This window comes from Diabrotica virgifera, chromosome 3 (genome assembly GCF_917563875.1).
Source record: "Diabrotica virgifera virgifera chromosome 3, PGI_DIABVI_V3a".
Taxonomy (NCBI): domain Eukaryota; kingdom Metazoa; phylum Arthropoda; class Insecta; order Coleoptera; family Chrysomelidae; genus Diabrotica; species Diabrotica virgifera.
Window position 1 is genome coordinate 206452238 of NC_065445.1, and position 144179 is coordinate 206596416.

General features: G+C 32.5%; 1 protein-coding gene across 1 annotated transcript; it reads left to right on the forward strand.

Moving 5' to 3' along the window:
• Positions 1 to 4605: 4605 nt before the first annotated feature.
• LOC114329464 (testis-specific serine/threonine-protein kinase 3-like) lies at positions 4606 to 107087 on the forward strand. The gene is made up of 5 exons (XM_028278580.2): positions 4606 to 4956; positions 29480 to 29704; positions 36214 to 36490; positions 71690 to 71834; positions 106675 to 107087. The coding sequence occupies exons 1-5, from the start codon at positions 4706 to 4708 to the stop codon at positions 106971 to 106973; spliced, it is 1197 nt and encodes a 398-aa protein (XP_028134381.1). The 5' UTR covers positions 4606 to 4705; the 3' UTR covers positions 106974 to 107087.
• Positions 107088 to 144179: the final 37092 nt, after the last annotated feature.

Here is a 144179-nt window from a genome sequence, read left to right on the forward strand (position 1 = left end):
TTCAGGGCGAATTTTATGCTATGCTGATGACACAGTCTTAGTATTTAAAGATTCAACATGGGACCGCGTATGTAAAACAGCTGAATCTGGCATAAGTAATATACAGTTATGGCTTAACCACAATCTGCTCAGTCTGAATATAAAAAAAACTAAATTTATTACTTTTTCTCCCACTATGTCTGATCAGCCAACTAATATTAGTTTAAAAATTCATAGTTCAGATTGCAACAGTGTGCAGGCATGTCCATGTCCCTCTTTAGAAAAAACTAAATCTATTAAATATTTAGGAGTTATAATTGATCAGCATCTGAGATGGCGTGAGCATGTGGCACACGTTGCAAAAAGAATTAGATCCTTAATGCCTAAATTTTACTTATTAAGAGACATTCTCTCAAAAAAAACCTTGAGTATCCTATATAACTCTTGGATTGAATCTATAATACGATATTGTATTGTTGTTTGGGGTGGTACATTTAGTAATACCTTACATATTTTACAGATAGCTCAAAATACACTTATTAAAATAATATTTAAAAAAAGTAAACTTTTTTCCACATCACTTTTATATAAAGAGCTAAAACAAATGAGTGTCCGATCTATTTATATACAGCAATCATTAATTTGGGTATTTTCCAATTCAAGTAAGTTAAAAATAAATCAACATCAAAAGTATACAAGGGCAACTCAACAACTTTTGGTTAAAGTACCATTTTTCAGCAAGACAATTACAAAACGATCACTATTTTATTATGGTCCAACTCTATTTAATTTATTGCCAAAAAATATAAAAACAATAATAAATTATAAACAGTTCAAAAGAACCATAAAAAATATGATATTAACTAAAACAATTGAATTCAACATTTTCTAAAAATTAATTTTCTAGCCAAACTGTCTTCTAGTAAATATAGTTGCGCCATGCCGATTAGGTCTTCTCTCCTCTCACTTTCAATTGTATTTTGTCAATCATAGAGTATGTAAATTATATCAGCCACAAGTACTTACTGTTTAAAATTGTACAATTAGATTGTACACCTTCAGGGATTAAGGTTACAATACAGGTATTAAGTTGCCTAGTGTGCTTTTTCCCTGAAGTGGGTGCATTATATTAAATATAATATTATTGTTAATTACAATGTACAAAATTCTTCTTTGGAAATAAATTGAAAAATTGAAAATATGTACTTTCCCATTTAAAAAAATCAAAGTTATGGCTGTCTATAACTAACTAACTGTCCTAACTTTGATGCTATAATATACTATGGTTAGTTTAAAAATTGACGTGTCCGAGCGTTTTGCTTATATTCTTAAAATAAACAAGTTAACAGGGGGGGGGGGGCAACACTTATTCCACCGCACTGTATCTATTATTATATTATAATATTTTTATTATAATATATTATAATCATATTATACTACTTCTTGTGTTATTCTCGCCTTAAGCTTAAGATCTGTTGGTGCAACCGGACATTAGTTATTTTGATTAATATATTGTGCCGCTTAATTTTTAGTTTAAAATATCTCAAAAACTAATGATTTTATCGTTAAAAATAAATAATAGACTCTTCAGTCTTAACGATGAAATCATTAGGTTTCGAGATATTTGAAATTAAAAATTAAGCGGCACAAGACCTTAATCAAAATGAAATAACTGTGCCGTTACATGTTTAACTGCAGATATCTCGAAAACTAATGACATTATCGATACGAGTGAAAAGTAAGTTATTTACATTGAGAGTATGGAAGAATCTAAAAATTGCGCTAAACTGGCAATTTCGCCAGTGACGTAGAATTTGGGAAGGGTCAACCATTTGCTTTCCCTGTCCGCCTGTCGTACGCCTCTGGTAATAGCTGGAAACCTATATTTAACAAGATTTCATAGAGTGTATAGTACCTACACTTTCTACCAAGTATGAAAAGGATATGTCGAGTAGTTTTAAAATACTGAGCAAAAATAAGTTTTAAATTTTTAAATACAACACACTGTAACTCAATAAGAAGCCATATTTTATTGAAGTGATTTTGGTTAAATCTTAATATTTTAAGGTCTAGAATCGACAACTCAGAGATTGGACATTCTTAATGAAACCCCCTCTATAAGCAAAATTACACTAAGCACCAAAATTAACGCACCACCTTAAAAATGGGACATTTTTGATGTCTTGTATTTTCTAAACCTGTTGTCTGATTTTAGTTATTTTTTTAATATGTTATAGCTTTATTCTTTAAGAATATCGATGTAATAATATTGTTGCTAAACAGATAAGTGTCATTGTATACCGGGTGTAACAATGATAGTGTGTTTTTTCCTCAAAGTTTGGAACACACTGTGGAATATTCTGGCGTATATAAAATATTGAAATTAAAACACAACTGTAGCCTTGTGCTTTCTTAACATTATGCTTTTGATTCATTAGCTTTTGTTGGATAATAAAAAAGTTAGGTATTTAACAACTAGTCATGTTCTTCATCAATAAAGGTTGTTTCTAAATAAGTGCGACAAACTTTAAGGGGTAGTTCTGCATATAAAATAATGACCATTTGCTTTATAAACATATGTCCGCAAATGCTTCGATTCCGAGATACGGGATGTTGAATTTTTTCTTACAAACTGACGATTTAAATATTGCTCTAAATCCGGATGAGATGGGCAAATGAAATTTGGTAGGTTTTAAGAGGTAGTTATTGCGCATTTTTGGCATACAATTAAGAATTTTATATTCACCATTGGCGTGCATGTGCATACGGGTCATCTTACCCGGTCATATTACCCGTATGCACGCTAATGGTGAACAGAAAATTCTTAATCGTATGCCAAAAAATTCGCAATAACTATCTCTTAAAACCTACCAAATTTAATTTGCATGTCGCAACAGGTTTTACAGCAATAAAGAAATCGTCGGTTTGTAAAAAAAATTAAACATCCCGTATCTAGAAAACGAAGCATTTGCGGACTTATGTTCATAAAGCAAACGGTAATTAATTTTTCATGCAGAATTACTCCTTAAAGTTTGTCGCACTTATTTAGAAACACCCTGTATTGATGAAGAACGTTGCTAGTTGTTAAAGTTCCTAACTTTTTTATTATCCAACGTAAGCTAATGAATCAAAAAGCATAATATTAGGAAAGCATAAGGCTACAGTTAAGTTTCAATTTCAATATTTTATATACGCCAGAATATTCCACAGTGTTCCAAACTTTGAGGAAAAAACACACTATCATTATTACACCCGGTATACAGTGACACTTATCTGTTTAGCAACAATATTATTACATCGGTATTCTTAAAGAATAAAGCAATAATATAGTAAAAAAATCACTGAAATCGGACAACAGGTTTAGGAAATACAAGGCATCAAAATGTCCCATTTTTAAGGTGGTGCGTTAATTTTGGTGCTTAGTGTATATCTTTTACTATAAGGAAAAAAAAGAAGAAGAAAAAGCGACAAAAAAAATGGTAATTAGTGAAAAATTCCCAGGAACCGGATTATCGGAACAGCACTTCAAAATGTTTAATCCCTGTGACGTTATTAAGAAAACAGATTATAAACAAATTAGAACAATTTTCAAATGTCATTTTAGAGGGGAGTTAAATTGAAATTATAATTTATCAATATATTTATCAAAAATATACATAAAAATAAAAGTAAGGAGATTTTACACAGTTTTATATTCTTTTGGTAACAACCGCGTTTTTGCAATTGAAAATATAGTAACATTTGGTAAACAAATGAAATATCTCATAAATTATTAAATATTTTTTAACCAAAGAAGATCACCAAATGGAAACCGGCAACTGAAAGACCAAGAGGAAGACCCAGAGAGAGATGGGAGGACCAGGTCATGAGAGATATCAAAATTCTGGAAGTGAGAAACTGGAGGGAACTATGCATATATCGAAATGAGTGGAAGACAAAAGTAACGAAAGCCAAGTCATATAACAAACTTTGACAACATACAAGTGGAATGCGGAGTGATTCACCGCAATAAGCGAATCTGAGAGCTCTAAGTAAGAGCGGCAAACATTCCACCTGGAATGAAAAGCCCTGATGATGATGATTTTTTAGCCAATTTTTTTTTTGCTTAATGCTGGTAATATAGCGCAACATCTCTTATTAAATAAAATAATTTCTTGTGCTTATTTAAAACGCAAAAAATACTTTTTTGCAAATTTTATTTTTAAATTCTATATATAATTATTTAAATAAATTGGGGGTCAAATTTAATTTAGTAAGTCTTAGGTGAAAGATTGGTCCATCAGATTTGTAGAAAAAAACCCTAAAGACCTTCATTAAAATGTAAATTACCTCATCAGTTAAAAAAGTAAATATTGTGCAAAAATGACTTTTTAATTATTTAAACAATGATCCCCTTACATGATTTGGATACTTTCTTCAAAATATCTTTTGTACTCACCTAAACTTTGATATAAAATTTTTTCCAACCTGTACGAATTTACATTTTGATTTTACATGTAGTGTAATCTTATTTTACTAGACAACTAGACTATTTATTTTTTGTGCTCTCAGAATCTAAATGACTCGACCGATGACGTAGAGCGATATTTTTATCTGTCGAATAATTCATAATTAATGTATGCAAATGCCAAAATTGTCACTGCCATTTTTCCTTAGTCAAGTCAAAATTTTCGTCCTAATGATAACTCATATTTTTGGATAAAAATGAACCAAGGGTTGCAGTATAATGCCTTCTTCGGTAGCAAGTCTTCATCATCCAGCTAGATCAGCCACAGTTCAAGTTGCAACTGACCCACAAAAAGAAAAAAAATTGAGTGTCTTAGAATCACATGGTTACTTTCTAGGTAAAACTATCGGTACTGGATCGTATGCCACAGTTAGACTAGCAGAATCTGAAAGACATGATGGACTTGTGGCTATTAAAATTGTGAGCAAGTTTTCTGCACCTGCTGATTATCTTAAAAAGTTTCTACCAAGGTAAGTATATTGAACTAACAAATGTTTCTTTCTTTCACATATATTTGCTTCGTATATACATATTACCTGTTTATAGCATCCTGCGCCTTCCGGTTCCTATTTTCTAGCGGCGTCGATCTGTCCAATCTCTTAATACTCTGGGCTAATTAGCAAAATACAAGGAAAAGTTATTTACCAGCAATTTTATTGCTGGAATCGAATCTTATTATTGTATGTATTAATAATATAGATATGCAAAGTCCGCAGATAGTGTGCTACTTTTTTTATAAACAAAATGGCGCCCGAAAATCGTGTTTTTTTCAATTTTTGCTCTATAGCTCCAAATGTTTTAACTTTAGACCAAAAACACTCAAATAAAAATTAACCGCAATTAAATTCTGCATAGAAACGTGTTTTTTCCGATTTACTTCGACGAAAACTTTCCCCGGAAAAAGCGGGTTTTTCCAACAAAATTTTTAATTTTCAACTAAACTTTTAAATAAGTAATTGTTAATCAATAATTAAATAACTTGGTAAAGTAAAAGCCCTTTCCGTATATATTATAATTCCAGAAGTCTATGGAAATTGAATGAACAGTTTAGCAACAATTAAAATGTTAATTAAACATTTACGGTCGCTATAATAACGACAATAATTATGATGCATAAGAATGACTATGATTTTTTCATAAAAAGACACTATACCTATCTAATGTACTATACATAATTGGAATTGGACTATTTAAGCGGCCTCAGGAATATTTTAAAATTATAGACAATTTTTTGGCTTATAAACAAATGGAATATCTCGGGAAATATTAAACTAAATTAAATTGCGAAAACGGTGTTCGAAAGACAGCGGCAGGACGCTTCTTCTAAAAGAAAAAACGTTGAATTATGACAAGTGGTTTCTGAGACATAACCGGTCAAAGTTGACCGGAATTTACAGCAAAGATATAAAGAATAGGATCATAATTTTCAAACCATCACCTTTTTATTTTTGTCCTCTTTCTCCACACCAATTTTCATATCTTTGAAATCCTCATAACATATATTATTATAATAAAAACTATCGATAATACGTGTGAAAATTGCTAAAAATAGCAAAATTCCAATCAAAAATGAGGTTGGAGAAAATGTAACCCTCAAAGTTCAAAATCGGTATACGTTAACAAAATGGATTTTCTCGGCTTCCCATGGAGCAATTTCCTTCATTCTTTTTTTGTTCTTTAATAACTCGAGTAGAGCCATCGAACTAACGCATTATTAAATGTCAAACTTTCTTTTGTTTTGTTATAATAGATTAATTTATTTATAAGACCAGAAAATTACATATTTTTTCCGGTTGTAGGCTTTTTTTTTAGATAAACTTACTACAAGTGTACCTTTTAAAGTTAAAAACATAAATATTCTCATTTGAAGGCTGTATAATTATTTAAACAATTTTTATTTAAACAAATTAAAATATTGTGTTATAATAAATAAATAAATTTATTATAACAAAACAAAAGCAAGTTTGACATTTAATAATGCGTTAGTTCGATGGCTCTACTCGAGTTACTTGGGAACAAAAAAAGAATGAAGGAAATTTCTCCATGGGAAGCCGAGAAAATGTATTTTTTTAACGTATACCGATTTTGAACTTTGAGGGTTACATTTTCTCCAACCTAATTTTTGATTGGAATTTTGCTATTTTTGTCAATTTTCACACGTATTATCGATTGTTTTTATTATAATAATATGTGTTATGAGTATTTTAAAGATATGAAAATTGGTGAGGAGAAAGAGGACAAAAATAAAAAGGTGATGGTTTGAAAATTATGTTTCTATTCTTTATATCTTTGCTGTAAATTTCGGTCAATTTTGACCGGTTGTATCTCAGGAAACACTCATCATATTTAAACGATTTTTCTTTTAGAAGAAGCATCTTGCCACTATCTTTCGAATACCGTTTTCACGATTTAATTTAGTTTAATATTTCCCGAGATATTCTATTTGTTTATAAGCCAAAAAATTGTTTATAAATTTAAAATATTTCTGAGGACGCTTAAATAGTCCAATTTCAATTATGTAAAGTACATTAGATAGGTATAGTGTCTTTTTATGAAAAAATCATAGTTATTCTTATGCATCATAATTATTGTCGTTATTATAGCGACCGTAAATTTTTAATTTACATTTCAATTGTTGCTAAACTGTTTATTCAATTTCAATCGGCTTCTGAAATTGTAATATATACGGAAAGGGCTTTTACATTACCAAGTTATTTAATTATTGGTTGACAACTACTTATCTAAAAGTTTAGTTGAAAATTAAAGATTTTGTTGGAAAACCCGCTTTTTCCGGGGAAAGTTTTCGTCGAAGTAAATCGGAAAAAACACGGTTCTATGCAGAATTTAATTGCGGTGCATTTTTATTTGGGTGTTTTTGGTCTAAAGTTAAAATCTTTGGAGTTATAGAGCAAAAATTGAAAAAAACACGATTTTCGGGCGCCATTTTGTTATGTACAATCATAAGATTCGATTCCAGCAATAAAATTGCTGGTAAATAATTTTCCCAAAAATGGCCTATTCTCCGATAATCAGCCCAGACTATAATAGTCTGGGCTGACTATCGGAGGATAGGCCATTTTTGGTCTAATTAGCAAAATACAAGGAAAAGTTATTTACCAGCAATTTTATTGCTGGAATCGAATCTTATGATTGTATATATTAATAATATAGGTATGCAAAGTCCGCAGATAGTGTGCTACTTTTGTTATAAACAAAATGGCACCCGAAAATCGTTTTTTTTTCAATTTTTGCTTTATAACTCCAAAGATTTTAACTTTACACCAAAAACACTCAAATAATAATTCTGCCGCAATTAAATTCTGCATAGAGACGTGTTTTTCCGATTTACTTCGACGAAAACTTTCCCCGGAAAAAGCGGGTTTTTCCAACAAAATCTTTAATTTTTAACTAAATTTTTAGATAAATAAATTTTAATCAATAATTAAATAACTTGGTATTGCAAAAGCCCTTTTTGTATAGATTATAATTCCAGAAGCCTATGGAAATTGAATAAACAGTTTAGCAGCAACTGAATTGTTAATTAAAATTTTACGGTCGCTATAATAGTCCATTCATTAACGGTAAAATATTGCAAAACCTTTAAATTTTAAAGAACCGCTTCGATTGACATGAAATTTGGCATACATACAGTTAACAAGTCAAAGAAAAAAAGTGATATTGTGCCGATATGTGCTTTTGCCCTGGGGGTGGTTTTCACCCCCTCTTGGGGGTTAAAAAATATTCGTCCAAACAAAGTCAGGAAATGGGTAAACTGGCTAATTTAAAGTAACTTTTGTTCTATAGAGTTTTTTCACTAAGTCAATACTTTTCGAGTTATTTGGCAGTGAATAAGTTCATTTTTTCAACAAAATAACCACGCTTTTAGACGGTTTTTCGCAAATAACTCAAATTGTAAGTATTTTGTCGATAAAGCATTTTTAGGAAAAATATATCCAATAAAAGATTAAAAAAAATAGTGAATATATCACGTTTTTTTATTTAGTAGAAGCAGAGTTATAGGTAGCTAATGAAATATAGGTTCATATTCGTCAAATTCCAAGTGGAATACTTTAACGTGAAATAACCAAAAATGAAGCACATTTCGGGAAAACTCATTTAAACTTGTTTAAAGTGTTTAAAAAAAGCTTCATTTTTGTTTTATAAAAAAAATTTCTAGCATCAAAATTAAACAAGTTACGCTCAAAATAAAGTTAGTCCCTTTTGGTTTTGGTAAAAAGATCGAGAAAATCACCCCCTAATTAGTTTCTTAAATGAACTTAATCGTAACGACTTCACAAGTTTTTTGACTCGTGCATATATTGCTTATATTATCTGTAAGTTTCATCGGTTCAAAGTCCTTATTATTGAATCGGCTGTAGTTAAAAGGGGTTGAACGAGTCACTGATCACGAATGTGTGCAAATTTAGAAACACCAAATCTTGATCAATTTTTGTCTAACATAAAAACAAAAAAATACATGATATTCATAAAAGCAAATCTGACTTTTTTTGTATTTCGAGACTTTTGGTATCTCTAACAATTTTTAAGTTATTTTGAAAAAAAGCATATTTTTCAAAATTTAAATTTTTAAAAATTTTAATTTGAAACCAAATTTTTTCAAAAATAAACACTTTGAATCGATGAAACTTACAGATCATATAAACACAATATAAGTTAAATAATTTATGGAGCGGCAATGATTAATTTCATTTAAGTTGCTAATTAGGGGGTGGTCTTCCCGATTTTTTTTTTTTGCAAAAACAAAAGGGACCAACTTTATTTTGAGCGTAACTTGCTTAAATTTAACGCTAGCAACTTTTCGTAAAAACTGAAATAAAGCTATTTTTAAACGTTTTAAAAAAGTTAAAATGGGTTTTCCCCAAAAAGTGCTTAATTTTTTGGATATTTCACGTCGAAATATTCTATTTAAAATTTGGTGAATATGAATCTATATTTCATTGCCTATAACTCTGGTTCTACGAGATCCAGAGACCTAGCGCGTACACCATTTTTTTTAACTTTTTATAGGCTATATTTTTGCTGAGAACGGTTTTTTCGACAAAATACTTACTTTTTGAGTTATTTGCGAAAAACCGTCTAGAAATGTGGTTATTTTGTTGAAAAATGAACATATTCACTCGCAAATAACTCGAAAAGTGTTGACTTGGAGAAAAAGCTCTATAGAACAAAAGTTACTTAAAATTAGTCAGTTTACCTATTTCCGGAGTTGTTTTGGACATATATTTTTTCACCCCCAAGAGGGGGTGAAAGTCACCCCCAGGGCCAAACACACGTCAGCACAATATCACTTTTTTTCTTTGACATGTAAGCTATGCGTATGCCAAATTTCATGTCAATCCAAGCGGTTCTTTAAAATTTAGAGCAAAAACCGTGAAAGAATGGACTATAGTAATGACAATAATTATGATGCATAAGAATAACTATGATTTTTTCATAAAAAGATACTATACTTATCTAATGTACTTTACATAATTGAAATTGGACTATTTAAGCGGCCTCAGGAATATTTTAAAATTATAAAGAATTTTTTGACTTATAAACAAATAGAATATCTCGCGAAGTGTTAAACTACATTAAATTGTAAAAACGGTATTCGAAAAAAAAAGCGGCAGGACGCTTCTTTTAAAGAAAAAACTTTTAATTATAATGAGTAGTTCCTGAGAAATAACCGGCCAAAGTTGACCGGAATTTACGTCAAAGATATAAACAATAGGATCATAATTTTCAAACCATCACTTTTTTTATTTTTGTCCTCTTTCACCACACCAATTTTCATATCCTTAAAATAATTACAACATATATTATTATAATAAAAACTATAGATAATACGTGTGAAAATTGCCAACAATAGCAAAATTCCAATCAAAAATTAGTTTGGAGAAAATGTAACCCTCAAAGTTCAAAATCGGTATACGTTAAAAAAATGCATTTTCTCGGCTTCCCATGAAGGAATTTCTTTCATTCTTTTTTGTTCCCAAGTAACTCGAGTAGAGCCATCGACCTAACGCATTATTAAATGTCAAACTTGCTTTTGTTTGGTTATAATAATTTAATTTATTTATTATAACACAAAATTTTAATTTGTTTAAATAAAAATTGTTTAAATAATTATACAGCTTTCAAATGAGAATATTAAATTTATGTTTTTAACTTTCAAAGGTAGACTTGTAGTAAGTTTATTTAAAAAAAGCCTACAACTGGAAAAAATATGTAGTTTTCTGTTCTTATAAATAAATTAATATATTATAACAAAACAAAAGCAAGTTTGACATTTAATAATGCGTTAGTTCGACGGCTCTACTCGAGTTATTAGGGAACAAAAAAAGAATGAAGGAAATTGCTTCATGGGAACCCGAGAAAATGCATTTTTTTAACGTATAACGATTTTGAACTTTGAGGGTTACATTTTCTCCAACCTAACTTTTGATTGGGCTTTTGCTATTTTTGGCAATTTTTACACGTATTATCGATAGTTTTTAGTATAATAATATATGTTATGAGTATTTTAAAGATATGAAAATTGGTGTGGAGAGAGAGGACAAAAATAAAAAGGTGATGGTTGGAAAATTATGATCCTGTTGTTTATATCTTTTCCGTAAATTCCGGTCAACTTTTACCGGCTGTATCTCAGGAACCACTCGTCGCAATTAAACTTTTTTTTCTTTTAAAAGAAGCGTCCTGCCGCTGTTTTTCGAATACGGTTTTCACAATTTAATTTAGTTTAATATTTACCGAGATATTCTATTTGTTTATGAGCCAAAAAATTGTGTATAATTTTAAAATATTCCTGAGGCCGCTTAAATAGTCCATTTTAATTCTGTAAAGTCCGTTAGATAGGTATAATGTCGTTTTATGAAAAAATCATAGCTATTCTTATGCACCATAATTATTGTCGTTATTATAGTGACCGTATAATTTTAATTAACAATTCAATTGTTGCTAAACTGTTCATTCAATTTCCATCGACTTCTGGAATTATAATCTATACGAAAAGGGCTTTTACATCACCAAGCTATTTAATTATACCCCGCTTATACGCATAAACCCCGCTTTTTCCGGGGAAAGTTTTCGTCGAAGTGAATCGGGAAAAACACATCTCTATCCAGAATTTAATTGCGGTGAATTTTTATTTGGGTGATTTTGGTGTAAAGTTAAAATCTTTGGAGTTACAGAGCAAAATTTGAAAAAAACACGATTTTCCGGCGCCATTTTGTTTTTAAAAAAAGTAGCACACTATCTGCGGACTTTGCGTACCTATATTATTAATACATACAAGAATAAGATTCGATTACAGCAAAAAAATTGCTGGTAAATAACTTTTCCTTGTATTTTGCTAATTAGCCCAGAGTATAATCGGAGATCTCTCTCAGATATTACTTTTGGATTACACTGATCCAAGAAGTTTTCGGTCTGCCCCTTCTCCTGCTTTCCGGGGTTTCTATTCCATTGTCAGCTTTAAAAGTTGATGTTCCCCCATTATTTGTACATGGACACACCAACAAAGTTGTTCTTGTATTTCTTCTATTATGTTTGTTTTCCTACTCATAATATCTTCTATTCGTTCAATCGGTATGTGTGAGACTCTAGAGATGCAGATCGATCTTCGCCAGAAGTCCATTTCTAGTGCGAGCAACTTATCAACTGTACTGTTGGCTTATTAAGTTGCCAGGTTTCACATCCATAGCTGTGTTTTCTTTTCTTTTGAAATGGTTTTTGACCGAAGTTGTGAGTTCAAAGCTCCTATTGCTTTCTTTGCTTTCATAATTCTTTCCTCTATTTCAAATTCTGTCCTTAGACTTTGTTAGGTTCTCGTCCCAAAATATACATAATCAGAGCTTGGCTCGATAACCATAACATCTTCTACATGTAACTAACCCATTTTTCTCTCCTCCTATACATATCGACGCTGCCAAGGCAAAACGGCATAAACGCCAAAATGACCAGTTTTGAGGTAGATGCACGGAAAAATAGGATTTTAATTTCCGCACCAGACAGTCACCGCGGCATAACCGAAAACAAAGTGAAATAGGTGTAATATTGGTTTAAAGTTTTTATAAACGCCAGTCTAGTCACGCACGTGAAGGTCGACGTGAACACCGATTGACACAACCGCCAGTGCCCATAAGATTATCATTGTGTACAGTTCGGTCCAGTAATAATAGTAAAGGTATGTATTTTTACAATTTTTATGGATAAGTAACATGATATTACTTACCTCTGCAATATTTTCAATTTGTATTGATTTTTGAAGCGTAAACACCCTGAATTTCTTTAAAAACTATGAGGCGTTTATGCCAAAACCAAATATTTACATCGTGGTTGACACAAGCGCCATTCCTCAATGGTATTCTTATGCAGGTTTCTTTTTTAAAAATAGCCCAAATAAAAAGTTTATTTTAAAATGTTTTATTATAACTTTGTACTAGTGTGATGAACAATTCTTTTTGTACTACAGCATATAGTTCAAATCAATTTTATATAGCTAAAAATGGCGATCGATTTTTGGCGTTTATGCCATAATATTTTAGCAGAAGTAAAAAATAATGGTCTTACCAAATGAAAATAAATCATATACCAAAGTAGCACAAAATGATATACAGACTGGCAATAATTCCCCTATATTCCCCTTAGAGGTTTATGACATTTATAATGCCAACATTGCAGAAGCTTTTAGCAATGACATTATCATCTTTGAGGAACCACCAGACGTTGCAGCAGAAGAATAAATATTTAGTCACGATCTCACATCATGTTTCAACTTAGCAACAGAATTATTAAACCAGAGTATCATGCAGAATATTTATCTCTAAAAATGAACAATATAGTTCCAGATCAACTGGATGAAACAGATGTACAAGATGAAACGGAGAGAATTTTTTTTTAAATTGTTTAAAAGTTAAAAGTTGTTAAATATTTTTCTGTTATTTTTCTGTTTTTTTTTACTAAATTTATTTTGAACTATATAAAATAAGTAAATCTTATATTATTTTTGTGAATAATTATTTTCTTATTTGTTTTAGAAATTAAAAAATAACTATTTTTATGTACCTCTGGTTTTTGTGTTTTCTTAGATTTTAAGTTGTTGTTCTTTGAAAGTGTTTTTTGAGTTTTATTTTTATACCAATTTTTGTATAGCTCTTCTATTTGAGTATTATTTACTTTTAAGTATATCATCCTAGCACCAAAAACATGTTTAAAGAATTTAGAGTTTTGTTTTTAACTTAGAATGTATTTTTGATTAATAAAAAATAAAACCAATCAAAAATCTTCGTAATTTCATAATTTTTCTTGTTGGCATAAACGACAATTTTTAATTTTCGTTTTTTTTTTCATTAATGGCATATATCCCTTTTAAGCGCCATTTTGGTTAACCTTACAACAATGCGATCGACGCAAACGCCAGAGGTAAGTTTGGCATATTCACCAATGTTATATATTGATTGGACATAAGCGCCATTTTCTAGTTTTTAATTTATTTCACATAGTATTTTCAGCCACATTAATGTTTACAAAATATTAAAATTTGAAAAAAAAATCACCAATTTTTTTGAGTCAGTTTGCAGATAAGCAGAATTGGTAAAAATAAAAATAATCAGTTTTTTGTGTTTCCTGAAAAATCAAGTTAATGTCGTTTATGCCGTTTTGGCTTGACAGCGTCGATATATATTTGGATTTTAGTTCAAGTGTTGGAGAAAAATAGGTCGATTTCAGGATATAATTCAGGAATTTTTGAAACTTATCAGGTGTTGTAAAGGATGATGGCAGGAATAACTTATACTAAAATGTAACCAAAAATTTCAGGAAATTTTTTATTTATGACGTTTTTCATTTGTTAACTTTGCAATTTTTAAATATTTTTAATTTTGCAGCTTAGCATATTCATTTTAGAGAAAAACTTTTAAATAGAAGATTGTAGTAAATTAAAAAAAAAAACTATACGTTATTGCAAAACAGCCTGCGAAAGGTCCAAAATTGCGTTTTTGCAATTGCATTATTTATTGCAAAAATAACTTACTTATTTTTTAAGGCTTTAAAGTAAAGATCCTTCAAAACCAAACATAAAAAAAATTATAGAGCCCGATTGATAAACTTGTTGCTTAGATATTATAGTCGAGGCATTGAAGCACAAAAATAGGCCTTACTGTCGATTTTTGGCGCAGTAGGCGGAGAGTGTGCAAACTACCTGGTGCCTGCAGGAGGTGTAATAAACGTCTTCTTCTGGAGTATTGCGGTAATTTATCATATAATTGGCTTAAACTCATTACTCGGGGGGTTTTTAAGGTCGCTGAAAGCGAATATGAGGTCGGCGAGAGTGTACAAACTACCTGGTGCCTACAGCGGGTGTAATAAACGTCTTCCTCTGGGGTATTGTGGTAATTTATCATATAATTGGCTTAAACTCATTACTCGGTGGTTTTTGGGGTCGCTGAAAATGAATATGCGGTCGGCGAGAGTGTGCAAACTACCTGGTGCCTGAAGCGGGTGTAATAAACGTCTTCCTCTAGAGTATTGTGGTAATTTATCATATAATTGGCTTAAACTCATTAATCGCGGCTTCTTGGGCTCACTGAAAATGAATATGAGGTCGGCGAGAGTGTGAAAATTACCTGGTGCCTGCAGCAGGTGTAATAAACGTCTTTCTCTGGACTATTATGGTAATTTGTTAAATAATTGGCCCAAACTTGTTACTCGGGGGTCTTTGGGATCGCTGAAAATAAATATCGCAACGACTTAATTCTAATTTCATATCTTTAAAGCAGTTTGAATTAAGGCGCAAGTGAATGATGTGGTTTTGCCTTGAGAGAAAATTACTAGATACAGAATGTACTTAATGGCTATTTCAAAAATAAAAAGATTGTCATTGAAAAAATTCTTTCATCTGTTGATGAATTTACCCAGCATTTAAAAAGGGTATATTTACAAACACAAATTTGGCTACATGGAGAGGACAGTAACAAGAACCCAACCGATTGGGGATGGGAATTACAAAATAATGTACTAATTCCAGTTAGAATGACTCAGCCACCTGGTCCTCCATACATTTTAAATTTAATATTTTGTAGTTGTAAGTCAGACTGCGGCAACTTATGCGGGTGCAGGAAGCATGGGTTAGAGTGTAATTTAGCCTGCAAAAATTATGCATGCTCTGAATGCACAAATATTGCATTGGACCCGGGAGAGGAAGGCAATAATGAAGAAGAAGATGATAATGATGAAGAAAATGAATTTTAAAGATAAATTATTATAAATTTTGTATAATGAACTTTTTTAACCATAAATATATTATAATAATAAAAATGTATGTTTATTTATAATAAAAATACCACCCTTTTCGATCACTATAATTACATCGAAGAAAACAGATTACCCCAAAAACCCCCGAGTAACGAGTTTAAACTAATTATATGATAAATTATCATAATACTCTAGAGGAAAACGTTTATTACACCCACTGCAGGCACCAGGTAGTTTGCACACCCTCGCCGACCTCATATTCGTTTTCAGCGACTCCAAAAACCCCCCGAGTAATGACTTTTAGCCAATTATATGATAAATTACCATAATACTCCAGAGGAAGACGTTTATTACACCCGCTGCAGGCACCAGGTACTTTGCACACTCTCGCCGACCTCATGTTAATTTTTAGCGACCCCATAAACCCCCGAGTTTAAGCCAATTATATGATAAATTATATTCGTTTTCAGCGACCCCAAAAACCCCCGAGTAAGAAAATTGAGGCAATTTTTCCCACTATTTACCGAAATGCATTTTTGAAATGCATTTTTCTTGTGCACAAATGCAATTTGAGATTTCTTATTCATTACATTAGTTCACAAAATTCCCTGATATTCTCACGAAACCAACGCACCAATCCGCATAAAAATCCGTCTTACTGCAAAAAAATCGACACTTCAATCCTTCAATGCCTCGACTATTATAACTTGTTTATGGTTCATTCCACCAACATACGACTGTTTTACCCGTGTTGAGCTGGCCCCCCCCACTGGCAAAAATTAAAAAACAAATAGCCCTGATCTATGAGCTATTTATGAGCTCTCATATTCCGCAAACTAAAAATTTTGAGCTCGTTCCACTGAGCAGGAATTTAATACCCTAGTGGGGGGGGCTGAGTCAGCCCCCCACTACTTAAAAATAGGAATATTGAATCGGTTTTTGCGGCAGAATTACGAGCTATTTATGAGCTCTTGAAATTATATACTTTCGATTTTTGAGCTCATCCCCTTCACCCCCAAACAACCCTTTAATTGATTTAACTTAAGAGAAAGATGCTGAGAAAACTTAAAATATATCGTATTGCGGATATAATTCATATAGCTTATATACTCTAAGAATAAACTATTAAATCAAGAGCATTTCGATTATTGAGCTACAACCCCTTCGCAAGAAAACCACCCTATCTTCCCGGCCTAAGAGAAAGTTTGACTTAAAATGCATTAAACTAATTATTTGGCGACTACATATCATTTAATAATTTATAACCTTCCAAATTACGCGCATTTAGATCAGTAAATTGCAATTTATTTTGTATAGTGCAGTCACTGAAGGTAAAAATCAACGATTACCTTCAATTTCGGTGAACCTTCATCGATTTTCACAAAAATTGGTCAGTAGTTAGAGGATACGTCAATAAACAAAGGTGACATGGTACCACCTTGCGCCTTTACCCTGAGGGTGGATACCGCCCCTTCTCGGGGGTGAAAATTATTTTATAAAAAATAAATGCACAAATCAATAAAAGAACAAATTAAAAGCAAAATTCATTATATAAAGTTAATAAAATAAGTCAATACTTTTTAAGTTATTAAAGATCAAAGATTTTAATTATTTGTGAAAAAATGCATGTTTTGGAGAGGTTTTTTGTAAATCACTGAAAAACTTTAAGTTTTTACAAAAAAGTTAATAATAGTTTAATTCGTATAGCTTATATTCTAAGAATAAACTCTTAAATCACGCGTCTTTCGATTATAGAGCTACAACCCCTTCGCAAGAAAACGACCCCATATTCCCGGCTTAAGAGAGAGTTGTTCTTAAAATAATTTAAATTAATTATTTTTCGACTACATATCGTTTAATAATTTATGAGCTTGCAAAATATACGCATCTCAATTATTGAATTGCCATTTTCTTTCTATAGTGCAGTCACTGAAGGTAAAAATCAACTATTACCTTCGATTTCGGTAAATCGCCATTTATTTTCACGAATTGACAATAACAACTTGGGGTTTTAGCCTGGGGTATATGTCACCCCTTCTCGGGAGTGAAAATTACTTTATTAAAAATAACCCCACAAATCGAGAGAGGGACAAATTGTAAGCAAAATTTGTTATATAATGTGATTAAAATAAATCAATACTTTTTGAGTTATTAAAGATCAAATATTTTAATTTTTGGAAAGAAAATGCATGCTTTGGAGCGATTTTTCATAAATGACTCAAAAACTGTAAGTTTTTACAAAAAAGTTTTCATCACTAAAATTGAAGCTAATAAAAAATATAATAAATTGCTTACTTGAAAAACCCTTTAATGTTAATTTAAAATAAGTTATTGGTAATTAAATGTATATTTTTTTCCGCGACTGTTCAAATCTAAGGGTTCAAGCTTAAATAACGGGAAAGAGATGCATTTTATAACACTTAGGTACTAAATACTTGTCGAAGTACTTAGAAATACCTATGAAAAATAAGATCCAGAAAAACTTGATAGTATCAAAATCCGCTCAAAAATTTTCGTGAAAATGAATGGAGATTTACCGAAATCGAAGGTCATAGTTGATTTTTACCTTCAGTGATTGCACTATAGAAAGAAAATGGCAATTCAATAATTGAGATGCGTATATTTTGCGAGCTCATAAATTATTAAACAATATATAGTCGACAAACAATTAATTTAAATTATTTTAAGTACAACCCTCTCTTAAGCCGGGAATATGGGATGGTTTTCTTGCGAAGGGGTTGTAGTTCAATAATCGAGGGGCGCGTGATTTTAGAGTTTATTTTTAGAATATAAGCTATACGAATTAAACTACTATTAACTTTTTTGTAAAAACTTACAGTTTTTTAGTGATTTACAAAAAACCTCTTCAAAACATGCATTTTTTTCACAAATAATTAAAATCTTTGATCTTTAATAACTTAAAAAGTATTTACTATTTTATTAACTTTATATAATAAATTTTGCTTTTAATTTGTTCTTTTATTGATTTGTGCAGTTATTTTTTATAAAATAATTTTCCCCCCGAGAAGGAGCGGTATCCACCCTCAGGGTAAAGGCGCAAGGTGGTACCATGTCACCTTTGTTTCTTGACGTATCCTCTAACCACTGACCAATTTTCGTGAAAATCGATGAAGGTTCACCGAAATTGAAGGTAATCGTTTATTTTTACCTTCAGTGACTGCACTATACAAAATAAATTGCAATTTACTGATCTAAATGCGCGTAATTTGGAAGCTTATAAATTATTAAATGATATGTAGTCGCCAAATAATTAGTTTAACGCATTTTAAGTACAACTTTCTCTTAAGCCGGGAAAATAGGGTGGTTTTCTGGCGAAGGGGTTGTAGCTCAATAATCGAAATGCTCTTGATATAATAGTTTATTCTTAGAGTATATAAGCTATAGGAATTATATTCGCAATACGATATATTTTAAGTTTTCTCAGCATCTTTCTCTTAAGTTAAATCAATTAAAGGGTTGTTTGGGGGTGAAGGGGATGAGCTCAAAAATCGAAACTATATAATTTCAAGAGCTCATAAATAGCTCGTAATTCTGCCGCAAAAACCGATTCAATATTCCTATTTTTAAGTAGTGGGGGGGGCTGACTCAGCCCCCCCCACTAGGGTATTAAATTCCTGCTCAGTGGAACGAGCTCAAAATTTTTAGTTTGCGGAATATGAGAGCTCATAAATAGCTCATAAATCAGGCTATTTGTTTTTTAATTTTTGCAAGTGGGGGGGGGGCAGCTCAACACGGGTGACTGTTTTGGATTATCGCGACCACGAATGTTTCAGTGTGCAACATAAGAAGTACGAAAGTAAATGGCTCTAATATTTATTCGAATAAACAGCAATGTAATTTGGAATTTATTTTCGTTCTTCATATTTTGCACAATAAAATATTCGTTGTCGAAATAATCCAACACAGTCGTATATTCGTGAAATAGGATATATCCCAAGGGGTCAAATGTCGAAGGCTATAACTTTTTGAAAAAAAAATCGTAGAGAGTTAATCTAAGATCCACTCTCCTTCTAAAGATTTATATTTTCATATTCTGATGTAAATAAATGCCTAAAACTTTTTTTTTTTTTTCAAAATAACTTAAAATTTATTAGTGTGACCAAAAATCACAAACAGTAAAAAATGTAGTTTTTGCTTTTCTAAGTACATATTTTGGATTATTTGTTTTTTTTTTGTAAGGCAAAGATGGGTTAAGATATGGCTGTTCCAGATTTGCGTACACTCGTGATTATTGACTAGTTCAAGTCCTTTCAACTAAAGTCCCTTTAAAAATAAGCACTTTAAACCAATGAAACTTGCAGACATAAACGACACATACACGAGTAAAACAACTTATGAAGTAAAAAGGTTTAATTTAATTTTTGATGCTAATGAGGGAGTGAGTTTCCTGAGTTTTTTTTACCAAAAATAGAGACCAATTTTGTTTTGAGCGTAACTTGCTTACAATTGATACTACAATTTTTTTTAAACAACAGATACACATATTTTTTAAATACTTTAAAAAAGTTGTAATGAGTGTTCTCCAAGAAGTGCATCATTTTTTGGGTATTTCACTTTAAAAATCTTCACTTTGAAATTTGAAGGATATGAACCTATTTTTCATAGCTTCTGCTGGGTCTAGTAAGTTCATACATACACTATTTTTTTTTTATTTTTAGTGGGCTATATTTTTGCTAAGAATGTTTTTCCAATAAAATACTTACTTTTTGAGTTATTTGCCAAAAACCGCCTAAAAGCGGGTTTTTTCTTGTTGAAAAGTGAACATATTTACTCGGAAATATGTAACTCAAAAAGTTTTAACCAAATGAGAAAATGTTGTAGAACAAAAGTTGCTTAGAATTAGACGTTTTATCATTTCCTAACTTATTTTGAACGTATATTTTTTCACCCATTCTAAGGGTCTAATTTTTATTCTTTGACATGTTATCTATGTGTTTGTCAAATTTCAAGTCAATCCAAGTGGTGCTTTAAAATTTTGAGCAAAAACCGTGATTCATTGTAGTATTAGTTGCTAACCGTTACTAAGGGCAATCGACACAATAAATCACATTCGTACATAAAAATAAATCTCCACTACACTTTAAAAATCATTTTCAATAATTAGATATAATTTTCGTCTAAAATAATTTTTTTAAAGATAATATAAGCCTTGCTTTAGTTGATGACTGTGATATAATTTCTTAATTGTTATAAATAAAGTCAGTACGATTCAAGAAAACAAAAGCAATTATCTCGGCTTCAGTTGGTCGTAGAAAATTTTTATTTTGTTTTAATCTTTATTTTGTCTTCAGCAACAATAATCTGCAAGTTAGGAACTCATAGAATATACAGGGGGGGCCTTCAGTTATAAATGTTTATAACGAAATGTGCCCCCTTATTTTCAAACCCGAAATAAGAGGCTAACAAATGTTTTACGCATTTATTTACATCAGAATATGAAAACATAAGTCTTTAGATGGAGAGTCTTGGATTAACTCTCTACGATTTTTTTTTCAAAAATTGATAATTTATAGCCTTCGACATTTGACCCCTTGGGATAAACAAGTTATAATTAAAGCTCGGATTTATAGGCAACAAAAATTGAAGAAAAAGGCGCCTATACAGGCAATGATTTTTATTAAAAAAGGCAGGAATATTAACATTTAGGCAAAATATAGGCAATAAAGGAATATAACTTATTATTTATAACCACTTAAAATTTTATCATTATTAGAAACAACTAAATGTTTTTCAATATTTTCGGTCTTAAAACTATGTCTTCGATCACTTAAAATTAATTTGTACTTTGAATTTTTGATATCTTAATACTCCCACTCTCTTACCCTTAGAGTTTGATGTCTGGTTTCTGGGGCACCCAGCCTATCTTATCATGCCACATTACAGTAAACAATTCTTATATCAAACCATAAATTATTCATTAACCATTATTTTTTACCAATACTGCTAGTTTTATTCCAAAACATCTTCATACATCCATCCAAATTTAAACCTTTTCAATACAACTCAATAACTTGGTAAAAAATCCATAATTTAAAAAATTTTTAGTCCTAGATGTCTACGATATCATATCTGCTATCTCCTTGATATCATACTTCCACATACTACAGATCCTCTAATTAACTCTGCCAATTAGTACAATTAAACCAACAACCCCCTTTTTTTTCGTAGTAAATTAGCCTTTCATCAACACAGTTAGACTTTTAATTTTTTATTCAATTTTGAATACGAACCACAATCATCAACCTATTCATATAAATAAAACATTTTAACAAAAAAAAATTTTCACTTAATTATTTGGTCCCAGATATTCTTTAACATAAATGGATCCACTATTCGCTAATAAATTCAACTTCATTTTTATTGGGTATAGATGGTTGCACACATGCTGGCTTATGCTTTATTTGCCTTAACTGTCATAAAATAAATTTATACTCTAGATCTTATATAATTAAAGTAAATGTAATTATTAAAGCTCGGATTCATAGGCAACAAAAATTAAAGAAAAAGGCGCCTATATAGGCAAAGATTTTTATTAAAAAAGGCAGGAATATTAACATTTAGGCAAAATATTGGCAATAAAGGAATATATCTTATTATTTATAATCACTTAAAATTTTATCATTAATAGAAACAACTAAATGTTTTTCAATATTTTCGGTCTTAAAACTATATCTTCGATCAATTAAAATTAATTTGTCCATTGAAAACGAACGTTCGACATCGACAGATGTAATTGGAGCATATTTCAGAGCGGAAAATAAACCTGGCATAATTTGTAATTCCTCGGAAAATGTCCCATTCAAAATTTTAGCAACATTAGATAAAAACGAAAAACCTTCATTCTTGTCGAAAATATATTTCATTTTTTTTTTTAAATTTTACTGACTCACATAAATTTATCTCTTGTTTTTCTAATAAGGTAATTGTGGTAACTATTAATTCATAATTGTAATTGATATAAGCGACTTCCTGTTTCAATTTGGGATTTTTTAATATTTTTTTTGCTTCTCGAATGGCTTCGGAAATATCATCATCAAATTCTGACATAACTAATTCTATTTCATTGCAGTGTTCAAAGTAAAAAAAAACTGCTTCGAGCCAGGTTCCCCACCTTGTAATTACTGGTTTAGGTGGCAAAGGGACACCGGGAAGTCTTTCTTTATATATTTGCACCCTCAACGGAGCCTTTACAAAAACTTTTTTCATAAAATTTATAAAATTATTTACCAACGGAAACAGATTTCTTATTTCTTCAGCAATTCTATTTACCCCGTGGGCTATACAAGTGCAATGAATTAAATTATGATAAAAAATCTTTAAATTAACAGCAGCTTTTAACATATATGCCGCAGCATCTGAAAGCAATAAAACTATTTTATTCACTGGTATAGGGTTGGGTAAAAAGAGGTTTGTTAAACTATCTTGTATAAATCGACTTATTGTTAAATTGTTTGTTTTTTTCCAATTCTTTAACGGCAACTAAATAAGGTTTTCTCGCAAAGTTTTCGTTCAAAATTCCAATCATTAAATTAGCTATATACCTGCCGCATACATCTGTCGTTTCATCCACGATAATATACAAAAAATTGCCCTCTAACTCCCGCTTAATTTTTGAAATACATTCCACATAAGATTTTTCCACAGTATGTTTTCTCAATGTACTCTCGTCCGGTAAGGATTTATTAAGATATTTTTCGAAAAAGCATTTAAAACTAGGGTTATTAACTTTATATAGAGGAATGTTGGATGCAATCATCATCTGGCATAAATCAAATTTAAATGCGTCTTCCTCCTTTTTTTTTAACTGCTTAAACTATCCCGCAGAGATATTTGGGCTAACTTAGAGGAATTTAATTTTTCCAAATTACGTTTATGAAGTGGGGTTCCACAATGCTGGTCAATAAAGTACTTTTTTCTACTTGAAATCTGAGAATTAAAAAAAAATAATTAGAATTCTACAACCGCTTTAGAATTTAGTTATATTGTGGGACGAGAAAAAAAGAGAAAAAATAAAACTTACCGATTTGCCGCATGGTTTACAAAATGCTCCATCTCCTTCTAGAGAAAGTTCCGAATAAGGTGCGATCCATAGCCTTAATTTAGATGTCATCTTTTCACATAAATGTCTAAAATGTTTTAAAACGTGTTCTTTGCTTTTCGGTATACGCAACAAAACTAAACTAGGATATAGCAATTTGTGACTAAACTCTGATACAGTAACCGACTGTACAACTGATAATAAACTAATAAAGCTTAGGGATTTCCACATAGTTAACCCTCAAGTCTCGATCAGGAACATTTTCATAGAAATCTGTTATAAAAACAAACCATTGATATTTTATTATTTACCCAAAATTTTATTATAGAATGGTTTATTAATAGAATAATATCATGGGTAGTACCATGAAATTTTAAAAAAGGCACAAATAGGCGGAATTTACGAAAAAAGGCAAAAAGTGCAAAAAACAATTATAATAGGCAAAATAGGCAAAAAAAGGCATTTTGCCGAGCATTAGTTATAATATCTAAGCACCAAGTTTACTAATCGGGCTCTATATTTTTTTTTATATTTGGTATTGAAGGAGATCTTCATTTTAAAGCCTTAAAAAATAAATAAAACTTATTTTTAGAATAAATAATGCAATTGTAAAAAACGGCCAATTTGGACATTTCGCATGCTGTTTTGCAATAACTTATTAACAAAATTAAACTTGCTATAACTAAAATTGTAGGTTTTTAATTTACTACAATTTTATATTTAAAAGTTTTTCTCTAAAATGAATATCCTAAGCTGCAATCTTAAAAATCATTAAAAATTGCAAATTTAACAAATAAAAACGTCATAAATAAAAAAGTTCCTGAAATTTTTGGTTACATTCTAGTATAAGTTATTCCTGCCATCGTCCTTTACAACACCTGATAGGTTTCAAAAATTCCTGAATTATATCACGTTTTTTCACCCACAGCCGGCGTATTTCTCTATATTGACGTATAGAGTCCACTTTTTGTATTCTCGAAACAGCCGGTTTGTCATAATATAAATATTAGAACATCTTTATCCTGGGCAATCACGTTGAGCCGTCTTTTAGCTGTATCCCCATGCCACAACATGATTTCCTCCATTTTTTCAGGACCTCATTTATATAGATTTTTAGCAATGTTGGCGATAAGATGCATCCCTCTCGTAGTTCCCTATTCAACATGAAGCTATCAGATTATCTTTTCTTGATTTTTATGTTTGCTTGGGTGTTGTTATGTTATAGAATTTTTGCACTGCTTTTACTAAAGTTATAGTAATAGGGGATTTTTCCAGGACTTGTCATAATTTACACAGTGGTACTTACGGTATCATAATATGATACCGCATATTATGCGTTAGTTAGGTCGACGAAGGGTAGATGTATTTCTCTGTCTTTTGCTATTTTTTTTTTCGTTGAGTTGGTTGAGGGTGATGATGTGGTCGATGCAGGATCTTCCTGATCAGAATCCTGCTGGTTTTTCAATCTCTAAAGCGGCATTTTTATTTTCTATTAATTTTTAAAGTTTTTCCGTAATATACTAAAAAGAAAGAATATATGGTTTTGGAAATATAGAATGAATAGAAAGTCAAATAAGTCAGGAAATAAAATTCGAAATTATTTATCCTCTGAGCTTTTTGTTGGATAACTAAAACATAACATAGTGGCGAAATACTCGACAAGGGAAATCTAAAATTGCATTTCACGTCCTGTCATTCACCGTGATAATAATTTTAGCGAATTATTTCCTATATAATTATTTTGATATTTACCCCGAAAGGATGAAAGGATTTAATTGCAGTTCAGTGCCTCTACCCAGGCTCTGATTATTCCGAAATACGTATAAGCGCATAGTAGAGGCTCTGTACTGTAATCAAATCTGAACCATATTTTCTTTCCTTTTAGTTTATACTTTATTCACTTTTGTGGATATTGAAGGAAATAATTCGCTAAAATTATTATCACGGTGAATGACAGGACGTGAAATGCAATTTTAGATTTCCCTTGTCGAGTATTTCGCCACTCTGTTATGCTTTATTTTTCCAACTTAAAAAGCTCAGAGGATAAATAATTTTTAATTTTATTTCCTGACTTATTTGACTTTTTTTTCCATATAATCTGCTAAAAGTGCTGGTTACAGTAAAATAGCTATAGTTCTTGTGGTCACCCGTGTTGAGCTGCCCCCCCCCCCCACTTGCAAAAATCAAAAAACAAATAGCCCTGATTTATGAGCTATTTATGAGCTTTCATATTCCGCAAACTAAAAATTTTGAGCTCGTTCCACTAAGCAGGAATTTAATACTTAATACTGAGTCAGCCCCCCCACTACCTAAAAATAGGAATATTGAATCGGTTTTTGTACTAGAATTACGAGCTACTTATGAGCTCTTGAAATTATATAGTTTCGATTTTTGAGCTCATCCCCTTCACCCCCAAACAACCCTTTAATTGATTTAACTTAAGAGAAAAATGCTGAGAAAACTTAAAATATATCGTATTGCGGATATAATTCCTATAGCTTATATACTCTAAGAATAAACTATTAAATCACGTGCATTTCGATTATTGAGCTATAGCCCCTTCGCAAGAAAACCACCCTATCTTCCCGGCTTAAGAGAAAGTTGTACTTAAATGCATTAAATTAATTATTTGGCGACTACATATCATTTAATAATTTATAAGCTTCCAAATTACGCGCATTTAGATCAGTAAATTGCAATTTATTTTGTATAGTGCAGTCACTGAAGGTAAAAATCAACGATTACCTTCAATTTCGGTGAACCTTCATCGAATTTCACGAACAAAGGTGACATGGTACCACCTTGCGCCTTTACCCTGAGGGTGGACACCGCCCCTTCTCGGGGGTGAAAATTATTTTATAAAGAATAACTTCACAAATCAACAAAAGAACAAATTAAAAGCAAAATTTATTATATAAAGTTATTAAAATAAGTCAATACTTTTCAAGTTATTAAAGAACAAAGATTTTAATTATTCGTGAAAAAAAATGCATGTTTTGAAGCGGTTTTTCGTAAATCACTGAAAAACTGTAAGTTTTTACAAAAAAGTTAATAGTAGTTTGATTCGTATAGCTTATATTCTAAGAATAAACTCTTTAATCACGCGCCTTTCCATTATAGAGCTACAACCCCTTCGCAAGAAAACGACCCCATATTCCCGGCTTAAGAGAGAGTTGTTCTTAAAATAATTTAAATTAATTATTTGGCGACTACATATTGTTTAATAATTTATGAGCTCGCAAAATATACGCATTTCAATTATTGAATTGCCATTTTCTTTCTATAGTGCAATCACTGAAGGTAAAAATCAACTATGACCTTATATTTCGATAAATCTCCATTCATTTTCACGAATTGACAATAACAACTTGCGGTTTTAGCCTGGGATATATGTCACCCCTTCTCGGGGGTGAAAACTACTTTATTAAAAATAATCCCACAAATAGAGAGAGGGACAAATCGTAAGTAAAATTTTTTATATAATGTTATTAATAAATCAAAACTTTTTGAGTTATTAAAGATCAAATATTTTAATTTTTGTGAAAGAAATGCATGCTTCAAAGCGATTTTTCATAAATAACTCAAAAACTGTAAGTTTTACAAAAAAAGTTTTCATCACTAAAATTGAAGCTAATAAAAAATATAATAAATTGCTTACTTGAACAACCTTTTAATGTTAATTTAAAATAATTTATTGGTAATTAAATGTATATTTTTTTCTGCGACTGTTCAAATCTAAGGATTCAAGCTTAAATAACGGGAAAGAGATGCATTTTATAACACTTAGGTACTAAATACTTGTCAAAGTACTTAGAAATACCTATCAAAAATGAGCTCCAGAAAAAGTTGAGAGCATCAAAATCCGCTCACCAATTTTCGTGAAAATGAATGGAGATTTACCGAAATTGAAGGTCATAGTTGATTTTTACCTTCAGTGACTGCACTATAGAAAGAAACTGGCAATCCAATAATTGAGATGCGTGTATTTTGCGACCTCATAAATTATTAAACGATATCTAGTCGTCAAATAATTATTTTTAAATTATTTTAATTACAACTCTCTCTTAGGCCGGGAATATGGGATGGTTTTCTTGCGAAGGGGTTGTAGCTCAATAATCAAAAGGCGCGTGATTTAAGAGTTTATTCTTAGAATATAAGCTATACGAATTAAACTACTATTGACTTTTTTGTAAAAATTTACAGTTTTTCAGTGATTTACGAAAAACAGCTTCAAAACATGCATTTTTTTCACGAATAATTAAAATCTTTGATCTTTAATAACTTAAAAAGTATTGACTTATTTTAATAACTTTATATAATAAATTTTGCTTATAATTTGTTCTTTTATAGATTTGTGCAATTATTTTTAATAAAATAATTTTCACCCCCGAGAAGGGGCGGTAGCCACACTCGGTAAAGGCGCAAGGTGGTACCATGCACCTTTGTTTTTTGAGGTATCCTCTAACCACTGACCAATTTTCGTGAAAATCGATGAAGGTTCACCGAAATTGAAGGTAATCGTTGATTTTTACCTTCAGTGACTGCACTATACAAAATAAATTGCAATTTACTGATCTAAATGCGCGTAATTTGGAAGCTTATAAATTATTAAATGATATGTAGTCGCCAAATAATTAATTTAATGCATTTAAGTACAACTTTCTCTTAAGCCGGGAAGATAGGGTGGTTTTCTTGCGAAGGGGCTATAGCTCAATAATCGAAATGCACGTGATTTAATAGTTTATTCTTAGAGTATATAAGCTATAGGAATTATATCCGCAATACGATATATCATAAGTTTTCTCAGCATTTTTCTCTTAAGTTAAATCAATTAAAGGGTTGTTTGGGGGTGAAGGGGATGAGCTCAAAAATCGAAACTATATAATTTCAAGAGCTCATAAATAGCTTGTAATTCTGCCGCAAAAACCGATTCAATATTACTATTTTTAAAAATAGCTCATAAATCAGGGCTATTTGTTTTTTAATTTTTGCAAGGGGGGGGGGCAGCTCAACACGGGTCTTGTGGTCTCCTTGTTACCATTTTTGTGTAATGGGGTTATTCACCCATTTTTAAAATTTTCTGATATGTTTTCTCTTTTTGTGTAGTTATTGAAAATTAAGGTTATTAATTTGATAATAAATTTTGAAGTCTCATTTTTATAAGTTGTGCTGGGATCCCTTCTGGACCACATGCTTTTTTATTTTTTAGCGATTTTATTATTCTCTCAACGGATTCCTCGTTTAATTCTACCTCTTGCCCATTTAAATTGTAGTGCTTAGTTGGTGATGTATTTATGTATTCCTTCCTATTCCTGTTTATTTTCTTAAAGTTCTACTTTGTAGTGGGTTTTCCATTTTTTTGAACCAATAAAATTTTAAGGTTTTTATTATTTCTCTTATAACTTCTTAGATTTTGAATGAACCTCGAAGTTTCCGAGAAAAGCTTCTACAATCTGCTTCTACAAAGTGACATTTCACTTCCTTATATCTCCGTTCCCATGTATCGTTCTCATTTTTTATTAACATTTTTGTATTTGTTTAATTCTTCACGGTATTGGGTTTTGTCATGTGTCTTGTGATTTCAACCTTTTTTTACATATCTAGTAAATAATCTATATTTCTATCATAGTTTTGCCATGACGATTCGGTGGTAATCTTAAGACGTAAGTATTTTTTAGGGAAATTGAAGTGGTAAAAGGTTTGAGACATCCAAATTTAATAAGATTCCTACAAGCAATCGAAACTACGCACAGAGTCTATATTGTTATGGAATATGCTGAAAACGGAAGTCTTTTAGATATTATAAGGAAAGATGGACATATAGATGACACTAGAGCGAGGAAGTGGTTTAGACAGCTCGTAGATGCGGTAGAGTATTGTCACGATAGAGGAGTGGTTCACAGGTATCTATATTAAAGTAGTAAAACACTTAAAATTTGAACTGCATGACATCCAATATACACACAGAGGCAAAATTAACGGAACACCTTAAAAATGTGAGCATCATCCGACTTGAATGATTTTTTTAGAATGTTACAGCCTTATTTCCTTGTAGGGTCGGTATCAAAAATATGTAAAGAGAATAGATCTGGCTAGGGCGCCACTCAATGCATCGGGGTGTAACGCCGATATCAAGTACGGTGGTCTAGCTATCTTTGTCTGTCGTGCGAGTGTGAGCGTATCTACCAAGAGGTGGAAGTAATCGAACGACAGTTACACAGAGGCGGCAGCCATCATATGCTAGAGAGAGAAAGATAAGCGCCGGTAGAGAGAGATAGATAGACCACCGACCCGAACTGCTCCGCGTTACGCTATTTTTCCGAGTTGGCCAAATCTATGTGTATAAGATCTTTGGTCGGTACTCACCGGAGGGACCGCAGACGTTCGGACACAATTAGCACCTCTTTGCAAAGACAATGACGTCGACTTTCCAAAGTAACAAGACACTTTCTCAACACACACACTACACATTACTCACCTGAGTTAGTGATAAGTTATACGTCGGCTTACTGCCAAAACCAACCAACTCCATTTTTAGAAGTTTTGAGAAATCTACCTTTTACACTTTAATTTGAAATGAAAAATCGTCTGAATTTAAATAATGATTTAATAATTGAAAAATATGACAAAAATATTTTTCAGTTATTAAATAATTTTTTTAAATTCAGTCGATTTTCAATTTCAAATTAAAGTTTAAAAGGTAGATTTCCCAAAACTTTTAAAATGGAGTTGGTTGGTTTTGGCAGTAAGCCGACGTATAGTCTAAAAAATTATTATGAAATTGACTAGCCAGTTGATCGTGAAAATCAGTGTCACAGACAGTATGGAGTTCGTTTGCTAATCTTTTAACTTATGTATGTATCAGCGCAAATAAGTTATTATTATTAAAAAATATATTAGTGTTTTTAGTAAATATATTATTTATTATAATTTTTGTGTCTTTGGATTTGTCTTCCTCGGGAGTAAGATAATAAGTATCTATTATATTTATAACATTTTTATACTTCACTTGATCTATTTGTCACCGTGATTTGTAATTATCATGTATAAATATATTAATTTTTCAAAAAGCTAAACTCTGTAGTTATGTTAATTACCAATAGTGTAGGAAACAGAGGTTGAACCTTGCAAAATGGACACAAGTCCAGTTTAATTTTTTTTCTGGTGTATTAAGGGGTGCTTATTATAGGACTAACTTTTTCTGAAAAAATTTCGCCCGGGAATCCCCCTTTTCACCCCTTTAAAGGGGGTAATTTGTGGTTTTTGCGGAACGTAGCCCTTCCTGTACCTTTTACAAAAAATTTCTTTTATAGAAATATAAAGAGGCCTATATTTTCTACGATTTGTTTTCAACAGCATATGTCTATCATCCACCGTTTAGCGGGGGTAGCGCCCCAAATTTGACAAGTTTTTAAAAAAGATGTTTTAAAAAAAATATATTTTTCCCTAACTGTAACGGAAATTAAGAAGAAATCTAACCGCAATTATTCGCAAATAATTGGTTGATTTTTTGGTATAGGTTTCACTTAAGGGTAATTACCCTTTTTTTATTTACAGGGTGTTATATTTTAAAAAACCCCTTTTTATACCATCTGGACCGTTTATGCTAGAGTTTAAAGACTTTCAACGATTACCCATGTACTGGTGCTATTTACAAATTTGTATAATGCACCCCCATTTTTCCCCGGAACCACCCCAAAAAAAGAAGAATTAATAAATAAAGTGATTTTCTTGGAATCCCTCGCACACAATGCCCTTTATTAATATGCTTTATATATCATTTTGTGCACGTTATTATTACCCATGCATGGACACCAAAAGCGATTTGCTACTGCAACCCCTGCAGCCAAAAAAAAAATAAATAAAATGGGGGGTTGAATTTTTTTTTGTTTTTTGCTTTTTGATCCATATGGGCATATGCTTCATCAATAGTGCTTTTCAAAAATATATATGGTTATTGCAACATCCCTGCGGAAACCACCCCTATCCTTGAAAATATACTGCAAAAACTACCCCTATCCCTTGGCGAGGATGTTTTTACGATTTTCTCATTACCTATGCATTCCTTTTAAACAAAAGTTTTACAATAATAAAAACCACTATTTACTCTAAAAATTAGGTTTTATTCATTTTTTTCGTATAAGCAACCGTTACAGCACAGTGGCGCCGTAAACCTCATATATGCTTTGGCAGGCTCCAGTTTTTGTTTTCTTTTTCGTCATCTGTTTGTTTTATTGATAAAGTACTTATGTAAAATAAAACAACACAGTGTAACCTACAAATTATGACCTATGCACATTTTACGGTATTTGCGCCCCAAAGCCACAGTGGTGGCTCAAAATCAATTTTTGCATATTTTCGCCACCTACACGTATTTTATTGCATTACTTAATAGCACAATATTCACCCTTAAGTAGTCGCTAAGTACTGGAGTATCCAGGAAGGGGTGATGGGGGTGATCACCCGCCCCTCTCAAACCAAGTGATATTAAATTTAAAGATTATAAAAATATTCATTTATTTTTATAGAAATACTTATATTATATTATTATTTTTATAAAAATGGCGTACTTTTTATTCTTTAGCGACAGTGGCGGATCCAGCATCGTTAAGAGGGGGGTGCCAATTGGTTAAATTTCTATAAAAATAAATGAATATTTTTATAAACTTTAAATATAATATCACTTGGTTTGAGAGGGTGGGGGAGATCACCCCCAGCTTCCCTCCCTGGATCCGCCACTGCTTAGCGACCACTTAGGGGTGAATATTGTGCTATTAAGGTAGCATTAATGCAATAAAATGCGTGTACGTTGCGAAAATATGCAAAAATTGATTTTGGGCCACCACTGTGGCTTTGGGGCGCAAAGACTGTAAAATGTGGATAAGTCATAATTTGTAGGTTACACTGTGTTGTTTTATTTTACATAAGTACTTTATCAATAAAACGAACAGATGACGAAAAAAAAAAACAAAAACTGGAGCCCGCCAAAGCATATATGAGGTTTACGGCGCCACTGTGCCGTAACGGTTGCTTATACGAAAAAAATGAATAGGACCTAATTTTTAGAGTAAATAGTGGTCTTTAACCCTGTATAAGTTTTGTTTAAAAATAATGCATAGGTAATGAGAAAATCGTAAAAACATGCTCGCCAAGGGATAGGGGTAGTTTCTGCAGTATATTTTCAAGGATAGGGGTGGTTTCCGCAGGGAGGTTGCAATAACCATATATATTTTAGAAAAGCACTATTGATGAAGCATATGGCCATATGGATCAAAAGGCAAAAAACAAAAAAAAAATTTCAACCCCCCACTTTATTTTTTTTTTGGCTACAGAGGTTGCACTAGGAAGTCGCTTTTGGTGTCCATGTATGGGTAATAATAACGTGCACAAAATGGTGTATGAATCATATTAATAAAGGGCATTTTATGTGAAGGATTCCAAGAAAATCACTTTATTTATTAATTTTTCTTTTTTTTGGGGTGGTTCCGGGGAAAAAATGGGGGTGCATTATACAATTTTGTAAATAGCACCAGTACATGGGTAATCGCTGAAAATCTTTTTACTCTAGCATAAAAAGTTCAGATGGTATAAAGAGGGGTTTTTTAAAATGTAACACCCTGTAATTAAAAAATCAGCAATTACCCTTAAGTGAAACCTATACCAAAAAATCAATCAATTATTTATGAATAATTGCGGTAGGATTTCTTCTTAATTTCTGTTACAGTTAGGGAAAAATGTATATTTTTTTAAAACATCTTTTTTTAAAACTTGTCAAATTTGGGGCGCTACCCTTGCTAAACGGTGGATGATAGACATATGCTGTTGGAAACAAATCGTAGAAAATATAGTCTTCTTCATATTTCTATAAAAGAAATTTTTTGTAAAAGGTACAGGAAGGGCTACGTTCCGCAAAAACCACAAATTACCCCCTTTAAAGGGGTGAGAAGGGGGGTTCCGGGGCGAAATTTTTTCAGAAAAAGTTAGCCTTATAATAAGCACCCCTTGATATACCAGAAAAAAAATAAAACCGGACTTGTGTTCATTTTGCAAGGTTCAACCTTTGTTTCCTACACTACAATTAAGAAATGCATAACGTATATTCACATGTACTTATGAACCTATGTGCGGCAGTTTCGTGCAATTAATATAACAATTATTGTGCACTGAATGGTAGAAGCATATAATTTGGACCACACACACTACACATACAAAGATTTAAATTTAGGTATGAGGCCATCTCAGATTTTTTCTTTTACAAAAATGGCGGGCATTCAAAATGAATCTGCCGCACATAGGTACATGTAAACATACGTTATGCATTTATTAAATGGTAGTTAACATAAATTAAAAGTTCAAAATATTTCCTAAAAAATATTATTAGATACACTCTTCTCAATAGCGGAATTATCTTTTTGAAAAGTTAATATATGCAGGGTGAAAGAATTGAAAAAAAAATCAATATATTTTTACATAAAAAAAAACAGTAAAAACACAACTTCTGATAAACCGATTCTTCCAGTTCAAGACCTCGATCTTATTCATCAAAAAAAAAAAGAACATTGATGCCTAATTTGGCTGAATTCGGACTTTTCGTTCAAAAGTTTTCGTGCTATTAGTCACATTATATATAGTCGCCATTTTGAATGCTCGCCATTTTTGTAAAAGGAAAAATCTGAGATGGCCTTATATCGAAATTTAAACTTTTGTATGTGTAGTATATGTGGTACAAATTATATGCCATTAAATGACAATAATTCTTATAATATTTGCACGATTCTGCCACACATAGGTATAGGCATCATTGAATAGTTTACAGGCTTACGTATCTAGGAGCCATTTTTTTTTTAATTTTCACCTCGTTTAAACCCACCTTCTGGCTAATTGGTCTTTACCAAAGCCATCAAATATAAAAAAAAACCCACCTTTTACGTCAAAGTGACGTTAACAGTGGTGTATCTACAATAGGTTGATTAAAATTTAAAAAATCAAAATAATATAAATATATTTTACAACATTTAACAACATGGATAGTATAGAAAGAAGTTTTTTTGAATAAAATGGATTATAGTCTTAATGGGTAACGAAAAAAAAGAGAAGCATGGTTTTAAAATATCCATTTTATTTTAACTCTATTTCATATTAAATAATGATAAACAATGTTAAATAATAAACAATAATTTGTGTAATGCTTCTACGTGCAGTGCAAATACTGCCCGGAATCGCTGTCTTTTCGTTAGCTTTTTGATCTCTGGCAAAAGGAGATTCTCTCAAATAATCTACTTACAACTCATCCTGTTGATCTGTGGAGATATTTTGCCCTCTTGAACTGCCAATCCTTGTTAAAGAGTGATAATTATCCCATCTTTCTTTGATTTTCCATAATATGCACATATGGCTCACGTACAAATTTGTAGCAGCTTTCCTTAGTGAACAAGATTCTTCGAGTTTGGAAATTGCTCTTGCTTTTTGCATAACACTTAAATGCATTCTAACCATTTTGGAGGAGGTTGATATCGTTTTATTTTATTTTTTTTTATTTTATTTTATTTTTCAACACTAGCGAAATTTTTGATAAGTATTGACTTTGAAATTATTTGACTTTGACATTTATCAAATCCGTAGGACACTGCAATAATTGTAGAGTAATACAATATAAAAATTAGGTGTAAACTATTCAGTGACCGTAACTGTACATGTGAAGTTACGTTATGCATTTTTTATTAAATGGTAATTAACATAACTAGAAAGTTCAAAATATTTCCTAAAAATATTTTTATGCTCTTTTCAATGGCGGTATTAACTTTTTGACAAATTAATATATACAGGGTGAAATAATTAAAAAAAAAGAACATATTTTTACATAAAAACCAGAAAAATCACAACTTTTGGTGAACCGATTCTTCTGGTTCATCCCTCGACCTTATACATCAAAAAATGAACCTATATAACAAATTTGGTTAAAATTGGACGTCTAGTTCAAAAGTTATCGTGCTATTAATCCCTCTTCCACGAACATACGCCTGTTTTGGATTACTTCGACAACGAATATTTTACTGTGCAAAATAAGAAGAACGAAAGGAAATTGCAAATTACATTGTTGTTTATTGGAATAATTATTAGCGCCATTTACTTTCGTACTTCTTATGTTGCACAGTAAAATATTCGTTATCGAAATAATCCAAAACAGGCGTATGTTCGTGGAATGGCCCATTAGTCACATACGTATAGTCGCCATTTTGAATGCCCGCCATTTTTGTAAAAGGAAAATCTAAGATTACCTGATATCTAAATTTGAACCTTTGTATGTGTAGTATATGTGGTCCAAATTATATGCTTTTATCATTAAATGCACAATTGTTTCACATATCGGCTGCACTATATCATTATATTATAACAATACAGATTTTTTAAGGGATATTAAATGTGAAAACATGCTGATGAACTCGGAATGGACCCTAAAAATGTCAGATTTTGGTTTTGCGAGGGGAAATCTTAAAGATAAAAACGGCCAAAACGTCTTGAGCGAAACGTTTTGTGGAAGCTACGCTTACGCCTCTCCAGAAATCCTCAAAGGTATTCCGTACCAACCGCAACACGCTGATGTTTGGTCAATGGGTGTGGTGCTCTTTGCCATGGTTTTTGGACGGTTGCCGTTTGATGACAGTAACTACAAAGAATTAATAAAACAGGTACCTATACATTTTAACCGTATTTTATTTGCCAATCTAGATTTGCGCATTAGTCCTGTCGCCAGTGGGGGTACAACGGCATCCTTATTTCAGATGGACTTTCCCAAGTGTTTTTTATGTATCTTGACCCGTAGAACACGAATTATTTGGGTAACAGTCGATCCGGAAGTCGATAATATTGTTATAAACAAAGAATTTGAGTAATCACATAACAGCGAGTTTTCGCAAAACAAAACATTTTTTTTTGTATATTTTGGGTCATTCTAAGCAAAAAATGTTTTTTCGTAGGATGCATAGTTTTCGACATAAACGTGATTGAACTTTCAATAAATCGAAAATTGCAATTTTTGAACCCGAATAACTTTTGATCAAAAAATAAAATAGCAATTAGAATAGAATAGAAATATGCTTTATTGTCAGTGAAAATACAAATTTTATGGACAAAGCTTAATTAAAGTCAGAAAAAAATAAAAAAATAACATCTAACAATAACAATAACAAAAAATACAATTTTCTGAAATTTGATAAATCGTCAATATAAAAAAAATATCTTGTCTTCTTCTTGTGCCACTCCTATCGGAGATTGGAAATCATCAAGGCTACCCTGACTTTGTTTACAGCTGACCTAAAAAGTTCATTAGTGGTGCAGCCAAACCACTCTCTCAAATTCCGCATCCACGACATTCTTCTACGGCCTGGATTCCGTTTTCCTTCTATTTTTCCTTGCATTATATTTTGAAGTAATGCGTATTTATGACCTCTCATCAGGTGACCCAAATACTCGAGTTTTCTTCGTTTTATCGTTAATAAAATTTCTGGGTCTCTTTCTATCCTTCGTATTACTTCAAGATTTGTGATTCTTTCAACCCAACTTATCTTCAGCATTCCACGGTAGCACCACATCTCGAAACTTTCAATATTTTTTATGTTGTTCTGTTTGAGAGTCCAGGCCTCTACACCGTATAATAGCGTGTTAAATACGTAGCCACTTAGCATTCTTAATCGTAGAGGGATGCTTATATATCTGTTGCAGAAGAATTTTCTCATCTTTATGAAGGTGGCCCTGGCAATTTCGATACGTCTTTTTATTTCATTGTTTTGGTCTCCAGTTTCGTTTATTAAAGTTCCCAAGTATTTATAACTTGATACTTTTTCAATTTGAATTCCGTTTATACTAATATGTGCTGGTTGTGTCATGATTTTACTGAAGACCATATAATTGGTTTTTTTGATATTAATGTTAATGCCATAATTGTTGCAAGCAATATTTATGTTTGTAAGTAATCGTTGTAATTCTTCTACTATTCTTGCAACTAGTACAGTGTCGTCTGCCTATCGAATATTATTTACAACCTCTCCATTGATTACGATTCCTTCATTTGCTTGCAAAATGGCTTCCTGACAGATGCTTTCACTATATACATTAAATAGCAGTGGTGACAAAATGCATCCCTGTCTTACTCCTCCACGTATTTCTATTGCTTTTGATATCTCGTTTTCTATTTTGATGTTAGCTTTCTGATTCCAATATAAGTTGAGAATTATTCGCAGATCTTTATTATCTATGTCTTTCCTTTCAAGAATGTCTCTTAGCCTATCGTGGCGTACTCTGTCAAACGCTTTTTCAAAATCGATAAAACATGCATGTACTTCTTGATTAACGTCTAGGCATATTTGTGTAAGAACATTCAAACCGAAGAGAGCTTCTCGAGTACCTAGTCCTTTTCTGAACCCCATCTGTGTATTACTAATATCTGACTCCAACTTTTGATAAACTCGGTTGTGGATGATTTTTAGAAATATCTTTAGTATATGGCTCATTAAAGATATTGTTCGATGTTCTGAACATTCTTTTGAAAAATATACATAAATACAAAATATAAGTTAATAAAATAAAGAAAAAAAAAACAAAATCGATATATTGCAACAATTTATAGAAATTGCAAAGTGAATATAAGTACAACAAAGTAAACTATTTATAGACATAGGAACTAATAAGTTTAAGCTGCTGCATGTGACACCCAAATATAGATAAGTTTGGTTACTTGTACATTACTGTAATTTCTTAGTTAGTCATTAAGAAACTCTTCTACTGAATAATATACTTCTGCTTACCGCATTTGAAAGTCCAAGTCAAATTCTATCGGTTTTGATTATTTTTATTGCTAAAAATTAATTTTTTTATTGTTAGACAAAGCTGTAAACACATAGTGCTTGAATGATGTTTTCAATGCATTTCTCATTTGAAATCGAACGAGTATTCGCGCATACAGACAATTTCTACGTAGATTACGTACATTAAAACGCATGCATTGTGCACAGCAAACATTATGTGTGTATAGCTTTGTTTAACAATAAAAAATAATTATTAGCAATGCAAGTAATCAAAACCGATAGAATTTGACTTGAACTTTTAGATGCAGTAAGCAGAATTGCTATTTTATTTTTTAATCAAAAGTTATTGGGGTTCAAAAATTTCACTTTTTAAATTTTTTGAAAGTTCAACCGCGTTTATCTCGAAAACTGTGCATCATACGAAAAAAATTGTAGGACCATTTTTTGCTGAGAATCACGCAAAAATACAAAACAATGTTTATAACAATCTTGTCGACATCCGGATCAACTGTAACTAAAAAAATTCGTGTTCTACGGATCAAAATACATACAAAAAACTTGGGTAAGCCCATCTGAATTAAGGAGGCCGTTGTACCCCTCCTGGCAACAGGACTGCATAGAGAGAATAAGTTTTATGTGTAAAGTTGAAAGAGGCGGAAATTAAAATTCTTATTATTGTCTTCACATGATGCATTTTAACATGTAGATATAAAGCAAAACCGAGTGATGAATTAGTCCACAAGGGAATATAAAATTTCATTCACGACTTGTCGTTCACCGTCACAATAATCTTTAGCGAACTAGTTTCTTTATACCCACGAAGGTGGATAAAAATAAACTGAAAGTAAAGACTATTCAGATTTGACTACAGCACCGACCTTCCAATATGTGCTTAGACGTAGGTACCTATTTCGATTTAAAATAAATAAAATAAAAATCAGAACACCTCTGATACATTTTGTAAATTTTACCGTACTATATAGTATAAATATATAGGTATATAGACCAGAGTAATAAACTAGAAATAGACCATGTTCGGGACACTCAAAGATCCAGGTAGCTAACTACTTTTTTAGTTATTGTACACCTACAGGATGAAAACCTACCTCTTTCTTGCCTAGAGTTCGCGTCCGTTTTTTAATTATTAGCAATTTAGTGCCAAAATCGCGATTTTTTCGATTTTTTTCACTCCATTCAAAAGTTAAATAGTTGACATAAAATTACAAAATTTAATTTTTTAGAACATTAAAAAACCTTCAAAATGCCGGTTTTTGAAAGTTAAAAAGTTAATTTGTTGCTAAACAAACTGCAAAATAAGTGAAAATCGTTACTTGTTAATAACTTTTACTAAAACTACCTTAGAACTTTAGTGTTCCACCCAAAGTTGGGTATTGGGGTACTTAACAAACCCTCAAAATTTGAGATCGATCTATTAATTAGTTTAAGATTTATTCTAATTGGTTATCCCAGAGACCCTTATTTGCAATAACATAAGAGAGAAAATAATGAAGATAGGGCAATTCTGAGTATGCTAAATGAAAGTAGAAAACTGATATTATAAAATGTACTAAGAAACGATAAAAAGATTATCTAATATAGATAAAAATCCTAATGACAAATACCCCAGTTAATAGGTAAAAAAACATGAAAAAATGTTAAGCAGGGTTTTGAAGGTGCTAAACGGTAGATGAGTGATAACTAGAGACTGGAAAATATGCACTAAAAAATGTCTAAAATATGCATGCAATATGCATTTTAAAACAAGCTGAATATGCACAATTAACATGCAAATATGCATTTATATATGCACTTATTTTTATATGAATAATTTTATGGTTTACGTTAAATACATAAATAAATAAAAAATAATAAAAATAAATAAATAGGTTTGAATTTAAACCAAATTGTATTATTATTTCTTAATATATTTTTTTAACTTCAGGTTTTGTGACAAATAAAACGGCAAAATATTTTATTTTGACCACAAGATAAATAAGAGTACAATAAAATAAATGTACATATTTTTATTGTTACAATATTGATTCATATTTTCTAAACTAATATTATAAAAAGAGTACAATAAAACAAATTTACATATTTTTATTGTTACAATAAATAATCATATATTGATTCATATTTTCTAAACTAATATTATGTCTTCTATCTGTTAATATTTGTTTATAGGCAGAAAAAGATCTCTCAACGTCACAAGATGTAATTGGGGCATATTTAAACTTTGCTATTAGAGACGGATCCATATTAATATTTTCATCGAAGTTTCCAAAATTGATTATATTATTTATTGAACGCAATAAAGTGAAACCCTCATTTTTGTTTAAAACGTCATCAAGTTTATCTTTAATTTTTACTCCAATTTCCCCATTCAGATTTGTTATTTTCTGTTTAACCGAATCAACAATAGACATACTATTGTGAAGACATAAATTTTGAGCCTCTAATTTTGTAATTGAACTTTCAATGATATCGAAATTCGATTTTATATACAACAATTGATTTTTAATAGACTTTTCTTTAAAAATATTTTGACAGTTATCAATAGCGGTACAAGTCGGATCAAAACTTGAAATAACGCTTTTGATGTCGTCGTAGTGTTCAGATAAAAATATAGCACTTTTAAGCCAAGTTCCCCATCTGGTTAATACTGGTTCTGGTGGTAAAGGAATATCGGGAAGCATCTCCCTATATACCTGTACACGTAGTGGTGCTTTCAGAAATACTTTTTTTACATTATTTATTAAGGTGTTTACATTGGGAAATTCAATTCTAACTTTCTCTGCAACTCTGTTTAGGCCGTGCGCCAAACATGTACAGTGAATTAAATTAGGGAAAAAGATTTTAAGATTGGATGCAGCTTTCATCATATATGAGGCGGCATCACTAAGCATTAATAATATTTTTTCAAATGGTACTTGATCAGGTAAAAAAAAATTTGTTAGGGATTCGTTAACAAATCTAGCTATTGTAGCATAGTTTGTTTTTTCCAAACATTTTACACTAATTAAGTATGAGTTTTTAAAATCGCCAGAGTCGTTAAGAACTCCAACAATTAGATTCGCAATTTGTCGACCCTTTGTATCCGTTGTTTCGTCGACGGAAATCCAAAGATATTCGGCTTTTAACTGATTTTTAATACTCGTCATCACATCTTTGTAACATGCACTGACATATTTTTTCCGAAGAGTTGAAGAACTTGGTATTTGAGCTGGTTTATCTTTAATCTTGCAATAAGTTTTTAAAAAGTTTTGACACGATTTATGTTCTAACTTGTGCAGAGGGATATTGCAGTTCAAAAAAAAATGGCATAAATCCTTTGCAAAGGTTTCTTGCCCAACTGACGTATTCTGAATCTGCAAACTGTTCTGTAGAATCTGCTGGCGAGGTTTATTATCATTTTTTGATAGCTTAGTTTGGTGAAGTGAAGTTTTTATGTGTTGAACTACTTGGAATTTCTTTTGACATGGAATCTGGAATATAATGATAATGATGTTTTAGATGTTTTCGTAAATAGATACCTACATTAAAATGATCAAACTTTTTAAACCTCCCCCAATTTTTTTTTATTTCTCAAAGTGAAATTGAAATCGTCAAACAATAAAGTACAGTCAGTGTACCGTAGTATACAGGGTGGGCCACTCTCAACACCTCGCTCTGTATAAGCCAAACCGTTGCGAACTTTAAAAAACAGTTTTTGAAGAAATGGGACGGTTTGTCATTTTAGAATAGACAGACACATAGATGTGCAAAGAAGTTTGATAAGTTTAAAAATCTATTGAAGTGGAGAACTTACCTTTTTATCACAAATGGTGCAAAACATACTTTCACTGTCGATAACTTTTAGATGATTGTTACTTCCAATCCAACTTCTGAGAAGACTTGATTTTTCCCTTGCTACTTTAGGCATTTTCACAATAATAATAAAATGATTTTTTTACACAGTATAGTCAATAACTTGCAATCACAAAAGTTGAATAATCGGCGATTGATTTAAGACTAACCATTCATAAAATAAAATAATCTATCCTACCCTTAAAATGCTTAAAATTTCGTTTTGGTTGGTTTTCCCAGAATAATTCATAGTTGGCCGACACCAGCAGAAAGTACAGGTAATATTTGTAATGTTATTCAAAATATAATCGGTATTTACTTAGGTAATTTGTAAATTCTGAGAAGTCTATAAATCTTAAATATCCGGATAATGATACCTGCAGCTATAAATAACGCCCATTATGTTTATGGGTACAACAACAAAGGAGCTTAACAGCAAAATATTTACTTTCACATTTTATTTTAATGGATGTTGATGTTACTAATATATACCTTATTTTTAAATGGGGTAGAGTAAATTCCCATCAAAATATGCATTTATATGCTCTTAAATCTCCAAATATGCAAGGCATATGCATTTATGAAAAACATGAGAAATATGCAGCATATATATGCATATGCATTTTGCATATAATCCAGTCTTTAGTGATAACTGATGATAATTCCGTGAAGACGTACAGCTAATTTTTCTTCTTCTTTTTTTTAAACAGTTACAAAGAATGAAAAACTCAGTTTTTTGACGATAAAACGTTTTTTGTTCATTCTAGAGAAAAATGTTTCGAATAAATATTGTAGACCTTAAAAAGTTCTTTAATTTGGTGGGACACATATTGAAATATATAAACAACTGACCGAGATAATTGCAAAAAACCATCATTTTTGCACTAATTTATAAATATTAATAACTTTACTTTTTGCATAATGATATATAATTTAACGACTTTAAATTATGCTATTTAATAGGCCAACTAAGTGTGCCAAATTGCAACCAGATCGAGCAAATAGTTTATAAGTTATTCAATTTGTTTATCCAAGAGAGCAGTTGTTTATACAACTGTTCTTGCCCTAACAGTGACTCTAGAGATATTTAGCAAATCGGAATCAGTTATTCGAGACTCTATTTTTAAGATATATTAAAAAAAATTTAACATTTAATTAAAGTTGTTAATAAAAAAACCGTTTGAAACAGGCCCTACTTTTTAGGTTATAAACAATTAGAATAACTTTGACAGTTTTTACATCACACGCTTGCATGTAGGCTCACTGAAAAGCTGATGAAAAAATACATATTAAAAAAGAAAAAATAATTTTATATGACTAATAGGAATCAAGTTAGTATTTTTTTAATAAATCAATTTTGCCTTGTACATTGATATTAACATTAATAGCTGAAAATTGAACATATTGTATTTATGGGAATCTATATTTTATGATCCAGTGTATAGATTGCATAGGCAGTGAAATAATAAAAACTTATTATTATAACGGTATCGTTAACTGACGGTACTCGTGAAACACCACCAACGAAAGTGAAGGTGGGAACTGTTCGAGCTTCGCTTCCTTTTTTGGAAAAAAAACTGCAATAAATTATCACCTTCCATAGCACGCGCAACCTTCTTTTTTTAACTGGGGTAGCTCAAGAAAATAATAAAAATTGTGCAAATTTCACCTTCCGGGAAAATTTTAAAATCCCGTGAAAATCAATTGATTCAATTATACTATAATAGTTATTGAATTTTACATATTGAATTTTTGTAAAAATTCTTTAGATTTTATTAAATAAAGTATATTTTTTATATAAGTATAAAATAATTATAAATTAGTACAATACATTATTTATTTATTTTAATTGCAATAATTAAAAAGTATATAAAAGGCCTTAATAGTTTTTAAAAAATTAATTTTTGTTTTAGTATAATTTAATTGAAAGAAGCTATTAATATTTGTCTAGGTACCTAGGCATCTAATAAGTATAAAAATAAAAAATTAAACATTGTTTATGAATTTTAATTTGATTATTCTAGTGAACATCTACAACTTCTAAACTTCTCGGCAAGTTACAGTTAGTTCATCGTCTACAAAGTCTGACTCGACATCGTCAAGAACCACTGCAGCGCGATTGCAACATTTTTTCTCCTCTTCTTCCACTGCACAGTTTGTACAAAGATCCGTACAGTTTATACCATATCTTTTACAGCCACATCTTGTACTTTTGCAACCCGTTGAACATTTACATGTTATTTGTTTTAATATCACTTCAGGAGTCAAACAATCTAAGGTGTTAATGGGTTCAAAATCCATATCAGTTTTTTTCTATCCATATTGAGTATGGGTAGCATCCAGTTTTTACCTAACCAGTGTTGTAATTGATGATAAACGCAATTTTTTTCCCTGTATTTCTTATAAATTGTAAAAATCGTAACTCATTTAATGTCAATCTGTTATTGTGCTTTTTTTATATGTATCATCAATTGCAGCAGAATACAAAGCAACAATGGTATATCCGTTTTTCATGATGTCGTCCTTGTTAGCATTCTCGTCATAAAAAATATTTATCAGATCTAAAAAGTTGTATCACACCCAGTAAAAATATATAAGAACCCAACGTATTTTCTTATATGAGAATGTTTAAACCTATTACAACCATAATAGATAGATACCTATATTGTCCTTTTTTGCTTTTTTTTTTCCAAATATATGTTATTGTCCGGAGCAGAGAGTTGCGTCAATATTATGATTATATCGGTATCATTACAAATTATTACAACGATCTTGTCAGGTTCATATGTATGTTCGTAAAGAGATGTCTGCACTATTAATACGTCTGCATCTTCATCTGCTACTTTAGTTCGGTACCCAGATTTGTTGAGCTCTGCACATAAAAGTTGAATCAATTGTAAATTGTTTTAAATCGGGATTCCATTCTAAAAAATAAAACGAAGCTATTCTCACCTTCACATTCGTTTGCGGTGTTTCACGAGTACCATCAGTTTAACGGGTCATGACTTTTTATTTTTTCACTGCATAATATGCAATATATGAAGTGGGTCATAAAATATAGATTTTCTTAAACAACTCTTTCAATTTTCAGCTCTTAATGTTTATAAACAATGGAAATATGATTTATTGAAAAAAAATTCTAACTTGATTTCTATTGGTCATATAAAATTCTTTTTACAATTATAATGTGTATTTTTTCACCAGCTTTTCAGTGAGCCTACATACAAGCGTGTATCATAAAAACTGTCAAAGTTATTCCAATTGTTTATAACCTAAAAAGTAGGGTCTTTTTCAGACGGTTTTTTAATAACAATTTTGATAAAATCTTAAAGCAGTTTCAATCCATCTTAAAATTAAAGTCTCAAATAATCGATTGGGATTTGTAAAATATCTCTGGAGTCACTGTTAGGGCAAGAACAGTTGTTTAAACAATTGCTCTCTGGTATAAACAAATTGAATAACTCATAAACTATTTGGTCAATCTGGTTAAAATTTAGCACACTGAAATAATCCTTTGATTGGAATAATCTAAAGTAGTTAAATTAAATATCGTTGTACAAAAAATACGGTTATTAACATTTATAAATTAGTGTAAAAATGAGAGTTTTTTACAATTATCTCGGTCAATTGTTTATATATTTCAATATTTGTCCCACCAAATTAAAGAACTTTTTAAGGTCTACAATATTCATTTGAAACATTTTTCTCTAAAATGCACAAGAAACGATTTATAGTAAAAAAACTGAGTTTTTCATTCTTTGTAACTGTTTAAAAAAAAGAAGAACAAAAATTAGCTGTACGTCTTCACGGAATTATCATCATTTACCCATCATCTATCGTTTAAAACCTTCAAAACCCTGCTTAAAATTTTTACGTGAATTCGATGATTTTTTTCCCTATTAACTGGTGTAAAAGAAATTTTGTAGTTTAAAAACATTTAGATTAACTTAAAAAATATTGTCTGTAGAAAAAGTCATTTTACATATTAGAAAATCTGGTATTGTACACGAATTTTTAAAAATGTAGTTTAATTGGTCACTAGTCGTGGTAAGTGAAGGGGGAGCTGGGAGCCGACAAATGCACGAGTCCAAAAACTAAAAAAAGCAACTTAAAACTACTATCATTTTTTTTTTCTCGGGATCTACTGAATATGTTTTTGGTCGTTCCTGTTTTAATTTTATTTTATTTTTCTGTACATTACAAATATTTAATTTGTCTAGACATTTATTAAATAATAAACAGACTAATCGGTTTAAACAATTTTTGAAAAAATAATTTTTTCCCAAAAATCCATGATTTTAATCATACTATCCCTATTAACCATAGAAAAAGTTACGGTATACTTTAATAAATAAATTATCTTTAATAAATAATTATCTAATAAAAATCATTTATTTATTAAAATGTACTTTAATTTTTTCTGTGATCATTAATGTTTCTATGATTAAAAACATAGATTTTTGTAAAAAAAATATTTTTTCAGGAATTGTTTAAACAAATTAGACTGTTTATTGATTAATCAATTTATAAACAAATTGCATACTTGTAATGTACGTAAAAATTAAATACCAATTAAAAAAAGAAAGATCAAAATCCATTGAGTTGATCCGGAGATACAGCAAATTATATTCGTTTGAAATTGCTGTTTCGGTATTTAACTCGCTGGATTTGTAGGTTCCCCTTAGTAATCCTTTGCACTACATTTTTGAAAAATCGTAGAGGGTGTTGTGAAGGTATAATGTTTGTGCAAATTTTTTGAGAAAAAATACAAATCCCCTTCTTTAAAATTGCATTAACGAGATTCCTTAATTATTATAAAAAAACTAGCTGTGAATTAAAAAACATATGGCTAACTTTGTCCCAAATGAGCCCAGGCTAATTTTTTTATTTGAAAATTCGTGTTAAAATGCTATCTTCTCAAATATTTAAAAATATTGTTTCTACGGACAACATTTTTAAAGTTATTCTAAATGTTGTTCTGAAGCTATTTCCTTGTGGCATTTTTATGATTAATTATTTATATGGGAAATAAGCCACAATTAAAATGAAAAAAAAAATTTATTAACGTTTCGACGCCCAAATCGGGTGCCGTTGTCAAAATACAAAATATTACTAAAATAAACAAAAGAGTTGTTGCTAAGCAAAAAGATTCTTCTAATAATTTATTTAATCTCACTCATTTATATTGGCAATTCAGACATATATTATACATTTTAAAGTAGAAGACTTTAAAATGATATTGCCAATATTTATGAGTTGCGTTCCTGGGACGACTTACTGAAAGATAGTTCATTCGATTACATGAAATCAACCCCAACTCAAGAATATCCGTCATAAAAAAATTATAGCATGTGATCTGTCTTTAAAAAGACAACCAAATGCAACGACAGTAAAATTCTCGCGTTAGAGGCTTCATAGTAAATCACAAGGGAAAACCAGGAAAAACCCTGCGATACTATCCCGACATCGTAAGTATTTAGTCTTACATTAATTTACTCTCAAAAAATAATACCAAATTCTGACTTGTAACATGTTTAAATTATAAATAATATTAATAATACTAGATATATAAGTAATACTAAAATATAAAATATGTACTAGCTCGATATTATTGACTTACTAATCTTTGTATTTTCTTTCTATTGACTTCCTCTTTCAGTATGGGTAACCACATCCTACTGCATTCTACCGAGGAATTTGCGACACAATTGGTTTCATTTAGCATAATTAGAGCCGCTTCTTTGATTTTTCTCTTTTTACTATCTGATTCTTTCAGGACTATACTTGAATCTCTCCACTGAATTATTTTTAAATTATTCTAAAGGTTTATAACTCACAAAATTTTAAAAATTTGGCATTAGGATTTTTGACTATATTAATCATTTTTTTATCTTTTCTTAATACATTTTGATACTACGCTCTTCTACTTTCAAAAAAACGTTCAATACATTTTTTTGATAAAATTAATACTTTTCGATTTATTCGCTATACAAAATGTTAGTTTTATATCGAAAAAATCAATGTTTTTAATCAGTTTTCTGCTAATAACTCAAAAAGTTTTCGTTTTATCAAAACAACTTTGCTTAACAAAAATGTACCTTTTGAAAAGATAAACAAAACCATTTTTTTCTAATTTTCTTTACGACCAATAGTAATCGAGTTATACTTTATTATACGGTAGCTCTTTTTCGTCATATGCTAATTATTGTAGATTCAAAGTCAAAAGACGGGAAAATTATGCATTTTTCGAGGATAACTAGTTTAAAGTAGTTTAAAGTATTTAAAAATATCTCCAGAAATAAAAAAAGTCTCTATCTCACAAATTAAGTGACTTATAATGAAAAGAATATCAGTTCCTATTTTTTTTCAGCGAAAAAGTGATTCGACACAACCCCCTAATCACCACCCTAATTAATTTAAATTAGTCATTGACCTTATTTGGACTTTTTTATTTATGTATTATTAATAGGTTCTAGAAGTTTGGCCGGCTTAGAGTAATTAGTTTTAAAAAAATGGAGTTAAAAGCGAATATCGAGTTTTTGTAGTTTGGTAAAAAATGCCTTTTCTTCAGATTAAAAATATTAGCATCAAAGACACGAAAAAATGTATAAACATGTAAGTGTAGCTTATTTATTTCCTAAGAAGCTGGTTTGCAAAAAGTTTTTCTACGGCAAAAATTGAGTGAGCTGTTGACAGTTAAAACTTGTAATAACAATGAAAAACCACGTTTACAAACCCTTTCAAAGTCAGCTCTTTTTGCGACTGAGGATTTTAAAAGGATTTATTATTAATTGTTTTATAGATCTTGTAAAAAACAACAAAAATTTTTTTTTGCCAAACTTTCTAAGATAAAGAATAAAAAAGTTACGGTTAAAAATCAATATATTTTTTTGAAAAAAAAAGGAGATATCCAATTGGAAGCATAATAATGTAAGTTGGGGCTGCTTTTAGTCATTAGCTTTATTCGTTCTTCTTTATTTATATGTTGTTAATAGATTCTAGAAGTTTGACTAGATTAGAGTAATTAGTTTTTATAAAACTGGAGTTAAAAGCGAATAACAAATTTTTGTAGTTTGGTACAAAATGCCATTTTCTTCAGACTAGACAGATTAGCATCAGAGATACGAAAAAATATTTAAATATGAAATTTTAGGTTATTTTATTCCCAAGAACTTGGTGTGAAAAAATTTTTTCTACGGCAAAAATTGAGTGAATCGTAAATGAGTATAATATCGAAAGATATTGATTTTTTCGATATAAAACTAACACTTTCAATAGCGAATAAATCGAAAACTGTGAATTTTATCAAAAAAATGTATAGAACCTTTTTTGCTTAGAATGAATGTTTTTATGAACTTTTGTGGTCAAAATATAATAAAAAATTTCCACCCCCGAGATGGGGTGGCAACCACCCCATGGTAAAAGCGCCTTTCGGCATCATATAGATTTTGATTCTTGAACTATCCACTACTTATTCTCAAATTTTCAAGTAAATCGATCCATTCTGTACAAATTGCGAGGTGAAAAGCTTCGGCTCCTGTACTAATCTTCATTATTTTCTGTCTTATCTTATTGCAAAATAAAAGTCTCTGGGAAAAACAAATAGAATAACTCTTAAACTAATTAAGGAATCAGGCTCAAATTTATAGGGTTTGTTAAGTACCCCAATATCCAACTTTGGGTGAAACACTAAAGTTTTTAAGTAGTTTTAGTAAAAGTTATTAACAAATAACGATCTTCATTTTTTTTGCAATTTGCGTAGCAACAAATTACCTTTTTAACTTAAAAAAATTGGCATTTTGAATTTTTTTTAATGTTCTAAACAACTGAAGTTTGTAATGTTATGTCAGCTATTTAATTTCTGAATGGGGTGAAAAAAATCGAAAAAATCGCGATTTTTGCACTTAATTGTAAATAATTAAAAAACGGACGCGAACTCTAGGCAGGAAACAGGTAGGTTTTCTTCCTATAGGTCTACAATAACTTAAAAAGTAGTCAGCTACCTGTATCTTTGAGTGTCCCGAGAAAATCCTTATTACCCTGGACTAATATAATAGTTTAGAGTAATATAATATAGTGTAGTGCAGTGTCTTTATCTTTGGTAGACAAACCATTGATTTTTTATATTTTTAATGATGTGCTTGTATTGGACACCAAGGAAATCAATTCCTCCTTTTCTTGTGCAGAAATATTTACTCTTTTGTTCGATTTTTCCATATTGTTTTAAAATATTTCCACACTCTGACAAAACAAAACTATATATTTACATCCCTTAATTTTAAAATTTTGTCTAAATTTTTAAACCATTAAATTTAATTTAAACTAGCAACTAAACTAATTCTGAACTAAATTAATTTTAAACCAGCAAATAAACTAAAAAAAGGGCATAAAAAAAACATACCAATTTACAATAAATAATATTGAAATGACATTAAATTCAGAAGACAGCATAAAAAAGTGATACTTGTTTTTTGATAATTTTTCATTACTAACGAGTCAACAAACTAAGAATTTTGCAAAGTTAATATTTATGATAATTTAAGCTTTTTCTTGGTGAAGTTAAGTGAATACTTTTATAGTAGAACGCGGTAGAATAGATTTTTTGACTAAGCAAAACTTGTTTAAGGTTTGGTTTGATCACGTTAGTAGAACCGATCGTAAATCATTTGATCATATTATATCCTCTTTAATCCCGATATTGCAGCATGTGTTAGTTCCTAATAATTTATTATTTTTCGCACTGTTTTAAGCCAAAATAAGACTATGATTATGTCAAAGAGGATTTTATTGATAACGGTAGCCCTTATCAATGTTTATACAAATGTGCACTGTGCACTCTATCTCTTAAATAATTTATACCTACAACACACATATGAATAAACGTCCAGACAGAAATTGCAATAAAGCAAAACAGATCGATATTATTGCCTTAAACAATGACATTTGCTAAAACAATTTTTGTCTTTAAGAATACATAAACGCAACTATAGTAGTACAACTAGACGAAAATACAAATCCCATCCCCATTAAGAGAGGGTTTAGACAAGGAGACGTAATATGACCAAAGCTTTTTAACCTATGATACAGCGATGCGTGCGGTAAGAACTGGAAAAATAACGCAAAAGATGGAAAATATAATACGTTGTGAAATAAAAAGGGGTGAAACTAGTAGATGTGGAAATTATCGATAGAAACGTATAAATTTACATTGAATTACGTAGTTTTCCACTTTTAGACGTATCGGAAGAATATGATAACAAACATTGTGACAGGAGAATTTTATAAAATTCTCCTGTCACAAACTTCTAAAGGAGGAACTATGTACCTAATCTAGGTAATGCAAACGCCTCTACTATTTTCACCTTTTTTATATCACAACGTATACAGTGATGAGTGCATTAATAACCGGCAAATTAGCGATAAAAAACATTAAGTTGTAGGATAACAAGAGATGAAATTAGTAGAGGTAGAAAATTTAGAGATATAAAGGACCCCGCAGAAACCTTATGGAAAATGGCTCTCTGTCAAATGCTCTGAAACTTTGGGTTCTAGTAGTTCTTGATGTGTAGAACAAAAGACTCAATCAATGGGCCCATATCTCCAAAAAATCATGGTTTTAAGATATAAACCTCTCAAGTTATATGTACAATGAGGACGTTTGAATTGGAATAAATTCATTTTTTTCAAGAATGGGCGACTCTGGAGAGAAATCCCGAATCAGGTCGATTTTTATTTTTAAATTATAATTTTTTAGCATATACGTCATACTAATGACGTTATCCATCTGGGCGAGATGACGCAATCGACGATTTTTTTTAATAAGATTAGGGGTCGTGTGATAGCTCATTTGAAAGGTTATTCAATTCTCTATTCAATAATATAAACATTAACATAATTATACAGGGTGCCCAAAAAGAATTTTTTGAATTAAATTAATTGAGACAAAAAGAAGAATGTATTTAATTTATTTAATTCTAAATACATTTTACTGTTGTCCGAAACAGGAAAATGTTTATTTGATAAATAAATACGGTTTTCGCTTAAATTCAATATTGAAGCTGTCACCCACCTGCCTCTTAGCAGTTTGAACATTTTTAATTTAAGGGAAAAGCAATGTATCATTTTTCAAATTAACATTTTTTTTATCTTTTCTGAGAGCAGTAAAATGTTTTTTTTTCATTCAATAAATTACATACATTCTGCTTTTTGTCTCAATTAATTTAATTCAAAAAAATTTTTATGCACCCTCTATCACTAATTTTATTAATGTGTGTATTAGTAAATAGAGAATTGAATAACATTTCGAATGAGCTATCACACGACCCCTGTTCTATATTAGACATCCAGATGGATGACGTCACTAGTATGATATATATTTTAGATCATCTTTTAGCAAATGTGGGTTAGCTCTCTTCACATCCACGACGACGATATATCAAAAAATTATAATTTAATAATTAGAATCGACCTGATTCGGGATTCATCTCCAGAGTCGCTCATTGAAAGATCATCTCCAGAGTCGCTCGAGAAAATGAATTTATTCCAACTTAAGCGTCCTCATTGTACATAATATGTACATATAACTTCAGAGGCTTATATCTTAAAACCATGATTTTTTAGAGCTAGGGGCCTATTGAGTCTTTTGTTCTACACATGAAAGACTACCAGAACCCAAAGTTTCAGAGCATTTGACAGAGAGCCATTTCCCATAAGGTTTCTGCGGAATCCTTTGCATTATATTGATTCTTTTCCAGATTTAGACGTATCAGAGGAGTATCTCAACTAAAACTGTCACTGTCACCGTGATAGTGGCCAAACTCGTGTGATACGTCTAAAGTCAATATAATGTAAATGTATAGGTGTCTTTACCTAAATTTCTCACCTCTACTCGTTTCATCTCTTTTTATCTCATAACTTAATATGTTTTCCATCTTTTGCGTTATTTCACCAGTTTTTAGCGTACTCATCACTGATCACTGCATAACCTAAATATTTTATGGAATTAAGGTTCATAGCAACAGATTAAACTACCTCTGATTCGCTGACGATATTGTGATTATAGCGATTATAGCCAGCACATCCGAGGGACTGCAAATTTTGGTGGAGAAACTCGCAGGCAGAGCTCCCAAACGTGGTCCTAAAAATGAATGTGACGAAAACAAAAACCATGACAAACGCGACGACCCCAGTCATATAACTGAGTGATAGAACAGTGACAGAGTGATAGAACAAGTTCAGGAATATATCTACCTAGGGCAAATTTTGAGACTTTCACAAAGAGAACCAAAGTGCAAACATTTCTAGAAGAGCAAGTGGCATGGGAAAGATTTGGAAAACTTAGTTACATAAGTACGTCAAAACCGCAAAATACCGCAATACTTGAGGAGCAAAGCTTTCAACCAGTGCATCTTTCCTATTGTAATATAGGGTGATTGATTAGTGGGGTAAAGCTCAATAGATCCGCTATAGTAATAGATAGCAATAAAACTTAATAACAAAAGTTTTAGCGAAGGTCCGGTCCTGATAGCAAGCAAATCTTACAGCTTTATATCGGTCCTGACAAATTTATAAATTCAAGTAGTTAAAAGTTGAAATATAATTTAATTTTTACATTGTTTGCAAGATAAAGTTTAAATGTGACAGTGTGTTAAAAAACCAACGATTCTGTGAGTACAAAATTGCATTATTTATATCTAACCATAAAATCAGAAGTTAAAAGGCAATATTTTATCGATTTCAATCCAAATTATCGATTATCGACAACAACTTTTTGCTGATTCAAGTAATTAGGCTGCCGTCTAATTTTGTTAAGAGGCCAGGTCCGGCTTCAGATCCGCTGTTCCAATGCATGTAAATTTTCAACGGGACGATGGCTGATCCGGAATTAGCTACTACTTCACGAAATACACCGACTACGTCACATATCTCTTACTCTCATGCATTAAACAGTTTTAAACATCCTTCAAAAGACCAAGGTATCATACTTTCAACCATACAAGGAATACAAGTTTTCGAATATGTAAAAGCTGTTGGATCAATAGTACAGCCCAAAAACGTTATTTGGGCATCCAGAATCGCAAACAACCGCATCTGCATCTACCTCTCGTCTAAATATATAGTTGACCAATTTCTTAGCTCCCACAAACATGTAATTATTGACGGCAACCAAATTGAAGTAAGAAGATTAATAACTCCTGCCCAGAGATTAATCATATCAAGTGTATGTCCTACTATACCTAATAGCATAATTGAAGACCATCTAAAAACTATGGGTATAAAATCCGTCTCCAACATGACGTTTCTACGAGTAGGCATGCAAGACCCGGAATACAGCCACGTGCTTAGCTTTAGAAGGCAAATCTTCATAAGTCCTTTAGAAAATGCATCGATTCCTGACTCATTCCTAATTTCATTCGACAATACATCATATAGAATATACATTTCCATAGACGGTTTAAACTGCTCCAGATGCAAGACGGTCGGACATCAAGATTCTGACTGTCCTTCTTTATCATCATTAAGTAGTCCAATTAATCAAACGGAAACTGACCATCCAGTGAACGTACCCAACTCTGCCAATAAAGAATATAGCCAGCCAGAAGAACAACCACGGAAAGAACACGAAGAAGGTACCCAGACATTAAAGGAACTGAAACTTAACATCACAAAAAATCACGAATTAACATCAGCCACAAACAACCAAACCACTTCCTTACAAACATACAAAGAACTACAGATTTCGTCACAACCACAAATATCCCAAGATTCAGTAATTGAAAGCGATAGAAAAATCTCTGAAGCTATTCATGTTACTAAAAGACAAATTTCCACTTCTCCCGAAATCCTTGAAAATGACCTACCTCCTCCCACTACTGAAAAACAAAAAAATAAAAAGCCTAAAACTCAAGATTCTATTCCAGATATTCTCAATGAAATTAAAGAAAAAATTGAAAATAGAATCCCTTCCTTCACACTTTCTTTTCATGAAATATGTGATTTTCTGTCAAATTCCCTTCACTCAAAACATCCTGAACTTATTGCTAAAAATTATTCAAATGAAAGCGATGAAATCAAAGAAATTCTAAACTTTATATATTCTCAAACACAAAATAAAAGTTTAAAAAACAATATTACCAGATTGAAGAAGAAACTACTTCTAAGCAGTCTTTCTTCTACTGACGAAACTGACTACGAATCAAGTTCTCAAGTAAATAGTTAAAATGGCCAATAATACATTCATATTACAGTGGAACCTCAATGGTTATTTTACCCATATAGAATCCATCAAGCTTCTTATAAACGATTATCTTCCTTTAGTCATATGCATAGAAGAAACCCATTTCAAACATCAAAATGTAACATTAAAAAATTATGTTCCTTTTCTAAGAAACCGAGTTACAGATCATTCAAGCGGCGGAACAGCAATTTTCGTAAGGGATGACATAGAGTCAACCGAAATACAACTGCAAACAAACCTGGAAATAGTTGCAGTGTCAGTCACCCACAAAATGAAAATTAATATTTGCAACGTATACTTACCTCATCCTACTGATTTAGATATAACTGAACTAAGCAATGTTTTAAACCAAATTCCACACCCAAAAATAATATTAGGCGATTTTAACTGTCACAACAGTACCTGGGGAAGTAACAAAACCGACAAATGTGGTAATCTCTTAAACAATCTCATCGACAATTTAAATTTAGTGTTACTGAACACTGGCAAATCTACTAGGTTAAATTCATACAATGGTACATTTTCAGCTATAGATCTCTCTTTATGCAGTCCGTCGCTAGCTACTTTATTATACTGGGACACATTGGGGTATTTATATGATAGTGATCATTTCCCTATCACAATAAACATAGATACTAATGATATATTGACTTTTCCAATTCACCAAACATGGAAAATAAAGTCAGCTGACTGGGATTTGTATCGAACACTTATAGAAGGACAAACAAACAACTTTAATTTAACCAATACCGCAAACGAAAATCTGGAACTATTTAATAATATTATTATTTCTGCAGCAAAAATCGCAGTGGGAAAAACAAAATCTAGTAAAAGGCAGCCAGTTCCTTGGTGGAATAACGAAATTGCGCAAGCACTTACTTTGTCTAAACACGCTTTCAACGTTTATAAGAAACATAAAACTATCGATAACCTTATAATTTTTAAAAATGTCAGAGCAAAAAGCAGACAATTGATCAAGAAAGGAAAACGAGACAGTTGGAAAAAGTATGTGGCTTCAATAAATCCTTCCACTCCCATAGGCGACATATGGAACAAAGTACGCAGAATAAAAGGAACAAAATACTTCCGAGGCATAGATACGCTATCATACAATAACCAAATGCATTCAAACAAGGTAGCTATTCCAGAAATACTAGCAGATATATATGAACTTAATTCTAGTGATTCCAATTATAGCATATCTTTTTTAGAATATAAAAATCTAATGGAATCGTCAAATATACAAATCACCGAGAGCGACAATCCAATAAACAAACCCATAAGTCTTCAAGAATTAGAATTTTGTTTAAGCGCAAAAAATTCGACGCCAGGACCTGATGATATCCACCCTCTTTTCTTACGAAATCTTCCTCTAAATGCAAAACTAATATTAGTTGATATTTTTAATAATATGTTCATTCAGCACGACTTTCCTGATCTATGGTCGCAAGCAACTATAATTCCAATCCTTAAATATAATAAACCAAAAGACGATCCAAATTCCTATCGTCCAATCTCACTTACTTGCTGTACCTGCAAACTTTTAGAAAAAATCCTTAATTATCGTCTTAAATGGTATCTCGAAAACAATAACCTAATAAGTATCAGACAAAGTGGATTTCGTACGGGTAGATCCACAACAGACAATCTAATAACCCTTGAATCAGCTGTACATGAATCTTTTCTGCACAATCAAAAACTTATTGCCGTATTTTTTGACATAAGAAAAGCTTTTGACACAACATGGAGACATCTTATACTAAAAACACTTCAAGAATGGAATGTCCAAGGGCATATGTTGTCGTTTATTAAAAATTTTCTAGAAACACGAACTTTTCGAGTTAGAGCCAATGGATTCACATCTTCCAGACGAGTACTGCAAAATGGCACTCCACAAGGATCTACTCTAAGTCCTACACTCTTTCTGATTGCAATAAATAGTATTATACATCAAATAAAGCTGCCTGTATTTACTAGCCTATATGCAGACGACTTAGTCATTTATCTAAAAACAAATAATGTAACTCTGGGATCACATATATTGCAAACGGCCTTACATACAATTGAAAACTGGTCGCAAAACACGGGTTTTATATTTTCTGGCGAAAAAACACGTTATTTAATTTTTAGCAAAAGGAAAGACTATCCTAATATTCAATTAACACTTAACGGAGTTATGCTGAAGCAGTCAGAAGAAATAAATTTCTTAGGACTTTCTTTTGAACGTGACTTAAAATGGAAAAACCACGTAACGAATCTGCAACGTTCTTGCCAATCCAGAATTAACCTACCAAAAATGCTGTCAAATACCTCTTGGGGGGCTGATACAACAACTTTACTTAATCTATATAGATCATTAATAAGAAGTAAATTAGACTACGGCTGTTTATGCTACGATACTGCTAACAAAACATCTTTAAAAAAACTTGACTACATTCAAAATACGTGCTTGAGATTGGTTTTAGGTGCCACAAGAACTAGTCCAGTAAGTAGTTTACAAGTTCTGGCTAATGAACTCCCTTTAAGCCAACGAAGGCAACTTCTATCACTGAATTACGTTGCCAGAATTTCAGCAAACAAAAGCAACGTAACCTACTCAACAATATTCTACAGAACAAATATATCTTCTGATCATTACGAAAACATTGCAAGAAATATGGTACCATTTCCTGAGCGAACAAAACGTATTGGTTTTAATTTAGAACAGTTCAGTCTCACTATACCCATTCATGTAAATTTTCCTCCCTGGATGATCAAACCTCCAAAAATAGATATGTCTCTAAAAGATCTCCCTAAACATTCCACACATCCTTTCCTTATCCAGCAAGCTTTTAAAAATTTAATTTCCAAATACCCAACAACTCATCGAATCTTCACTGATGCTTCCAAATGTGATGAAGGACATGCTGCAGCTTATATCTGCGGAAACATCAAGTCTACCGTACGAATCCCAACAAATTGTTGTATATATACCGGAGAACTTACAGCAATTCACCAGGCAATGAAAAAATGTGGTTCTATCCATGATAGCAAATTTGTGATTATCACCGATTCAATGAGCGCATTACTTGGGATAAAACAGCTATATACAACTCACGCTATTCTTCTCAAAATCAAAGAAGAATTATCTTATCTACAGAATCAACAGAAAGATATTTTCTTCATCTGGGTACCTTCCCATATGGGAATAATTGGCAACGAGGAAGTGGACTCTCTAGCAAGCAATGCAACTACCGACCAAAGTATTTCTATCACAGATCAAATACCTTGGACTGATCACAAAGTAAATATCAAAGGTCATGTCCACAGAACGTGGCAAACTACTTGGGATCAGACTAACAACAAACTAAAAGAATGCCTAAGTCAAGTAGGAACTAAACTCATGTTACCAAGTAATAGAAAAGACCAAGTCATTATCAACCGACTCCGAATAGGACATACGTTACTAACACACAAGCATATCTTCAACAAGGAGGCCGCTCCGATGTGTACCAATTGCAACACGCAACTGACAGTGAAACATATAATTATCGAGTGTCCAGTGTACCAGAAAGAAAGGATCGCGTGTGCTCTTAGTGACAATATTAAAAGTGTACTGACTTCAAACCTAAACTCCTTATTAAATTATCTCAAAATGACTAAACAATACACCAGATTGTAAAGCATTTTTATATAATAATATGTATCTTACTGTTTGTGTATGTCCCCCCGCTAATAACCCTTAGTGGTTGATGCGGGTTTATTTGTGTAAATAAAAAAAAAAAAAAAAAGTTTTAGCCACCTTCGAGCTTCACATTACAAAATTAGTTAGAATGTTACAGGGTGTTCGATAACACAGTGGCAGACCAAACTTATGTTTTTTTTAAATGAAACACCCTATATTTTATTTTAAATTCGAAATCCTGTTAACTTATCCATCACAAAAATATTAAGGTTTATTATGTTATACATACAGGGTATTTAAAAAGTTATAACCATATTTATATGAAAATCGTAACAAGTTTAACTCCCTGTATAAATAAAAATAAGCAAAACAGCAATGGTTTATTAATGCCATATTTTTTACGTATTGTCAAAATTTTCAAGAATGATTGATATTGCTAATTTGCTTTATATCAAATACAGGTGAGTCAACACGCAAGTACATTATTTTCTCAGTAATTTTAAATGGAACACCCTGTATTTTATATCACTATTGAAAAGTACCATTACCGTACTTGAATTTTAAGATATCATTTCCTATGTCTAAATTTATTAGTATTCGAGATATTTTCATTCTTCAATGGAACATTAGTGTGGCCACCCAAATCACCAAAATTTAATAAACTGAACTGATTTTTTTTGGGGTTACGGTAATAATGAAGTTTATAAAATACCTCCAACAACAAGGGATGAGAGGAAAACAATTTTTTTTTTGTAATCATTTATTAAGAGGAAACAGTAGCGATCAACAGGTAGCGAAAACGCGTTCCAAGATTGCGGCTGTAATTTTGAATATTTTTTCGAGATATTTGGCACACGTATTCGTAATATAATAGAGAATGGCGGTACAGAGCCCAATTTGAAAAATATATTAATATGTGGAAATTACTCTGTAATTAAATACAATATTAAAAAAACGAGCCTCTACCGCCATTAAGAACAACAAAAAAATAAACTTTTTTCAAATAAACTTTTTTATCCGATGCCTAGATTTTGTGTCATTTTGGAACTACTAAAATTCTTTATTTCATTAGTAGTTCCAAAATGACACAAAATCTAGGCATCGGATAAAAAAGTTTATTTGAAGAAAGTGTATTTTTTTGTTCTTCTCAATGGCGGTACAGGCTCGTTTTTTTAATATAGTATTTAATTACAGAGTAATTTCCACATATTAATATATTTTTCCAATTGGGCTCTGTACCGCCATTCATTATTATATTACGAATACGTGTGCCAAATATCTCGAAAAAATATTCAAAATTACAGCCGCAATCGTGGAACGCGTTTTGGCTACCTGTTGATCGCTACTGTATCACCTTAACAATCAGAATTACATATTCTATAAGCTAATTTGATAACAAGTACAATAACATATATATCAATGTATTATTGTACACTAAAATGGCGTTATGAGGTACATCACCCAGCGGTGTCATCTCAGTTTCAGCGAAGATCTATGGGCCATAAACTTCGCAATCTTCTGTTGTTTAGTGGCTGCAGTAATGGTAATATTAATTGGTTGGGGTGGTCTTCCAATTTCTCGTGATGTCTGTTGGCTCTTTCTTGAATTACTGTGCTGACTAACGGGATGTTTAGGTCTGTATGAAGGGTTTGGTTGGAAAAGTACTACGGGGCATTTGCGATGGTGCGTAGAATTTTTGATTGAGTTCTTTGGATAATTTTTGTGTTTGATTTGCTGGCACAACTCCATAGTTCTATACCGTACGTCCATATAGGTTTGATGACTGTTTTATAAATCAGCAGTTTGTTCTCAATTGAGAGTCAAGATTTTCTACCTATAAGCCAATTAATTTCTTTCACTCTCAACTCAATTTGTTTCTTCTTCTTTAAAATGTGTTGTTTCCAGTTTAATTTAGAATCAAGATGAAGCCTGTGGTGGAATGGGAGATCTACAGCACCTCATATTGGAATGTGGACTGTACAGACAAAATATTAAAGTAATGTATGAAAAGTTAATTGATCTAAATTGTCCTTTACCTGTCAATTTAAACGAAATTTTTTTCCAAAAAATAAGCAGACGTTACAATGTCTCTACGAATATGTAACGTCCTGTGAATTTAAATTTTAAATAGGCTTAGATAATAAAATTATAAAATTTTAAAAATGTCACACAAAATTGAAAAATGTATCCATTAATATAGTATAACACTCTGTAGATTTAGATAATAAGTAGGCTTAGATATTAACTTAAAATTGTTATTGTAATACCATACAAAAAAACACAAATAGTCTGGCTAATTGGCTCTGTCAAAGCTATTAATAATAAAAAAAAAAAGATGAAGCCCCAGGCATTTGACGATGTTCTGTTGTGGTATGTTGACTTGATTAAGGCTAATATTTGGGCATTGATCTTTCCTTAGTGTGAAAGTTATATGTGTTGACTTAGTTTCATTAGCTTTTATCTTCCATTTCTTTAACCACTGTCCAATTTGGTCTAGGTGTTCTTGAAGTTTTAATACTGCAGCTCTTGGATCCTCTTCAGTTGCAAATATTGCTGTGTCATCAGCGAAAGTTCCAATGGTGGTTTGTGGAGAGATTGGTAAATCGGATGTGTACAGTACATAAAGAAGTGGACCCAATATACTACCTTGTGGGACTCCTGATTGAATTATGTTACGGTTTGATAGTTCATCCTCCACTTTAGTTTCAAATTCTCTGTGATTTAGATATGACTTTAATAAGTCAAAGCATTTGTTGGGTAGGGATTTTTTGATTTTATAAAGTAATCCTGGGTGCCATACCTTATCAAATGCTTGGCTGATGTCCAGAAAGGCTGCTGTGCAATACTGTTTATTGTCCAAAGCTCTATTAATTACATTTGATATGCGATGGCATTGTTGCAATGTAGAATGACCTTGCCGGAATCCAAATTGGTGTTCTGGGATCCAGTTTTGGAATTCTAGGTCGCTCATAATTCTTTTAAGTACCTAAAAGCTTTTCAAGAAGTTTTGACGTTATGGGCAGTAGACTTATTGGGCGGTATGACGAAACATCCGTTAAAGCTTTACCAGGTTTCGGTATCATAATTACTTGGGCAATTTTTAGTGATATAGGCCAATAATTAAGTCTTAAGATTGCATTTAACATGTACAATAACTTCATTATACCTTTTTTAGGAAGTTGTTTTAGCATTGTTGCTGTTCTCAGTGCCTGGTGCCTTCTTTTCATTCAAATGATTAATTTCATCTTTGATCTCATTCGGTGTAATTAAAGTTAGTCGCTCTCGTTGATTAATTGGTAAGGCTAGTTCCTGCTCTACTTCTTGTACTTGGTCATTGTCGTGTGGCTTGAAGACTTCAGTTAGATATTCAGCAAATAAATCAGCTTTTTCTTTGTTGCTTTTTGCCCATGGTCCTGGTGGTATTTAGTTTTTTCGAATTGGAGGTGAAGTATTTATTGGTTTATTTTTGTTTTTGATTGGTTTCCAGATAGAGTTATCTTGACGCGAAAGGTTTGATACATAGTTTTCAAATGAGTTGTTTCTCATCTGTTCTAGAGCTGCTTTTAAGTTTCTTGTTTTGCTATTATAAATTGTCCTGTCGTCTGGTCTGTGAGTTCTTTGCCAAATTAATCTGGCTTTTCGTTTTTCTGCTACTTGTCTTTTTATTTCAAGAGGAATTTTGGTTGAAAATTTTTTTTGTCCAGGTTGAGGGGTAGACTGTTTGGCAGCATCTTGAAGTAAGTTGATTAGATTATTAGTTTCTGTTTCTATTTGTTCGGTAATTTGCAATCTTACTAGTAGATTTATTTCCTGTTCTATGATTAGCCGGTATGTGTCCCAGTTTGTTTTGAAGTTATGCAGTCGAGGTGTTGGTTTTTTGATTATCACCGTCGTGCTAATTGTGGCAATTATGGGACTATGATCTGATGACAAATCAAAACTTGGTACTACATCTGTATATGATTGAGATATTCCGTTTGTAATAAAGAAATCCAATAGGTCTGGTATTTTATTTGGATCGGTTGGCCAATATGTCGGTGATCCCGTCGATAGGAATGAGTAGCTTTTATCCTGGATAACTTTTGCTAGCTCTCTGCCTTTGGTAGTTGTTAGGCGTGAACCACATAGCGTATGTTTACAGTTGTAATCCCCACCTGCTATAAATTTTGGCCCTAGAGTTTCGAAAAAGGGTAGAAGATCTTCTTTTGTAAGTATATGTCTGGGTGGACAATAAATTGCTGTAACAGTTATATCATATGGAAGAGTTTGTATTTTTATCGATGTTGCTTGAATGTGATTTGTTTCGTATTTTAGCATTTCATAATGTTTTATAGTTTCTCTTATCAATATGGCTGAACCTCCGTGGGCTGTACCATCTGGGTGATTTGTGTAATATAATTTATACCTAGGTATCTTGAAGTAGGTTTTGTCTGTAAAATGGGTTTCACTTACTAGTAGTATGTCAATGAAATTTTGTTCCAGAAATAGTTTTATATCTTCTTTATGATTAGGAAGACCATTGGCATTCCATTGGGCAATTCTTATGAACTTATACATTGTTAGTTTACTTTATTTACTAGCATGGAAATCATGTTGAGCACCATACTGCTTTGTTGCATTAGCTGGTTAAATAAATTTTTAAACCCTTCTAGAAATTTGGTAAGTATACTCGCTTAATCTTCGTTATTGTCCTGATTATTTGCTGCAGCTTGAGCGTAACTTTCATACTGATTCTGAATCCTGGGTTGTGTATATATTCTGGGTTGTGTATATATTCTGGGTTGTGTATATATTTGATTTATTGCTAGATTTAATACGTTTCCTCTGTTATGATACCTGTTATTAATATTAAAAATTTTTTGGTAATGTTCACATCCTTTATAATTTGCACATAATGCACATTTTGCTGGAGTTTCTCTAGTCTTCTTACAAGTTGTGGTATTGTGGGCTCCTCCGCATTTGACGCATACAAATGGTTTATTGCAATATGACTTGGAGTGACCGTACGATTGGCATCTCATGCATTGTATTATGTGATTTTTGGTTGTTCGGGGAGGTTCAATTTCAATAACTCTATTCTCTAGCCCCCTTAAGTTATAAATATCTTTGCTATTTGCTGCCGGTTCGAGATCCACGAAGAACAAATTAAGTGGTTCTTTAGTAATTCTGGGTTGTGCATTTATTATATTTCGAACTTTATGACCCAGTTTTAGGAGTTCGTTTTTTATGTCCTCAGTGTTAGTAGAGTGGCGAAGGTATTTTATTACAACTCTATAGGCTCGATCCTGTTTTAACTGATATGTATGGTGATAAATGTTATGTTCATTAAAATATCTAACCATTTTTCTATATGTATCTGGCGTGCCACAACTTAATTTTACGACATTGTTAGTTAAACTTTTTGTATGATATTCTTCCCTTTCTGCTACATCCTTAACTTTTTGTACCAATTTTTGATAGTCTTGTACACCGTGTATGAAAATTGGTGGAGGGTTTGCTGTGTTGTTCTCCTTGGGAGGGATTACTTCATTTTCTAGCACTTCAAATCTATTTTCTGTTACAATAATATTTGTACTTTTTGAATTGTCTGTTGTTTTTCTGATTTTTCTTCTTTTTGAGCTTCTAATTTCTTGCCAATCGTTGCTGCTAGCTGGTTCCTTGTTTTCTTCCTCTTCTTCACTGGTGTATGGCAATCGTTGTAATTGATAATTTGAAGCAGAACTAGGATATGTGATCGGCACTAATGGAATTTGTGTCTGTGGTAGTGGAGGTTACATGTTAGGTGGCATTGGTTTAGTTAGTGCTGGTTGCGACATCGATATTAGATATGGCGTGGTTTGTACATTCACGGCTAGTTGCCCTTGTGTGTTGACTTGTTGATACATTTGTGGGATGGTTATTGAATTATTACTAAACTCTGTATTTATCCCGGATGGAAACATATTTTGAAAAATATATTTATCATCATTTGCGTACCTGTGTATTAGTTTTCCTGGACTGGGCTTGTCACAGTCCCGAACAGGGTGTTTTTTTTTACTGTACTAAATTACTTCGATATGTCGATACAAGAATGGAGTGAACAAATTTTATCTACGTTAAATAATCTGTGGTTAAATCCCAAAATTCGAAGAGAAACTTTAAATTATGTATTTAAACTTTGACAGTTAGAGGAAAAATAGAATACAAAGTGTATTTTGATGTGTTAATTTACAAATGCTTCGTAGAGTAAGTAGTTCATTCAATGATCGTTTTTAGGGGAGTATGTATAATAACGTGTTAGGAGGTAACTTTGAACACCTTATGTAATTAAATATTAAAAATATTTTATTAAAAGTAGCTTCTAATTTTTTCAAACATGTTTTTTTGCAAAATGTATTACTGATAAATTATTTTTCGTTCTTTATTTGTTACATTGTTATATTTACATACAAAAGTAGTGTTTAATTGTCTTCACAAAATGTTCTGTTTTGCGTTTGTCTGTTTTTTTTTAAATTTATTACATTTATTACCAATTTTCTTTGTTTATTTGTTACATTTACATAAAAAAGTAGTTTTTAATTGTTTCAAAAATGTTGCATGTTGTGGTTGTGTTTTTTTTTGTAAAATGTATTACTAATAAATTATTTTTATTTCTTTATTTGCAACATTGTTACATTGATTACCGGATTGATAATCAGTAATCGTCAATTGTCAATTCAGTCATGGCTTACATTTAGATAAATTTAGACACCTAAAATAATTTGCTCTGAAAAATGAAAATATCTCGAAAACTAATAAATTTAGACATAGGGAATGTTATATAAAAATTAAAGTAAGGTAATGGTACTTTTCAATAGTGATATAAAATACAGGGTGTTCCATTTAAAATTACTAAGAAAATAATTTACTTGCGTTTTGACTCACCCTGTATTTGATATAAAGAAAATTAGCAATATCAATCATTCTTGAAAATTCTGACCAGACGTAAAAAATATGGCATTAATAAACCATTGCTGTTTTGCTTATTTTTATTTAAACAGGGAGTTAAATTTGTTACGATTTTCATATAAAATTGGTTATATTTGTAAATACCCTGTATAACATAACAAACCTTCATATTTTTGTGATGGAGAAGTTAACAGAATTTTGAATTTAAAATAAAATATAGGGTGTTCCATTAAAAAAAAAAGTAAGTTTGGTCTGCCACTGTGTTATCGAACACCCTGTAACATTCCGACTAATTTTGTAACGTAAAGCTTAAAGGTGGCTAAAATTTTTGTTATTAACTTTTATTGCTATATATTACAATAGCGGATCTATTGAGCTTTACCCCACTAATCAATCACCCTGTATAACTGATGTCAAACTTGGACCATAACCAAGGAAAACAAGCATTAACTAGCCATTATTGTCCTAAAAAGGGCAATGAAACGAGCAATATTTGGTACATGTGTCAAGATAAAAAGACGAACGAGTACCTAGGTAGGATCAAAAACAAAAGTCAAAGATAAAACAAACAAAAAATGCCGAACTCAAATAAAACTTCGCAGGCCACGCTGCTTGAAAAAAAATAACAACTTTCGAATGCAACAATACAACATTGGAGACCTTAAGGCGGAGATACATATGCGCTCTGCTCGGTGTGCGAGCCGCTCGCGCGCAGCGTATTCGTCAGATTAGTACGTGTTTTCAAGTGACGCACAAACGGCACGCACACGGCGCACCACGATCTAAATTCTGTCGGTTTTTCAACAAACGCTTTGATGGTTCGCAATACGTATTTGGACGGGTTTGCGAGTGGTTTGTTGGTTTTGGCGCGCATGAGTTGAATATTTGTTAGTAATGGAATGGTCGGAACTGTCGGAAGGAAATTGATGTTTACCGTGGAAAATCATTATTGTGGGATCCTCAATAAAGAACCATTTAATTTAAAGAAACAACTTAAATCCGATCTGAACGGAAATAGAAGCTGAAATAAAAAAATGTACATGCGGACCTTTTTAAAAAATGTTAGTTCATTGTTGTACCAAAAATAACATGTATTAAAAATAAGATTTATTATTTTATTTGGGCATAAGCCACAATTCGAGTTTGAAATCAAGTTTACTTGACCTTTCGACTTTCACTTCGGAAATAGTTATCAATATCAAAAAAACATTCATAAGCAGATATATATATTATGTGTCACCGGAAAGCGAAATAGGTAACGCACGACTTGGAGAACCTATAGTTTTCTAACTTCGTGTCTGGTGAAGCAACGCAGTTGAAACAAGCGGATATATTATAATTGTGTCACCGGAAAGCCAAAAAGGTAACGCACAACTTGGAAGACCCAATAGTTTTCTAACTTCGCTTCTGGTGAAGCAACGGAGTTGGAACAAGCAGATATATTATAATTGGGTCACCGGAAAACGAAAGAGGTAACGCACAACTTGTAAGACCCAATAGCTTTCTAACTTCGCTTCTGGTGAAGCAACGGAGTTGGAACAAGCAGATATAGTATAATTGGGTCACCGGAAAGCCAAAAAGGTAACGCACAACTTGGAAGACCCAGTAGTTTTCTAACTTCTCTTCTAGTGAAGCAACGGAGTTGAAACAAGCAAATATATTATAATTGGGTCACCGGAAAGCCAAAAAGGTAACGCACAACTTGGAAGACCCAATAGTTTTATAACTTCGCTTCTGGTGAAGCAACGGAGTTGGAACAAGCAGATATATTATAATTATGTCACCGGAAAACGAAAAAGGTAACGCACAACTTGGAAGAGCCTATAGTTTCCTAACTTCGCTTCTGGTGAAGCAACGGAGTTGGAACAAGCAGATATATTACAATTGTGTCACCGGAAAGCTAAAAAGGTAAGGCACAACTTGGAAGACCCAATAGTTTTCTAACTTCGCTTCTGGTGAAGCAACGGAGTTGGAACAAGCAGATATATTATAATTATGTCACCGGAAAACGAAAAAGGTAACGCACAACTTGGAAGAGCCTATAGTTTCCTAACTTCGCTTCTGGTGAAGCAACGGAGTTGGAACAAGTAGATATGTTATAATTGTGTCGTCGAAAAGCGAAAAAGGTAACGCACATCTTGGAAGAGCTTATAGTTTCCTAACTTCGCTTCTGGTGAAGTAACTGAGTTGGAACAAGTAGATATATTATAATTGGGTCACCGGAAAGCCAAAAAGCTAACGCACAACTTGGAAGACCCAATAGTTTTCTAACTTCGCTTCTGGTGAAGCAACGGAGTTGGAACAAGCAGATATATTATAATTGTGTCACCGGAAAGCCAAAAAGGTAACGCACAACTTGGCAGACCCCATAGTTTTCTAACTTCGCTTCTGGTGAAGCAACGTAGTTGGAACAAGCATATATATTATAATTGGGTCACCGGAAAACGAAAAAGGTAACGCACAACTTGGAAGAGCCTATGGTTTCCTAACTTCGCTTCTGGTGAAGCAACGGAGTTGGAACAAGTAGATATGTTATAATTGTGTCGTCGGAAAGCGAAAAAGGTAACGCACATCTTGGAAGAGCCTATAGTTTCCTAACTTCGCTTCTGGTGAAGCAACCGAGTTGGAACAAGCAGATATATTACAATTGGGTCACCGGAAAGCGAAAAAGTTAACACAGGGCTTGGAAGAACCTATAGTTCTCTAATTTCGTTTCTAGTGAAGCTACGCAGTTGAAACAAGCAGATACATTACAACTGTGTCAGCGGAAAACGAAAAAGGTATCGCATGACTTGGAAGTACCTATAGTTCTCTAATTTTGTTTCTGGTTGTAGGAACAAGCAGATATATTATGGTAGGGGAGCAAAGTATGCTAAATGTGCAGTCACTCGAGCGCTTTGGCGACCTATTGGGTTGTGATTATTAGGTCCTAAAACCAAAAAAGTTAAGTAAAATTTTCCATTTTAGTGGGACTTCCCATTTTTTAATTTAATTTTCCATTTCCAACAATCTTTTTTCCGATTATAGCGCCATCTATCCATAATTCAAAAAAATGTTTCGAATAAAAGTTGTTTATTTTTATACAAACAATCCAAATCTGCAATAAGAAATGGGGTCTACCATTTAAGATTGTAAAGTAACCCCCCACCTCACCTCCGTGGGGGGTCGTGTTTGGAACCATTCGATAGATTTTTCAAAAACATTGATAAAGTGTATTTTGCAGTTTTTCGATATGATGTTTATTTTGCGAAAGATCGCGGGATTTGTATTTAAAATTTTAAATTTACCCCCCACCCCTCTCCGTGGGAGGTCAAGTTTGGTATTTTTCGATAGATTTTTGAAAAATATTGAACACGTAGTTTTTAGTTTTTCAATCTGACGTTCATTTCGCGAAATATTCGCTTTTTTTGTGAAACTTTTTGACTCACCCATTTCCGTACGCCCCGCTCAAATCGTCATATTTTTGAAATATAGACTCTTTTGCATGTACTTAACTTACCTTATCTTAATCTGACAATTTCGAATATTTTAAGAATAGATTTTTTTTCGGGCCCCCCCGAACGAACTCCCCTGTGTTAAGAGCCAATATATGGTGGAGGTACATCTGCAGGGTACCACGTTTCTCCCCATATGATAATCTGACGCGCTCGAGTAACTGCAAACATCCCCGCTTGGGCTCCCCTACCATTATATTTGTGTTGCCAGGAAGCGAAAAAGGTAGTTCCCGAAATGTTCCCAAACTGTGGCTTATTCCACATAAAATAGTAAATTGCATAAGATGACACAAGAAAATAGTTTCAGAACAATACCAAAATAAGATGTAGTAGAAGTACAGGACAGAGACATGATTATCTACAATTACTAAACGTTCGTAAGTTTACTCTGGATCGTCAAAATGAAAAATTTTAACGAACAATAACCGCGCCACGAACGCGCGGCGCACACACGGCGCGGAGTTCGCGGCGCGGATATGTATTTCCGCCTTTACAGATTTAAATGACCAAGAGGAAAACCACAGATGAGATGGGCAGAAATTTCTTGGTAAAAAAATTGTTAACAAACAAAATGTTAAATTGTTAAAAAACAAAAATATTGAATTGCACAAATTAATTTAAATTTTAATTTAAAAATTATTGGTGTTATACAGGGTGTCCAGAAACTCTACCGACAAATGAAGACAGGAGATTCCTCAGGTAATTTTAAGACAATTTAACCAAATTCACCTTGTCCTAAAATGCTTCCTAAGGGAGCTAGAGCTCTTTGAAAATGGCGTCTTATAACTAGTTTTTCCTAAATACCTCCAGAACGCTTCTAGTTAGAAAAACAAAAATTTGTACGCATATTTTTCTTCTAGAGATAAATCGATTCCATCCATTGCGAATTTATAGTACCGGTCATAGGCGTCCGTTTTGGGTAGGGTAACGGTTATTTTATCGCATAACTTTTTTATCTTTACATTTTAAGCATATTTCACTTTGGATTATTAAATTGTGAGGTATGCTAGTACTAAAAGGTACTCTTGATTTAAGTCGGTAGGACACACCGTTTTCTAGAAAAATCGATTTGAAAATTTTTGGTCTCTTGAATTTGAAAAAAAAATTGAAAGAAAATTTGAAAAAAAAACGGTGTATTTTACCAACTTGAAGCAAGAGGAACTTTTACTACTACAATACTTCATAATTTAATAATCTAGTGACAAAAATGCTTAAAAATTAAAGACAAAAAGTCATGCGATATTAAAATAACCGTTGACCTACCCAAAACCGACGCATATGACCGATGCTAGAAATTCTCAATTAATGAAATCGATTCATCTCTGGAATATAATTGAACGTACAAGTTTTCGTTTTTCTAAATGGTTTTTTGAAAAAAAATTTTTGAAATTTAAAAAACGAAAAATGTTCAAATCAATTTTTCTAAAAAACGATGTATCCTATCGACTTAAGATAAGAGTACCTTTTAGTACAAGAACACCTCACAATTTAATAATCCAGAGTCAAAAATGCTTAAAAGTTAAAGACAAAAAAGTTATGCGATAAAGTAACTGTTGCCCTACCCAAAACTGACGCCTATGACCAGGTACTAGAAATTTGCAATGGATGGAATCGATTTATCTCTGGAAAATAAATACGCATATCAATTTTTGTTTTTCTAAATAGAAGCGTTCCGGAGATATTTAAGAAAAACTAATTACCAGACGCCATCTTCAAATAGCTCTAGCTCCCTTAGGAAGCATTTTCGGACTAAGTGAATTGGGTTAAATTGTCTTAAAATTATCTGAGGAATCTCCTGTATTCGTTTGTCGGTAGAGTTTCTGGACACCCTGTATAAAGGTAATACATAACTATATCAGAGTTTCTGCATATCACTGTGTATCAAATATATCTTAATCTGTCTTGAAATGTTTAAGGTATCGAATAAAGTGACTTTTCCTAAGGAGCCCAAGATTTCAAGTATATGTAAATCATTAATCAACAAGATTTTAGCCCCACTGAAATCAAGAATTCGAATAAGTGGAATAAAAATTGATCCTTGGTTTACGTTTACTCAACCAGGTAATATCAATCATATTATAACTAATATTTTAAACATGTAAGTCCCTTCAATAAGATTTATAAGTAATGTGAGTGTGGGAGTCGTGGATGCAAAATTTGCAGTAACTAGAGCGTCATGGGGACACATTAGGTTGTGAAGATTAGGTCCAAAAACCAGAAAAATTTAATTATTTCATTTTAGTGAGGATTTTCTATTTTTTAATATAATTTTCCATTTCCAAAAATCGTCTTTTCCGATTATAGCGCCGTCTGTCCTTAATTAGAAAAAATGTCTCGAATAAAATTTACTTATTTTTACGTAAGGAATCCAAATCTGCAATAAATAATGGTGGTTCCTATTTAAGATTTTAAAGTAACCCTCCATACCACCTTCACGAGGGGTCCTGTTTGAAGTCATTCGATAGATTTTTGAAAAATATTGAATACGTGTTTTTCAGTTTTTCGGATTTGATGTTCATTTCGCAAAATATCGCAGGGTTCCTATTTAAAATTATAAAGTTACCCCCACTCCCCTCCATATAGGTCGTGTTTGACATCATTTGATAGGTTTTTGAAACATATTGAACACGTATCTTTCAGTTTTTTTTTGATCCAATGTTCATTTCACGGAATATTCGCTTTTTTGTGTTTTCAATCCAATGGTATATAAAACAACATAATGTCATTCTACATCCGACCAGGCTGAAAACAATAGGAACCTTCTCTGGTTACACCTCTGAGGCTTCTACAATTTGCAACCCATAACGGATGCTGAGACTAAGGAGGATGAGAGAATTTTACAATTTATAATTCACGTCCCATCTGCTCAGCGCGGTAAAGTTCCAACGTGTGTGTTTTCAGTCTGGTCGGATGTAGAATAACATTATGTTGCTTATATGCCATTGGACTGAAAACTTAGTCTTTTGCTAGTAGTTGCCGCTAGGGCATCTATGCCATTTCGTCCCTTGCAATCCGTAATTGCACGCCAGGGTTTCTTTTGGTTGGATCAGAGAGAGCAGCATATGTGCCTCCTGATGAGAGACTAATAAGTTTCGAAACCGGTAGAGGTGCTTGCTGCACTCTCTGATTGGAATAGAATATGATGCGGCTGTATTTTCGTTTTGCAACGAAATTGAAAATGGTTATTCATTTTTGATTTACATGTTTACTCTGATTGGAATACGAAGAGAATTATTCTCGTTAAAACTTTACCGCGCTGAGCAGATGGCACGTGAATTATAAATTGTAAAATTCCCTCATCCTCCTTAGTCTCAGCGTCCGTTATGGCTTGCAAATTGTAGAAGCCTCGGAGGTGTAACCAGAGAAGGTTCCCATTGTTTTCAATCTGGTCGGATGTAGAATAACATTATATTGTTTTATATGCCTTTGGATTGAAAACTTAGTCTTTTGCTAGCAGTTGCCGCTAGGGCATCTATGCCATTTCGTTCGTTGCATCCGTGACTGCACGCCTGTGTTTGTTTTGGTTGGATCAGAGAGAGCAGCATATTATGTGCCTCCTGATGAGAGATTAATAAGTTTCGAAACCGGTAGAGGTGCTTGCTGCACTCTCTGATTGGACTAGAATATGATGCGGCTGTATTTTCGTTTTGCAACGAAATTGAAAATGGTTATTCATTTTTGATTTACATGTTTACTCTGATTGGAGTACGAAGGGAACCATTCTCGTTAAAACTTTACCGCGCTGAGCAGATGGGACGGGAATTATAAATGGTAAAATTCCCTCATCTTCCTTAGTCTCAGCATCCGTTATGGCTTGCAAATTGTAGAAGCCTCGGATGTGTAACCAGAGAAGGTTCCCATTGTTTTCAGTCTGGTCGGATGTAGAATAACATTATGTTGTTTTATATGCCATTGGATTGAAAACCTAGTCTCTTATAAGATCATTCGCTTTCCGGTCCATAAGAGTTTAACCAGCACTGGATATGAACGTTCTCATTTCAGTTTCTCTTAAAATCTTCTTAATTACCCCTTTTTTCACTTTAGTCTCTATAGCGTCGATCGTTACTTATCTTATGCGAGTTTCATGTATTCTCACTTTACTTCATTACTTATTTCTCCAGATAATAGGTTTGTTCTAGCAAACAGTCAAACTAGTCAGAAACCGTCAGCAAACAGTTGGTCAGTGAGAGAACATAATACAGTTACCAGTTATATCCCCTCTACTCTCGCTGGTCGACTATTCGCTGATGGTTTAAAACCGTTTGAAACTGATGCTAGAACAAACCTATAATTACGTAGGTATCCATAGATCATTGATAACCTATTATGCTATTATTGGACTTACCCCTTAACATATCTGCTACTTGCAGTGCTGACACCTAGATAGTTGAAGTTCAAAACTTGATCAGCACGTTACACTCAACGAAAAAGGTACGTAATATCAATAAAAATGTTAATTCAGACAACAAACGCAATACTTAAAATTTGTCCAATTCTTGGTTTTATTGGGACAACAAAACGATGTTCATCAATTCATTATTTTCGTTCGTTGAGCCAATGTATTACGTTTATTGAATGGATGAACATTCATTATGTATACCATAATATCACTTTATTGGTATTACGAACTCTTTTCACTGACTCAACGAACACTATTTATTGATATTACGAACTTGTTCACTGAGTCAACGAACAATATTTATTGAAACAACAACGTCGTTAATTGACCGACGAAGACTATTCGTTGTGTCAATAACAGTGTTATTTCTCCTAACGTATTTCGTTTATTTCTACAATTATTTCCGTTTATTGTTACAATTAATTCCGTTCATTCCCACAATAAATACGGTTTTTCTTACAATCAACTCTATTCATTCTTACAATCAGTTTCGTTCATTCCTACTATGAACGTATTTTACATTAATAAGTACTGAATGCAATAGCCCAATGTATGATATTAATTGATTAATAATAATTTTTTAAATCCCCCTTTTTTGTCCTTAACCTAAAGGACTTTACACTGTGTGATTTGTCATATGATTTCACTTATACAGTGTACTGGAATAAGTGTTACACTCCCCCCGCCCTCTTATTAACTTATTTATTTTTAGCACATAAGCAAAACGCTCGGACGGGTCGATTTTTAAAATAATCAAAGTATATTATAACATCAATATTTCGAACTTTACACGATCCCACTTCAGGTGACAGGTAACTTTGATTTTTTTTAATGGGAAAGTACGTCATGTGACAGCTTATTTAGAAGCTTTTGAAATAGTGATTCCAAAAATGTATAACACTTTAATCCTTTTTGAGAGCGCAGGTGCAAAATTTCGATCGAATTCTTTTTAAACTCATTCATTTTTTTTTGAATTCTAAGAAAACTAATAAGTATTTTTGAAAAATTTAAACGCAGAATAAAATATACATTATTACCGAGGGCAGAAAGTCCCTTAGAATAAACAAAAAGTTTCTGTTAAATGGTATGCCTATTTGAAATTAAAAATCATACTACATTTTCTCTTTTTCGCCCCTGTGACTTATTAAAATAATCATTATAGAGGTTCTCAAGAACTTCAGACTCTCTTAATTTTGCATTTAAATTTTCAAAAATAATAATTAGTTTTCTCAGGATTCGAAAAAAATTAATACATTTAAAAAGAATTCGACCGAAACACGATAATAGACACACAAAAACTTCCTTCTACTACGGACTACACTTGAAAACGAAATGCAATTATTATTCGGTATTTCGGTACCACAGAGAAGCTAGGGATATCACGATAAGGAAAAGCCGTTAACTTTCAAATGGTCAAGCAAAACATTTATTGTCTCAACAACTACGATTATTGTCACAAAGGCGCATTGATTGTGGGTATTAAATGCAGTAGTAGATTGATTAATGCATTCGTTGTCACAACAATCAATTTACATCTATTCAATATTCATATATTACTCTATATTAACAACATTTGTACATTGTTTTAATGAAATCTGTACGTTGTCACGATAAACCAAGGTAATTGCTTGTCATCTACGAAATCAAGAACGTGAGTTGCTGCCAGAATTAACAGTATTTACTAAATATACGAAACTAAGTTATTGGCTGAATAAATTGAGTGTTATTGATTAATGTACTCTAGTTATTCTCACAATTATTATTCAATCATTGTGACAATAACCAAATACATTCGTCAATGTCTAAAAGTTCGTTGAAACAATAGATTAAATTGTTGTGACAACGAAATACTATTCAGTAATCACTGTTAATCAATATTGCGAACTAAATTTTTTTGAGTGTAGTTATTTGTCACTAGTTTACACCTCTTAAGTTTTTCTCTATTTTAAAATACAACACATATAGCCCAGTAAATGAACAGGAAATTCGGCGATACCGTGTAATTTTCAGGGGCAACTCCGAATTGCATAAAAATTTGGTTTTAGGTTCTACTTACCCTTCACTTCAAAGTTGAATTTGTGCCGTTGGTTGCTTTTACTTGGGGGGTGACAGTCACCCCTTCTCGGGGGGTGAAAAAAATACGTTCAAGATAAGACCGGAAATGGATAAATTGACTGATTTTAAGCAACTTTTGTTCTATAAAGTTTTTTACGTAAGTCAATACTTTTCGAGTTATTTGCCATTGAAAATGTTGATTTTTCGACAAAAAAAAAATACGTTTTCAGACGGTTTTTCGCAAATAATTGAAAAAGTAAATATTTTATAGAAAAAAATATCCTTAGAAATTAGAAAAAGTGTAGCTTATAAAAAACCCAAAAATTGGTGTATCAGTAAAGTCTATCAATCAAATAAAAACAAAGTTGTAGCTCATGAAAAATACGTTCTTATTCGTCTAATTCCAAATCGAATATTTCAAGGTGAAATCACCGAAAAATTAAGCACTTTTCGGGAAAAACCCATTTAACCTTTTTTAAAGTGTTTATAAAAAGCTTTGTTTTAATTGTTTACAAAAGTTTTAGCATTAAAAATAAGCGAGTTACGCTCAAAATAAAGTTGGCCCTCTTTTTATTTGTAAAATATCATGAAAATCTCGCCGTGTTTACTCCCCAAATAAAATTAATCGCTACCGCTTTACAAACAATTTACTTACCAATCTGTTTTTTATATGATCTGTCAGTCTCACCGGTTTAAATTGTTTATTTTTGAAAGGATTGTAATTGAGAAAGCTTGAATGGGTCACTAATCACGAGTGTATGCAAATTTTGAACAGCCATATCTTAACCAATTTTTGTCTTACGGAGAAACAAAATGAAACTAGCATATTTATAATAGCAAAACCTACATTTTTTTACTCCTTAAGATTTTTCTTATCACTAATACTTTTTAAGTTATTTTGAAAAAATTAAATTTTTCAAAAATTTTTAGAAACATTTTTTTTACTATAAAACCAAATGTTTTCAAAAATAAGCAATTCAAACCAATCAAACTTACCGATAATATAAACAATACACATACAGTAAAGCCAAACGATTAATTTCATTTAGGGTGCTAAATAGAGGGAGGTTTTCACGATTTTTTTACCAAAAAAAAGGGGCCAACTATTTCTTTCACTGAAACTCATTTATTTTTGATGCTGTAAACTTTTGTAAAAAGCAAATAATAAGCTTTTTTTCGATACTTTAAAAATGTTAATAATGTTTTCCCGAAAAACGCTTCTATCTTCGGTGATTTCCCGTTGAATTATTCGATTTGGAATTAGACGAATAAGAACGTATTTTTCATGAGCTACAACTTTGCTTCTACTCAATTTGTAGACTTTACTGGTACACCATTTTTTTCGTTTTTTTATAGGCTACACTTTTGCTGAAAATATTTTTTTCAATAGAATATTTACTTTTGAGTTATTTGGGAAAAACGGTCTGAAAACGTCGTTTTTTTTTTGAAAAATCAACATTTTAAATCGCGAATAACTCGAAAAGTATTGACTTACGTAAAAAACTTTATAGAACAAAATGTGCTTAAAATAAGTCAATTTATCCATTTCCGACCTTATTTTAAACACGCGTTTTTCACCCTTGGAGAAGGGGTGAATGTCACCCCCCAAGTAAAAGCAACCAACGACACAAATTAAACTTTGTAGTGGAGGGTAAGTAGAACCTAAATCCAAATTTTCATGCAATTCGGAGTTGCCCCTGGAAATTACACTGCAAAACGGTCATTTATTAGGCTAATACACAAATTACTGATGTGGATTCACCTTTAGCGTCTGAATTTAGGAGTTAAGGACTGTGCCTTTTCAATAGATATAAATTTTCAATAGATATGTAGGGGAGCAAAGAATGCTAAATTTGCAGTCACTCGAGCGTTATGGAAACCTACTGGCTTGTGAAGATTAGGTCCTAAAACCAAAAAAGTTAAGTAAAGTTTTCCATTTAAGTGCGAATTTTCCATTGATTAATTTAGTTTTCCATTTTCAACAATCGTTTTTTCCGATTATAGCGTCATCTATCCATAATTCGAAAAAATGTTTCGAATAAAAGTTGCTTATTTTGACGTAAGGAATCCAAATCTGCAATAAAAAAAATGGTAGCTCCTATTGAAGATTTTAAAGTATTCCCCTATCCCACCTCCGTGGGGGTCATGTTTAGTGTCATTCGAAAGATTTTTCAAAAATATAGAATACGACACGTGTATTTTGAAATTTTTCGATCTGATGTTAATTTGGCGAAATATCGCGAGATTCCTATTTAAAATTTTAAATTTACTCCCCACCCCTCTAGATGGGGGTCGTCTTTGGTATCTTTCGACAGATTTTTAAGAAATATTAAACATGTGTTTTATATTTTTTCGATCTGACGTTTATTTCTCAAAATATTCGCTTTTTCCTTGTGAAACTTTGTGACTCCCCCATTTAATCACGCCCCGTGACTTACTTAACTTACCTTATCTTAGTTTTTCTAAGGATAGATTTTTTTTCAGACATCCCTTAACAAACTCCCCTGTATTAAAATCCAATATATGGCAGGGGTACATTTACAGGGTACAATGTATCTCCCCATATGATAATCTGACGCGCTCGAGTAACTGCAAAAATCCCCGCTTGGCCTCCCCTACCCATTATAAATATTTCGCAATAGCGAAGTAATAAGTAATATACTCCATATGCAGTCGGAGAAATGAAAGAATACCCATGAACGATCACATCAATCACATATTTTGTATTTGCTGTTTTTTTTTCCATAAATGTCAAACGAGAGAGATAAATTATTAATAATTAGAATAATATGTGATTGATGTGATCGTTCATGGGTATTCTTTCATTTTTCCGATGTACCGGGTGTCCCAATAAGAATGGCTCTCGGCCATATCTCAGGAACCGTTTATAGTAGAGCTTTGAATTAAAAAATTTTATAACAAAAGTTACCTCAGGAAAAGCCTGGAAATTATTTTCATAATTGTGGGTCCACCGCTAGAGGGCTTAATTGAATATCAAAAATTAAAAAATCTAAATTTTACAAAATTTTCCTAATGAAGGGGTACTGGAAATCCGATCGTCGTATTCTCCATAAAATTCTGCGCATATTTGATCTCACAAGTTTAAGTCTGCCTTTGCAAATAAGAGGTGGGGGTGAGTGGGAACCTTGTTATGAAAAAAGGGCTGTAAATCCGGTCTTGCTAAATCAAATTTTGCAAACTGGTTCTTGATGAAAACAAATTTTTTCGTTAATGTAAATGTTATAATTTCGAACCAGCCTAATAAGTAATAAGTCAGCTGGAAGGCGTTATTTAATTTTTTTCAGAAATCTAGCTTTCTTTGGAAAATACTAAATACAACTATGTCTTTTTAATCCTACATTATAAAGTTAGAATAGAATAGCGAAAACCGCATGTCGATACCTTTTTTCTATCTCAAGATATCTTAAGAAACGTGTAAATTTTAAACATAACTGTTGCTGTCACCGGTAAACTAAGTTAATGAAAACTAGTGTGCTATGGAAAACACAAAGAAATATTTTCCAGATGTCAATGTATAAAAATATAATTAATTAAAACAACAATATAAACACAAACAACACTATAAAATATAACAAAGGAATAAAAACAACTACTTAGTGACGACCTAATTATTCAAATTATTTTCCATCATTTTTGAAGCAAGCATTTACAATACTAATACACTACTCGATAAAACATTATCCAGAGAATACGAAAGCATTTCAAGAGCAGAAATTGAGACCGCTGTTCAATCTGAAAGAGTAAATGCTTGCAACGAAAATGATTTGCAAAAATTTGAACATTTATGACGTCACTAACACTAAATAGTTGTTTTTATTTTTTTGTTGTTTTAATTAACAGGGCTTTTCAACGCTTCTCATTTGTTTCGAGCCTCTGTCATATGTCGTATAATCCGTGATAATATTAATAGGTATACGAGATATGACCGAGGCTCGAAACAAATGAGAAGCGTTGAAAAGCCCTATTAAATACGTTGACATCTGGAAAATGTTTCTTTGTTTTTATCATAGCACACTACTTTTCCTTAACTTCGTTTACCGGTGACAGTAGTTATGTTTTTAAATTTACACGTTTCGTATGATATCTCGAGATAGAAAAAAGGTATCGACATGCGGTTTTCGCTATTTAATTGATAATTTAATCTAATTTTATAATGTAGGATTAAAAATGCATACTTGTATTTAATATTTTCCAAAGAAAACTAGATTTCTGAAAAAAATTAAATAACGCCTTATAGCTGGCGTATTACTTAGTAGGTTGGTTCGGAATCATAACTCCTACATTGACGAAAAAGATGTGTTTTCAACAAGGTCTAATTTGCAAGATTTGATTTAACAGAAACGGACTTACAGCCATTTTTTCATAACAAGGTTCCCATTCACCCCCACCTCTTATTTGCAAAGGTAGACGTAAACTTGCCAAATTAAATATGCGCAGAATTATATGAAAAATACGATGACCGGATTTTCAATGCCCCTTCATTGAGAAAATTTTGTAAAATTTTGATTTTTTAATTTTTGATATCCAATTACGCCCTCTAGCGGTGGACCCACAATTATGAAAATAATTTCCAGGCTTCTCCTGAGGTAACTTTTGTTACAAATTTTTTTATTTCAAAGCTCTACTATAAACGGTTCCTGAGATATGGCCGAGAGCCATTCTTATTGGGACACCCGGTACATAGCAACATATTATTTTTATTAGACGCTTTTTTAAACGCTTTTTTATTAAACGCTTTTCTTTACTTCAATAGTTTGCATCAAATCTTTAGAACTTAATTTGACTTTTCTTCAATGCAAATGAATGAAAACTTGCCGACATATGCATTCGCGAAAACAATACACGAATAGTCAATAAAAAAATGTATGTTTATTAATTGTTTAAATAAAAATAAACGGTTTTATTGGAAAATGCTTAAATTCTCTTGTTTTTTACAATGTAGAAACTTTAAACTTTTACGGATTTTAGCTCATGATATGAACTATACATAATTTCACTTTTTACGTTAATTGTTTATGTTATGCTTCACAAATAAACATCTAGCAAACAGTCAAACTAGTCAGAAATCGTCAGCAAACAGTTTAGTCCATGTGGTGAGACCGCTCCCGTCTGAAAAAAATTTCTGATTCGGTTTCTTTGTGGATTCGTATTTAAAAATATCCCCTTTAAACAAATCTGAAGGGTGTCGGGCGGAAGTTTTGGGCAGAAATTGTTTAAACAATTTTTTTAAACAAATACAAAAGATCATGTTTTTTGCTCTGGAACATATATTTTTAGATTTTTTGGGTCAATCTAAACAAGAAAGATATCTTGTAATTTTTTTCAGAAATTGATAGTTTTGGAGTTACAGGCGATTTAAAATCTGAAAAATGCGAAAATACGCATTTTCGAGGCTTAAAAACTCATATTCAAATTAGTATTTTTGAGGTTGCCAGATACTTAGATTGAAGACTGAACATTCAGCTTCAAGATTCTGAAGAGTGATCGCGTCTAACTTTAAGAGGATCGGTACGTTTTTTCGGCTGCATTGCTATTCAAATGGGGATTCATTTTTTTCGAATCCTGAGAAAAGTAATAAAAATTTAAACGCAGAATGAAAGATTGCGTTATTAGCGAGGGCCGAAAGTCCCTGAGAACTTCTATAATGTTTATTTTAATAAGTTACAGGGGTGAAAAACTAAGAGAAAATTTAGTGTTATTTTTAATTTCAAATATCTCATTCAAAATAAATTTTTATTTATTCTAAGGGACTTTCGGCCCTCGCTAATAATTTAGTCTTTCATTCTGCGTTTAGATTTTTCAAAACTATTTATTGGTTTTTTCAGGATTCGAAAAAAACGAACACAATGTCCGTGGTAATTTTCCAAATCTATCTTTGTCATACAACGCACTCCGTCGAATAGAATATTGTCAGTCAGACACTGACAATCAGTGACAATTTTAAATAATTATTTGACATGAATCGGGAATATTTTGAATTGTTGATTAAATAATATTAATATATAGTGTATTTGATAAATAATTGATGTAAAAGGTTAACTTTATAAAAAGTTATTTATTGTGTATTATTTATGGAAGATAGAAGCAGAGAATACATCAAGATATATTCTGTGATCCAAGTATTTTGTTGTTAAAGATGTTCAAAATTGTAAGCGTTCCATTTATTAAAAAAGTTTCCGTTAAAAGTTAAAAGTTATTCCGTTTATTAAAAAATCACTTTAACACTTTTCCTCTTTTCTCGATTTAGTATTAGTTTTTGTTGTAGGTACATATAAATTATTACAATCACTGAATACATAGCTAGTGAAAAAATTATCACAGTTATTAACTGAATTAATAATTTGCAATTATACACAAAATAACAGTTATCCAAGAACATTCAAAAGCCGTCTCTTTAAGCTAGTTATGACATTGTCAAATAGAATGACATTCTGGTAATATGTACATATCCATACCAGTGTGAATTTTACTAAGTATACCCTATTTCACGAATATATTGCCGTGCTAGGCCCAAAGGCGGTAACTAACATTTCACACAATGGTGGCAAAATCGATTTTAAAATTGAGTGCTAAAATTTTGGCCCGTAAGGGATTTATGGACTAGCTAATAGTTTTTATGCATGGATATATGCCCCAGTTTATTAAGGGAACCATTAGTTATATTTTAAAACAAAGTTTTATATAAAAAGAGGTAGATACCGCTAAAACGTTTTATCAAAACTTACTATAAAACTAAGCCTATTAGCGGTATGTGGTTTACAGTTGTGATTGATATGAAATAAAAAGCTTTTCTGTGTATTACAGTTTATTAAATTGAAAGAATTAAAGTACTATTAAATGTTATTATTTTGTTGAGCTACAATATGACAACAACAAATTGACAATATTTAGTTGTAGTTATATCTGTTTCTTTCAAGAGTCAATAAATACATATTGGTTCATTAATATTAATGTTCTATTTGTGATTCAATATAGACAATTTAATAGACCACCAAACAACATAATTTGTGTCTGGTACATATACAAAACCTGTTTAGTATTACAATAAAATGTCATAATTAACATTTTTTTAAAATCTTTTATAGTGCGTCTAATAATTTGGGCAGAACTGTACTTATACTAAACAGAAATCGTTCAGATTGTTATAGATGTTTAAACATCTGCTGAAGCGTTTTAAAGAATTGTTCAACTGTGAATGTGATTGTAAACCATACTTTTGACTTTCTCAGCTATTTTTATTTTGTTTCTTAGCGACAAAGGTTTGCTATTTTACGACAGGCCTGAGTTATTATACATATTATCAAAATAAATGTCAAAGTTAATTTAAATTTGGAAATCTCTCCGAAAAATATTAATTTTTGGCGGATTATTTGATTTATACCGTTCTAATTTAGTTTGTTTAGTTTTGTTAAACTTTTCCTTATTTAGTTTACATTTTGAAAGTGTTCATAAGTTAAACGTTACTTGAAAACTCCTCTATGGAGTCATCTAGTGGAGGCGAACCGCCTGATATTGAGAATTCGATGGATAGTAGCTGTGATTTACAAGATTTAAATGGATTTCTACCCAACCAGCCTCAAAATAAGATAAGTAGTAGTATTAATCTTAACAATATTAATGAAAAACAAAATACTTTAGTAAACTCAGATCAACCAGAAAAAACCAGGCCTGTTTATTTATACGAAAAAATTGATTTAGGACCTTTTTACATTTTCATTGAAAACTCCAGTTTAAATTTTACAGGAAAATTAAACGCTGTTAAAATAGGCGAGATCCTATTTACGTTACATCCAGAAATTGACAATTATATAAAAAAAATTGACTCAATCGGACGCAACCGAGTTAGGGTCTCATTTAAAAATTATAGTAGCGCAAATGCTTTAGTTACTTCCAAATTCCTTATTCAAAAAAATCTGACCGCATACATTCCAAAATTTCAATTGTTTAAACTAGGTGTAGTAAGGGATATAGATTCAGATATATCGGAAGAATATCTTAAAAATAGAATAAAGGAATTTGATCACCATTGCAAATTCTCGGTTGAGTATGTGAAACGAATAACAAGAAAAATAGTAGCAGATGACAAAGTAATATTTAATCCAACAAAATCAGTTATTGTGTCTTTTAAATGCCAGAATATACCAAAGTATGTAGTAATTAATCATGTCTTACACACTGTTGAAAAATACCAGCAAAAGGTAATTATCTGTTACCACTGCTATAGGTATGGGCACATGAGTAAGCAGTGTAAAAGTAATCCTCGCTGTTTTAAGTGTCATGAATCTCACCTTTCCGATTCTTGTTCTTTATCATCGTTTAACAAAAAATGTCTATTCTGTGAAGGTGAACACTTCACTAATGAATGGGAGATATGCCCAGAATTTGATCGCCAAAAGAAAATAAAACATTATATGTCTGAAAACAGCTTATCTTTTAAGGAAACAATTAAACTCTTTCCTAAGATAACTTATGCATCTATAGCAGCCAATAATTCCTCAATAAATTCTCATCAAACTCCAAATATGAATGCACCATCCTCTTCATATTCCTTTACTCAATTGTCCACGTCTCAAACATCTTCCAATCAGTTCGCTCTACCTTCAGTTTCAAATAGATATACAATAATAAAACCACCAAAATACAAACGACCTATCTCTTCCTCACCAGACCAAGTAACAATGGAACATCAAAAAATAATAAAGTTAAACCCCATGTCCAACAGACCTGGTGGTATTATCACCTCTTCTTCGTATCAATCTACATTTAATCCAGAACAAGGATCTAAAATACATGAACCATCAAAAGAATTAACAGAATTAATATCAAATATAGTTACAAGTATTATCTCTAATATAAATCACAAAAATTTTGAAATTCCAGAAAAATCAGTTCTAGTAAATTCAATTCAATCAGTTTTAAGTTCTCTCTTATATAATAATGAATAGATTGGTAATTTGTCAATGGAATTGTAGATCGGCTAACTCTAATAGAGAAAACCTTATCCACCTATTAGAAGACCAGAAAGTTGATATCGCATTATTATCAGAAACTAGATTTAAACCAGAAAAGTATTATAACTTTCACGGGTACAATATTGTCAGAGACGACCGCTTTTCAGTAACTGTTGGCGGTGGCTCAGCAATTTTAATAAATTCAAACCTATATTACGAGGAAGTCACCATGAAAGTAGATTTAATAAACGTCAATAAAGTAGCAATAAAAATAAAGTTTAAGTCATATACTGTCACATTTATATCTATGTATGTTCCCCCAGGAACCAAGTTATTGTTACAACAATGGAACAATTTCATAACATCTATGGAAAGACCATTTATAATAGGAGGTGACCTTAATGCTCACCACATTGCCTGGGGCCTAGACAACCAAACAGATATGAAAGGTAAAATCTTGATGGACTGTATAGACGATAATAATTTAATATTCAAAAATGATGGCTCTCCTACTTTCTTTAGGAACTTCTCGAAATCGGCAATAGACCTGACCATTTGTACTCCTGACTTAAACCAACTGATCACTTGGAAAACACTTCAAGACCTATTTGGTTCAGACCATACACCTATAAGAGTAGAGTTAGAGGATCAACCAACTCATACATATAATCCATATTCACAAAAGTGGAATTTAAAGAATGCCGACTGGAAATTATATGAACAGTATTCGGAAGATGTATTCTCTCAATTTAAAGATATAAATTCTTATGAACAAATTTTGCACAATATAAATACAACTGCATCCTACTGCATCCCCAAATTTAAAATAAAAAAACCGACTTCCAGAGGAAAATACTGGTGGAATTTAGAATGTGAAGAAGCAGTCAGAAGAAGACAGGAAAGTTTTTGTATATTCAAAGAAAATCCAAACTATGAAAACCTACTTAAGTATAAAAAAGATGATGCACATGTCAAGAAGATCACTAAACAAACTAAAAGAAATAGCTGGAGAGATTATGTCGGATCCCTAAATAGGTCAGTCCCTATTAAAGATGTATGGTCAAAAGTTAACCGAATAAAAAATAGAAAAACAAAGAACAAAGTCCCTGTTATTCTGTCGGAAGCTTCGTGGATAGAAGAGTTCCATCAAAATATCACACCGCCGTCTGCAGAATTAGTAATTCCTGATTTACAACTAAATGCTCTGTACGACTATCCAGAACCAATCCGTTTCCTAGTCAAACCATTTTCTGCCACTGAACTAAACTTTGCGTTGAAGAAAAACTCAAATTCAGCACCAGGTGCCGATAATATCCATTACTCGATGCTATCAAATCTTTCAAGAATTGGTAAGGCTGCACTACTAAATATATATAATGAAATTTGGATGCGCCGCATAAAGATTCCTGACGATTGGCACGTTTACACTATTATCCCGGTTTTAAAACCAGGAAACTCATCAAAGAATTGGGATTCTTACCGTCCAATCGGTCTGGCTTCCTGTATACTAAAAACATATGAGAGACTTATTAAAAACCGTCTGGAATTTTGGCTAGAAAAGAACGACCTATTACCAAGAAGTCAGTTTGGTTTTAGAAAAGGTAAATGCACACAAGATAGCCTCTGCCACTTTTTAATAGACATTTATAGTTCCTTTACTTATAAGAAAACAGTTAGTGCTTTGTTCTTAGATATAAAAGGGGCTTACGACAACGTTAATCTTCACATACTATACGCGAAAATGTTGGAAATAGGAATACCCGAGATAGTAACATGGAACATCATTAACTTATACATTAATCGAGCAGTTCACGTTAGATTAAATGGAGATCAATCTAACTCCCGATACACATCTTTGGGACTACCTCAGGGTAGCATCCTAAGTCCTATATTATATATACTGTATACTGCTGACTTAGAAACTAAACTTCCTCAACACATAAAAATCCTACAGTACGCTGATCATGTTGCGATATATGCAGAAAATAAGTCAATAGATAGATGTAATAACTACCTTAAATCGACATTGAATATTATAAAAAAATGGGCTACCGATAATAACTTAACAATATCAGAGAGTAAATCAACCATTGTTACCTTTACTAAAAAACGATATGTTCCTCAAAGCCATCTACAATTTGATAATACTAGTATTCCTTATAAAACTTCAATAAAATTTCTTGGCGTATTTTTAGACTCCAAATTAAATTGGAAAGAACACACAAATTACATATTACGAAGAATGGAAAATGCAATGAATATCATGAAGACTGTAAGTGTCAGTAACTGGGGAGCTGATCCAAACATATCAATATTACTATACAGAAATTTGATAAGATCAATCTTAGACTATGGATCTATTTTTTATGGCTCAGCATCAAACTCTGTACTCCAAAAAATCGAGAGGATCAAAAATAAGGCACTTAGGTTATGCACTGGTTATCTTCGTAGCACACCTATATTGGTCATGGAATGTGAGCTTAATGAACCTCCACTTTCATTACGCAGGGAATACCTAAGTGAGAAATTTATAGTTAAAACAGCGGTTAACGATAAACTGCTATTAAATAAAATTGTTCATTTAACCACCTCATACCTAACTCATTATTACTGGGAAAAAAAGAGACTGCTTTTAGTTGTGGAAAGCTTCCTCAACGTTTCTAATTCCATTGGCGACATACACCAAATTGAACAAAGCTCGTCTCGAAAGCTAAATTATGAAGATTATTTATCTCCAGTTAACTGTCATTTAAGTAATATTCGTGCGACAGACTTCCTTACTAAAATAGACCACCTTCAGTGTGTACAAAAAAACTGGGGGAGTTATCAGAAATTATATACGGATGGTTCAAAAATGGAAGGAAAAGTTGGATATGCTATATATTACCCACAAAAAAGTATAAAAATAAACAACAGATTACCTGATAAAATGACAATTTTCACAGCTGAACTTATTGCAATCAAAGAAGCATACAAAATATGTATTAATCAAAAAGAACTCAATTATGTTATATTTACAGACTGCCAAAGCATTGTAAAGACATTGAAATATAATGTACATAATTTTGCAGAAAATTATATCATCAGTGACATCATAGCAATGAACAGTGAAGCTTTGAAATCGGGCAAAAATATAATATTGTGTTGGATAAAAGCACACATTGGTATAAAAAACAACGAAATAGTAGATGATCTGGCTAAAAAAGCAACAACGAAGGAATCCACTCTGCATACTTATCAACTTCCTATGGGAGACATAATTTCTATTATGAGATCTATCAAACGGACGAAATGGCAGGAACAATACAATAATTCAGACAAAGGAAATTATTACAAAAAAATCCAGCCTACACTTCCCATCAAGACATGGTTTAATCAAGTTTCCAACAAAGGCTTTATCAAAACTATTTGTCGAATAAGAAGTAATCACTGTCTGACTCCAGTCTACAAAAGAGAAATAGGACTTGTAGATAATGATGAATGTTTATGTGGAGAGCTAGCTGATCTACAACATATGCTGTTAGAATGTCCTTTACATTTTATTGAAATATCAAACTTTTTTGCCAATCTAGTTCAAGTTAATGTACAATTTCCTTTTAATCTTATATACCTTTTACAATCAAACAATCTAGATGTTTATAAAATTTTATACAACCATGTTAATTGTTTAAAATTAAAGCTCTGAGAAAAAAAGAAAAAAAAATAAAAAAAAAAAAAAAATTAAATAAAATAAAAAGTTACTAAGATCTAAACCTCCGCGAGGTTGAATCGGGTTTAGGTCTTAGCGCGATAAAAAATATATACAAAAAAAAAAAAAAAAAAAAAAAAAAAACTAAAAAAAAAAAAAAAATAAAAAAAAAAAAAAAAAAAAAAAAATAAAAATAAAAAAAAAATAAAAAAAAATAAAAAATGTAATAAAAAAAATGTTAAAAAATATAATAAAAAAAATAATAAAAAAACAGAGTAAAAAAAAACAGTAGTACTAATAGTTTTAAATTTAGATACTAAGCATATATTTTGTAAAAGAGAGAATTCAAAACACATTGACTGGCCAGTTGGTTGCTTAAACCAGTGCCAATAAAACATAAACACACACACACACACATGAGTTATTATAGAGCTTCAAGATTTTTATGATCGCCGACACCTGCCCTAATATTATTATGTATTGTTATATTATTGGGTATTTCACAATATTATATTTGGGAAAATACCATAATTTGCAGTAATTAGTGCAAATTTTAACATTTTATTAGTTGTATTGTACAAACTGGTTATATGTTATGATTAAAATATGATGACCATTTTCTTTTAGACCGAAAAATACCTAATTATGGGATATATAAGATTTTTAAAATATGCAAACATATTTTTGGATTATTATCCAGGTACCTGACGCATTCTTAGAAAATTTATAAAGGAAGAAAACCAGCATTTTTGTATAAAACTTACGTAAAGAATTCTCAAAAGATTAAATAAAGATATCCCAAATCTACAATCCCGTATCTATAATAGCATTGTATAACTAGACTACTAGACATTATCTAGTTAAACAAAGATATAAGCTTGTATTTAAACAAAAAAAAATGCAATCAATGGGACTGCTAATTCTAATCCCATGTACGACCAACAAAGGGTTTAAACATACAGAAAACTGAAACAAAAACCTTGAAACAAAGTGTGAAACAAACCTTGCGTCTGTATATGCTGAACATAGTTTTTTTTTCACCTCTTGTAATTGCTTTACAATAAATTTGTCTCTTTCTACAATATTGTCTTCAGTGGTATCACCTCGTGGTTCACAACTCTTACTCGACTCTACTTGATTTTCTAAAAAAACATAATACCTATTTTAAGTCTCTTTTTCTAAAAATGTTTGTGGACAGCGTGTGGATATATTATTAAGTTTTTAAAACCTAATTAAAAAAAAAAGACATATTTTTTAAATATGAAAATCTCTTACTGCCTAATTCAAGATATAAAAAATCATCCACTTGGAGCAGATTCATATTGTTTAGGACAACATAATTTGGTTAATTCTTGAAATATTATAAACGAAAATGAAAATACATTTCAATAGATATAATAAACTCGAAAATTTCTTACCATCCTCGCTAATTATTTCTTTTACTAACTATCTAATGTCATCCCCTCTTTGTGAACACACACACACACAACTCTTTTAACTAACAGAATAATTTATTGTAAAGTTAGGCCGAATTTACTTTGTAATACTAAGGCGATTTGGCGGTTTCTAAATGTAGGCGTAGCATTCTTGAAAGTAGATTAGCGGTAAGTGCAATATGCTAAGGTATATGGACGGCAAGTGTAGCAGATACCGTCAAAACGCCATAGTATTTAACATTTGCCGCCAAATGGCTTAGTATTTTAACTGAAAAGTGTAGATACCGCTAACAAAATTGCAATTTTACTTAAAATATAATGCTTCTACAACTCCAAAAACTTTATAAATATATACTAAATACCCTATTTTACCTAAAAATACAAAAATCTCATTTTCGATAAAAAATCAGTTCCCGCCTTTGGGCTTAGCACGGTAGTATACGCCTGTTTTGGATTATTTCAACAACGAATATTTTACTGTGCAAAATAAGAAGAACGAAAGTAAATTGCAAATTACATTGTTGTTTATTTGAACAATTATTAGCGCCATTTACTTTCGTACTTCTTATGCTGCACAGTAAAATATTCGTTGTCGAAGTAATTAAAAACAGGCGTATGTTCGTGGAATGGCCCATACACGTAATTTGCCATGTAAAGACAGAAAAGGTGGGCATAGCCGTAAAATATTTGCGAATTATGTACCTATACGCTCTGAGCTTCGCTGGTGTCGCTCCTAGCGGTTACTAATTCAACTTTAAGCGGTAATTATTAAATTTATTATTTAATTGTTATCGCTTAATATTTACAACGAAAAAAAGTAAGTAAATTGTAATCGATTTTTTTAAGATTTTGCTAAGCATTTTGACGTTCTATTGATAAAATATGAATTTCTCACTTCGGATACTTTTACAATTATCGTGTAGATGGCGCTAAGATTAATTTATAATTACGTATTACGGAACATTAAAAAAACTTAAATTCAGTATTTAAAACGTAAGTATATTTAAGGTAAAAGTATATACCACAATTTTGACCAACTAATATTTTTTATAATTAATGTTTTTAATTTTAATTTTAAATTAATCACTTTGACATATATGTCAAATTTCCGGTAAACATTTAAAGACTTGTCACTTCTGGCGCTCGCGACTTTGTAAATATCCCCTCTATGTACGAGCTCACAGCGTATAGCCTTAATTTGTACCGATGTTTTTTAATTGTGAAATATGCGTGTTTATCCGATTTTTTTGCCGGTGCGGCGCGCTTCATTTCAAAAATCTCCTATTTTCCTCCGAAAAATATTTTTTCTAGATTCTTTGGGACATTCTAAATAAAATAAGTTTCTTGAAATCTTTCTGAAAAGTTAATAGTTTTTAAGTTATAAGCGATTTAAAATCCGAAAAGTGAAAAAAACGCATTTTCGGATTTTAAATCACTTATAACTTTAAAACTATTAACTTTTGAGAAAAATGTCAAGAAACTTATTTTATTTATAACGTCCAAAAGAATCTAGAAAAAATATTTTTCGGAGGAAAATAGGAGATTTTTGAAACAGAGCGCGCAGCACCGGCAAAAAATCGGATAAACACGCATATATAACAATTAAAATACAACGGTATAAATTAAAGTTAGACGCGATCACTCTTCAGAATCTGGAAGCTGAATATTTATTCTTCAATGTAAGTATCTGGCAACCTCAAAAGTACTAATTTAAATATGAGTTCTTAAGTCTCAAAAATGCGTATTTTCGCATTTTTTAGATTTTAAATCGCCTATAACTCCCATACTATCAATTTTTGAGAAAATTTACAAGATACCTTTCTTGTTCAGAATGACCGACAAAACTTAAAAATATATGTTACGGAGCAAAAAACGTGATCTTTTGTATTTGTTTAACAAAATTGTTTAAACAATTTCTGCCCAAAAATTCCTCCCGGCACCCTTCAGATTTGTTTAAAGGGGACATTTTTGAATAGGAATCCACAAAGAAACCGAATCAGAAATTTTTCCAGACGGGAGCGATCTCACCACATGGACTAGTTGGTCAGTGAGAAAACATAATACAGTCACCAGTGTTATCCCCTCTACTCGCGCTGGTCCACTATTCGCTGATGGTTTCAAACCGTTTGAAACTGATGCTAGAACAAACCTAATATAAAGTTTCAATTTTTGAACGCTCATATATTTGTTTATAAATATATGCGGCTTTTATTCGTGTCAAATTTCAATACGATACGAAACAAAACTTCAACCAAAACTCGAATTCAAAAATTCGTGTTTTTATCGTAGTCTTAGAAAAACCACCGGTAGAGACGTTTTGTGCTACAATTAACATTACCATTCGTTTTGTCGTATTAATAATTAATTAAACGCTTTTCTTTAGTTCAATCGTTTGGGTCAAATCCTTGGACGTTAATTTGACTGCCTTTTCTTCAATGCAAATGACTAAAAATTTGCAGACATATGCATTTACGGGAACAATAGAGGAAGAGATAAGGATGAGCACTGGAAAAGTTTTCTTGCAGTATCACGTCCTGCATGTCAATGTTTACGTTTCTATAGTTAAAATAAATCCAGTGTATTCTTTCGCTATTAAGTAGTATGGCAGCAAGTTCATCCAGTTGTTCTACTTTCACTGCTTTCAACACTATTGTATTATGTACTTGTTAGTTACCAATACTCAAGTTTTTTGTAAATCAGTTTATAAATATTTTTGAAAAAACCTCCACTATTCTTTTAATATTATGCATGCGTTAATAATTTTCTTGAAAAAATAAAGTTAATTTTATTTGGAGTAGTATTTTGTTGTTAGTTAGTAGTAAGTAGTTGTTATAATGATTTAATAAAATTGTGTTTTGACTAGGAAAGTTTTGGGGTAGTTCTGATTTCTTTCATTATATGGATTTTGGGCTGCTGAATCCGAATATGAGGTTTGCGGATAAAATTTCGTGACGGAACATTGAAAAAATCGCGAAAAAAAGCGAAAAATTTCTGCTTTTTCTGGCTTTTTTGCTTAAATCTCGAAAACTATTAACTTTTAGTAAATGATCTGTTAACATAAATTGAAGTACATAAAATTCTCGACAAATATCACTATTTACTTTTTTTTCAGAGGAACGGCTCGGTCTAAAGTGCAAGTTGAAAATTGCGAATTTTGAATGGTCTCTGCAAAACCCACTTTATTTTTTATTAGAATGCTATCATTTAATAAAATTCTCCTAGATTCTTATAAATACATAATACATTTCTACTACTTATAAATAAATAAGAATTATTTCCAATATTTCTTCTTTTTTTAATGACGGAGTAAGATTAATTAAGCTGTTAATAGCGTGAAGTCGTAAAAATGATTAACGCTTACTTGAAGAAAGTTGAGGAGGATAGGGAGCAAGTTCAAAGACGTTCTACTGCACCACCTTTTAATTTCAAAACTTAATGTTTTATAATGTGGTCTCGTCATAACACTTGAGTTTATAGAACAGCAAAGTAAAAAGACAACCAACCGCAATCTGGTGTATCAGGTTCGAGTTTTAAAATTTAAAGAAACTGTTATAAAACGAGCAAAAGAACGTGATGACCAGTATGACAAAGCCATAATCAAACGACCTTTGCCTGTCTCAGACTTAGTAGGCTCTGATTGCCGGTATCATAGTTTATGCATGAGAAAACTGTACAATCGCCCAATCACTCAAAAAAAAAAATTAAAAATCGGGTTCATTTGCCGATGATGTTGAAAGAGCAATGCAAGATGTTTACAATTATTTAGAGAATAAGGATGGGGAGTGCCAATTTTTGCTCGATGAGTTGATCGACCAAATCAAGAGTAAATATCGTCCTGACAAAAAGACAGCCAAAGCTCATCTACTCAAAAAATACGGAAGCGATATAATTATTAACATGTCCAGAAACAAGAAGTCGGTCGTTTGTTATAAAGACACAGGTTACAAAATCTTGAACGACGCTTGGTACCAACAAGCGTTAAAAAATGAAAAAGACGAAAGACTACGGATTGTTCAGGCGGCTGCTGCCATTATTGTTGAGGATGTCCGAAGCCAGGTTTATGAGACACAGGAATACCCCGCACCGGATAAGTTTTTAGAAGGAAATGAAGAACTTATTCCTGAAACACTACGTACATTTGTGGAAAAAGTTTGTACTTCATAAAAAACGTGGGAAGTATGATAACTGGGAGAAGAAAAGCAACGCGCTTGCTCATAGTCTTGTAGCGGCGGTAAGGCCCAGATCATTCGTCTCTGTAGGGTTGGCCGTGTTGCTCTACAAAAAGTACGGATCAAGAAAATTGGTTGATGTAGTTTCCTCTTTGGGGTTTTGTTCATCCTATAAAAAAGCTATTTGTCTAAAAAAATCAGCAATCGCAGGCGATCCGCATAAAATTGACCAGCCGTGCTATACACAGGAGGTGTACGATAACGCTGATTTTAAAGTACATAAAATCGACGGATACAACACTTTTCACGTCATGGGTGGCATTTCTTGTATTGCACCAAAACATGCAGTAGCACCTAACCAATCCATTCCTCGGTTAAAAACGAAACTCACGCCTGAAACTTATGCAAGTCAGGGAGCCGTTCAACTAATTCGTTTTGAAAGGACAAAACCTCAATGTTTATCAGAAATCAAGATAATAGATCCGAAGGGAATGTTCACACCAACTGAAACTGTGACTCCATCGGTGCCTGATCTTCTGTGGCTCTATGGGAAAAGTAGAGATATTCCCGGCCTCTTAGGATGGAATGAATTCATGGAAGCTGTCACAAGAAACATGCCATATGAACTAACATTTATTGTTTACCAGCTATTTATCAACGCTCCTCCAAGTGATTATGATCCAATATTTATAGAATTGTTGAGCGGAGTAGAGAAAACTAAATCCTTGAAGCAAGTTACATGTCTGGTGACATTTGACCAACCCCTCTACCTCAAGGTAAGATATATCCTTGCTAGTCGTCCCGATGATCCTGATCTGCCAAACGTTGTTATAAGGCTCGATGGATTTCACTATTGACGCCCTTCATGGAGGCAATTGGTAACATTATGCAAGGTGGTGGATTGGCTGAACTTTTAAATACCATATATGTGGCAAAATCAACCGAAAAAATTATGTCTGGTCACGCTTACACAAGGGCAGTACGAGCTCATATGTTGGCTCAAAGAACTCTGGCCAAAATAGTGATTAAGTCAATGGCCCTGTCATCAACAATGGTGGATCAATTAGAGGAGATCTTGTTCAACTTAGACAGAATAGTGATTATTTCTAATGCTGTAAAAAATATTGTAAATAGGGTAGGTGGGGACAAAGACCCGCAATATCTACTATTATCGATGTAGAGAGATGTCGGATAAGTATTTTTTTAAAATTAATATGAAAATATTTGGCTAATTTCTTATTTAACATAGTGTCTAAGTATGGAATATATCTGACTATTAGTTAACCACAAAAGTATACATTTATTCAAAAATGTATTTTCGGGGATTTGCCCCATAAAATGGGGCAAATCCCCGCGGTGCGGGGCTTTTCCCCTTGTGATAAAAGTTCATAGATGCATAAATAATTAAATGAAAACGCTTTTATTCATCTATAATAACATTCTTGGCTTACAAAAATAAAAAAATAATTTCTTATAAAGTACATAGCAACTGTTTTACTTAGTATATATTATAACTAGTCAGATCTTCCGAGAAAACAATAGCATTATGAAACCTTGAAGAATTCATCTCAGTAGGCTTGGATAATCTTAAAACTATATCCGCATCAGCAATAAAAGACTCTTCATTTATTTCTTGTACTCTTGTAAGTATTTGTTAAACGCCTGTAAAATACTGCATCACAGCCTCCTTGATAGACAGAAATAATCTTTACTACTTAATGACGGAAATATTTTTTTGTTTTTCCTTGAACTTTAACTACTGCATAGTCATTTGGCATCATTATTGATTCATTGCCCTGCAGTGAGTTACCAATCTCTTCTTCTTGGACATTAGCCTCCTCCTCGGATAGAAAATCATACTCAGAACTGCTATCGTGAATGGAATAATCAGCATCGGATTCCGAAGATGATTGTTCTTTGGACTCCTTCCTTTTCTTTTTCGCAACCATAGTGGGAAAAAGTTGTTTTGTTTCTTTTTGTTTCAGGCGCTTATGTGTTTCCAAAACTCGTACTGCCTTTTCAGAAAGTTGTTTCTCTTTCTCAGCTTCTTCTTTTAATTTTTTTTTCCTTTTAATTTTCCTTTTAGGTAGTGGAATTATATCTCTAGGAGTTGCTATTTTAGTTTAAGAATCGTCTTCCTTCATAGAGGGTGTAATTTCAGTTTGGGACTTCTGTAATACATCGTGGTCTGCTCCAGGGGCAATTAAACCTGAAGTAGACGGTTGACCATGAAGAATATTTTCTGAAACAGAACGCAAATCTTCTAACTGATTTTCGTCACTATTAAATATTAACAGTCGATCATCATTACTTGGCTCTTCATCCAGTGGTTGATCTGTGACCTCTGATGGTAGAAAATCAACTTCCGAGAAATTATTTTTGTTGAAGGGATAGATCTCAGTAGTTCGAAAGGCTTGAGCTGCATTTTCAAGAGTACTCGCTTTTTCAAATGCTATTTTAAACGTTTCTGCAGCATTATAAACGCTAAATGTTTCTCCTGGATGAGAGACATTCCAGGAGTCCACAGCTGCATCATAATAAGTCTTTAGCGGTCGGAAAATACATCGATCTAGCGGTTGGGTTTTGTGACTGCTGTGAGGCGGCAAGGTAAGCAACTCAATATTATTTGATTTTGCAAAATTTACCACCTGTAGATTAGTGTGTGATACATGATTATCTAAAATTAGCAAAATTGGGTTCTCTTTGCTTCCATTTGTGTATTTTAGAAAATGTTTTAGCCACTTCATAAATGTCAGAGTATTCATATATCCCTTGTCGGTTACAGTCATGTCGCATTCTAATGGGCCGCCCTTAATTAAAAGCCTGCTCTTTCTTTTTCGTGAGTAGATGAAAAAAGGAGGCACAACATTTCCCAAAGCATTGACTGCACATACAACGCTTACCGTTTTACCTTGCTCTGCTGCCACTGCATTGGCGACTTCTCTTTTTCCCGTTGGAGCTACATGTTTTGGGAGGATATTCGGAATCGTTTGAACTCCAGTCTCGTCCATATTAAAAATCTGACTTGGACCAAAGCCAAATTTCTTCATTACATCCTCTAAATTATCAAAATATTGAGATAATTGATCCTTGTTAAACCCCATTGTTCTGGCAACACTTGTCTTTCGGAGGACTCGCAGGGATAGCCTATTTCTTTTCATAAAACTACGAGTAAAATCTCTTCCTGCTAGCTCTGTTTCAGAGGAAAACTTATGAGGAATATTGTTTTCCTGAGCATATTTGTATAAAAGAAATCTTAGAGATTTCAAAGTAAGGCCAAAAAATCGTTTGTCAAGATTAATGCAATGGCGTACTATTTCTGCTTCATGATACGAGAAGAATGTGGCTCGAAATCGCCCAAGTTTGTCCCGCCTCCTTTTCTCAGTCGGTCTCTCAGAGTCGATTCGTGAAAACATATTTCTTTAACGGCCCTAATGGATACACCTCTTGCAAGTAACGCACGAGCCTCAACTGCTACATACTGGGTTTTTCTTTTATAGTTTCTGAAATAGAAACAAAAAAAAATGATAAGATACAATAACATAAGATGTAACTAACATGCGGGGCTTTGCCTCTATTTAACTGCGGGACTTTGTCCCATGTAGAATGTAGAATGTAGAAAATGGGGCGGCCAATAGAGCCTGATACACTGCGACCTTAGTAGATCTATTGTGTTTCCTCTTTCTTTTAAAGCACTTCATCTAGCTTAGTCCTCTTAATGAGACTTAACAGCCTTGATAGTGGCCTTTTCATGTAGCCTGGTGCTTCCGGTTTTTCCTCACCGAGTTCTAGAAACCGCACTCGTGCGAGACCTTCGCAATGACACAGAACGTGTAGAGCGGTTTCCTCTTCTTCCAGACAGAACCGACAGGTGTCCTCTTCTGTCAGGCCTATGAGACTCAAGTGTCTATTGAGTCTACAGTGTCCAGTCAGCAGACCCACTATCATTCTGACAGTGCTTCGACTGCGCGAAAGTAAGTCTGTTGTAAATTTAGCCGAATGTCCTTTGATGAACTGTTTGGCCTGCCTCTGTCCTGGGGAGTTGTTCCACCATTCAAGAGACCTCTGTTGCGCCCATTTTTGTATAGCTGCTCTTTTTATCGTATTTGCGATTCCAAAGACGGGTTCCGGACCAACCAGTGGCGTAGATGCGCCTTCTCGGGCCAATTCATCGGCCTTCTCGTTGCCACGATAACCCTTATGTCCCGGCACCCAGGCAAGTGTCAATCTGTTTCGACTTCCCACCTGAGAGAGGACACTCAAACAGTTCCATACCAGCCATGAATCGACCTGTACCGAACTGAGAGCCTTCAGAGCCGCTTGACTATCCGAATAGATAACGATGGAGTCTAGATTCCGACTGATTAGTTCCATAGCGCACCTTTGTATAGCAGCTACTTCGGCTTGAAATACGGTCGCATATGTCCCTAGACATACCCGGACTTCCGTCCTTGGTTTTAAGCCATATATTCCAGCCCCTGTACCTATATCGGTTTTGGAGCCGTCCGTATACCATATTGAGTTTGCCGTTATCGGCGGACCAGCTTCCCAGTCCTCTCTTTTTGGTATTGTGACTTGAAAATTTTTGTTAAAGCTATACCTCGTAACCATTCGGTCTACAGGCATTCCTAGAACGGGGTCTGCCTTTATGTCCTGGTATAGCCTTAAGTTATCAGTTCCCTGCATCATACTTATTGGAGCTTGGCCCTGGATCAACCGATGTACTGTTGATCTGGCTTCACTCTGTATGTATATATGTAGAGGTGGTAGGTTTAGTATAACTTCTAGCGCGTCCGTTGGGACTGTTCTCATGGCTCCCGTAACACTCAAGCATGCAAGTCTTTGTGTGCTACTGAGCAATCGAATCGCCCCGGACTGTTGCGTTTTGTTCCACCACGCCACTGAACCGTAAGTTAGCATGGGCCTTTTAACCCTTGTGTATAGCCAGAGGTTCATTTTAGGATTTAACCCCCAATTCTTGCCACACATTCGTCTACATCTGTTCAGGGCCATAATGGCCTTCTGTGTGACTTTTTGAATGTGTGCATTCCATGTCAGCCTCTGGTCGAATATTACACCTAAGTACTTGGCCTGACTTGTGAATGGGATTTCTACTCCCTTGAGCGCTAGTGGCTGTAAGCCTTGCAGTGCTCTTTTCCTGGTGAAGGGAACAACGGATGTTTTTTGAGGGTTAACCTTCAGGCCTTCTTTCTCACACCAGCTGTCCACCATCCTCAGAGCGACTTGAAGTCTCTCTGAAATTACTTTGGTAAAGCGTCCTCGAACTACAATTACCAAGTCGTCCGCATATCCCAGACAGTAAAAACCCTCCCTGGACAGCGTGTTAAGTAGGTCGTCCATAAGCGTTGCCCACAGTAATGGGGATAGAACTCCTCCTTGTGGGCAGCCGCTTACTGCCTTCGCTTCAATGGTGGCTTCACCTAACGAGGACACCATGATCCTATTTGCTAAGGTCGTCTTTGTCCACTCGCATATGAAGGCAGGAACTCCTCTCCTTTTAAGCGCTTCCGTTACAGACTCGAAGGAGACGTTATTAAATGCTCCCTCCACGTCCAGAAACGTCGCCACCGCTATCTCTGTGTCATCTAGCGACTTTGAGAGCAGTCTGTTAAGATCATCCAGTGCCAAGTCAGTTGACTTTCCTGGCTGGTATGCATATTGACGATCGCTAAGTGGTTTTTCCATCAGCACATCGTCCCTAATATACCTGTCTATCAATCTTTCCAGCGTTTTTGCTAGGAAAGAGGATAGACTTATTGGTCTGTATGACTTGGGGGTCTGGTCCATTACCCTACCAACCTTGGGGATATATGTGACTTTCACCCTTCGCCATGCAGTTGGAATATATCTCCATGCCAAACTAGCTTTAAAGATCTTTGTTAGATGCGGGATAATCACATCCTGTCCCTTCTGTAGGAAGGCTGGATAGATCCCGTCCATTCCAGGTGATTTATATGGCTGGAATTTATTGATCGACCACCTGACTTTTTCCGGTCTCGTGATGTCGGTAGCTAATTTCCAGTCCGCCTTAGTAGGCCTTCTGGGATAAGCTAGCTCTACCGGAGGATTATTGTCAATAGATGAGCCGGGGAAATGTGCCTTGGTGAGCATTATTAAGCTTTCCTCCAGGGTTTCCACATACGTTTCGTCCTCTTTCTTCAAGAGGCCGACCTGATTCACAATACCATCCTTAGCCAGGACCTTGTGGATTCTGGAGCATGCGGGAGCCTGTTCGACTTCCTCGCAGAACTTTCGCCACGAGTCTCTTTTGGCTTTTCGGATCTCCTTATTGTATTGCGTCAGTTTTTCTCTATATATGGACCACTCCTGGTTGAATTTGGCTTTATTGAATAGCCTTCTTACATCTGCCCTAAGCTTTTGTAAGTGTTCATTCCACCAGGGTGTGTTTTTCTTTCCTTTCTTTTCTCTCTCTGGACAATTCTCCTGGTAAGAGGCCAGAACAGCTCCGCTCACCGTTTCAATTGCCAGCTCGAGATCTTCCCTATCTCTTATGGTGCCGATTCCTCCCTCGAGAGACTTCTCGAGTGAGCCTCTATAGCCTTCCCAATCCGTCTCTCTCGGGTTCCTGAATCTTGCCACCATTCGAATCGAAGTAGCTAAATCGAATCGAATGTGCCTATGATCGGAACATGAAGGTTCCTCTGACAAATGCCAATTCTTTATAGTATCATACGTTTTTTCACTGCAAAGTGTTACATCTAAGACTTCTCTGCGCGTGGCCGTAACGAAGGTAGGTTTATTTCCTATATTGGCTATTTCTAAACCCATGCTTAAGATGAACTGTAGTAAAGACTCACCTCGACTATTGATGTTCGTACTCCCCCATGCCAGATGGTGGGCATTGGCATCACATCCCAGTATTAGATGAAGGTTCTCCCTTCGACTGTAGGTTATAACGTCCTCTACTATGCCTGGGCGGAAGACCTTCTCTCCAGCGAAGTAGGCAGAACAGACCAACCATCTTTTACTACCTTCCTCGGTGGAAGCGGTTAGAATACCTGTAACAAAGTCTCCGCAGCAAAGATCCGGAATCAGTGTACAGTTTACTTCGTTGCCATATACAATGCATGCTCGAGGTGTCTCTCCTTTCGCATCGTATAGTAACTTACCTTGTTGCGGCTTTAAGCCTGCAACTCTCCCTCCGTGGAGCCATGGTTCCTGCAGTAGGGCCAAGTCCAGGCCTTCCATATCAAACCTTCTGCACAAAACCGCCGACGCAGATTTGGCATGATGTAGGTTGACCTGCAGGATCTTTATTCTGCCTTCCTCTAAATTGAAGGCTATCTTTCGGGTTTTCCCGTGTCCTCTACCCCTTCCATGGGAGAGACCACACGCTCAGTGGCTTCTAGCCTTCTGGGCGGGTCTGTAGCACTCCCCTGCAAGTCGGTGCGGACTTCTTCCGGGATTTTTCCTTTTTTTGCTCCTTCCCTTGACTTATCATCCTTAGGGGGAGCCTTGCTTTTGCTCGAAGTCTTAACCTTCTTTGACGCTACTTTAGAGCTTTGCGCCTCTGAAGGTTTGACTTCTTTTCTTTTTTGCTTAGACTTAACTGCCGAGGTTGTGGCAGTTACGCCTTGCAACCCCCTTGGTCCGGCCTCTGCAACCTTCTCAATGTGCCCATCATCCTTGACACGAAATTTAATTCTTCCTATGCCAAAGTAAGGACACATTTGAAGTTTTTTGAGTTCCTCAAAGGACTCTTTGTCCATTGAGAGGACCCATACCTGCCCTTTTCCTGCAGGTGTTTTGCCCAAAACGGTCCATAAAAGAGTGTTGAGCTTTCGGTTGCTGACCCTTAATCGAGTCAGCACACTTTCCGCCTCCAACCTCTTTCCGTCCTCGTCTGGGATGTAGACAGTGCAAGAACACGGCCTCTCGACTTCACTCTCGTCCTTAGCCTGGAGGTTTGCACCTTCCCAAGGCTTTAGAGCGGGAGCAGTGTCGATGAGCCATTGTGCTTTCATAGACTTTGTCCCATAGTGAACTATTTCAATAAATTGCTTCTACAACAAATATACAGCATATGAAATACAATGAAATGATATGAAAACAAATATAAATAGTCACAATAACGACTGACAATTTACTCTTTTAGTAAATCTTATCGCTATATGAACAAAATTTACCCTAAATAAATACAATTATTAGATCAAAATTACGAAAAATCTACTAACCTCATTTTGTCACGTAATACACTTTCAGTCTGCACGAAATTTTATAACACACTCAAACCGTATCATTACCGATGGCCCACCTAACGGCCGGCTCTAGAATATTGTCCGGTAAATTCAAAAAGCTAATGCGTGGCTTTACCCCGTGCGGGTCTTTACCCCCGCCTACTCTATGTGCCAGAAGAATTTAAATTCAAGCTTCAACCGTTTGCAGAACGTGGCCCCCTGTGTGGCCTGTTGTGATACTGAATTTGTACAATTTCGACTTTTTTTTCTTTTTAATTACTTGTGCAGAAAACTAGCAGAAATGTATCAAATGACAGCATTCTAATAAAAAGTAAAGTTTTGGAATGTAAAAAGGGGGTTTTACAGAGACCGTTGAAAATTAGCAATATTCAACTTGCACTTTAGACCGAACGGTTTATCTGAAAAAAAAAAGAAAATACTGATGTTTGTAGAGAATTTTATGTATTTTAATTTTTGTTAACACGCCATTTACTAAAAGTTAATAGTTTTCGAGATTTAAGCAAAAAAGCGGGAAAAAGCAGGAATTTTTCGTTTTTTCATGATTTTTTCAATGTTCCGTCACGAAATTTTGTCCGCAAACCTCAGATTCGGATTCAGCAGCCTAAAATCCATAAAAAATGAAAGAAATCAGAACTACCCCAAAACTTTCCCACTAGGGGGCTCGTAGAGTACAAATTCACTGAATCATAAATAGAAATACAGTGATATAAGACAAATTCGTATTGAAAACAAAAGGTGAAAAAGAAGAAAAAAATTGGTGCCATTTAATACTTAATTTTTTACTTGATTTATTATAGGTAGTTGCAATGCAACTATACAGGAGTTTGGTTGACGTAGAGTTGATTTTCTGTTATGTTTTTCTTGCTAAAGATCATAAGCTATATTTTAAAATCTTTTTATATACTTGGCTTGGTTGGTGTCACGGACTCCGCAAATTTTGTAATCCATTTTAAAAATAGTTCTAGGCTACCTACACACCTGACATTTTCAGGATAGCTTAGAACTAGCTAACAATGCAATATTTAACTGCTATTATACAGGGTGATTAATTATATAGTGGGGTGAAGCTCCGTAGATCCGGTATAGTAATATATAGCGATAAAACTTAATAACAAAAATTGTAGCGAACTTTGAGCTTTATATTTCAAAATTAGTTAGAATGTTACAGGGTGCTCGATAACATAGTGGCAGACCAAACTTATGTTTTTTTAAATGGAACACCCTGTATTTTATTTTATATTCGAAATCTTTGTAACTTTTCGATTACAAAAATATAAAGATTTGGTATATTATACGGGGTATTTACAAAGTTATAACCAATTTTCTATGAAAATCGTAACAAGTTTAACTACACGTATAAATAAAAGCAAGCACAATTTCAATGGTTTGTTGACGTCATATTTTTTTCTTTATTGTCAAAATTTGCTAATTTTCTTTATGTTGAATACAGGGCGAGTCAAAACGCAAGTACATTATTTTCTCAGTAATTTTAAATAGATTACCCTGTATTTTATATCATTATCGAAAAGTACCATTACTATACTATAATTTTTGTATAACATTCCCTATGTGTAAATTTATTAGTTTTCGAGTTATTTTCATTTTTCAGAGCAAAATTATTAATAAATACGGGTCTAAATCTTTCCAAATTTTAAGTAAGCCATGGCTGAATAATTGTCTAAAACTTACAATTTACGATTACTGATTATCAATCTGTAATCAAAGTTGGCTACAATTTTTGTTGTTAACTTTTATTACTATCTATTACTTATAACGGATCTACAAAGCTTTACCCCACTGACCAATCACACTGTATGGATAAATCGATTTTTTTTTAATTTCACACTATTTTAAAAATGTGACGAATGCAATGATATTTTAAAGTACGTTAATAAATCGATATCTACAAATTGATGGTGCCTCAGTGGCATTAGACTGCACATCGAGAGGTCCCAGTTGGAACCCGGCTGTTGCGTATCTTTTTTTAAATTGTTTTAATAAATAATTAAAAGTTTATATACTTAAAATTATATAAACCATTTTAAAAAACCGTGGTATGATAAAAAATACTCTTTTATACTAGTGTAATTTTTAGAATCATAATTATAAATAACAGTTAATACATCCAATAAAAATTCATATTTTGTCATGTTGTGTCCTACATATGTACAGTTACGATCACTGAATAGTTTACACCTTAATTTTTATATTGTAATACTGTAAAATTGCAGTGTAGTACGGATTTGATAAATGTCAAAGTCAAAAAATTTCAAAAATTCAATGCTTGTCAAAAATTTCGCGAGTGTTGAATAATAAAATAATGATATTAAACTCCTTCAAAATGGTTATAATGAATTTGAATGATTCGCAAAAGCAAGAACAATTGCCAAACTCGAAGAAGGTTGGTTTTTAAGAAAAGTTGCTGTAGATTTGGACGTGAGCCATATATGTGCATATGGAAAATCAAACAAAGATTGGATAATTTGGGATAGATATAAAATAAAATAGGTATTTTCAAACCAAACTTCCTTGTTTTCATTATTAAGACCATAATCCATTCTATTCAAAAAAACTTCTTTTTATACTTTCCATTTTGTTAAACTTTGTAAAATATATTTATATTATTTTTATTTTTTAATTTTAAATAGGTAACCTATTTTAGATACACCACTGCTAACGTCACTTTGACGTAAAAGGTGCGTTTAAACGAGGTAATAATTTAAAAAATCGGCTCCTAGATACGTTAGCCTGTAAACTATTCAATGACCGTAACTGTACATGTACAATAACAAAACCTTGATATTATAAAATATTTATTTATGAAACAGTTCGTGAAGTAAGTTCGCAAAAAGTACTTCACGCACAGTTTCATACAATATTTTATCTACGATAAACAAATAAAAAAAGCTGTAACTTTTCGTCAATGCAATTCGTTTCTATTCTACAATTTTGAGAACTTTGACATTTAAAAATTCTAACTACTGTCAAACCACAAAACTGTTAAAACTTTTTTTGTAATTCATTGCTCATATTGTCATCACCATGACAATGCGAAAGTTAAGGATTGTCACCATGACAACTCGAAAGTTAAAAACAGTGCGAAAAAGTAAATCCCATTTAAAACACATTATTACTTCACGCACACTTTAAATCCTTCACTCACTGCTATCTATAATGACAGTTTTCACAAACTAAAAACTTATACATAATACGATATAGAGAGTTACTTTATAAAGTACTTTATATTTACTCTATGTCATATTATGTATAAGTTTTTAGTTTGTGAAAACTGTCATTATAGATAGCAGTGCGTGAAGAGCTTAAAGTGTGCGTAAAGTAACAATGTATTTTAAATGGGATTTACTTTTTCGCACACTTTCAATGGGTTTTTGGCACACTTTCATATAATCAAATATCCTTAACTTTCGCGTTGTCATGGTGATGACAATGTCAGCAATGACTTACAACAAAATTTTTGACAGTTTTGTGGTTTGAAAGTAGTTAGGATTTTTAAATGTCAAAGTTCTAAAAGTTATAGAATAGAAATGAATTCCAGTGACGAAGAGTTACAGTTTTTATATGTGTTTATCATAGATAAAATATTGTATGAAACTGTGCGTAAAGTACTTTTTGCGAACTTACGCGATTTATAGCACTCGCTCCGTTGTCGCTCGTGCTCTAAATATCGAATACTTCACGAACTGTTTCATAAATAACTATTTTTATTAGAGTGTAATTTTTGGAATTTTAAGCATTTTATCGTTAATTCGTTTATCGTTAAATTATTTTATATTCTTTCCTATAAATAATAGGACATAATAATAGGACATAATAGGACATATAAATAATAGGACAATAAAAGAACATAAAATGTTATTTTTTATAAAAGTGTAATTATTTGATAGTAATAATAACAATAATGAGTATATTATTGCATTATAGATTTAAGCAGAGCAAGAGCTGACTCAAGCGATTCAACAGACGACGAACCCAGAGTATCGATAGTTAGCAAGGATATACCCCCACCTTCATTGATTACAAAATCTCAATTAGAAGCAGCAGCAAAACCGAAAGTAACTGGAAGAAGAAGTACGTTAGAGGAGACCGATATTCTCGTTAGAGACCCAGATATACAAAGCCTTCAACCATACGCAAATACAGATACACAAGATACGAAATCTGGAAAGAATAATAAAAATGACAAGCATGGGAATGATAAACCGAAAGATAAAAAGAAATAATCTGATATGGAAGAACGAAAATAGAAACCTGGTGTGATTCTGGCACCCTTAGTAATTTTTTATGCAAAATATATATTTTCCATTGTTTTATCATTAAAAAAATATTTTAATGTGCGTCATAATATGATCTGTTGAAAGTAAAACGAACGGTTCATATTATTAATCTGCTACTAAAAAATACTGACCGGTGTCAGTATCTCTTTCACCGAGTACAAACAGCATGCAACCAATGTTAGACCAGGGCATTTAGCATTAAAAACACCGGAATAGATCGATTTAGCACCTAGAGACTTGCAACTTTTTGCATTGTGTTCAGGATGATGTCAACTATATAAAAATGGGTATAAATGCATAATTGCAATTTATGGTGCGTAAAATGCATTCCAAAGTGCATGGAAATATCAAAATAAGCATATTAAGGGTCATATTTTTTTACCAAAAGGTTTTTGGGGTCGCTGAAAATAACTATGCCATCATAACCGACGTCCGATTACCTACTCCCAGGGTCATTGCTAAGGCATTTCAACTGGAGGTTCGAGGGTTATTGACACTAATTTGATTAAAACAGATTAACCGGAGGTTTTTTTGAGTCACTGAATATAGATACACCATCAGAACTAACCCATGGAGCACCTGGTGCCCAGTGTCACTGCTAAGGCAAGTCATCTTCTGGAGTTTCGAGGATTTACGGTTTTAGATTGATGAAATCAGATTATACAGGCTGTTTTTGGGATTACTAAACACGAATACTTCATCAGAACTGACTCCCGGAACACATGGTGCCCATGTTCACTGCTAAGGTACGCCATCTTCTGAAGTTTCGAGTGATTTCGGCATTAAATTGTTGCAACCAGATTACGTAGGTGTTTTGGGGTAATTGAACACGAATACACTATTAGGCCCGGAAAAAATTGAACCTAACCGGTGACCCGTGCATTTATTTTTCTAGCGCGCCGCATATTGAACACAACCTAACCCAACCGTTGGCTATCGACGTGGCGAATAGAGACGGGCAAAATCAGTGCGGACATGAAACGGTTACTTTTGATACCGGTTCTCAGTGGTAGTGAGTACAAATACTGATTACAAAATACTGATGTATCTGATCCTTATACTGAATTGAGTAGGCAACTTAAAATCAGTATATCCGTACTTGTAACTAGTAACGTTTTAAAAATATCTTACACGTCCCTAGTAGTCGGAGCGGTATGACTTTTCAAAACATCGAATTTGATCATAAGCGGGTGCATAAAAAGGTATCTTATACTGAGTATTTTATTTCTGCACATAATACCTACATATTTAAAATTATCTCTCATCTACTGCTCGGTCATAATTTACTGCTGACAGATAACATGAATATTTTCTAATAATGTGTTTTTGTAAAGGCATAACTTTAATTATTAATTTTGTATCGCCGCTTATTTAGTCTATCAAAAGTTATCAGAATTTAATGACAAAGACAACGCAGTTTTCACTCGGGGTGTTGACTATGCTAATATTTTTATTTATCATAATAAATTTTACTTAGGTACCATCCGTATTCATTTCAGATACGTCCATCTCGTAAACAAAAATAAGTAAAAATAAACATCTGGCGGTAAGTCACGCGTCCCACTGCCCAAGAAAACTGTACGTCGATGACAAACGTTCCCAAGCGAGACCTGCGAACGAATGTACTGATAGTAGGATGCGCAAAACTGTCTACGCAGTTAGCCGGCGCAGGTTGTGTCTCGCTTAGGTTCAATTTGCGCTGGGCCTTAGGACTGACTCACGGAGCACATGTTGTCACGTTCACTGCCAGGACAGTCATCTGAAGTTTCGAAGGTATTCGGCCTTGATTGCATAAAAATAGATTAATAGACGGTTTTTGGGTTCTCTGAATATGAATACGCCATCAGAAAGGACGCCCGGACCACCTGGTTCCCAATGTCACTGCTAAGGCATGTTATCTTCTGATGTTTAGAGGGTTTTTGGGCACCAGGTGCACTGGAGGTGGCTTTGATAGCATATTCTTTTTCAGCGACACCAAAAACCCCCGAGCAATCAGTTTACTCAGGTCAAGATGGCCAAGACAAATTATCGATAGCGAGATCTGTTAACTTTTTACTCTGAAAATGCATCTACAGTATACTTGAAAAGAGGGCTTACAATACCGGGATTCCAGGATCCTGAATACCGTTTTGTCCGGTATTAAAAACCGGTATTGATGTAAAAATACCGGTATTTTCGTATTACATTAGTTGATAAAAATTTAATATATGCATAATATAAATCTAATTTAAAATAATATTAATTAATTACAAGAAATATTTTTGAAGATAAACAAACAATTTAGTTGTATTAAAATCATCAGGCATATTTATTAGACATACCGAGCAGAGTATGGCACCATCGAGAATTTCAGAATGTAGTGAAAAAATTTAAAATTTCACCTTCTAAAAATGATAAATATTTACAAAAGTACGTGAGAGAACAATTATTAGGTAAAGAAACAGGTATAATTTGACTTAAAGTTTCAAATGCTGACAGCAGAATTGCTATTTTATTTTTTAATCAAACGTTATTCGCGTTCAAAAATTGCAATTTCTCGATTTTTTGAAGGTTCCACCGCGTTTATCTCGAAAACTATGCATCCTACGAAAAAACTTGTAAGAACATTTTTTGCTTAGAATTACCCAAGAAATACAAAAAAATGTTTTATTTTGCGAAAAATCGATGTTATGTAATTCCTCAAGTTCTTTGTTTATAACAATTTTATCGCCATCCGGATCAACTGTTACAAAAAAATTTGTGCTCTACGGGTCAAAATACATAAAAAAACTTGGGTAAGTCCATCTAAATAAAGGAGCCCGTAGCACCCCTCCTGGCCACAGCACTAATTTGTTTATAAGCCAAAAAATTGTTTATAATTTTAAAACATTTCTGAGGCTGCTAAAATAATCCTATTTCAATTCTATAAAGTTCATTAGATAGGTGGAGTACTTCTTTATACGTAAAAAAATTGACAAATCTTGGTATGTTCTAGTTTTTGTTGTGCAAGATTTTAAAAAATTTTAATTTAAAAAAAAAAAGTTTAGATTGCAAAATTATTATGCAAAATCTAGTAAGTCAATTTTAATGAAATTTGGTGTACGATTTTAGCACATTACAAAAATTCTCTAAGCGAATTAGGAAGGTTCCAAGTGTAACCTAAGTGATGGAAAATCATTGAATAAAGACAAGCTTGTTTTGCCCTCTTATTTTATATTTATTGCTATTTTGAAGCAAGGGTTATAAATTAAGACATTTTTAACTAATCGCATCTGATACAAAATTTAATTATCTTTGTTTTATTCCCATAGGACTTTGTTCTAAAATGAATAGTTTTTAAGTTATAAGCAAAAATAGAAAAAAAAACGAAATTTTTTGAAATTTTTAAATATTTTATTTTTTTTATTAATGTTCCGGGCATATTTGAGAAGGAGCATAAATCAATTATTATTAACGAAGTTATCACCTAACTTTATCCGCAAAAATCTGAATGCCACCTCTCACATCCACCTAAAAACAGATCCTTACTGGTCTAATATAACAACTGAGGTAATTAAAAATATAAATTGTAAATTTTTTATTAATAATACCGGTTTTAATACCGGTACCCCAATATTTCAAATTTCAAATATCAAATATCAAATATAGTATAGTATAGTTGATCCAAAAGATGGCATAACCCAGACATCCAAAGTGAAAGTTATCTTTCAACACCAAATTGTTCTATATGGTCCACACAATGTCCAGAAAAAAGTCACACCATTTTGAGCGTCGGGTTTGGGGGGGGGGGGGGAGAAATCGGTAAATTCGTAGTTTTTTAATTTTTTCGCCAATATTTCTAAAATTACGCGGTTTAGCATGAACAACCCCCTATACAAAATTGTTCTACATTAAATTTGAAATAAAAAAGGCTCTATGCATAATCTTTCTAAAATGAATGGTTCCAAAGTTACGGAGGTAGTATAGTATAACTGGTCCAAAAAAAAGGCCTAACCCAAACATCCAAAGTAAAAGTTCTCCTCCAACACCAAAATATTCTATATGGTCCACATATTGTTCAGTAAAAAGTTACACCATTTTGAGCGTCCGGTTAGGGAGGGAGATGGGAGACAAGTTGGTAAATTAGTAGTTTTTTTATGTTTTTCGTCAATATTTCTAAAACTATGCGTTGGAGTGAACAATGTTATATAAAAAAATGTTCTCCATGAAATTCAAAACAAAAAACGTTCGATACATAATTGTTATAAAATCAACGGTTCCAGAGTTACGGAGGGTGAAAATTCGAGGTTTTCGATACTTTTTATATTGTTTGGGCAATATTTATAATATAACTATACCAAAAACCCAGACATCCAAAGTGAAAGTTATCCTCTAACACCAAATTGTTCTATATGGTCCACATAATGTTCAGAAAAAAGTCACACCATTTTGAGCGTCGGGTGTGGGGGGAGAGGGGAAAATTGGTAAATATAAAAAGTATCGAAAACTCCATTTTTCAACCTCCGTAACTTTGGAACCGTTGATTTTATAACAATTATGTATTGACCTTTTTTATTTTAAATTTTATGTAGAACATTTTTGTATAGAACATTTCTTACGCTAAAGCATAGTTTTAGAAATATTGACGAAAAACTTAAAAAAACTACTAATTTACCAATTTCTCCTCCATCTCCCCCCCCCCCAAACCGGACGCTCAAAATGGTGTAACTTTTTACTGAACAATATGTGGACTATATAGAACAATTTGGTGTTGAAGCAAAACTTTTACTTTGGATGTCTGGGCTAGGCCTTTTTTTGGACCAATTATACTATACTACCTCCGTAACTTTGGAACGGTTCGTTTTAGAAGGGTTATGCATCGGGCCTTTTTAATTTCAAATTTAATGTACAACAATTTTGTGAAGAAGGTTTTTCATGCTAAACCGCTTAGTTTTAGAAATATTGACGAAAAACCTAAAAAACTACGAATTTTCAGATTTCTCCCCCCTCTCCCCCCCAAACCCGACGCTCAAAATGGTGTGACTTTTTTCTGAACATTATGTGGACCATATAGAACAATTTGGTGTTAGAGGATAACTTTCACTTTGGATGTCTGGGTTTGGGTCTAACTATACCATACTAATACCGCTATTTAGATTTTAGTTCAGTATTGTAAGCCCTACTTGAAAACACTACCTTTTGAACTATTTACATAGAGAAAAGACGATAAGTGGCAGTTTCACGTGTTACATGTTTCACATTCAATGTTATCACAGTGACTGTTACGTAGTCGTGGTTTGACTGTCATATTTTCTTCTTTGTGAATCATACCACTTTGATCGCAGTAGATTGCCACAAGAATTATTGCGATAAGTAGAAATAATTCTAGTTTTGCTATCGCAGTAACGGGTCTAGGATGTTTCATCGCCGCCAGTTCATCGCCGCCGTTTCGATGCCGCCAGTTCATCGCCGGCCGATTCATCGCCGGCCGTTTCGATGCCGCCGGTTCATCGCCAGTCAGTTAATCGCTAACTGATATATTTCCGAATTTTCGACCAATTTTCGACAGTTACATTTATTATTTATTTTTAGTATTAATTAGGAATTCTAGGAAATGCGAGATATGACCATTCCTGTTGCCATACTTAATCTTTTAATAGACTTTTAAACTTTTATAATATAAAATATAAATCAACACTACAAATTTAATACTGTTTAGTATCAAATTTAGGGGAAGTAGAAATAGAACAGTAAATTAATATATTAATATTTTTATCTATTTATTTGTCATAAGTTTTGAACTGAATTTAACGTCGTCTCGTGTCATCTCCCATAATACAAGATCAACTGACTAACTGGCGATGAAACGGCCGGCGATGAAACAGCCGGCGATGAAATGGACTGGCGATGAACCGGCGGCATCGAAACGGCGGCGATGAGCCGGCGGCGATGAAACGTCCCATTCCGCGCAGTAACTTATTTATAAAATAAAAATGACGAAATCTGTACACATAAAGTTCTCCGACGAAAAAAAATGGTTTTATTAATTTAAGAGAAAGGATGCAATTGCAAAAATTGCGTTAAAGGTGGGTATTGTAGAATAAAAGACCATAAAAAAGAATATAGCATCCATAAGAGCAACGTATCTACTAGAAAAAAAGAAAATTCATGATAGCCAACAGAACCGAGCACAGATGATATTTACTGTCCAACAGTGTCATGGTTTTAATGGTTCTGTTAATAAATTATTTTCCATGTCAAAGCGAGGTCTGTTTAATAACGGTGTTTTCACCCAATATCTTTTTTACTGTATATTCGCTTCGTCACCGTGGGTACTTTTTTCAATAATATTTTTTTCTACAATAGTAATAAATAAGTAGTTACACCATCTAAAATTTTTTTTTATTCGGCGCCATATTTAAAAACTGACTGTTCAATTTGGACAGAGGGGTAGTAAATCAGCAGGTGGCAGTAAAACCCATCGCAGTAGATATATCCCCACCGCTAAAAGCCGCTGCGATAACAGTGAACTGCTATGTGAAACTGCCGCTTTTTAAAATGAAAACAGGTGTCATAAAAAAACAATTTAAGTAAATTTTGTTTGGTTTTCGTTTCTTAAAAATACCATTTCTAAACAGTTTTGTGACACACTGAACCATTTCTAGGATATAGATTTTAGTTCTTTACTGTCTACGCCGTTTATTAGGTAGATAAAAAAGCATAATGTTTCTAAAACAGCCAAAAAAGGATTGCATTTAAATTCAGTTTGAACTACCGCAAATATAATGCATAGAATTTTATATAAAAAAAGGATCTATAAATTCAGAACATTTTCAGTCCTATCGGACCATCATCAGTGAGTAACGTGTATACATCCAGTAATTGGAACTATAGTCGGTTTTTAAACCAAGAGGAGTGAGCTTGTTTGTAGTTAGTTGGTCCAACCTCAAGCAAGTTTACTCCACTGTTACCAAAATTTGACACTAATGACTAATGACATTTATAAAATTTTGATACTTCTGTCATTTTGTAGGTTAATTAAGTTATATCAGCGATTTTTTGTATTTTCTACGTTATTTCTTTAATTTTTAGATTTTTAATCTGTTTTATATAAAAACGATAGTTTTTAGAACTCTAGCTATGTATTAGTATAATATAATATTTATGGATTACTGTAAAAGGCCGATATGATCAACCAGAAAAGAAGATGTCTTTGGTGATGTTTCTAGTGACTTTCTTGGGTGTGACTCTGTCTTTTTAGTTTACTCCTCTTGGTTTAAAAATAAAGCTTAGCCAATAAATATTATAAACACCAAAGTTTGTTACCAGGTCGATTTTAAAAAGAAATCAACGGAGCGTGTTGACGCGGGCTTTATGAAATAGAAAATAATACGTGACATAGCGAAATTTCTCTCAAAATTTGTTATTTCTAATAGTTAGAGGACCCTAATTTATGGCCTCTGAGTAGCGGAGGGTATTTCCTTGAATTGTCGGTAAAATGACACGGTTCAGAGGAATTTAACATACAGGTACTAAGGCTTTCACCCTTACGACGAAGCTAGAACCAGTGTCGTGGTAATTTTACTATGTAGTGCTCTAACCACGTTGTGTTTTTATCATGGTAGGAATAAACCAAATTAGTTAAATTTCTACCGGCCACACTGATTGTGTACCGTCTTTTTGCTGGGTCCAACTGAGGGTGGTTACCGCCCCTTCTCGGGGGTGAAAATTATTTTATAAAAAATAAATGCACAAATCAATAAAAGAACAAATTAAAAGCAAAATTTATTATATAAAGTTAATAAAATAAGTCAATACTTTTTAAGTTATTAAAGATCAAAGATTTTAATTATTTGTGAAAAAAATGCATGTTTTGAAAAGGTTTTTTGTAAATCACTGAAAAACTTTAAGTTTTTACAAAAAAGTTAATAGTAGTTTAATTCGTATAGCTTATATTCTAAGAATAAACTCTTAAATCACGCGTCTTTCGATTATAGAGCTACAACCCCTTCGCAAGAAAACGACCCCATATTCCCGGCTTAAGAGAGAGTTGTTCTTAAAATAATTTAAATTAATTATTTGGCGACTACATATCGTTTAATAATTTTAGTTCAGAGAAATAAGGAAAAAAAATATCGTGTTGGTGACACATCCCCCTCCAGGCTGAAACCAAATTTTTCGAGTAATATGGTCATCTATAATAATAAAATAATAACCTATATGTTTCCTGCAGCCGATTTTGATGATATACATAGTTATAAACAAATGAAGATCAAAAAACGGTAAATTTTCGCTTTCTTCGTCTCTTACTAAAAAATTGGGCATTTTAAACAAATTTGAGAGTAACAAACTCATAAACCGTATAAAAAACTTCAATATGGCGTTCGCTGAATATGTCTATCCTTATTGGTTACTTAGAAAATTGCCAAATAATTCATAAATTTTGAGTTTATATAAATATTCATAACTTATGTAAAAATTAACTTAGAACCTTCTTATTACATGGAGTGCTGAGACTTATGGTGTTTAAATTACACCCTAAATTCCAAAGCAATTGGTCAAATAGTTTAAAAGTTATTTAATTTGTTTATCCAAAATTAATTTTTTTTTGCAACACTGTAAGTCAGAAAATGATGAAGTTACAGTAATATTTTGGATAGTTTATGAGAGAAGAAAATTTACAGTATTAATTTAATTTAAAAAAAATGACAAAAAATAATTATAGATATTGCAAAATAATTTTGCAAAAACATGTGAATTAAAAAAATGGGGGAGCTAACTTTGTCCCTAAATGTCCTAGAACAGTTGTTTTTCTTTCTAAATGTGTATAAAAATTCAGTCTTTCTAAATATGAAAAAATAATTTTTCTACGGGTAACGGTTAAAAAGTTATTCTAATTGTTTATAAGTAAGCAAAAAATGGACATGTTCTTGCAAAATAATTTTACACTGTTTAAAATTATTTTTTGTCATTTATTTTTAATTAAGGTAATAGTATAAATGTTCTTCTTTCATAAACTGTCCGAAGTAGTATTGTAACCTCATAATTTTCTGACTTATAGTGTTGCAAAAAAAATGAATTTGGGAAAAATAAATTAAATAACTTTTAAACTATTTGACCAATTGCTTTGAAATTTAAAATATAATTTAAGTACAAGAAGTCTCGCCATTCCGCGTAATAAGAAGATTCTAAGTTAATTTTTACATAAGTTACGAATATTTATAAAAACTCAATATTTATGATTTATTTTGCAATTTTCTAAGCAACCAATAAGGTTGGACATATTCAGCGAATGCCATATTGAAGTTTTTTATACGATTTATGAGTTTCTTACTCTCAAATTTGTTTAAAGTGTTCAACTTTTTGGTAATAGACGAAAAAAGCGATAATTTACTGTTTTTCGATCTTCATTTGTTTATAACTATGTATATCATCAAAATCGGCTGCAGGAAACATATAGGTTAATAATATAGATGTCCATACTACTCAAAAAATTTGGTTTCGGCCTGGAGGGGGAGGTGTCACGAGAAAAACCTTATTTCTCTGGACTATTTATGAGCTTGCAAAATATACGCATCTCAATTATTGAATTGCCATTTTCTTTCTATAGTGCAGTCACTGAAGGTAAAAATCAACTAGTACCTTCGATTTCGGTAAATCTCCATTCATTTTCACGAAAATTGGTGAGCGGATTTTGATACTATCAACTTTTTCTGCATCTTATTTTTCATAGGTATTTCTAAGTACTTTGACAAGTATTTAGTACCTGAGTGTTATAAAATGCATCTCTTTCCCGTTATTTAAGCTTGAACCCTTAGATTTTAACAGTCGCGGAAAAAAATATACATTTAATTACCAATAACTTACTTTAAATTAACATTAAAGGGTTTTTCAAGTAAGCAATTTATTATATTTTCTATTAGCTTCAATTTTAGTGATGAAAACTTTTTTGTAAAAACTTACAGTTTTTGAGTCATTTATGAAAAATCGCTCTAAAGCATGCATTTTCTTTCCAAAAATTAAAATATTTGATCTTTAATAACTCAAAAAGTATTGATTTATTTTAATCACATTATATAACAAATTTTGCTTACAATTTGTCCCTCTCTCGATTTGTGGGGTTATTTTTAATAAAGTAATTTTCACTCCCGAGAAGGGGTGACATATACCCCAGGCTAAAACCCCAAGTTGTTATTGTCAATTCGTGAAAATAAATGGAGATTTACCGAAATCGAAGGTACTAGTTGATTTTTACCTTCAGTGACTGCACTATAGAAAGAAAATGGCAATTCAATAATTGAGATGCGTATATTTTGCAAGCTCATAAATTATTAAACGATATGTAGTCGCCAAATAATTAATTTAGATTATTTTAAGAACAACTCTCTCTTAAGCCGGGAATATGGGGTCGTTTTCTTGCGAAGGGGTTGTAGCTCTATAATCGAAAGACGCGTGATTTAAGAGTTTATTCTTAGAATATAAGCTATACGAATTAAACTACTATTAACTTTTTTGTAAAAACTTAAAGTTTTTCAGTGATTTACAAAAAACTTTTTCAAAACATGCATTTTTTTCACAAATAATTAAAATCTTTGATCTTTAATAACTTAAAAAGTATTGACTTATTTTATTAACTTTATATAATAAATTTTGCTTTTAATTTGTTCTTTTATTGATTTGTGCATTTATTTTTTATAAAATAATTCTCACCCCCGAGAAGGGGCGGTATCCACCCTCAGGGTAAAGGCGCAAGGTGGTACCATGTCACCTTTGTTTCTTGACGTATCCTCTAACTACTGACCAATTTTCGTGAAAATCGATGAAGGTTCACCGAAATTGAAGGTAATCGTTGATTTTTACCTTCAGTGACTGCACTATACAAAATAAATTGCAATCTACTGATCTAAATGCGCGTAATTTGGAAGCTTATAAATTATTAAATGATATGTAGTCGCCAAATAATTAGTTTATTGCATTTTAAGTACAACTTTCTCTTAAGCCGGGAAGTTAGGGTGGTTTTCTTGCGAAGGGGTTGTAGCTCAATAATCGAAATGCTCTTGATTTAATAGTTTATTCTTAGAGTATATAAGCTATATGAATTATATCCGCAATACGATATATTTTAAGTTTTCTCAGCATCTTTCTCTTAAGTTAAAACAATTAAAGGGTTGTTTGGGGGTGAAGGGAATGAGGTCAAAAATCGAAACTATATAATTTCAAGAGCTCATAAATAGCTCGTAATTCTGCCGCAAAAACCGATTCAATATTCCTATTTTTAAGTAGTGGGGGGGGGCTGACTCAGGGTATTAAATTCCTGCTCAGTGGAACGAGCTCAAAATTTTTAGTTTGCGGAATATGAGAGCTCATAAATAGCTCATAAATCAGGGCTATTTGTTTTTTAATTTTTGCAAGTGGGGGGGGGGGGGGCAGCTCAACACGGGTATTTTTTTCTACATTTTTTCTTATAACTTTAAAACGATTCATTTTGGAGCAAAGTCGTAGGGAATTAAAATAAAGATAATTGAATTTTTTATGATATACGACTAGCTAAAAATGTCTTAAATTATTACCCTTTCTGAAAAATAGCAATAAATACAAAATAAGGGGGCAAAATAAGCCTCTTTTTATTCAGTGTTTTTCAACAACTTTGGTTGCACTTAGAACCTTCGTAATTCGCATAGAAAATCCTTATATAGTCGGTTCGCTAAACTCAGACGCAACTGGCTAGATATTTTAGTCGATAATTCTTTTTATTTTTGCCAATTTTGCAAAAATTGGCAAAATTACTAACTAGTTAGTGATTATTAACTATTTAGTAATTATTTTTTGCCAATTTTACTAAAATTGGCGAAATTACCGACTAAAATATCTAGAAAGTTGTGTCTGAGTTTAGCGAACAGACTATAACATACTTAAATCGTCCACCAAATTTCATTAAAATCTACCTGATAGATTTTGCATAATAATTTTGCAATCTAATTTTTTTTTAAAAAGTTCAAATTTTTTAAAAACTTTCTGAACAGAAAGTAGACCATTTAGAAGTTTGCTAATTTTTTCACATATAAAGAGGCTCTCTACCTATCTAATAAACTTTACAGAATTAAAATCGGATTATCTAAGACGCCTCAGCACTGTTTTAAAGTTGTAAACAATTTTTTGGCTTATAAACAAATACAGTGAGGACGTTTGAGTTGAAATAAATTCATTTTCTCGAGAATGGGCGTCTCTGGAGGTAAATCCCGAAATAAGTCGATTTTTATTTTTAAATTCTAATTTTTTGGTATACATATCATACCAGTGACGTCATCCATCTGGGCGTGATGACGTAATCGATGATTTTTTTTAAATGAAAATGGGCCGTATGATAGCAGGCCGTATGATTCCGTCGGTATAACAGGTTGCCTTGCAACCAGATGCAGAACAGTACCATAAATGTTTTCCACTTTTTAGCACTTTCTTTAATTGAAATTTAAAATTATTTACCACCAATAACTTACACCCACGTGCACTCATTACGAAATCTGTTATCTGTTACAAGAATTTCAGTCATTTTCACAAAATTTATTTGGATTTTCTCTAGTATGTAACTCTTTTAAGAGACAATACATAAATGATGAATACCTTTTACACCACCTTCAAAGAGAGTAATTTTTACAGGTACATACCTGGAATACCGGTATTAAATTATCAACATTACTTAAAAATGAAAGTTACTAATTCACCGGTAGTTAGTGGGTTATCGAAGAATTACCTGCGCGCCAGAGTTACGAGCTGGCCTGTAATTAGGATGGGGGATTAAAATAGTTACGAATTCACCGAGACCCAAACAACCTCAGCTCAGAAGTAGTGTAGGAGACAGAGGTAAAACCTCGCAAAATGGACACAAGTCCGGTTTTATTCTTTTTCTGGTATACCAAGGGGTGCCTATTATGAGACTAACCTTTTCTTAAAAAATTTCGCCCCGGGACCCCTCTTTTCATTCCTTTAAAGGGGGCAATTAATTTCCTTAATATAAATATGAAGAGAACTATATTTCCTACTATTTACTTCTCGACAATATATGTCTATCTCCCACCGTTTAGCAGGGGTGGCGTCCCAAACTTGACAATTTTTTAAAATAGATGTTTTTAAAAAAATATTTTTCCCTAACTGTAATGGAAATCAAGAAGAAACCCTGCGGCAATTAATCATAAATAAGTGGCTGATCTTTTGGCATAGGTTTCATTTAAGAGCAATTGCCCATTTTTTAATTAAAAGGTTTTACATTTAAAAAAAAACCCTTTTTATACCATCTGAACCGCTTATGCTAGAGTAAAAAAAACTTTCAGCGATTATCCATGTACTGGTGTTATTTACAAATTTGTATAATGCACCCCCATTTTTCCCCGGAATAACCCAAAAAAAGGAGAATTAATAAAGAAAGTGATTTTCTTGGAATCATTCACACACCATGCGTTTTATTAAAATGCTTCATATATCATTTTGTGCACGTTCTTATTACCCATACATAGGACACCAAAAGCAATTTCTTGATAGTAGCATTATTATTGATAGATTACCCTGTAGCAAAAATAAATAAATAAAAATGGAGGGTTGAAAAAAGAGGGTGTTTTTTTTACTTTTTGACCCATATGGGCATATGCTCCATCAATAGGGTTTTTCATAAATGTATATGGTTATTGCAACATCCCTGCGCAAACTACCCGTATCCTTGAAAATAAACTGCAGAAACTACTTCTATCCGTTGGTAAGTATATTTTTACGCTTTTCTCATTGCTTATGCATTTAAAAAAAAAATTATGCAAAATTAAATACCACTAATTTCTCTATAAATAAGGTTCTATGCATTTTTTTTCATATGAGGAACCGTTACGGCATAGTGACGCCGTAAACCCCAGAAATGCTTTGGCGGGCTCCATGTTTTGTTTTTTTTTTGTTTCGTTAACTATTCATTTTATTGATAACATACTAATGGAAAATAAAAGAACACAGGTTCTGCTACACATTGTGTCGTATGCATATTTTACTTTCTTTGCACCCTAAAGCCACAGTGGTGGCCCGAAATCAATTTTTGATTATATCTTTTATTAATTCTCTCTCTTTTTGGGGTTGTTCCGGGAAAAATATGGGGGCGTATTATACAAATTTATAAAAAATACTTGTACATGGGTAATCGCTAAAAGTTTTTTTTACTATAGCATAAGCGGTTCAGATGGTATATATACAGCGTGTCTACTTGAGTTGGAAACATATGGGAAACTTTTTTATTATTAATTTTACGAAAAAAAGTTATACTTTATAAAAAGTTCTGCATGCCCCAAAACTTAAGATTCAATCATCAGATATCAAATTTTCTCAATATTATACGAGGTATGTCAAAAAATATGAATTTCGGTCAAAGATAAAGTACCTTTATTTCTCTCAATATCGAAAATTCTTATGATAAAAAGTTGTTTGGAATTAAAAACTAAGATCAGTTATGCAATTACATGCTTCTAATTGGAAAAAAAATTTCTCAAAGTTATGGACACCCAACATCGTTTTTAATTATTACAAAAATATGATAACTCGTTTATTATTTATTTTATGAAAAAAAGTTATTCTTCTTAAAAAGCTTTGCATGGCCCAAAATCTAAGACACAACCATGATATATCAACTTTTATTAATTTTATACGAGGTGTGTCAAAAATATGAAATTCGCTCAAGATTATACAGTATTTCTCATGATCATCTTTCAGTGCGTCACAGTTTTTCGATTTCTTTCTAACGCATTAAATTATATGTGACAGAAAAAAAGGCACTTCGGTGATTACATTTCGTCGGTGACATTTTTATAACATTTATTCTAGTTATTCTAGTTGTCGATAGATGGCGCCATAATAAAAAATAAATTTTTTTTAATTGGATAATAATATTACAAATATAATCTGTATAATTTATAAGACTATACAAATCAAAGAAAATACCATTTTATAAATGCAAGAAACACATTTGATTTGTTTTTATTCCAAATTGAAAATAAAATGTGACAACTGTCAGATTTAACTAAAATGTCATGTTAGAATAAATGTCATAAATGTATATTATCACGGACTTACCCTTTTTCCTATCATTTGTTACGCACTGAAAAATGATCATGAAAAGGACAATAGTACCTTTATATTTCACAATATTTCAATTAGAAGGATTTTATTGCATATCGAAACATAGTTTTTAATTCTAAACAACCTTTTTAATAACCGTTTTCAATATTGTGAAAAATAAAGGTACTTTACTCTTGAGTGAAATTCATATTTTTTGACATACCTCGTATAAAATTAATAAAATGTGATATCTGATGGCTGCATCTTCGGCCTTAGGACATACAGAGCTTTTTATAAAGAATACCTTTTTTCGTAAAAGTAATAATAAAAGAGTTATCTTATGTGTAATAAATAAAAACGAAGTTAGTATCAATAAATTTGAGAAAAATTTGGAAAATATTTTTTTCCAATTAGAACCATGTAATTGCATATTTGATCTTAATTTATATTTCCAAACAACTTTTCATAATAAGAATTTTCGATATTGAGAGAAATAAAGGTACTTTACTCTTGAACGAAGTTCATATTTTTTGACATACCTCGTATAATATTGAGAAAATTTGATATCTGATGATTGAATCTTAGGTTTTGGAGCATGCAGAACTTTTTATAAAGAATAACTTTTTTTCGTAAAATGCATAACAAAAAAGTTTCCCATATGTTTCCAACTTAAGTAGACACGCTGTATAAAAAGGAGTCTTTTAGAATGTAGCACCCTGAAATTAAAAAAATAGGCAATTGCCCTTAAATGAAACCTATACCAAAAAATCAGCCCCTTATTTTTGATTAATTGCCGCAGGGTTTCTTCTTGATGTACATTACAGTTAGAAAAAAATATTTTTTTAAAACATCTTTTTTAAAAACTTGTTAACTTTGGGGCGCCACCCCTGCTAAACGGTGGGTGATAAACATATGCTGTCGGGAAATAAATAGTAGGAAACATAGTCATCTTTACTTTGATATTAAGTAAATTTTTGGCAAAACCTACAGGAAGGGCTACGTTTCGCAAAAACCACAAATTACCCCCTTTAACGGGATGAAAAAGGGGGTTCTGGGGCGAAATTTTCTAAGAAAAAGTTAGTCTCATAGTTAGCACCCCTTGATATACAAGAAAAAAAAACCGGACTTGTGTCCATTTTGAGATGTTCAAACTGTGTTTCCTATACTAAAGATAGAATCACAATATTGGATCGCCGTTGACACGACGACACCCGACGGCCCTCGATAATAATGTAATATTTCATTCTGCGTTTAAATTTCCCAAAAATACCTATTAGTTTTCTCAGTATTTGAAAAAAAAAAATGAACGGATTTAAAAACCACCAGCTCGAAATTTTGCGCATACGCTCTTAAACATAGTTTTCTCTATTGCAAAAAATTATTTTACCTAAATACACTAAACGCAAAAAGTATCGCATAATTTTTGAAACAGAAAAAAAGATTAAAAATAATTTTTTAATTTTTAGCAAAATGTTATAATACTCGTCTATCGTCTCCTTTAGGTATCTACAAACCCAAAACAAGTTGAAGCGTGTTTTTGCCGAAAAAAAAAAGCATTGCTAAAGGAGAATACATATTTTTGACATTTGTGTTCGACAATTTGATCTGTGTACTATGTCTGCTTGAGTTTTCAATGAGAAAGTGCGTTCTTACAAAAAAATGAGCAATACAACGTGCAGCCCAAATTGTAGCTTTAATTGGAGATGGACGATCGCAGCAATTTCTTGCTTATGTTATGGAAATCCACCTATCCAAGTGCTTAAGAAGGTATAGAGAAAGTGGAGGATACACAAGGAGAACAGTTTCAGGACTTCCCAGGTGCATGAACCCCACTGATGAACGTATGTACATCTGCAGACTTTGCGTACACATCATGTTACAGCTGGACAACTGCCACATGATCTCTCCACAGTCCGTAATGTTCGAATAAGTGCCAATTCGGTCAGAAACAGATTAAGGCAGCGTTTCACAAATGGTGGGTCGCGACCCGGTACCGGGCCACGAAAGCAAAATGGCGGGTCGTCTCGCTTCGCCGTTTCACATCTTGCGTTTTAAGGCCGCGCTCTGACTAACGCCACTGCTATCTTTGTGATATTTTTGACTTCTTCGACAATAATTTAAATGTGACATTAAAAGATAGCAATTTAACTGTATTTAAAGCATAGGAGAAGGTAGAAGCTGCAACAAAAAAACTTAATTTGTATGGACACGTCGCGCAGAAGCAGAAAATTGCAAAGCTAGCAGAACTACAAAACAAAAAGAGTATAACGTGAATTCATTGTCGGATGAGATTTCAGCGGCTTTCAAGGAACACCTGCTAGGACTGGAGGCAAATCTGAAGGAATATTTTCTCCCCATCTACAGCAATAAAGCATGGATAAGGAATTCATTTAAAAGGGACGTAGAATCGGACACAGAACATCCTGATTTAGATATTAAGTCAGTAATTAACTATCGTGTGATAGGGCATTCAAAGACATACAGACATATATATTTGACAAAATACCACTGAGAGATTCTTGGCTGTCTTGCCGCCAGGAGTACCCAGTTCTAGCAGAAAAAGCGATAATTTCTAATTTCTTTTGTTACAACCTATAAGTGTGAGGTGGGGTTTTCAACACCGGTTTTCCTCAAAAATAAAAATGTAGTAACCGCTTGGAAGTACTCGAGGATAAAATTAACATACAGGGTGTTCCGGAAAATAGCGCGTTCCTTTAAGGTATGGATAGAATACACAATTTAGAACAAAAAAGTCCTATACCATTTTTTTCTAAAGTTAACCGTTTCAAAAAAAAAAAAAGATTACATTGGTTTCCATATACCTGAATTTTAATCTTCAGAAAATTAAATAATCTGGTAACATGTTACGCACTGGTGAATAAGAACTCGTTTGTGTCTTACAGTATTTAAAATAATCCAACCTAATACTTACTATTTTTGTTTACTATAATTTTTTTTAAAATGTAGTTGAAATATGACATAATTTTAAACGAATTATACTTACATATTTTAAGATGAAAACACATATTTTAACTGAACCACCACTTTTGCGAACACATGAATTATTCATAGAGTAACATGCACTCATACTAGGGATGGGAAAAACCTACCGGTTTAAACCAAAAACCGGTTTTTTTACTTCGCAATAACCGGTTTTACCGGTTATTTTTTGTCCCGGTTATAACCGGTTTTTTCTTTTTAAAGTAAAAACCGGTTATTAGGTTTTTACGGTGATTAGGATTAGGTTAGGTATTATTTTTTATCCCAATCATAATTATTATTCTCAAGTAATTATTCCCAACAAAACCATAATTTAAATTTTATTTTATTTTATAAATACAGAAGCAAACTGAAAGTGCAATCTCACATCAGCCAGAAACAGTTGTTTTTATTATAATATTCCCTAAAAGGTATCTATAATCATAATATTTACATAAGAAGTGTCTGTTTGAATTAGCTGCAAACATCATTTATTTTTCACACTAAACTCTTAACTCTTGACATTGAAAGTGGTTGAATGACTTTTTCTGATTACCAAAAATAATGCTCTGACTATGCATATCGTATTACTGATTACAAATACGAATCTCCAAGAATTTCGCTACGTTTTAAAACGATACACGCATACAGGAAGTATTAAATGAGTTAAAATGAACCTATTCTACAAATATATACAAACGTGTTAAAAGTAATACATGATAATTTTTTTTTGATGGTAGTAAAAATAAAAGATAAATTGCATTATACAATTTAGTTTTAAGTAAAATATTTATCTTGATATTATTTTTTTTTTAAATCCCATTTCAAAGAGTCTGGGAAATTTTTTATAAGATGAAATGGTTGGGGAATTTTTTAAGTTTGGGAGGAGAGGAAAATTGGTGGGTATTTTAGATAATAAATAAATATATTAATTAATAGAATAAAACGGTTTTATTAAAAATTGTTTTTTCTTTATATTGATATTGATGTTCTTTCGATAGTACTAATTTTGATCATATTGATATCGAGTCGAATGGAGTATCGCAAACTAAAGTGCATTGTAAATGTAACTTTGTAACCTATTGGATGAAAAAAACCGATAACCGGTTTTTCCCAAAACCGGTTATTTTCGGCCGGTTATAACCGCCAGGTTAAACCGTAAGCAAAAAAACCTGTATAACCGAAAACCGTTGTTTTGTCAAAAACCGCCATCCCTAACTCATACGACGAGAAATTCCAGCAAAACATTTTGAAAGAATTTTAGTAGGTATTATGCCTCTCCATTTATTGATCTGCCATAAATAAACAACATAATATCATAATATTACTCATGAACACACGATTCCAAAACATTTTCGGCGTTGACGCTAAACAGTATTCTTCAAAATTATCTGTTTACTAAACATGGGGCTATTTACGTTTAGATTTTTGTACTTCACAGAGTTGCCAGATTTGAATTTGCGTTCCAAAATGTTTTATAGTTTTTTGGTCAAACGGTTAAATTTAGAAAAAAATTTTATAAGAATTTTTTGTTCTACATGGTGCCTTCTACCTATACCTTTAAGGAACGCACTATTTTCCGGGACACCCTGTATTTTCCTCCAAACGTGAAATTTTTAGTTAACCAGAAACAACTGCATACTTCTCATTAATAAAGTATTTGAGTTTTATTTTGTTTTATTACATTTTTGTTTGAGCTAATTATTCTTTTTTAAAATATATAAAATTAAAATAAATGATTTCTTGCACACACATACCAGGGTATACAAAAAAATTAGTGGGTCACGAAGGATAAGCTCAAAAATAACCGGGCCACGGAAAAATAAGTTTGGGAAACGCTGGATTAAGGGAATTTGGAATCAGAAACAGAATGCCTGCTACTGCTCCACCGTAGTTGGAGCACAACAGTTCTAGTCCACAAGTTTTGTACCAGAATATGTCTATTGGGATATTAACGACTGGACTAATATTCTTCTTACTGATGAATTAAGACTGGCACTTTGTGGATCCGACAGTGCAAAGTGCCTGTCGGATCCATAAAGTGCAAATCTGGACTCATCAGCAAGAAGAATATTAGTCCAGTCGTTAATATCCCAATTGATATGTCCTGGTCGAAAACTTGTGGACTAGAACTGTTGTGCTCCAACGTCAAGATGGCGCCGACTGATGAAGACGAAAATTTTAAGCACGTGTTTAAATGTTGTAAAACAAAAACAACAAACAACATTCAGTGCATAAAGTGTGGTGAAATATTTCACTATAGTTGTGCAAAAGTTAAAAAACTCGAATTTGTAAACGAAAGGTTCCTTAAGTGCTGTGACACTGAAAATGATAAAAAATGTACCAGTTCAAACAACTAAAATGAAGTGTAAACTACAAAGGAGAGTGAACGAGAAATTCAACTTCTTAATCCAATAATCCGAGAAATGGAAGAAAAGTATAAAATTTTGCATGAAAACAATAAATTATTACAGGAAAACTACAATTTATTGAAACATTGTAATACCATATCGCAAAAAACAATTATTGATAATAAAAATGTCCAACAAAAACTTGTTGTAGAAGTTATCAGTGAGAAAAAAAGTGAAAGTGAACCTGGTCCTGGTGAACCCATATTGATGTCAACTTCACAGAGCATGCGGCCGGCACAGACGGTAGAAAAAACATACAGTGAGATTGTAGCTAATAGTAGATCATATACACCAAAACAGTTGACAGCTGACAACGTCAACAACAAATCAAATACTAATAAAAATAAACCAACAGGAAGGTCCAATTTGGAAAATAATAATGTAAATGATAAAGAGCAGAATAATAGTGCAGTTAATGTAGTGAATAAATCAATGTTTACAAATACAGTTCCAATAAATAGACAAAAACCTAATAGTTTAAATAATAACAAATACAAACCAATTTTTGGAAATAAAGTAGTCAGTAACTTTACGACCGTCCCTAAAATGGGTCACGTTCATGTGTCGCGTGTGGGTGTAGAAATGGAAAGGGAGGACCTTTTAAATGTTCTAAAAGAGACTTCTCCAGATTAGGGATGGCGGTTTTTGAAAAACACCGGTTTTCGGTTATACCGGTTTTATTTGCTTACGGTTTAACCTGGCGGTTATAACCGGCCAAAAAAAACCGGTTTTTGGAAAAACCGGTTTTCGGTTTTTTTAATCCAATAGGTTACAAAGTTACATTTACAATACACTTTAGTTTGCGATACTCCATTGGACTCGATATCAATATGATCAAAATTAGTACTATCGAAAGAACATGTATTACTTTTAACACGTTTGTATATTTTTGTAGCATAGGTACATTTTAACTCATTTAATACTTCCTGTATGAGTGTATCGTTTTGAAAATGTAGCGAAATTCTTGGAGATTCGTATTCGTAATCAGTAATTCGATATTCATAGTCAGAGCATTATTTTTGGTAATCAGAAAAAGTCATTCACCCACTTTCAATGTCAAGAGTTAAGTGTGAAAAATAGATGATGTTTGCGTCTAATTCAACCAGATCACTTCTTATGTAAATATTATGATTACAAATACCTTTTCAAGGAAATATTATAACAAACTTAATAATTGTTTCTGGCTGATGTGAGATTGGACTTTCAGTTTGCTTCTGTATTTTATAAAATAAAATAAAATTTGAATTATGGTTTTGTTTGGAATAATTACTTGAGAATAATAATTATGATTGGGATCCGAAATAATACCTAACCTAATTCTAATCACCGTAAAAACCTAATAACCGGTTTTTACTTTAAAAAGAAAAAACCGGTTACAACCGGGACAAAAAAACAAACGGTAAAACCGGTTATTGCGAAGTAAAAAACCGGTTTTAGGTTTAAACCGGTAGGATTTTTACATCCCTACTCCAGATATAAATTTTAAATATGTTCAATGGCATAAGACGGAAACGGCATCTTCCTTTAAAGTTTCGTTCCCTTTAGAAAAACTTGATGAAATAAATAATCCATCATTATGGCCCCAAGGGGCAATAGTTCAAAGATTCAAATTTAAAGGAAATTTTCAAAACAGTGCAGCAGTATTGGAAAAGGACTAGCAACACAAATTCAAAAAATCTTGATGTTAACGTAGGAAGTTTAGAAGTTCCTGAAAAACTTAATATTATTTTAATTGGCGAAAACTTGGTGAATATGTTACATGTTAATATTCAATGTTTAGCAAATAAATAGAGATAATTGATTTATTTTTGTTAGAATTTAACTTTGACGTTGTCTGCTTCTCAGATCACTGGCAGAGTGAAGCAAATCTCAGATACATAAATATTGCTAGGTATTTACTTGCTAGCAGTTTCTGTAGGAAGAATAAAAAGAACGGTGGTAATGTAATTTATGTTAAAAACACTTTAAAATTCGAAGCTATTAACTGCGACAGTTTTAACATTGAACAAACGTCTGAATTTTGTGGAATTTTTCTTCAAGATATTAACACTCTTGTATTGGCATCGTATAGATCTAGTAAATGTAACGATTTTAAGTCTTTTTTCAAAAATTTTGAAAATCTATTGGATCACATTATGAGGCCAAATTTGAATATAATAATTTTGGGAGATCTTAAATCAACTTTAAAGTGAAAACGGCAAACGTTAATGAATTGACTCCTATAACATCATCTTTTGGTATAAAACAAACAATTTATGACTATACTCGAGTTACTTCTACATCTGCCACTTGTATAGATAATATTATGACAAATTTTGAAGGAAATCAGTTTCGGACTAATATCCTTGAACCGTGTTTTTCAGACCATCGCGGTCAGTATATTAGTATAATCAAAACATCAAATAAATTAAAAGCAAGTGTTTGCACTAGAGCCTTTACACAGAAAGGTATTTTAAAAATGAGAAACTTTTTATCAGTGTTATGGCGCGTCCGCATTGGTAAATTTTTCGTGCGTACCATCTGTTCGTCGCAAATATTTGCGTGCTCGAAGTAAATTGTGCTAGTGTGGACGTGTTCGTCGCATGCAACGAACGCAAGAATTTTCGACGCACACAACGCACACGATCCATCGTTTGTCAGTATTCGAGCGAAATCAAATGATTTGCGTCGTATTCGTTTTCCAGTGTGGACGCTGCTGTTCTTGGTACAGTGTGTGTTTTTGTTTGTTTCTTTGTTTACAACATCGATTGAGTTAATAGTGTGGGCTTATTATAGGTAGACGAGGGCATTTAGCACAAAATAAATAGATTTTTAAATACAGCACCTAGAGACTTGCAGTTTTTTGCATTATGTTCAGGATGACGTCAGAAAAAAAGTCTACTATTCAAATATAAATGCTGGAAATGCATAATTGCACTGTAAAGTGCATAAAATGCATCCAAAATTGCATAAATATAAAAATAAAGTCAAAATCAGTATACTAAGGAACAAAATTTATTATTTGGGGGGTTTTTGGGGTCACTGAATACGATTACGCCATCAGAACTGACCCCCGGATCACCTGGTGCCCAAGGTCACGGCAAGAGACGTCATCTTCTGGAGCTTCGATGGTTTTCGGCATTAAATCGACACAAACGAATTACTAACAAGTCATAGGGGTCGCTAAATACGAATATGCCATCAGAATTGACCTCCGGAGTACCTGGTGCTCAGGGTCGCTACTAAGGCAGGTCATCTTCTGGAGTTTCGAGGGATTTCGGCACTAAATTGATGTAACTGGATTCGGGGGGATTTTGAGGTAGATAGACACGAATATGCCATCAGAACCGACCCCCTCTGTACCTGGAGCCCAAGGTATCTGCAAGGGTCTTCCTCTTCTGGAGTTTTGAGGGATTTCGGTATCAAATTGATAAAAATGAACTACTCGGGGGTTTATGAGGTCGATAAACACGAATATACAATCAGAATAGACGACCAGATCACCAGGTGCCCAAGGTCACTGCAACGGACGGCATCTTCTGGAGTTTCGAGAGCATTCGGTATTCAATTGATGCAAACTGATTGCTTACGGGTTTTTGGGGTCGCTATACACGAATATGCTATCAGAATTGAATTCCGGAGTACCTGGTGCCAGGATCGCTACTAAGGCACGTCATCTTCTGGAGTTTTGAGTGTCTTCGGCATTAAATTGATGCAAATGGATTACTCAAGGGCTTGAAGTTGCTAAACATGAATACGCAATCATAACCGACCGCTAGAGTACGTGGTGCCTAAGATCACAGCAAGGGACGTTATTTTCTGGAGTTTCGAACGTATTCGGCATTTAATTAATACAAATGGATTACTGGAAGGTTTTTGAGGTCGCTAAATTCGAATATGCCATCAAAACCGACCCCTGGTGCACCTGGTGCCAAGGGTCACTACAAGGGGCATCATATTCTGGAATTTCGAGTGTCTTTAGTACTACATTGATGCAAATGGATTACTCAAAGGTTTTTGGGGTTGCTGAATACGAATACTCCATCAGAACAGACACCGGTGTACCTGGTGCCTATGGCACGCCATCTTCTGGAATTTCTAGAGTTTTCGGTACTAAATTGATGCAAACGGATTACTCTTATGTTTTTATAGTCGCTGAATACGAATATGACTTAGATGAAAGACCTTGGAGTATCTAGTGCGAAGGATCACACTATCAAAATAAAATATAGTAAATCGATTTTGAAATAAATGAAGGAAATATGCTGTCAGATATAAATTGAGTTTATATTTATAAACAATTAAAAAATTGTATAGCACAACATAGTTATTTTAATAAACAGTCTAAGTAAAATAGCAAAAAAAAATGTTACCAATCTGAATGTTTCCTTTGAACAGCAACTCAGAAAACCTCCGAGTACTCGGTGTGTACCAATTTAGTATCAGAATGCCTCAAAATTCTAAAACGTGATGTGCATAGCAGCCACTCTGGCCACTAGGAATGCATGGGGTCGGTTCTCATTTCATATTCTTGTTCAGCAAACCCAAAAACCTATAAGCAATTTGTTTGCATCAATATTCTCGAAATTCTATAAGATGATATGCCTTAGCCATCAGGTGCTTTGATGTCTGTTCTGATGGTGTATTCGTATTCAGCAACCCCAAAAACCCATGAGTAATTCGTTTGCATTAATTTAGTATCGAAAACTGAATATGACCTGCCCTAGGCGGCAGGTGCTCTGGTGTCTGATCTGATGGTGCATTCGTGTTCAACAACCCCAAAAACCCATGAGTAATCCGTTTGCATCAGTTTAATGCCGAAACCCCCCGAAACTCCAGAAAATGAGCCGCCTTAGGCACCAAGTGCTCCGTGGGTCAGATCTGATGGCGTATTCGCTTTCAGCCATTCCAAAAACCCTCCAGTAATCCATTTGCAAAAATTGAATGCCGTAAACCCTCGAAACTCCAGAAGATGACGTCCCTTGCAGTAACCATGGTCACCAGGTGCTCGGTGGGTATGTTCTAATGGCATATTCGTGTTTGGCGACCTCAAAAACCCGTAAGTAATCCGTTTGCTTCAATTTAATGCCGAAAACCATCGAAACTCCAGAACATGACGTCTCTTGACGTGACCTTGGGCACCAGGTGATCCGGGAGTCAGTTCTGATGACGTTGTCGTATTCAGTGACCCCAAAAACCTCCCAAATAAAAAAATTTGTTCCTTAGTATACTGATTTTGACTTTATTTTTATATTTATTCAATTTTGGATGTATTTTATGCACTTTAGAGTGCAATTATGCATTTCCACCCATTTTTGAATAGTAGACTTTTTTCCTGACGTCATTCTGAACATAATGCAAAAAACTTAAAGTCTCTAGGTGCTGTATTTAAAAATCTATTTATTCGGATGTTTTTAGTGCTAAATGCCCTGGTCTATTAATCATGAGTAACGATTTAATAATAAAAAGAAAGTGTGCAGTGTTTATCATTATATGTGGCTTACTTAGAGGTTCGATCAGAAAAAAGAAAAATAAAAAGAAACGGCGATACCGGATCAAATATTTACATCAACAAAGAACTTTGGAAGACAGTTCCCAGATACTAAATAGGTATATATTGTCGGTTGATGAAAGCACTGGTCATTTCAAGAACTTGCTAAGAATGTCTCCGCAAAACTTTGAAATTTTGTTAAATACAGTTGGGCGTAACATTCAAAAATAGGATACAAACTTAAGAAAAGCTATCGCTGCCAAGGAAGGGTTGGTTATCACTTTACGCTTCCTGGTAACCGGTGATTCGTATTCCAGTCTACAATATATGTTCAAGATATCCAAACAGAAAATATCAGAAATAATTCCAGAAGTATGTACCTATGCAGAGCTTTAAGACGTATCCTCAGAATTCTTGGATTCTCTAAGTCTGTCCTTGTTACTAAGAAAAGCAAAGCTTTTGAATGCATACAATTCTGATTTGTACACTTCCTTAGCCCAATACAAATAAAGACTCATTAATAAGAACACTCTTAAACTTAAGAAAATATATAAAATATTTCATGAAGACCATGTTATATATTTTATTTTCTATACAAAAATTCTTTACATCTCCCTGTTCCAACTGTTTTCTTGCTTTTGGCTTTTCCCTTCTGTAAGAGCCTAATAAACTTAATATTTTTTTGTTTTCCTTGTACACCCTCAACATCAAAAACTCCTCCAATTTCTTCCTAAGGATCAGCTGTTCTATTTTTGTTATAATGAAATTTATTCTTTGGATCCCATAGATTAGGATGCTTACTATATTCCTGGATTAATAGTAAAATATCTTCCCTGGATAAATCCATATTAATATTTCCTACCCGTCTACTTATTTAAACAGAAAACCAATTATGTGATTATTTACTCCACACAACCTGCAGGTACGCACAACTAACGATAAATAAATTTTCGCTGGTAGAGCACCGCGTCCTCACTGGTAAAAATTTGCGACGCAAATTCTTGCGACGAAAATTCTTGCGACGAACCATTAGTTCAAAACGCACGAAAAATTTACCAATGCGGACGCGCCATTAGACTGAGACATTTTTAATAGTGATTTTGATTTAGATTACTTAGCAACGTTTTTAATAGATAATTATAATCATGCAGTATCACAATATTTTCCACTAAAAACATTGGTTATTAAAAATAAAAAATGTCCTGTAAATTGGTTCAATGAAAACTTAAAAGATATGAGAAATTATCTGCACTCTTATAAAATACGTGCTGATTCTAGTAAAAATCCAATACATTACATATAAAAAATACAAAAATCATTATAATGCAGAGTTGAAAAACGCGAAAAAGATGGCTTATGATAAACTAATATTAATTTCAAAGAATAGATCCAAGACGTGTTGGAAGATAATTAACTATGAGAGTAACAAAACAAATAGTTCACATAATATAACAACCAATATATCTTGTGACACTTTCCATATCTTTTTGTTGAAATTGCCGAGAACATTATAAAAACTCTTCCTAATACATCAGACGACATAATCTTGAACTATCAAAATTTCCCAGCTCCATCGAGTTCATTTTTTCTCTCTCCAACTACTCAACAAGAAGTATCGGATTTTATTAATTCATTAAAAAATTCAAATTGTTTGGATACAAATGAGCTAAACGCTTCTTTTATAAAAAATACTTGTGAAATAATTACTGAAACTTTAACACATCTCATTAATAACATTTTTTCAATTGGAATATTTCCAACTGGATTTAAATACTAAAGGGCGATCGTGATCTTGTAGACAATTATAGACCAATTTCTATCGTTTCCATATTTACTAAAATAATAGAAACAATTCTAAAGCAACGCCTAATATCGTACTTTGAAACCAATAACTTTCTTACAAGTTCTCAATATGGGTTTAGAAAGGATCGTTCCACAACTCATGCACTCTTAGATGTGATGACTATCATAGTGGATGGCGTTGAAAGGTATAGCTAAACTGCCATAACGTTATGTGATCTTTCAAAAGCCTTCGACTGTGTTTCTCATGATATCTTACCAAAAAAACTGCACTTTTATGGTATCAGAGGTACCCCTCTAGAACTAATTAAATCGTATCTAAGTGATAGATACCAAGCAGTCAGATACGAAAATTGTCTCTCTAAATGTAAGCATGTTAAGCATGGAGTTCCACAAGGTTCTGTTTTGGGCCCTCTATTATTTATTATATATGTTAATGACTTGCCCAAATTTATGGCTCCATGTAAAACAGTATTATTTGCAGACAACACTACTTTTATTTTTTCTGACAGAAATCGTTCTCTTTTAGAAACCACGTCTACAAATGTAAATTCAAATGCTCAATCATGGTTCGCAGCAAATAAACTTAGACTAAATGACAACAAAACTCAAAATTTATTCATTTCATCTAATCCATTCGATGATCGTGTGGAAAAAAATACTGTAAAATTGCTGCGCATGACAATTGACAACACACTGACTTGGTATAACCATATTGACCATCTCAAAGGTAAACTTTCAAGTACTTTATATTTTTACTTAGACAACTAAAACTTGTTACAAATGTTGATACCTTAAGGACAATTTACTTTTCTCTTTTCCATTCGTTTTCTGCTTATGGCGTTATTTTTTGGGGAAAGCCTTGCAATGCACTAACAATATTTAAATTGCAAAAAATAGCAATTAGAATAATTGCAAAAGTTGGTTACTTTGAATCTTGCAAACCATTATTTATTAAATATAAAATGATGCCCTTGCCAACACTGTGGCTAAACAATGTTCTCGTGGAAACACACAAAACTGCAGATACTTTAATTAAACAGTCTGACTTGCATAACTACAGCACAAGAGGTGCCAATAATATCAGAACAGTCAAATATCGTTTGAGTAAATCACAAAAAAACTCTATTGACTTTAACATATATAATGTCCTACCTCAGGGTTTTAAAAACCTTACAATCAATAAATTTAAAGACATTCTGAAAAAATATCTTCTGAGATTTGTTTTTTACTCTGTTAGTGAATATTTTGATCATTTTAAAGCAGTATCATGGAAATATTACTCACTATGTTTTCCGATGTCTCATTTTGTGAATGTGCCTGAATGTATTTATATTTCTATATATGTTATTTGTATATACACATTATTTTATATATTTTATATATATCAAATTGACTTGCTACAATCCATTTTTTTTTTGTAAACGTAGTCAATAAATTTTTGAATCTTTGAATCTCTGAATCTTTGGTGCAAAATTTAAACGTGTTATACGGTGTGCACTCGTTAACAGTGGAGCAATAAAAGGCATTCTGGATCTGATTCAAAATTCTTTCAGTCTGTTCCTAAAGGAATTGGAACTTTACGAACCGAATATTACGGGCTACGGGCTGTTGAAAGATCATTTAGCAGTTGTCTAGCTGTACCATGATGTGTACTCAAAGTCTGCAGATGTAAACAACGTTCACCTGCGGGGTTCGTGCACCTGAGAAGCCCTGAAGCTGGTCTTCTTGTGTAGCTTCCACTTTCTGTATACCTTCTTAAATCGATTGAAACGCTGCATTGTGGATTCCCATAACATCAGCAAGATATTGCTGCGATCGTCCATCTACAATTAAAGCTATAATTTGAGCTGCAGCTTGAGCTTGTTCTGACGTTATATTACTTATTTTTTGTAAGAACGCACCTCCTCATTGAAAATTCAAGCAGACATAGTACACATATCAAATTCATGAAAACAAATGTCCAAAATAAATATTCTCTTTTAACAACGTTTTGTCAACTGTTTTCTTTTTCGGCAAAAACACGCTTCAACTTGAAAAGTTATGGGTTTGTAGACACCTAGAGAAGATGATAGACGAGTATTATAACATTATCCTAAAGATTAAAAATTATTTTTAAACTTGTTTCCTGTTTCAAAAATTATGCGATACTTTCTGCGTTTAGTGTATAATGAAGGTATACTCTCACGATAAGTGAAAATTTTGGCGAGAGTGCACAATCCGGCTACGTATCTCACGAAAATATTTAAAAACGTTTTGATCAACATACAGAAGCCTTATTCAAATATTGAATGGGTTGCATATGTGAGTCCATATTAAATATAGTAATGAAACACAGACTTACTCACAATCATTTAATTATACTTTGACGACCGGTTTCGATCTCTACAATATACAGATCATCTTCAGGTCGGCGTTACAAGTAGTTAAATGCTACAATAAGAGAAAACTTGTGTTAGACCAGTGTCTGATTGAAGAGATGTTAATAGAAAGCCAAATTTAAAAATTTTTTTTTTTTTTTTGTTTTATAAAATTTTTTTTTGAAATAAAGGTTTGCAACTATTGACATTTCAGAATATTGGTATATACAAAGTCAAACCTATGAGTAAAAATGCTCATAGGCATGTATGTGCAAATGGGTGCATACAGTTTGAATTTGTTGAGATTAAAATTTTTTTAAAATTTTTAACCATTAAAAAACAAAATAAACATAAACTGACTTAAATATGCTTCCAAATTCAAAGTAGTAATAATAAAAGAGATAGTAATATTGTTCTAATCTACTTACATGCCGTTACAAGGATTGCGTTGCAACTTAGTTGTTGTCATATTAGTACGTCCAAATTATGCTAATTGGTTTGTTGGGATAGTGATAGGGTAAACAGACATGTTACGTAGGTTAAAACACAGTAAGATTTCAAATTTGGAATTGATCCTGAAGGAAGATGCGTATGTGAAACGGGTGATGTTTTGTTCGAATGGAGAAAGACAATGCTCCAGGAGTTGCGTATTAATTGTAGCAAAGTATGAAATGTTATTCTAGGATCTTGTACAAATGTGATGGTCTAAGTTCGTAGATGTTATACGATGCGGGCAGAGGTCAAAGTATAGGACATGACAAATAGGAAATTGTTGTCATAAATTAATACAATTTAAGATATGTTGTTCTCAGTAAATTAACTGAGGGATGTCATAAGTATAATAATATCATAATATTATGAAGTAGTAAGTGCCATACACTATGAAACTATGAAGTGTATAGAAATAAAGGGAAACTAGTTAGTTAAATGAAAAAATTATTATCAAAACATCGGTTAAGAAACTGTAAATTGAAAAATTTCAAAAAGGTAAGAAATTGATAAAATTAAAGAATATTTTGTTTGAGCTATTGTATAATGGGATATGTACAAAGAAAAAGAAAGAAACGAAATATTAATGGAAGGGTGTAGGCACTTACTTGAGAATAGTTTTTAACTAAATAAATAAATTAACACATAACACATAGGGTTTAAAAGCACAAAGACATAACAATTATTGGTAAAAGGTTTTTTTTTAAGGGAGGTAGCACTACATTTCCCCAATTACTATTTAACTTAGTTTTTACTTCCTAAATTGAAGTCTAGTTTTTGTGTTTTCAAGAGGGAATATTGACAGTGTAGACAGATGTAGGTTATCTGAAATGTCAAAACACTTCTTCTCAAAAAAGAAGAAGAAGTGTTTTGACATTTCAGATAACCTACATCTGTCTACACTGTCAATATTCCCTCTTGAAAACACAAAAACTAGACTTCAATTTAGGAAGTAAAAACTAAGTTAAATAGTAATTGGGGAAATGTAGTGCTACCTCCCTTAAAAAAAACCTTTTACCAATAATTGTTATGTCTTTGTGCTTTTAAACCCTATGTGTTATGTGTTAATTTATTTATTTAGTTAAAAACTATTCTCAAGTAAGTGCCTACACCCTTCCATTAATATTTCGTTTCTTTCTTTTTCTTTGTACATATCCCATTATACAATAGCTCAAACAAAATATTCTTTAATTTTATCAATTTCTTACCTTTTTGAAATTTTTCAATTTACAGTTTCTTAACCGATGTTTTGATAATAATTTTTTCATTTAACTAACTAGTTTCCCTTTATTTCTATACACTTCATAGTTTCATAGTGTATGGCACTTACTACTTCATAATATTATGATATTATTATACTTATGACATCCCTCAGTTAATTTACTGAGAACAACATATCTTAAATTGTATTAATTTATGACAACAATTTCCTATTTGTCATGTCCTATACTTTGACCTCTGCCCGCATCGTATAACATCTACGAACTTAGACCATCACATTTGTACAAGATCCTAGAATAACATTTCATACTTTGCTACAATTAATACGCAACTCCTGGAGCATTGTCTTTCTCCATTCGAACAAAACATCACCCGTTTCACATACGCATCTTCCTTCAGGATCAATTCCAAATTTGAAATCTTACTGTGTTTTAACCTACGTAACATGTCTGTTTACCCTATCACTATCCCAACAAACCAATTAGCATAATTTGGACGTACTAATATGACAACAACTAAGTTGCAACGCAATCCTTGTAACGGCATGTAAGTAGATTAGAACAATATTACTATCTCTTTTATTATTACTACTTTGAATTTGGAAGCATATTTAAGTCAGTTTATGTTTATTTTGTTTTTTAATGGTTAAAAATTTTAAAAAAATTTTAATCTCAACAAATTCAAACTGTATGCACCCATTTGCACATACATGCCTATGAGCATTTTTACTCATAGGTTTGACTTTGTATATACCAATATTCTGAAATGTCAATAGTTGCAAACCTTTATTTCAAAAAAAAAAATTTTATAAAACAAAAAAAAAAAAAAAAAAATTTTTAAATTTGGCTTTCTATTAACATCTCTTCAATCAGACACTGGTCTAACACAAGTTTTCTCTTATTGTAGCATTTAACTACTTGTAACGCCGACCTGAAGATGATCTGTATATTGTAGAGATCGAAACCGGTCGTCAAAGTATAATTAAATGATTGTGAGTAAGTCTGTGTTTCATTACTATAGAAGCCTTATTGTTTCGACATTACACATCATGAATAGGGATTTAAAAAGAGTCTCGGCAGAAACCGAAGTAGGCTATAAAAACGAAACAAATGAGTGCTGCTGCCAGCAGGACTAAAACAAAACACGAGAATTACTTTATAGACTGTCGGGCGCTACGCGTACGTTTCGTCCGGAAAAATGACGTATTGTGTATGGATGTGTATTTAACCCTTAGTTGGTTTTATATGAAAATAGTTTCTGTCCTTGTGGGATCGGTATTCACCGGAGGGACCGCAGACGTTCGGATACAATTAACGTCTCTTTGCAAAGACAATGACGTCGACTTTGCAAAGTAACAAGACACTTACTCAACACACACACTACACATTACTCCCCTGAGTTAGTGATAAGTAGGGAGCGGATTTTATGCTAAATTCATATTGCATGCATATTTCGCATATTTGAGAACTTTACTAAATTTTGCATATTTTTAAAGAAACATGCATATTTTGTGCCTATTTAAAAACATTTAAGTCCAAAACATAAATTTTAAATTTTTTAATTCGACACAAAATATTTCCTCGCACAAGCTGTCGTATCTATTAATTCGAGAACTACCTGAAGAGAGACTACGGCTCATTAATTGCCTTTTCATTATTTCTTAGAAAATACCCGATCGTTACACAAAGTACCTATAGTGCTTATAGTACGCCGTTATAAAATGATTGTAGGATGTTTTACCAAGAAATCCGAATTTTAATTACTTTTATTATATTTAGTATGTATTCTACCTATAACTTAGGTGATTCTTTTAAATCCCCTATTGTTAAGAGAATTTATACCTTTAACCATAGTTTTACGATTTTCTAACGGAAATTAACAAGTTATTTTAAATACGCCCCAATTACTTCTGTTGATGTTGAAAGGAGTTTTTCAAGTTGTAAAAATATTTTATCTGATCAAAGAAAATGTTTCCTCGTAAAAGATTTGGAAAAACACATTGTAGTGAATTATAATCGACGATATATAAATGTATATAGTAACATTGTTGTTTTATTTTAAATAGGTAACTGTTGGTGGCAGTTTTTTGTAGAAAATGTGAATAAATTGCATATATAAAAAATAATGATTTTATTTGAAAGATAATAAATAAGATTGCCGCCCCTCCTATAAAAGAACCCCCTAGAATACAATAGAACAGAAAATTTATGGTTTCTCGAAATGCGCATTTTTTGAAATTTTTGTACATATCTTGCGCATATTTCGTAATTTTTTACTGCATATATATGCGCATATTTCATCAAAATTGATCGCATATAAATCCGCTCCCTAGTGATAAGTTATAGTTTAAAAAACAATTATAAAATGGACTGACCAGTTGGTTGTGAAAACCAGTGCCAATAAAACACAAAACACACACACAAACCCTTATCCGGGCAACACATTTTACTTACGTAACCGGGCAACTCGGGTCCGTTAAGCCCACCACTGTTCGTGAATGTACTATTCATATTTATCCATATATTTCTAATATTCTTTTTTCATTTTTTACTAAAGTTATATTCAAATTGTCTAGATTAATAAAAGGTGCTACTATAGTATGCGGTCTACCTTGAGAGCGCGATCAACCTGAAGGATTTGCCATATTTTCATGCCATAATTGTCTGGCCTTGAAGGCATATACTGCTTGAAAGGACACCTACGTCGATACGTTACAAGTTGCTCATCTACCTTTATGTTTTTTCCTGGTAAATAGTATTTCTCAAAGTTTTGTTTGACTTGATTCCACACATCGCGTATTACTGCTAATTTGTCTTTCCTTCTTCGTTCAGACCTCGTGTCTTTATGGTCAAATCGAACAAATCTTAGCAAATTTTTGAATCGTTTTAACCCCATGGTAGCTTTAAATATAGTAGGTCCATAAAACTTACTGCAAAGGTCCAAAGTATATCTACATTATGGATGTTGGCACTCAGTTACCCTGCAGTTCGTAGTAGTCCAATAAAGGCATATAGCTCTGTAGAGTTGCAATATTTTCAGTTCTCTATCCCCAGGACTTTTTCGGCTTATTCATTTGTACGCTTCACTATTTCGTTCACAATTTTTTCGTCCACAAATAAACACAAAAGGAATCAACAGGATCATCTATACTTTGACCAGGGGCTAACATTACTTTGTGCGTTTTGCATTTTATTATGTCGCAAGATCGCATACGTCCTGTCGGTTGTGGTTGAATCTTCCAGTTAATTCCATCCTTAGTTTCTAAAAATTAAACACTCTGAAATCTGGGAACTTGTAGCTACACATTCTTCTTCATTATCACTCAATACTACTTGCTGATCATCCTCTTCATTTGCTTCCGAAAAATCATCTTGAATTTCAGAGTCACTTTCAATGCCACCTATTTTAGGAGATCCTTCATCATCGAAATCCCATAAATTATTAGCAATATTTTGCAGTTATGCAGCTGATAATGGTTTTCGGGACATTTTATTCGCACTATATACTTTCACTCTAATTCAATATAATTTTAGGAGCTTAGTTTTCGACACTAACATCGATATCAAACGATTGCTAGCAGATGCATTATTTATTTCAAAATACGTATAGGTACCTACCTAACAATATTATTGCATTCCAACAATGATTATCAGTTTTAGTTTCATTTGGAATAGATATAACACCTATTGTAAGCTTCTCTTTGATGTTCACACCAAAGAGATGTTTACATTGTTTGTTACAGATTTAGACTTTATTATTGGATTTCCGGAATCATAAAAAACGTTTAAATAATCCACGAAAACATTACCTGACTGCTAGACTAACTTCTATAACAAAGATTTAGAATTTAGGTATAAATACAAATAGGGTCTAACGGGCCCATCTTGCCCCTTTTCGTGACAAAATTCTTTCGACGCAATAATTTCAAAAATGGTAATGAGTATTTTGAATAGCTCATGACTATGTTGAAGGAAACATACTTCTAAATACCTTGCCCGGATAAGGGTTAAAATAAATATCTACAAAGAAATATTTTGCAAAATTTTATGGAGATAATACGAGAACACTTCGTCGCTGTGAAATCAAACAGGCATACGTGCAAAAAATCGATTTTTGGGGTATTGGTATCAAAAATTTCTTTTTTTTTATTTTTATGTCAAACCGCCATAAAATTTGGTTAAAAAGTTAGTCAACTAGCGCTGGATCAGCATTCATAAATATTATGTATTGGGGTCGCCACGTTCCTTAGCAGAAGACTGATCTATTGCACAATGCTCCACTCGCTTCCTAAACTGTAACAACTAATCAAGCATGTATAAACATTATACTGAGAATAAATAGTCTAGTCGCAACATAGGGGGTCCCGTGGACACTTTTACGTTGCCGCGATTTGATGGTGGCATTATAGGTTTTTTGGGTCGTTGAATCCAATGGAAGTGGTCTGGAAGCCCAAATGTGGTTCGTTTAATTGTTCTTAAAAAAATTATTGTAAAATTAGATGTTTTTTAGGATATATTAGACGCGCTGTAAGTAAATTGATAGTGTTAAGGTCTTTTCTGGTGTATTTTTGGTCGCTGAATCGAATGCGACTAGTAGCGATTACTCAAAATATGTTCTTATTTTGTTAATAACAAAATAATTGTTTATTCGCCGAAAAGCTCGAAATACGTTATCTACAGCAAGTTTGTAGTCTTTTTCATTGTATTTTTATACGCTAAATCTATTGCCACTGGTCGTGATAGCTTAAACTACGTTCCCACTTTGTTATTAATAAATTATTTGAAAAATTACGGTTTATACTACGTTTACCCACGGTTTTGGCTCTAAATTTTTAATCTCCACTTGGATTGACATGAAATTTGGCATACACGTAGCTAACATATCAGAAAAAACAAGTGATGTTGTGCTGATGTCTGCTTTTACCCTGGGGGTGAGTTTTACTCCTTTTCGTGGGTGAAAAAAGAAACCTTTAAAATAAGTCCGAACGTGGATAAACTGATTAATTCTAAGCAACTTTTGTTCTATACAGTTTTTTTACTAAGTAAATACTTTTCGAGTTATTTGGATTTTTTTTGTTGAAAAATGAACATATTCACTCGCAAATATCTCGAAAAGTATTCACTTAGTGAAAAAACTGTATAGGCTGTGAGCTCGTACGTAGAGGGGATATTTAAAAATTCGCGAGCGCCAGTAGTGGCAAGTCTGTAAACGTTTACCGGCAATTTGACATAAATGTCAAAGTGATTAATTTAAAATTAAAATTAAAAACATTATTTATAAAAAATATTAGTTGGTAAAAGCTGTGGTATATATTTTTACCTTAAATATACTTACGTTTTAAATACTGAATTCAAGTTTTTTTAATGTTCCGTAATAGGTA

Excerpts from the sequence above, each read along its gene's own strand:
- LOC114329464 (XM_028278580.2), top strand. The coding sequence starts at position 4,706 with ATGCCTTCTTCGGTAGCAAGTCTTCATCATCCAGCTAGATCAGCCACA. Across the intron at positions 4,957-29,479 it reads CTTAAAAAGTTTCTACCAAG|GGAAATTGAAGTGGTAAAAG; the intron begins GTAAGTATATTG and ends AGTATTTTTTAG. Across the intron at positions 36,491-71,689 it reads ACAAAGAATTAATAAAACAG|GTATCGAATAAAGTGACTTT; the intron begins GTACCTATACAT and ends GAAATGTTTAAG.